Genomic DNA, 144,179 nt, shown 5'->3' on the forward strand with positions numbered 1-144,179 from the left:
TTACGATCGGGGGGTGAAGGATAGTTAAAAACTCTTATCGGGGGCAACTGAACGCAATACTGGGTGCGTCCTGGGAAGATGGGGAGGTTTCGATTACCTTTACGGTTTGGGTATTGCGACAATTCGGAACGGGGAAGGTCGCGTCATCTGAGGCATTTTATCTCATAATAGGAGCCGCTGACATGTAGTTCCCTCATTACGGGTCAGATTAGGGAACCTCAGTCGTCTTACCTGTCCTTTCCCTTATGGCCAATTCTCGGTTTCGTTAATTTAGCAGAAAGGAGAGGTAGTGACACGGTCTCATGGTGATTTTATTAAAGACAAGTTTTGTGCAAATACTGGCGGTATTTGGAGCCAATTGGGTGGTGCGCTAGGGGTGGCAGTCTGCCAATTTCGGAGCTAATCGCTCGGAAGAGTGGGAGTGTGAAGGAGAGAGAGAGAGAGAGAGAGAGTGCAACAGCAGGCTAAATAGTACACGTGCGACATGGAGAGTGGCAGTGTATTTAAGAAAGGCTATTTAGTGCATTACACAGCAAAGGACATTTACGGGTCTGCGTTAGAATCTTGAAAGCATGCAGTTTGAGGTGGACGAGCATTAGACAGGGTAGAGGGGACATGCTTTGAGAAAAAGGAAAACGGGTACCACTGTGTCGCACTTTCTTGCATTCTTGGTCCTTCGACCAGTTGAGTCAACGCTTCAGTCACACACACACATTCTCTCATAGTTTCGAATCATACGTGACATGGGTTCATTCGTGCAGCATGGGTTAAGGGTGATCATTTTTCATCAGATCATACTAAATTTATGGGCTCGTTTGCTACGTGAGTAGTTTGTGGGCGTGCTTAGGCGCCACCTTGCAGCGTTGGTCCGCTTCGCGTATCAGACGGGGCAAGGCTTCAGATCTTCGCCATACCTCGGTTGCGGCCCCTGATGTAACCTGTAGAGGGAGGGAAAAGAGGGGAAGGGAGGGGGACAACATTCGCGCATATCAAATACATGGATTCGAGAGTCCTTTACTTACCTCATACTCGTCTTTCCTCCTCGGGGTAGAATCCCTGGGCTATGGTTTCTGGAGTCGGGGGGGGGCAGTGTGTCCTTATAGGTCGTGTGCAGGGAAACGTAAAAAGGAAACCAGAGGTACCTAGTGCGAGGTATCTAGTTAGTAGATGTATCTCACTATCGGGATCCTTAAATCTCCTTCAATGCTGTGACGTTCTAAGGTTCTTCAGTTCTTTGGTCAGCTCTGTTCCCTAATACCTTTGAGCGTCGTACTTTATAACATTTACATCGTTTTATTTTACCCTTCTTTTACATTCCATTATTTATACCGTTTCGTTTTACCCATCCTCAGAAGTCGAGGTCTTTTCTCCACGCGAGAGTTCATGAGTCAGTCGCGTACCTTGAAGGCAGAGTATCGTGTCGTAGATCCGATCCTTCCTCCGGGGCTGGGCAACCATCTTCTAATAACCTTAAAGAGAGAGCAGGGTAGGGTGCACAGAAAAGAACTCTCCCGCCGATCCCATATTTCAAATAAAGCATGCAATACCCGTTCATAATTTCGAAAACCTTTATTTTTGCAAAATCATAGTACGTGGATTTATGAGGGTGCAGTCGTATTTGGCCGGACACGGCAATGGCTAAAGTGCGTACAGTGGGGGGTGTTGTTTTGCAGCAATAAAAAACATTAGAAAGTTTTATCAATTCATTTGTAGCAAACTAAAACGTCTATCAACTGGCTGGGGGGGTTCGGGGGCATTTATTTCATAATTTAGAAGCATAGTCAGACTAGTTGCAATCAGATTTCCTATATGCATACCGTGTGCGTGCGTCATAAGCGAGGTTATACATCAGCTATATATATATAAAAAATATAATACATTGTACATTTGTAATCATCATTTTTAACGGGATCCTTTTTACATGTTCGTCGAGTGAGCTCTCCTTTCTTCTTGTCAAGTGTACAAAGGATCATATACATGTCTCAGAACATCAAGTTTTTTTTTATTTAGCAAAAAGAAACACCACGAGGTGTTCGTAAGTTCCTATTGATACCGGCGCCATTTTGGGCGGGGCCGGGTCAGTCCGGAAGTAGCATCAGGAAAAAGTTTCCTACAACCGGCAGTTGGACCAGAGTCCTTTTCGGCAGTTCAAGAATTCATGCTAACAGAAGGAGTGGCAATGTCATGTTTATTTTGTTGGCGATCAAGGCAGTTGTCCCTTACCGGAAGCCTGCAGGGGCCGAGGGCTCCGCCGGGTACCTTTGCAGACTCTTCAAGGCTGTGGAGATGTTGTCGGAGGTGGGGGCTCGTGTCCCGGTGGGCAAGCGACCGAGTTACATTGCTGTTCAAAGTTACTCTAGCGGCCGAGACCCGCCTTCCAGCGGACCCAGATGCCATTTTGAGGCCCTGCAGCAGTCCCCTCTCATCGAGTCTGCAAGAGTGGAAGAGACCTTTCTGAGGACAAAATAGGGAGTGGAACTCTGTGTTGTGGAAGCGGGACATTCGGCTGGGGTGCGGCTGTGATGCCCCCGCCTGGGGGGGGCAAGGGAGACTCGTTCGCGCCGTCTCCTTCTCCCGGTGCACTCTAGGCCGTTCTCTTTCATGGGCATGCACGATGGTCTCTCCACACCCTGTGCTCCACAAGGCCCATGCCCAGTGCTACGGAGGTATGGCCACCTGCGGCGCACGTTCGGTGCTGCGCAAGTATCGGTGCAGTCATTGCATATTCGGTGCTCCGAAAATATGGGCACCGTTGCACGTTCGGTGCTGCGCAAGTACTGGGGCACCACCATGGTATGTTCGGTGCTACGAAAATGTGGCACCACCGCCTGGCTGGGGGAGTTCGGCGTTGGGCCGGGGGCTGGGAGACCTCCTATCCGTGGAGGTGGGAGAGGCTCGTCCGCGTCGCCTCTCCCTCCCAGCCCAACTTGGACAAATTTCTGCAGAGGTATGGACAGGACATCCCGCCGCCCAGAGCTGCTGCGGCTGTCACGGAGGGGAAAAGGAAGAGGTGTCTCGTTCTTCTCTGGACCGGGCTTCCTTAGGTTATCGGCTGCAGCCGGCCTCAGTTGGCCCCCCGTCGGTCCCTGGCCATGGGTGGTCGGACCGGGTGGACATGTGGCGGGACTACCTGCAACTACCCAGGGCCGCTGCGGCTGGACTCCGCTGGCCCCTGCCTCTCCTCCGGCTCCCCCATATGTTAAGATTTCCTGACCAAGTGTTGGGAGCAGGGCCCGCCTTATATGGGTTGCCGCCAGTTGGGCGTAGCCGTAACCCTGCCCTACTTTGGAAGGTTCCAGAATGTGGGGGGGGGGTGGGGGGGGGGGGGGAGGAATGTTCTGTTGACTTTCATTTTCTACAGTTTACCGTTCTTGTTTCTAGCGTTATTGTTCCTTGCTTGTTATGTTAATTAAAAGTTTGTGTTCATCAGTGGCTTACTGATTTCGTTTCCCATTCCTTTCTTTCCAGGTTGTTTCAAGCGAAATTTTCTTTCCATACGACGCGATTTTCAATTTGCGGCCATCTGGTCGTCCCATTGAAATGGATAGGATATTATACATAGCAGAATGTGCCCTATAATTCTTGAAGCATATAAGTTAAAGACTTAATTTCAATTGCAGATTCTAGCTAAGATTCGTATGCATTATTGTACCAATTCTTATGCATGTGGCCCACATAGAAAGTGCACGAAATGGAAGTTGAATCCATACGAGGCGATTTTCGATTTCCGGCCATCTGGTCACCCGAATCTCAAAGATTATTGTTAATAATTCAGTGTGTTTTTATGCTATTTAGCTAATAATGCATGAACCTGTTTATTAACATGTGCATAATGAGATACCAAAGAGAAAATAATGAAAATGTATTGGTAAACCGTATTTTGGTAGACTTTAAAAAACCCCATTGAAAAACACATGCATCACCAATGCTGCTTTTTGCTTGTGCCTAAAACGAAAATGTGTTATTAAAAAGTGAATATAACACATAGAGATGTTTTTTCTTTTGTTTATGAAGCCTAATGTGAAGGCAGGTCACACCTATGTTTTACTTTGAAAAAATCTCTTTTCTAAAATTTACGGCGTTACCTTGTTTTTTAATATAGCTAAAAAACAATTGTTAAAGTCGCTTATAAAAAAGTGATCGTAAATGCTATTTTGTTTTTTTTTTCAGCTTGAGGTTCAGTTTAATATGAGTCTTAATTTGATGTATCACTTGCCCTAGTAAACAATCCCCAAAGTTTATTTTTTTTTCAATTTTCCCAAGCTCAATGTTAAACACATGCATCACCAATGATGCAAAAAGTCAAGTCAGAAATTTCAAACAGCAATAAAAAAGTGAGAAAAACAGATATTTGAAAAATTCCTTTTGTTTATGCGGCCTTATGTCCAAAGCCATCCAACAAGAGCATTTTTTTTTAATTCGGTCGATTTAAAAAAAATCTGCGAACTATTTTATTTCTCTCAAAAAAGTGCCAAAAAGTGACTTTTTGTGCAAAAAAGTGCCTGTACAATATTTTTTCATCTAATAAACTTTTTATGACTCAGAATACACTTAGGCTTCAGGTCAATGTGTTTTCGTTTGGGGGAGGGGCCCAGGGAAAAAAACACCTTTTTTTTTCTCGGATTGGTCAAAGGTCAGGCTACCAGCTTGACTCTTGTTGCACCAGTGCTGCTTCGGCTGCACCAGTGCTGCTTCGGCTGCACTGGTGCAGCTTCTCAGACTTGAGGCGTTGCACCAGTGCAGCATAGAAAAGAAACTTTTTAATAAAAGGATTTAAAACTAATTCAAGATATACATTATCTAAGGAATGTTATAAAAACTCAGATATGGAGAATATTTTTCATTTTCGTCCATTTTTGACCGTTTTGGAGCACTTTGAAGCACTGATGCAGCTTTGGGATTTTTATGGTTATTTTGATCAGAGATGCTCCTAATGTGTTTAAAATTCATGTGGGATGTATCCAAGACACTGCAATCACACCTATATAGTTTTTAAATGATTTTGATGTATTAAAATTTTGACCTCCTTAAGGGGGGAAAGGTTGAACTTTTACCCCGCTCGGAGTTCCATGACTTTCGTGACCTTGTCCCCCTGAAATTTAAAATTGCATTTTCAAAGTAATGTGTACAACTATTCATTCTGTGTCATTCATTGTGTGTTTAGCATGCTATTGGGCCACTGTAGCACTTGTTTTTTTTCGTTTTTATGCATTTTTGACCGTTTTTGAACACTTTGATGCTCCAAATGGTCTTTGGACTTAGTCACTTTTTGCTTCATGGAGACTTCAAAAGTGTTAGAAAGTCACTTTGGAGGCACACAGGACAGTGCAAATGCACCTATATAGCAATCAGGACACTCCAATCACACCTATATAGTTTTTAAATGATTTTGATGGATTAAAAATGTTGACCTCCATGAGGGGTGGAAAGTTTGAACTTTTACCCCGCTCGGAGTTCCATGACTTCTGTGACCTCGTCCCCCTGAAATTTAAAATAGCATTTTCCAAGTAATTTGTAAATATATTCATTCTGGGTCATTCATTGTGTGTTTAGCTTGCTATTGGGCCAGTGTAGCACTTTGTTTTTTTCATTTTTATGCATTTGTGACCGTTTTTAAACACTTTCATGCACCAATGATGTCTTTGTACTTCGTCATTTTTCACTTCATGGAGACTTCAAAAGTGTTAGAAATTCATTTTGGAGGCACACAGAACAGTGCAAATGCAGTTACATAGCATTCAGGACACTGCAATTACACCTATATAGTTTTTAAAAGATTTTGATGTAATAACATTTTTGACCTCCATGGGGAGGGCCCTTAAGCTGAACTTTTACCCAGCTCGGAGTTCCATGACTTCCATGACCTTGTCCCCCTGAAATTGAAAATCGAATTTTCAAAGTGTTTAGTAAAACTGTTCATTCTGTGTCATTCGTTATGTCTTTAGCCTGCTATTGGACCACTGCAGCACTATGTTTTGTTAATTTTAACCCAATGTTGACCTTTTTTGACCACTTTGATGCACCAGTGAAGTTTTAGGACTTGGTCATTTTTCACTTCATGGAGACTTCAAAAGTGTTAGAAATTCATTTTGTAAATACCTAGAACGGTGCAAATGCAGCCATATAGAATTCAGGGCACTACAATTACACCTATATAGTTTTTAAATGATTTTGATGCAATAACATTTTTGACCTCCATGGGGAGGGCACTCAAGCTAAACTTTTACCCAGCTCCGAGTTCCACGACCTCGGGTGGAAAAAGTGACTTTGCCCCCTTAAACCCAAAAACTTCAAAAAGTCACCCCTGGAGGCCAGAAATGGGTCTTAGACACTCTTGGTATGTCATCTGAGGTATACTATGGTGTTCTTGGGTCCAGAACTAGAAATGTGATGTGACTCTGATATCTAAGGCCTATAATGGAAAAAATGAATTTGACACCAAACACCTCAAAATGTCTGAAATAGGACTCAGACATGTACCTGGAGGCTGGAAATGAGCCCTAGACACTCTTGCTATATCACCTGAGATATAATATAGGGTCCTGGTGGCCACAGGGACCCAAAAACAGTCAGGTGGGTTGATACTGAAAATTAGCAAAAATCGTCCAAAACATTTTTTTGACAAGATTTGCTAATTTTCCAAATAGCTCAGAATGGATATCAGAGACACTGTTTGAGTGCGCAAGATACGAATACACTTGTTAGAAAGGTCAGCTCTGATGCTTTCATGTGATATATATAACTTTGATATTATATAAAGTTTTTTTTCCGCTACCAGCCAAGGGAAACACCTGATATCGTACCCGATTTTGAGAACATTGGGCTGGGTGGAAAAAGTCACTTTGCCCCCTTAAACCCAAAAACTTCAAAAAGTCACCCCTGGAGGCCAGAAATGGGTCTTAGACACTCTTGGTATGTCATCTGAGGTATACTATGGTCTTCTTGGGTCCAGAACTAGAAATCTGATGTGACTCTGATATCTAGAAGCTATAATGGAAAAAAAAGAATTTGACACCAAACACCTCAAAATGTCACAAATAGGAGTCAGACATGTACCTGGAGGCTGGAAATGAGCCCTAGCCACTCTTCTTATATAATCTGAGATATATTATGGGGTCCATTATTGAGCATGGAGGCTGTCAAGGTTAAATATGATGTTGGTGCTCATGCCTGGCTCTAGACCAGTCTTGCCCAGACAGCACGCAGGAAGGCCCAGCTCATCAGAAATGTCATAACTTCAATCGACGATACTGTAGTGTTTAAACATTCAACGTTGCAGAATATTGCACTGCTAGGCAATTACCTCTCAGCACGGGAGAATTATAGCTGATGTCCACCTTTCTGCCCAGATTTTGTTGGGTTTTTCCCAAGCACAGAGCTGTTTTCCATGGACAAGTTTCATAAGGTTTTACCTGACCAAATGTGTCCATGAGAAACCCACAAAGTGCAGTACTGTTACTCTTTTTGCAACACCCCTTAGATCAGAAACTCCAGTTTCTGCGCAAAATCGAATTTACAAACTTGTAATGAAGGTGTTTTTGGTGTCACAATGAAGGCATGATGTAATGTCAAGGCTTTCTGCTCAAATAACATTTGAGTTCTAAGATTGACAGTTCTATTTTGTAAAGGATGTTCTAAGTTTGGAATGAGAGTTCTAATTTAGAATTGAAAGAATTCCTTTAGAATGTAGATTGGAACACCGCTTCTAATTTGGAACGTTCGAACTATGTATGGAATGCAAATTCTACATTTGGAATGCCTCTTGCACAAAACATACATGTTTTTTTAAGGTTGAAGCAGCCAGCAGCTATGTGTGATATCTTAATTTTGGGAGTAGGAAACAGTACATCCCAAGACTACATATTCCTTGGGCACCATGACCCCCCAGGGTACCCAGAACTACCTTCTATTGAATGGATGTGTGTGTGCAATGCTCTTGAAGCCGTGTGTAGTTACACAAGAAGGAGTCTATGGGAGGCCAGGCCAGCAGAAAGGCTAACACAGACGAAGACTCAGAGCCCAGCCATAAGACCGTTGCCAGGCTCTGCTAGTCTGTGCAGAAGACTGATGTAAGGTGTCTTCTAACCCTTAGATCCCACCCTGCCATTTGAATACCTGAATCACACCTGTGAAATGGGCAGAGCAGATAGGAAGAAACAGAATGACAAGCTGTGCATTCCTATGCAGTACACTAGGCCCATCTCACCATCGCCTTTACAGATTCTGTTAACATGTATGCAATAAAGAGAAAACAGGAAACCTTAATAATACGATTATTGTAACTGACTTCCTTCGCTCAATCTTCTGCTTCCGTGATGTTATGCGAAAGATGGACCTATATCTACCAACATAATGTATCACTGGTCCCCAAAGGCAGCCTTGAGTGTTATCAGCATTTCCCATCAATCGGTTGTGATGTCATCTCCTACACCACACCCCTGACCCTGGCAGGTTTGTGACATCATGTACTACATCACACCCCTGGGTCTGGCAGGCTTTATGACATCATTCACCTCTTTGGTATATATAGAGTTAATGAAGGTGTTTTTGGTGTCACAATGAAGGCATGATGTAATGTCAAGGCTTTTTGCTCAAATAACATTTGAGTTCTAAGATTGACAGTTCTATTTTGTAAAGGATGTTCTAAGTTTGGAATGAGAGTTCTAATTTGGAATTGAAAGAATTCCTTTAGAATGTAGATTGGAACAGCGCTTCTAATTTGGAACGTTCGAACTATGTATGGAATGCAAATTCTACATTTGGAATGCCTCTTGCACAAAACATTCATTTTTTTAAGGTTGAAGCAGCCAGCAGCTTTGTGTGGTATCTTGATTTTGGGAGTAGAAAACAGTACATCCCAAGACTACATATTCCTTGGGCACCATGACCCCCAGGGTACCCAGAACTACCTTCTTTTGAATGCATGTGTGTGTGCAATGCTCTTGAAGCCGTGCATAGTTACACAAGAAGGAGTCTATGGGAGGCCAGGCCAGCAGACAGGCTAACACAGACGAAGACTCAGAGCCCAGCCATAAGACCGCTGCCAGGCTCTGCTAGTCAGTGCAGAAGACTGATGTAAGGTGTCTTCTAACCCTTAGATGCCACCCTGCCATTTGAATACCTGAATCACACCTGTGAAATGGGCAGAGCAGATAGGAAGAAACAGAATGACAAGCTGTGCATTCCTGTGCAGTACACTAGGCCCATCTCACCATCGATTTTACAGATTCTGTTAACATGTATGCAATAAAGAGAAAACAGGAAACCTTAATAATAAGATTATTGTAACTGACTTCCTTCGCTCAATCTTCTGCTTCCGTGATGTTATGCGAAAGATGGACCTATATCTACCAACATAATGTATCACTGGTCCCCAAAGGCAGCCTTGAGTGTTATCAGCATTTCCCATCAATCGGTTGTGATGTCATCTCCTACACCACACCCCTGACCCTGGCAGGTTTGTGACATCATGTACTACATCACACCCCTGGGTCTCGCAGGCTTTATGACATCATTCACCTCTTTGCTATATATAGAGGCATGGTCGGGGATGCCTGCAGTGTGTGTGCAGTCTGTGGACTGGGCTATGAATGGTGTGAAAGAGGTGTGAATGGGGGACTTGGTGGCACTGAGCTAACATCAGACTCACAGGATGGCCGCGGCAGTTCTGCTTCTCGTGGCCTCTGCCATGTGTTGTTTGGTCGTTCAGTGGGAGAAAACAGGCAGCACCTCGCAGACCACCAGAGAGATGCACTTTGAGGTGGGGGGGGGACGGAGCTTTCCATAAGGTGTGGGAAGGCCTTATGAGGTTCCGTGTAGTTGCAGTAAACAACTTTTAATAGCAATTCCTGGGGTTCTCTTTGCAGGCAAATTGAATTTTGCCTTTCGCTCCAAGAACTCTGGCACCGCCCCTATCTGGAGCGGGGTGCGGAATGTCTGTGAGTCTAATGGGAAGCACGGTAGTATGAATGAAGGTGTGAATGGGGGACTTGACCAGATCAGATGCAATTTGTTTCCCTGACATAATTTTAGATTGAGTACAAAGAAATCAAATATTTCCCAAAAAACAATCATCCATGTTGTGTTTCATTATTTCATGATCACCAGGACCTCCCAGGGGCAAGGCGACGGCGACAGAGACTCCGGTGGCAGAAGGTGAACAGGAGCAGTCCCTTGCAGGCTCTTCTGCTGGCCCCAGTAAGTTGTTCTATTGTTATATTAATACTTATACTTCCCTAACTTTTACAGCTCCTATTCATTACAAACTGGTTCCTAATAATTCTATGTTCTACAAAATAGTCTTTGATCTTCTTCTAATGTGGACTACTTTCTACATTCTTATCCTGCCTCTACCATCACTCTCTGTGCTACTACTATTTACAATTATGAGTCGGTCTGTGTAGGTAGCTAAGCTTGTCCATTCGGCAAACGGTGTGAAACAAAACTCTGATACAGCAATAGCTCTAGGCACTGAGTGCAGTCCTCTGGGTTGCCCTTGCTGTCTATTCCAGTCTTCTTAATGTAAGTGCTTTGACATTTTCCAACAACAAAATGTCATTGTTTACACCAAGTAAAAGGTAGCAGTTGCCTTTTTGATTTGAGAGGAGCACATCCCATACCGCTAGTGTTTCAGGGACTATTCTTCACACAAAGAAGTATGAACAAGATAAATAGGACATTGTTGATGATAGGTTCAAAGTTCGGCGTAGGGTTTTTGTTCAGAAATAGCACGGCGCTCAACAGCTGGTAGGTTCGAGGTAGTTGTTATGATTGTAAATTGTTGGTGCAGCTTGATCAGAGATGACCCTATTCTCTGAGACAGAAGGGAGAGAGGAGCTCTGCCTTCTATAAGTCTATATACAGTGTCAAGCGCACACAACCTAAGTTTATTCGATAGTTTGTGATGTGTTCTTTGATGGAAGGACAAGACCAGACTTTTCTTTTTTTATTTGTTCCTTTCCTTATTGATTGTATCACAAAATGGTATTTGTATAAATGCAAACCAGCCGACACGTAATTCGTCAAAAATGGGGTTGACCCGTGACTCTTCAGGGCTGTTGAAGTTAGGCTGAGATCAGTATCGTCGGATCGGTGATAATTCCAACCCGGTCCTAATCAGGCATCGGTGAGTAATGTTCCCGTGTGCGCAGAGGAGGTGCTCCTTCGAACAGGGAATGTGAGTTGTGCCGCCGTTCAGTATACGGTCGGTCACTGACGGGCAAGCAAATCCGCTTGACCCATCGTTGAGGCTTGTCAGTAAGCCGGTTACGGTGAGGGACTTCTGTCAGTTCTCGAAAGTATTGGAATTATCACCGGTCCGACGATACTGATCTCAGCCTAACTTCAACAGCCCTGAAGAGTCACGGGTCAACCCCGTTTTTGACGAAACACGTGTCGGCTGGTTTGCATTTATACAAATACCATTTTGTGATACAATAAATAAGGAAAGGAACAAATAAAAAAAGAAAAGTCTGGTCTTGTCCTTCCATCAAAGAACACATCACAAACTATCGAATAAACTTAGGTTGTGTGCGCTTGACACTGTATATTGTTGATGATAGGTGCAGTTCGACTTTCGACATACCTCAGTCCGAACAGAAGTTGAACCCCCATTCCCCTGACCGACTATCTAGAATGTCTGACCAATGATTTTACGACCCAGAAGAACAGAAGAAGAGAGACTACCTCCGAGTCCCGGCCTATCTGAGTCACTGAAACATGACTGCCGTGCCAAGTGCAGTAGTTCAAACCTTTCCGCTCACTCACTCGTGAACAAAAACCACACAGTGTTTGTTAGTTTAAAATTTTTATTTTCAATTGAGAAATGAAAACATTATTTCTTTATTTTTAATAGCGTAGTATTCTTATGGATGAAGATGACGTTAAAGTTTACTTTAAACAACATTCCCATGAATGAAATTAGTATGACTCAAACGTAAAAATATTTAACACTAACAGACACAGGAAATTAGTAGAATAACTGTGCGTGAGCCCCCACCTTCTTTAAAGTACTTAAGTACTGCTGGTGGTGACTCAGTAGTAGTTGGTGAATCGTCTGGCAGAAGGGCAATGGAATCTTCTTTCTGTAATGAGAAAAATGGTGCACGTTAAGTGTAGGAAGGTGGCTACCTGACTATGGTTACCCCAGATTTTTTGCCTGTGTTTAGCTGGTTTTTTGACTTAGTTGACCTGGTTCCCTGCTAATCAGGGCCCCAGGCCATCTGCTCTCTCTGTAAAATGGATTCCATGTACCCTAGGTACATACCACAATTGGAAATGGACTCCTTGTCAGCCCCTGTATAATGCACTATAGGTGCCCAGGGCATAGGAGCCACCAAGGCCTACCAGGGGCTGCAGCATATCTTTTGCCACCCCTGGCTGGTTCTTAAATTGACACAACTGGCTGATCACTCAGCTGGGGTAAGGTGGTGTAAGCACCCCTTGCTTAGATATAGTATACCTATATCTAAACCTATATCTGGACACATATTAACCTGTGAGCCACTCCTATGGAAGGCCTCATCAATCCTGGAGGCAGAGTGCGTGGTTTAATGTGAGATGGAGCTCTAGCATGAGCTGAGCCTGTCTGCAGCTGTCGGGAACAACTCCCTAAGCTGTTTCAGGATAAGGCCATACCATATACTCTTAAGTGCCTTATAATCCTCGCGGTTATATAGCAACTTTGGTTTGGCTTTATCAAAACATGTCGTGTAAGGTGTCATACGATTTGGAATACTATCCCCTCGCCAGTTCTGGCGACGGGGATAGCATTCCACCCCTCTAGAGGGGTAAGACATGTTACTTTGCTTAAATGCGGTTAATTTCAAAAAGGACCTTAGATCCACAAAATGGATGCCTCTGCCACAGACAAATGTCTGGACCCCTGCAGTTGACCGAAACTCAGCAGATGGGGCCTGGACAAAGGGTTTCCTGTCACAGGAGGGTGTCACCGCCCTCCAGACAGGAGATAGTGTATTGTAGCAGGGAGGTTTGAAAGAAACCAGACAGTGCCTGGGGAGCACAAGGCTTCCCCTTGCATAATCCGGTCAAACCGGTTCTGGGGCAGCCCAGCCCCAGCTCCAGTGAGACCTGGACAAAGGAAAGGGGGTGTAACCACCCCCCTTCCTGGTCCCACCCAGAGGGAGGGACCTAGCAGGAGATCCACCCCTCAGATTGGAATAAGAGTGGGAGCAGTGCCCTAGCACAGCAGATCATCCTGAAATCACCTTTAAACTAAGAAGACGACTGGACTTCGACATTCTGATGATAGAAGACTGAAGAGAATCTCCCTTGTGGCCTAGGAGGGGCCACCCTGTGAACACAGGCACCACCCAGCACCTCGACATCTGCTTTGCCGCCGCCTCCCGCCGGAGCCCGAGTGCAGAGCCTGACAAGACCCAGCTTCCCAGACTTCTCCCAGCCCTATCCACAGTCCCTGCAAAGAAGGGACCCGTGGAGGCACCGAGAGACGTGGGAGCGGACATCTTGAAAGACCCCCGAGACGCTGACCGTGCAGCACCCGAGGCACCCTCGACTATGTGCTTTGGGGTTTGAGAAGCCCCACAATCGAGCAGCATTTGCTCCAAAGATCAGCCCTCCAGCATCTCCACGATCTGCGTGGGGCCCTTTTGCTTTGTGCCACTCGACTCGCCATCCCGGCCGCTTGTCACGTGGTCAGCGGCCATCTTGGCGACGAAACCTACAATTTACACTGTGGGTCTGGTTGCTCCAGACCTGCCCTCGCTCCTGTAGAAAGGAGTACCCGCTCTGACCTTGCTGGTCCGAGTAATAAGCCTTTTTCACTTTCCCCGTGGCTTGCATTAGCCAAGGCTTGTTTGCTTCAATCGAGTTGCCGACACCGCCATCAGCTAGAGCCTTCAAGGGACAGCTCGTGATCGACTCCTGGACGTCCTTGACCTCTTCGTGTCCACGTGTCTGCAGAGAGAAGTAACCCCTCATCACCTGTTTGCACCCGACTTTGCCTGGTTCCAATCTGGTTCCACGGTGGTCACTGGCCAGTGACTTTGAACACTGTCCCCTCTGCTTTCAGGTCTTCACCACTTCAGATCCACCCTTGGATTCACCGGACACTTCTCCTTCACATCGCCTGCAGCGTCTTCAGCTTCAAGCGCCAAGAACCTGCGTGTCAAAACCCGACGCCACTTCGACCCTGTGCACCCGCTTCCTGTGGGTGAGGTAACTTTGCTCCGCCGGTGTTCCCACACTGGTGCACACCTCTAGGGTCTGTGTGTTAAGTTTTGTTCCTCTAGGTTCAGCGGAAGTGTCCTTAAACTTTAACTTTATGACTTTTACGCACCATTGGTTAACATTGGTGCATGCGTGCGCTTTCCGCACATCTCCCGAATCCCGAGGGCCATTCCCGACTTCAGCATTGCTTGTCCTGACTGCTCCCAGCGATTCCCTAGGCCCTAGGCCTAACCACTGTTCGAGTGGCCTCTCTTATACCACTTGTTTAGTATATGGTTTGAGTGGCCACCCGCCCTCATCCATAATTGTGCAACTTGTATGTTTAAACAGTGCTTTTGATTTAACGCTTGTGCCCCTTTATTCATAAAGAATACTGGGGATTGTTTTTAGTAATAAACACATATATTTTTATAATATATACTTGTGTGGTGTCCTTTCATTTGGTATTACAGGATTGTATGTGGTAAAACAGCTCGCTTAACACGACCTCTTAAGTTGAGCCTTTAGGCTGCTTAGTCCATGCTACCCCTAGGATAGCTTGTCTAATAAGGTTGACTTACAACCAGACACCATAAGGGATTGTTTGGTCAGGTAGTAGGTGGTTCCAGAATTGGAAACATCCCCTACCAGGCCAACTTCTCACATTGGTGAGCAGCGGTGCGGATTTGAGCTTGCTGTTGTTTTACCATTGCAATCTTTATATCAAATTGAAAGATCACATCAAGTACCTCTAGGTACATATAAATCAAAAGCTTAGCATATTAAGTTCTACTGAACTTAGTAGTTGTAGGTTGAAGGGATTAGCACACCCTGACTACAACTAACTAGCAAGGTACAGTAGGAAAACACTTAGTGTAGGTAAGTGCACCACTTACACCTCACTAGTAACCATGTCTGACACAGGAAAAGCCTCAGGGTCTACTCCTGTGACAGTTGACCCTACCCAGGCAACTTTTGGATATGACAAACTAACCCGCAGAGACTTGATTGCCTTGTGCAAAGCAAGAGGGTTAAAAAGGGGCAGAAGCCCCACCTGCCTAATCCTGGTAGAAATCCTAGAACAGGATGACTTAGAAAAGGCAAAGGCAGCTTCCCTAGACACAGGAAGTGGAGGGAACCCCCCTGAAACTGATCCCCCTCAGGAGGAGGAGGATGATGATGACTTAGATGAGGACTCAGATGTTGAGGACTTAGGAGTTCAGGATCAGGGTAGCCAGGTTCCAGTTGCCAGGCTTAGCCAGGCCAACTTGGACCTACTGGGGAATGGAGAGGGCCAGCACCTCCCCAGAACCCAACATGTTATTCTCCCAGGCAACAGAAGAGTGAGATCTCCCTCAGGGGACTCTCATGTTTCTAGTGCCTCCAGAGAATCACAGAGAGACATGAGTGCTTCTCAAAAGCTAGAGCATAGGGCCAGAATGAGGGCTGTCAAACTCCAGATAGAGAGGGAGGAGGTAGCCTTGGCTCAAGCTAAACTTGCCTTGGCAAGAGAGCAAAAATTGTGTGGCTTAGATGCCACTGGTGGCAGCAATATTCCTAAAGAGAAACCCAGGTCCTATGATAGTAGAAACCTGACAAAGATTGTGCCCCCCTACAAGGAAGGGGATGACATCCACAAGTGGATAACTGCTCTTGAGAGAGCCTGTATGGTACAGCAGGTTCCTGAGGAACAGTGGGCAGCAATCTTATGGTACTCCTTTTCAGAGAAAGGGAGAGATAAGCTCCTCACTGTTAGACATGAGGATGCAAACAATTACAAAGTCCTGAAGAGTGTTCTGATAGATGGGTTTGGCTTAACCACTGAACAGTACAGGTTGAAGTTCAGAGACACCCAGAAGACACAGACTCAGGACTGGACTGATTTTGTTGATTGTGCTACTAAGGCTCTGGAGGGTTGGCTACATGGCAGCAAAGTACATGACTTTACAGGATTGTATAATTTGATTATGAGGGAGCAGATCCTAAGTAATTGTCAGAACCAGCTCTTACACCAGCACCTGGTGGACTCTGATCTGACCTCTCCCCAAGAATTGGGAAAGAAGGCAGACAAGTGGGTCAGAACCAGGATTAGGCCTAAGAATCAGGACAGTAACCAGAAGAAGGAGTCTACCAAGCCTCAAGATAAGGGTGGGGATAAAAATAAAGAAAAGACTTCCCCAGGGCCCCAAAACTCCAAGAATGGGGGTGGGTCCCAAGACACTTCTTCAACTGAGAAAAAGCCTTATTGTTATGCCTGTAAACAGGTGGGGCATTACAAAACAGACAACTGTTGTCCCAAGAATAACAATAAAGAAAATATACCTCCAAAGCCAGCTTCCACACCTCCTATTACTGTCAGCAGTACTCCCCCAGGAAGTGGAAGCACACCCAGGAATCTGGGTGGGTTTACTGTTGGAGCTCAGGTGGACCCTGGCCTATCCAGGTCCCCATCACCCAATGATCTTGTTTATGAGACTGGCATGGGGTTTGCCAACTTCTCTGCTTGCCCAAATACTTTGAGAAAGTATAGACAAGAACCCATCATCAATGGTTTGAAAGTTGAAGCTTTTAGAGACACAGGGGCTAGCATCACCATGGTGGCTGATGGCATAGTCCCCTCTAAGCAACTTTTACCTGGTGCCACATACCAGGTTACAAACATTGATGGAATCCAAACAAATCATCCCATGGCAGTAGTAAGTCTCAGCTGGGGAGGTGTCATTGGCCCAAAGAGAGTGGCAGTGTCACCAAACTTGCCTGTAGACTGCCTACTTGGTAATGATTTGGAGATCTCAGCCTGGGCTGAGGTTGAACAGGAAACCCATTCTAGAATGGTGAATTCCAATGGAAAGGTTAGTGGGGCTGTAATGGCTACAGCCCCAATTCAAGATGTCCTTCCTGAAAAGGTTGGTAGGGCTGAGAAACTCTCTGCCCCATCTTTAGCAAAAGCTCTTCCTGAACAGAATAGCAAAGCTGTTATGATAACAGCAGAAACCCAAACTGAGTCTCCTCCTGAAAAGGTTGGTGGGGCTGTGATGGCCACAGCCCAAACTCAAACTGATATGTGTGTTGTGAAGCCTGAAATGATGGAGAACTCCACACAAACTGAGAGCATGGAGGAGGAAGAGAAATCTCCCCCTCACCAGACTTTAGGACAGGATCAGCCTCCTCAGGGAACTGATCTTACCCCTGATGAAGGAGCTGCCCCAGAGGTGGTTGGGCCTAGCCTGACAGAACCTCTGATGTCAGTGGACCCTTCTCAGGTGGGACCCAGTCTGGAGCAGGTAACCTGCCCCTCTCTACCTTGCCTTAGCCAGCCCAGGGCTGCAGAGGACAAGAAGGACAGTGAGACCCAGAGGGCCCCCTGTCAAATAAAGCACCCCCATCAAAAGATTAGGTGCACCAAAACTAGTAGCCCTAGTAAGGTGAAAACTTTAAAAACTCCTGAGGGAGCCCCCTTAAAAACAGTTAGGGACCTCCCACAGATGGATTCTGTTGGGCACAGCCAAACCTGGGACCCAAGGGGCCCAAACCTGAACTGTCCCTCCAGCAAGCCAAACAGAGGGACCCAGCCTCCAGCTTTAGGTAGCCAGAGGTTGACCCTGAGAGCACAGTGCAACTCAGTTAAAGAGAGAAAGGCACACATGGTGGAAGATAATTGGAGGAAGCTAAGCCCTAAATTAGTAGAGCCTCACTTCAATACTCCATATCCAAACCAGCCTTTAACTTTGCATAAACACACCCAAGGTAGTGATTCCCTATGGTGGAGACCCTCTAATACCCAAAGGGTGAGGGACTGCTTAGTGGACCATGAGACAGGGGGTACCCATGCTAGTGCAGGTACTTCCTTATATGGCCACTCAAGCAATATAGGCTTACCTGGCCAAGGATAGCCTTATCTCCTTTCGTTTGGGGGGGGGGTTATGTAGGAAGGTGGCTACCTGACTATGGTTACCCCAGATTTTTTGCCTGTGTTTAGCTGGTTTTTTGACTTAGTTGACCTGGTTCCCTGCTAATCAGGGCCCCAGGCCATCTGCTCTCTCTGTAAAATGGATTCCATGTACCCTAGGTACATACCACAATTGGAAATTGACTCCTTGTCAGCCCCTGTATAATGCACTATAGGTGCCCAGGGCATAGGAGCCACCAAGGCCTACCAGGGGCTGCAGCATATCTTTTGCCACCCCTGGCTGGTTCTTAAATTGACACAACTGGCTGATCACTCAGCTGGGGTAAGGTGGTGTAAGCACCCCTTGCTTAGATATAGTATACCTATATCTAAACCTATATCTGGACACATATTAACCTGTGAGCCACTCCTATGGAAGGCCTCATCAATCCTGGAGGCAGAGTGCGTGGTTTAATGTGAGATGGAGCTCTAGCATGAGCTGAGCCTGTCTGCAGCTGTCGGGAACAACTCCCTAAGCTGTTTCAGGATAAGGCCATACCATATACTCTTAAGTGCCTTATAATCCTCGCGGTTATATAGCAACTTTGGTTTGGCTTTATCAAAACATGTCGTGTAAGGTGTCATACGATTTGGAATACTATCCCCTCGCCAGTTCTGGCGACGGGGATAGCATTCCACCCCTCTAGAGGGGTAAGACATGTTACTTTGCTTAAATGCGGTTAATTTCAAAAAGGACCTTAGATCCACAAAATGGATGCCTCTGCCACAGACAAATGTCTGGACCCCTGCAGTTGACCGAAACTCAGCAGATGGGGCCTGGACAAAGGGTTTCCTGTCACAGGAGGGTGTCACCGCCCTCCAGACAGGAGATAGTGTATTGTAGCAGGGAGGTTTGAAAGAAACCAGACAGTGCCTGGGGAGCACAAGGCTTCCCCTTGCATAATCCGGTCAAACCGGTTCTGGGGCAGCCCAGCCCCAGCTCCAGTGAGACCTGGACAAAGGAAAGGGGGTGTAACCACCCCCCTTCCTGGTCCCACCCATAGGGAGGGACCTAGCAGGAGATCCACCCCTCAGATTGGAATAAGAGTGGGAGCAGTGCCAATGCACATCAGATCATCCTGAAATCACCTTTAAACTAAGAAGACGACTGGACTTCGACATTCTGATGATAGAAGACTGAAGAGAATCTCCCTTGTGGCCTAGGAGGGGCCACCCTGTGAACACAGGCACCACCCAGCACCTCGACGTCTGCTTTGCCGCCGCCTCCCGCCGGAGCCCGAGTGCAGAGCCTGACAAGACCCAGCTTCCTAGACTTCTCCCAGCCCGATCCACAGTCCCTGCAAAGAAGGGACCCGTGGAGGCACCGAGAGACGTGGGAGCGGACATCTTGAAAGACCCCCGAGACGCTGACCGCGCAGCACCCGAGGCACCCTCGACTCTGTGCTTTGGGGTTTAAGAAGCCCCACAATCGAGCAGCATTTGCACCAAAGATCAGCCCTCCAGCATCTCCACGATCTGCGTGGGGCCCTTTTGCTTTGTGCCACTCGACTCGCCATCCCGGCCGCTTGTCACGTGGTCAGCGGCCATCTTGGCGACGAAACCTACAATTTACACTGTGGGTCTGGTTGCTTCAGACCTGCCCTCGCTCCTGTAGAAAGGAGTACCCGCTCTGATCTTGCTGGTCTGAGTAATAATCCTTTTTCACTTTCCCCGTGGCTTGCATTAGCCAAGGCTTGTTTGCTTCAATCGAGTTGCCGACACCGCCATCAGCTAGAGCCTTCGAGGAACAGCTCGTGATCGACTCCTGGACGTCCTTGACCTCTTCGTGTCCACGTGTCTGCAGAGAGAAGTAACCCCTCATCACCTGTTTGCACCCGACTTTGCCTGGTTCCAATCTGGTTCCACGGTGGTCACTGGCCAGTGACTTTGAACACTGTCCCCTCTGCTTTCAGGTCTTCACCACTTCAGATCCACCCTTGGATTCACCGGACACTTCTCCTTCACATCGCCTGCAGCGTCTTCAGCTTCAAGCGCCAAGAACCTGCGTGTCAAAACCCGACGCCACTTCGACCCTGTGCACCCGCTTCCTGTGGGTGAGGTAACTTTGCTCCGCCGGTGTTCCCACACTGGTGCACACCTCTAGGGTCTGTGTGTTAAGTTTTGTTCCTCTAGGTTCAGCGGAAGTGTCCTTAAACTTTAACTTTATGACTTTTACGCACCATTGGTTAACATTGGTGCATGCGTGCGCTTTCCGCACATCTCCCGAATCCCGAGGGCCATTCCCGACTTCAGCATTGCTTGTCCTGACTGCTCCCAGCGATTCCCTAGGCCCTAGGCCTAACCACTGTTCGAGTGGCCTCTCTTATACCACTTGTTTAGTATATGGTTTGAGTGGCCACCCGCCCTCATCCATAATTGTGCAACTTGTATGTTTAAACAGTGCTTTTGATTTAACGCTTGTGCCCCTTTATTCATAAAGAATACTGGGGATTGTTTTTAGTAATAAACACATATATTTTTATAATATATACTTGTGTGGTGTCCTTTCATTTGGTATTACAGGATTGTATGTGGTAAAACAGCTCGCTTAACACGACCTCTTAAGTTAAGCCTTTAGGCTGCTTAGTCCATGCTACCCCTAGGATAGCTTGTCTAATAAGGTTGACTTACAACCAGACACCATAAGGGATTGTTTGGTCAGGTAGTAGGTGGTTCCAGAATTGGAAACATCCCCTACCAGGCCAACTTCTCACATTAAGCAAGCATTAATCAGTTGTCAAAAGAAGAAGTGTAGCATTTAATGGAATAAGCATCTAAAAGGTTAACACCCTCCCCAAAACCGTAACATTTTTTCAATCCCAGTAATACAAAATGTGTTATGTAACATTTCCTTCCATTACGAGACAAAATAGGGGGTTGTGTATGGCATCTGAAAATATGACATGTTTTTCCTAGACGTCACAACATCTGATGCGGCACAGATGACCATCAGTGCTGGGGCCAGCAGTGCGGAGGGGTCCACTCTGGATGCGGCGGTGCCAACAGGAGGAGCTGGGGGGGAAGGCTCAGCGGCGGCGGATGGTGGTAAGTTATTATACTCCTTACTTATTGAAATTTTTTTGAGTAGGCTCGTAAAGGAGTGTATGATGTACTGTACAGTAGTACACAGTACACTAGTATAAGTACACTGTACTGTCAAGAACATTTACTAATTTATAACTACTTTTTGGGCTATCACGGAGAAGACAGTCAACCTTGAATTGTAATAGCATTAGTGGCTGTACTTCTCTGGTAACCAATGGTCCCCTCTATTTCACTTGAACTCAGCTGGCCAATTTTTATTTTAAAGCCAAGTCATATCAGATCAGATGTAGTTTAGGGATGTGAAGAACGAAAAGCTAAAGAAGAGTGAAACGAAGGACGAGCGAGTCTTAATATTTATTTATGACTGTAAAAAATGGTTTTGTTGAATGCAATTCAACATAAGAAAGAAGACAGCGGTTTCCAAAATATAATGAAAAGGGTCTTAGTTGGTTGTTAACAAAAAGAAATTTTGGTACATTTGAGACATTAAGAAGAATCATAGACGTACTTTGTAAGCCTGGATGTTATCTTCTTTATCCTCCTCGTCGATAGCAGAAGTGTATGATGTAGTAGAGCAGACGCTGAGTGGATGAAGTATGGCCAGTGGCAGTGCCACCCCTATAGAAAAGTAAGACATTCCTATTCTGTGAGAAGTTGGCCTGATAGGTGATGTTTCCAATTCTGGAACCACCTATTATCAGACCAAACAATCTCTTATGGTGTCAGGTTGTAAGTCAACCTTGTTAGACAAGCTATCCTAGGGGTAGCATGGACTAAGCAGCCTAAAGGCTTAACTTAAGAGGTCGTGTTAAGCGAGCTGTTTTACCACATACAATCCTGTAATATCAAATGAAAGGACACCACACAAGTATATATTATAAAAATATATGTGTTTATTACTAAAAACAATCCCCAGTATTCTTTATGAATAAAGGGGCACAAGCGTTAAATCAAAAGCACAGTTAAAACATACAAAGTTGCACAATTATGGATGAGGGCGGGTGGCCACTCAAACCATATACTAAACAAGTGGTATAAGAGATACCAATCGAACAGTGGTTAGGCCTAGGGCCTAGGGAATCGCTGGGAGCAGTCAGGACAAGCAGTGCTGAAGTCGGGAGAGGCCCACGGGATTCGGGAGCAGTGCGGAAAGCGCACGCATGCACCAATGTTAACCAATGGTGCGTAAAAGTTACAAAGTTAAAGTTTAAGGACACTTCCGCTGAACCTAGAGGAACAAAACTTAAGACACAGACTGTGAGAAGTTGGCCTGATAGGTGATGTTTCCAATTCTGGAACCACCTATTATCAGACCAAACAATCCCTTATGGTGTCTGGTTGTAAGTCAACCTTATTAGACAAGCTATCCTAGGGGTAGCATGGACTAAGCAGCCTAAAGGCTTAACTTAAGAGGTCGTGTTAAGCGAGCTGTTTTACCACATACAATCCTGTAATATCAAATGAAAGGACTCCACACAAGTATATATTGTAAAAATATATGTGTTTATTACTAAAAACAATCCCCAGTATTCTTTATGAATAAAGGGGCACAAGCGTTAAATCAAAAGCACTGTTTAAACATACAAGTTGCACAATAATGGATGAGGGCGGGTGGCCACTCAAACCATATACTAAACAAGTGGTATAAGAGATGCCACTCGAGCAGTGGTTAGGCCTAGGGCCTAGGGAATCGCTGGGAGCAGTCAGGACAAGCAATGCTGAAGTCGGGAATGGCCCTCGGGATTCGGGAGATGTGCGGAAAGCGCACGCATGCACCAATGTTAACCAATGGTGCGTAAAAGTCATAAAGTTAAAGTTTAAGGACACTTCCGCTGGACCTAGAGGAACAAAACTTAACACACAGACCCTAGAGATGTGCACCAGTGTGGGAACACCGGCGGAGCAAAGTTACCTCACCCACAGGAAGTGGGTGCACAGGGTCGAAGTGGCGTCGGGTTTTGACACGCAGGCTCTTGGTGCTTGAAGCTGAAAGGGCTGCAGACGGGTTGAAGATGAAGTGTCCGGTGGAGTCCAAGGGTGGACTCAAGTCGAAGGGTACCTGAAAGCAGAGGGGATAGAGTCTGGGTCACTCAGCAGTGACCAGGGTGGAACCAGGACGGAACCAGGCAATGTCGGGCGCAATCAGGTGGTTGTCGAGGAGCTTCTCTCCGCTGTCACGTGGGCTCTGGGGCATCTGCGACGTCCAGGAGCAGGTCACGATCTGTCCCACGCAGGCTCTCACCGTCGGTGCAGTCGGCTTCAAGTTTGGAGCAAACAACACTTGGCAAGAGCAATCCACGCGGGATCGGAAGATTGCTTCTCACTCGGACCAGGAAGGTCAGAGTCGGGGCTCCTTTTCAGGGGAGCTGGTGTGGATCTGGAGCAACCAGATTCACGAGTCTTCTTTGTAGTTTCGTCGGCACAGGGACCACTAGCCAGTGGGCAAGTGACCGGGCCAACGCGTTGAGCCAAATGGAGCAGAAGGGCCCCACGCAGCACTCGTCGAGTGTGGAGGGCTGAACTTCGGCTCAGGAGTAGCTCAGGGTGGGGGCTTCTTAAACCCCGGTGCACAGCTTCGAGGGTCACTCGTGGGCTGCACGGTCAGCGTCTCGTGGTCAATTCAAGATGGCGTGCCCCACGCTTCCGGTCGCCTCCACGGGTCTCAGCTCTGCAGGGACTGTGGATCGGGCTGTTGGAAGGCAGGCAAGCTTGATCTCGTCGATCTCAGTCGCTCGAGTTCTGGCGGGAACTGCAACTAAGTAGACGTCGAGGGCTGGATGGTGCCTGCTGCTGCAGGGTGGTCACTCCTTGACCACAAGGGAGATTCTTCGGGCTTCCACGTTGAGATGGAGGTCCAAGGGTCCAGAGTTTCGTTTCTAATGTTTCTTCCAGGAAATCTGATGTGCATTGGCACTGCTCCCACTCTTATTCCAATCTGGGGGGCGTGATTACCTGCTAGGTCCCTCCCTATGGGTGGGACCCAGGAAGGGGGTGGATACACCCCTTTCCTTTGATCCAGGCCGCCCTGGCACGAGGGCTGGAGTGCCCCAGAACCGGTTTGGCCGGATTATGCAAGGGGCAGCCTTGTGCGCCCCAGGCAGTGTCTGGTTTCTTTCAGACCTCCCTGCTACAATCCACTATCTCCTGTCTGGAGGGCGGTGACACCCTCCTGTGACAGGAAACCCTTTGTCCAGGCCCCATTTGGCTGAGTTTCGGTCAGCTTCAGGGGGTCAGACTCTTGTCTGTGGCAGAGGCATCCATTTTGTGGATCTAAGGTCCTTTTAGAAATTAACCGCATTTAAGTAAAGTAACATGTCTTACCCCTCTAGAGGGGTGGAATGCTATCCCCGTCGCCAGAACTGGCTAGGGGATAGTATTCCAAATCGTATGACACCTTACACGACATGTTTTGATAAAGCCAAACCAAAGTTGCTATATAACCGCGAGGATTATAAGGCACTTAAGAGTATATGGTATGGCATTATCCTGAAACAGCTTAGGGAGTTGTTCCCGACAGCTGCAGACAGGCTCAGCTCATGCTAGAGCTCCATCTCACATTAAACCACGCACTCTGCCTCCAGGATTGATGAGGCCTTCCATAGGAGTGGCTCACAGGTTTATATGTGTCCAGATATAGGTTTAGATATAGGTATACTATATCTAAGTAAGGGGTGATTGCACCACCTTACCCCAGCTGAGTGATCAGCCAGTTTTGTCAATTTAAGAACCAGCCAGGGGTGGCAAAAGATATGCTGCAGCCCCCGGTAGGCCTTGGTGGCCCCTATGCCCTGGGCACCTATAGTGCATTATACAGGGGCTGACAAGGGGTCCATTTCCAATTGTGGTATGTACCTAGGGTACATGGAATCCATTTTACAGAGAGAGCAGATGGCCTGGGGCCCTGATTAGCAGGGAACCAGGTCAACTAAGTCAAAAAACCAGCTAAACACAGGCAAAAAATCTAGGGTAACCATAGTCAGGTAGCCACCTTCCTACACAACCACCCCCCCAAACGAAAGGAGATAAGGCTATCCTTGGCCAGGTAAGCCTATATTGCCTGAGTGGCCATATAAGGAAGTACCTGCACTAGCATGGGTACCCCCTGTCTCATGGTCCACTAAGCAGTCCCTCACCCTTGGGGTATTAGAGGGTCTCCACCATAGGGAATCACTACCTTGGGTGTGTTTATGCAAAGTTAAAGGCTGGTTTGGATATGGAGTACTGAAGTGAGGCTCTACTAATTTAGGGCTTAGCTTCCTCCAATTATCTTCCACCATGTGTGCCTTTCTTTCTTTAACTGAGTTGCACTGTGCTCTCAGGGTCAATCTCTGGCTACCTAAAGCTGGAGGCTGGGTCCCTCTGTTTGGCTTGCTGGAGGGACAGTTCAGGTTTGGGCCCTTTGGGTCCCAGGTTTGGCTGTGCCCAACAGAATCCATCTGTGGGAGGTCCCTAACTGTATTTAAGGGGGCTCCCTCAGGAGTTTTTAAAGTTTTCACCTCACTAGGGCTACTAGTTTTGGTGCCCCTAATCTGTTGATGGGGGTGCTTTATGTGACAGGGGGCCCTCCGGGTCTCACTGTCCTTCTTGTCCTCTGCAGCCCTGCGCTGGCTAAGGCAAGGGAGAGAGGGGCAGGTTACCTGCTCCAGACTGGGTCCCACCTGAGAAGGGTCCACTGACATCAGAGGTTCTGTCAGGCTAGGCCCAACCACCTCTGGGGCAGTTCCTTCATCAGGGGTAAGATCAGTTCCCTGAGGAGGCTGATCCTGTCCTAAAGTCTGGTGAGGGGGAGATTTCTCTTCCTCCTCCATGCTCTCAGTTTGTGTGGAGTTATCCATCATTTCAGGTTTCACAACACACATATCAGTTTGAGTTTGGGCTGTGGCCATCACAGCCCCACCAACCTTTTCAGGAGAAGACTCAGTTTGGGTTTCTACTGTTATCATAACAGCTTTGCTATTCTGTTCAGGAAGAGCTTTTGCTAAAGATGGGGCAGAGAGTTTCTCAGCCCTACCAACCTTTTCAGGAAGGACATCTTGGATTGGGGCTGTAGCCATTACAGCCCCACTAACCTTTCCATTGGAATTTACCATTCTAGAATGGGTTTACTGTTCAACCTCAGCCCAGGCTGAGATTTCCAAATCATTACCAAGTAGGCAGTTTACAGGCAAGTTTGATGACACTGCCACTCTCTTTGGGCCAATGACACCTCCCCAGCTGAGACTTACTACTGCCATGGGATGATTGTTTTTGACGCCATCAATGTTTGTTACCTGGTATGTGGCACCTGGTAAAAGTTGCTTAGAGGGGACTATACAGTCAGCCACCATGGTGATGCTAGCCCCTGTGTCTCTAAAAGCTTCAACTTTCAAACCATTGATGATGGGCTCTTGTCTATACTTGCTCAAGGTATTTGGGCAATCAGAGAAATTGGCAAACCCCATGCCAGTCTCATAAACAAGATCATTTGGTGATGGGGACCTGGATAGGCCAGGGTCCACCTGAGCTCCAAAAGTAAACCCACCCAGATTCCGGGGTGTGCTCCCACTTCCTGGGGGATTACTGCTGACAGTAACAGGAGGTGTTGGAGCTGGCTTTGGAGGTATATTCTCTTTATTGTTATTCTTGGGACAACAGTTGTCTGTTTTGTAATGCCCAACCTGTTTACAGGCATAACAATAAGGCTTTTTCTCAGTTGAAGAAGTGTCTTGGGACCCACCCCCATTCTTGGGGTTTTGGGGCCCTGGGGAAGTCTTTTCTTTATTTTTATCCCCACCCTTATCTTGAGGCTTGGTAGACTCCTTCTTCTGGTTACTGTCCTGATTCTTAGGCCTAATCCTGGTTCTGACCCACTTGTCTGCCTTCTTTCCCAATTCTTGGGGAGAGGTCAGATCAGAGTCCACCAGGTGCTGGTGTAAGAGCTGGTTCTGACAATTACTTAGGATCTGCTCCCTCATAATCAAATTATACAATCCTGTAAAGTCATGTACTTTGCTGCCATGTAGCCAACCCTCCAGAGCCTTAGTTGTACAATCAACAAAATCAGTCCAGTCCTGTGTCTGTGTCTTCTGGGTGTCACTGAACTTCAACCTGTACTGTTCAGTGGTTAAGCCAAACCCATCTATTAGGACACTCTTCAGGACTTTGTAATTGTTTGCATCCTCATGTCTGACAGTGAGGAGCTTATCTCTCCCTTTCTCTGAAAAGGAGTACCATAAGATTGCTGCCCACTGTTCCTCAGGAACCTGCTGTACCATGCAGGCTCTCTCAAGAGCAGTTATCCACTTGTGGATGTCATCCCCTTCCTTGTAGGGGGGCACAATCTTTGTCAGGTTTCTACTATCATAGGACTTGGGTTTCTCTTTAGGAATATTGCTGCCACCAGTGGCATCTAAGCCACACAATTTCTGCTCTCTTGCCAAGGCAAGTCTAGCTTGAGCCAAGGCTACCTCCTCCCTCTCTATTTGGAGTTTGACAGCCCTCATTCTGGCCCTATGCTCTAGCTTTTGAGAAGCAGTCATGCCTCTCTGAGATTCTCTTGAGGCACTAGAAAGATGAGAGTCCCCTGAGGGAGATCTCACTCTTCTGTTGCCTGGGAGAATGTCATGGTAGGATCTGGGGAGGTGCTGGCCCTCTCCATTTCCCAGTAGGTCTAAGTTGGCCTGGCTAAGCCTGGCAACTTTACCTTGGTAAACCCCTAGCTCCTGATCTTCAGGTCCATCTATGTCTGAACCATCCTCCTCCTCTTCCTCCTCTTCTTCTTCCTCCTCTGGAGTGGTATCAGTTACAGGGGGGTTCACTCCATCTCCTGACTCTAAGGGAACTTCATTCGCCTTCTCTGAGTCATCCTGTTCTAGAATGGCTATCAGGATAGGACAGGTGGGACTTCTGCCCCTTTTTAACACTCTTGAGATGCACAAGGCAATCAAGTCCTTTCGGGTTAATTTGTCATAGCTGGAAGTTGCCTTGGTAAGGTCAACTGTCACAGGAGCAGACCCTGAGGCTTTTCCTGTGTCAGACATGACTCTAGTGTGGTGTAAGTGATGCACCTACCTACACTAAGTGTTTCCCTACTGTACCTTGCTAGTGAGTTGTAGTCAGGGTGTGCTAATCCCTTCAACCTACAACTACTAAGTTCAGTAGAACTTAAATATGCTAAGCTTTTGATTTATATGTACCTAGAGGTACTTGATGTGATCTTTCAATTTGATACAAAGATTGCAATGGTAAAACAACAGCAAGCTCAAATCCGCACCGCTGCTCACCAATGTGAGAAGTTGGCCTGATAGGGGATGTTTCCAATTCTGGAACCACCTGATATCAGACCAAACAATCCCTTATGGTGTCTGGTTGTAAGTCAACCTTGTTAGACAAGCTATCCTAGGGGTGGCATGGACTAAGCAGCCTAAAGGCTTAACTTAAGAGGTCGTGTTAAGCAAGCTGTTTTACCACATACAATCCTGTAATATCAAATGAAAGGACACCACACAAGTATATATTATAAAAATATATGTGTTTATTACTAAAACAATCCCCAGTATTCTTTATGAATAAAGGGGCACAAGCGTTAAATCAAAAGTACAGTTTAAACATACAAAGTTGCACAATTATGGATGAGGGCGGGTGGCCACTCAAACCATATACTAAACAAGTGGTATAAGAGATACAATCGAACAGTGGTTAGGCCTAGGGCCTAGGGAATCGCTGGGAGCAGTCGGGACAAGCAATGCTGAAGTCGGGAGAGGCCCACGGGATTCGGGTGCAGTGCGGAAAGCGCACGCATGCACCAATGTTAACCAATGGTGCGTAAAAGTTGTAAAGTTAAAGTTTAAGGACACTTCCGCTGAACCTAGAGGAACAAAACTTAAGACACAGACCCTAGAGGTGTGTACCAGTGTGGGAACACCGGCGTTGCAAAGTTACCTCACCCACAGGAAGCGGGTGCACAGGGTCGAAGTTGAGTCGGGTTTCGTCACGCAGGCTCTTGGTGCTTGAAGCTGAAAGGGCTGCAGGCGGGGTGAAAGAGAAGTGTCCGGTGGAGTCCAAGGGTGGACTCAAGTCGAAAAGTACCTGAAAGCAGAGGGGACAGAGTCTGGGTCACTCAGCAGTGACCAGGGTGGAACCAGGACGGAACCAGGCAATGTCGGGCGCAATCAGGTGGTCGTTGAGGAGCTTCTATCCGCTGTCACGTGGGCTCTGGGGCATCTGCGATGTCCAGGAGTGGGTCACGATCTGTCCCACGAGGGCTCTCACCGTCGGCGCAGTCGGCTTCAAGTTTGGAGCAAACAACACTTGGCAAGAGCAATCCACCCGGAACCGGAAGATTGCTTCTCACTCGAACCAGGAGGGTCAGAGTGGGGGCTCCTTTTCAGGGGAGCTGGTGCAGATCTGGAGCAACCAGATTCGCAGGTCGAATTTCAAAGTTCGTCGGCACAGGGGCCACTAGCCGGCTGGCAAGTGACTGGGCCAACGCGTTGAGCCAAATGGAGCAGTAGGGCCCCACGCAGCACTCGTCGAGTGTGGAGGGCTGAACTTCGGTGCAAGAGTGGCTCAGGGTTGGGGCTTCTCAAACCCCGGTGTACAGCTTCCAGGGTCACTCGTGGGCTGCACGGTCAGCGTCTCGTGGTCTTTTCAAGATGGCGTGCCCCACTGTGAGAAGTTGGCCTGATAGGTGATGTTTCCAATTCTGGAACCACCTATTATCAGACCAAACAATCCCTTATGGTGTCTGGTTGTAAGTCAACCTTATTAGACAAGCTATCCTAGGGGTAGCATGGACTAAGCAGCCTAAAGGCTTAACTTAAGAGGTCGTGTTAAGCGAGCTGTTTTACCACATACAATCCTGTAGTACCAAATGAAAGGACACCACACAAGTATATATTATAAAAATATATGTATTTATTACTAAAAACAATCCCCAGTATTCTTTATGAATAAAGGGGCACAAGCGTTAAATCAAAAGCACTGTTTAAACATACAAAGTTGCACAATTATGGATGAGGGCAGGGGGCCACTCAAACCATATACTAAACAAGTGGTATAAGAGATGCCACTCGAGCAGTGGTTAGGCCTAGGGCCTAGAGAATCGCTGGGAGCAGTCTGGACAAGCAATGCTGAAGTCGGGAATGGCCCTCGGGATTCGGGAGATGTGCGGAAAGCGCACGCATGCACCAATGTTAACCAATGGTGCGTAAAAGTTGTAAAGTTAAAGTTAAAGGACACTTCCGCTGAACCTAGAGGAACAAAACTTAACACACAGACCCTAGAGGTGTGCACCAGTGTGGGAACACCGGCGGAGCAAAGTTACCTCACCCACAGGAAGTGGGTGCACAGGGTCGAAGTGGCGTCGGGTTCTGACACGCAGGCTCTTGGTGCTTGAAGCTGAAAGGGCTGCAGGCGGGTTAAAGATGAAGTGTCCGGTGGAGTCCAAGGGTGGACTCAAGTCGAAGGGTACCTGAAAGCAGAGGGGACAGAGTCTGGGTCACTCAGCAGTGACCAGGGTGGAACCAGGACGGAACCAGGCAATGTCGGGCGCAATCAGGTGGTCGTCGAGGAGCTTCTCTCCGCTGTCACGTGGGCTCTGGGGCATCTGCGATGTCCAGGAGCAGGTCACAATCTGTCCCACGCAGTCTCTCACCGTCGGTGCAGTCGGCTTCAAGTTTGGAGCAAACAAGCCTTGGCAAGAGCAATCCACGCGGGATCGGAAGATTGCTTCTCACTCGGACCAGGAAGGTCAGAGTCGGGGCTCCTTTTCAGGGGAGCTGGTGTGGATCTGGAGCAACCAGATTCACGAGTCTTCTTAGTAGTTTCGTCGGCACAGGGACCACTAGCCAGCTGGCAAGTGACCGGGCCAATGCGTTGAGCCAAATAGAGCAGAAGGGCCCCACGCAGCACTCGTCGAGTGTGGAGGGCTGAACTTCGTTGCAAGAGTGGCTCAGGGTGGGGGATTCTCAAACCCCTGTGCACAGCTTCGAGGGTCACTCGTGGGCTGCATGGTCAGCGTCTCGTGGTCAATTCAAGATGGCGTGCCCCACGCTTCCGGTCGCCTCCACGGGTCTCAGCTTTGCAGGGACTGTGGATCGGGCTGTTAGAAGCTGGGCAGGCTTATCTCGTCGATCTCAGTCGCTCGAGTTCCGGCGGGAACTGCAACTAAGTAGACGTCGAGGGCTGGATGGTGCCTGCTGCTGCAGGGTGGTCACTCCTTGACCACAAGGGAGATTCTTCGGGCTTCCACGTTGAGATGGAGGGCGAAGGGTCCAGAATTTCGTTTCAAATGTTTCTTCCAGGAAATCTGATGTGCATTGGCACTGCTCCCACTCTTATTCGAATCTGGGGGGCGTGATTACCTGCTAGGTCCCCCCCTATGGGTGGGACCCAGGAAGTGGGTGGATACACCCCCTTCCTTTGATCCAGGCCGCCCTCGCACGAGGGCTGGAGTGCCCCAGAACCGGTTTGGCCGGATTATGCAAGGGGCAGCCTTGTGCGCCCCCAGCAGTGTCTGGTTTCTTTCAAACCTCCTTGCTACAATCCACTATCTCCTGTCTGGAGGGCGGTGACACCCTCCTGTGACAGGAAACCCTTTGTCCAGGACCCATTTGGTTGAGTTTCGGTCAACTGCAGGGGTCCAGACATTTGTCTGTGGCAGAGGCATCCATTTTGTGGATCTAAGGTCTTTGGAGAAATTAACCGCATTTAGTTAAAGCAACATGTCTTACCCCTCTAGAGGGGTGGAATGCCATCCCCGTCGCCAGAACTGGCGAGGGGATGGTATTCCAAATCGTATGACACCTTACACGACATGTTTTGATAAAGCCAAACCAAAGTTGCTATTTAACCGCGAGGATTATAAGGCACTTAAGAGTATATGGTATGGCATTATCCTGAAACAGCTTAGGGAGTTGTTCCCGACAGCTGCAGACAGGCTCAGCTCATGCTAGAGCTCCATCTCACATAAAACCACGCACTCTGCCTCCAGGATTGATGAGGCCTTCCATAGGAGTGACTCACAGGTTTACATGTGTCCAGATATAGGTTTAGATATAGGTATACTATATCTAAGCAAGGGGTGTTTACACCACCTTACCCCAGCTGAGTGATCAGCCAGTTGTGTCAATTTAAGAACCAGCCAGGGGTGGCAAAAGATATGCTGCAGCTCCTGGTAGGCCTTGGTGGCCCCTATGCCCTGGGCACCTATGGTGCATTATACAGGGGCTGACAAGGAGTCCATTTCCAATTGTGGTATGTACCTAGGGTACATGGAATCCATTTTACAGAGAGAGCAGATGGCCTGGGGCCCTGATTAGCAGGGAACCAGGTCAACTAAGTCAAAAAACCAGCTAAACACAGGCAAAAAATCCGGGGTAACCATAGTCAGGTAGCCACCTTCCTACATAACCCCCCCCCCAAACGAAAGGAGATAAGGCTATCCTTGGCCAGGTAAGCCTATATTGCCTGAGTGGCCATATAAGGAAGTACCTGCACTAGCATGGGTACCCCCTGTCTCATGGTCCACTAAGCAGTCCCTCACCCTTGGGGTATCAGAGGGTCTCCACCATAGGGAATCACTACCTTGGGTGTGTTTATGCAAAGTTAAAGGCTGGTTTGGATATGGAGTATTGAAGCGAGGCTCTACTAATTTAGGGCTTAGCTTCCTCCAATTATCTTCCACCATGTGTGCCTTTCTCTCTTTAACTGAGTTGCACTGTGCTCTCAGGGTCAACCTCTGGCTACCTAAAGCTGGAGGCTGGGTCCCTCTGTTTGGCTTGCTGGAGGGACAGTTCAGGTTTGGGCCCCTTGGGTCCCAGGTTTGGCTGTGCCCAACAGAATCCATCTGTGGGAGGTCCCTGACTGTTTTTAAGGGGGCTCCCTCAGGAGTTTTTAAAGTTTTCACCTTACTAGGGCTACTAGTTTTGGTGCACCTAATCTTTTGATGGGGGTGCTATATTTGACAGGGGGCCCTCTGGGTCTCACTGTCCTTCTTGTCCTCTGCAGCCCTGGGCTGGCTAAGGCAAGGTAGAGAGGGGCAGGTTACCTGCTCCAGACTGGGTCCCACCTGAGAAGGGTCCACCGCCATCAGAGGCTCTGTCAGGCCAGGCCTAACAACCTCTGGGGCAGTTCCTTCATCAGGGGTAAGATCAGTTCCCTGAGGAGGCTGATCCTGTCCTAAAGTCTGGTGAGGGGGAGATTTCTCTTCCTCCTCCATGCTCTCAGTTTGTGTGGAGTTATCCATCATTTCAGGCTTCACAACACACATATCAGTTTGAGTTTGGGCTGTGGCCATCACAGCCCCACCAACCTTTTCAGGAGGAGACTCAGTTTGGGTTTCTGCTGTTATCATAACAGCTTTGCTATTCTGTTCAGGAAGAGCTTTTGCTAAAGATGGGGCAGGGAGTTTCTCAGCCCTACCAACCTTTTCAGGAAGGACATCTTGAATTGGGGCTGTAGCCATTACAGCCCCACTAACCTTTCCATTGGAATTCACCATTCTAGAATGGGTTTCCTGTTCAACCTCAGCCCAGGCTGAGATCTCCAAATCATTACCAAGTAGGCAGTCTACAGGCAAGTTTGGTGACACTGCCACTCTCTTTGGGCCAATGACACCTCCCCAGCTGAGACTTACTACTGCCATGGGATGATTTGTTTGGATTCCATCAATGTTTGTAACCTGGTATGTGGCACCAGGTAAAAGTTGCTTAGAGGGGACTATGCCATCAGCCACCATGGTGATGCTAGCCCCTGTGTCTCTAAAAGCTTCAACTTTCAAACCATTGATGATGGGTTCTTGTCTATACTTGCTCAAAGTATTTGGGCAAGCAGAGAAGTTGGCAAACCCCATGCCAGTCTCATAAACAAGATCATTGGGTGATGGGGACCTGGATAGGCCAGGGTCCACCTGAGCTCCAACAGTAAAGCCACCCAGATTCCTGGGTGTGCTTCCACTTCCTGGGGGATTACTGCTGACAGTAACAGGAGGTGTTGAAGCTGGCTTTGGAGGTACATTTTCTTTATTGTTATTCTTGGGACAACAGTTGTCTGTTTTGTAATGCCCCACCTGTTTACAGGGATAACAATAAGGCTTTTTCTCAGTTGAAGAAGTGTCTTGGGACCCACCCCCATCCTTGGAGTTTTGGGGCCCTGGGGAAGTCTTTTCTTTACTTTTATCCCCACCCTTATCTTGAGGCTTGGTAGACTCCTTCTTCTGGTTACTGTCCTGATTCTTAGGCCTAATCCTGGTTCTGACCCACTTGTCTGCCTTCTTTCCCAATTCTTGGGGAGAGGTCAGATCAGAGTCCACCAGGTGCTGGTGTAAGAGCTGGTTCTGACAATTACTTAGGATCTGCTCCCTCATAATCAAATTATACAATCCTGTAAAGTCATGTACTTTGCTGCCATGTAGCCAACCCTCCAGAGCCTTAGTAGCACAATCTACAAAATCAGTCCAGTCCTGTGTCTGTGTCTTCTGGGTGTCTCTGAACTTCAACCTGTACTGTTCAGTGGTTAAGCCAAACCCATCTATTAGGACACTCTTCAGGACTTTGTAATTGTTTGCATCCTCATGTCTGACAGTGAGGAGCGTATCTCTCCCTTTCTCTGAAAAGGAGTACCATAAGATTGCTGCCCACTGTTCCTCAGGAACCTGCTGTACCATGCAGGCTCTCTCAAGAGCAGTTATCCACTTGTGGATGTCATCCCCTTCCTTGTAGGGGGGCACAATCTTTGTCAGGTTTCTACTATCATAGGACCTGGGTTTCTCTTTAGGAATATTGCTGCCACCAGTGGCATCTAAGCCACACAATTTCTGCTCTCTTGCCAAGGCAAGTTTAGCTTGAGCTAAGGTAAGTCTAGCTTGACTCAGGGCTACCTCCTCTCTCTCTATCTGGAGTCTGACAGCCCTCATTCTGGCCCTATGCTCAGCTTTCTGAGAAGCAGTCATGCCTCTCTCTGATTCTCTGGAGGCACTAGAAATATGAGAGTCCCCTGAGGGAGATCTCACTCTTCTGTTGCCTGGGAGAATCCCATGGTGGGTTCTGGGGAGGTGCTGGCCCTCTCCATTCCCCAGTAGGTCCAAGTTGGCCTGGCTAAGCCTGGCAACTGGAACCTGGCTACCCCTCTGATCCTGATCTTCTAAGTCCTCAACTTCTGAGTCCTCCTCCTCCTCTTCTTCTTCCTCATCTTCCTCCTGAGGGGGGTCAGTTACAGGGGGGTTCCCTCCATTTCCTGTTTCTAGGGAAGCTTGCTTTGCCCTTTCTAAGTCATCCTGCTCTAGGATTTCTACCAGGATTTGGCAGGTGGGGCTTCTGCCCCTTTTTAACCCTCTTGCTTTGCACAAGGCAATCAAGTCTCTGCGGGTTAGTTTGTCATATCCAAAAGTTGCCTGGGTAAGGTCAACTGTCACAGGAGTAGACCCTGAGGCTTTTCCTGTGTCAGACATGGCTGCTAGTGAGGTGTAAGTGGTGCACTTACCTACACTAAGTGTTTTCCTACTGTACCTTGCTAGTGAGTTGTAGTCAGGGTGTGCTAATCCCTTTAATCTACAACTACTAAGTTCAGTAGAACTTAATATGCTAAGCTTTTGATTTATGTGTACCTAAAGGTACTTGATGTGATCTTTCAATTTGATACAAAGATTGCAATGGTAAAACAACAGCAAGCTCAAATCCGCACCGCTGCTCACCAATGTGAGAAGTTGGCCTGATAGGTGATGTTTCCAATTCTGGAACCACCTATTATCAGACCAAACAATCCCTTATGGTGTCTGGTTGTAAGTCAACCTTATTAGACAAGCTATCCTAGGGGTAGCATGGACTAAGCAGCCTAAAGGCTTAACTTAAGAGTCAACCTTATTAGACAAGCTATCCTAGGGGTAGCATGGACTAAGCAGCCTAAAGGCTTAACTTAAGAGGTCGTGTTAAGCGAGCTGTTTTACCACATACAATCCTGTAGTACCAAATGAAAGGACACCACACAAGTATATATTATAAAAATATATGTATTTATTACTAAAAACAATCCCCAGTATTCTTTATGAATAAAGGGGCACAAGCGTTAAATCAAAAGCACTGTTTCAACATACAAAGTTGCACAATTATGGATGAGGGCAGGGGGCCACTCAAACCATATACTCGTGGGTGCACAGGGTCGAAGTGGCGTCGGGTTTTGACACGCAGGCTCTTGGTGCTTGAAGCTGAAAGGGCTGCAGGCGGGTTGAAGATGAAGTGTCCGGTGGAGTCCAAGGGTGGACTCAAGTCGAAGGGTACCTGAAAGCAGAGGGGATAGAGTCTGGGTCACTCAGCAGTGACCAGGGTGGAACCAGGACGGAACCAGGCAATGTCGGGCGCAATCAGGTGGTAGTCGAGGAGCTTCTCTCCGCTGTCACGTGGGCTCTGGGGCATCTGCGACGTCCAGGAGCAGGTCATGATCTGTCCCACGCAGGCTCTCACCGTCGGTGCAGTCGGCTTCAAGTTTGGAGCAAACAAGCCTTGGCAAGAGCAATCCACGCGGTATCGGAAGATTGCTTCTCACTCGGACCAGGAAGGTCAGAGTCGGGGCTCCTTTTCAGGGGAGCTGGTGTGGATCTGGAGCAACCAGATTCACGAGTCTTCTTAGTAGTTTCGTCGGCACAGGGACCACTAGCCAGCTGGCAAGTGACCGGGCCAACGCGTTGAGCCAAATAGAGCCAAAGGGCCCCACGCAGCACTCGTCGAGTGTGGAGGGCTGAACTTCGGCTCAGGAGTAGCTCAGGGTGGGGGCTTCTCAAACCCCGGTGTACAGCTTCGAGGATCACTCGTGGGCTGCACGGTCAGCGTCTCGTGGTCAATTCAAGATGGCGTGCCCCACGCTTCCGGTCGCCTCCACGGGTCTCAGCTTTGCAGGGACTGTGGATCGGGCTTTTAGAAGGCAGGCAGGCTTGATCTCGTCGATCTCAGTCGCTCGAGTTTCGGCGGGAACTGCAACTAAGTAGACGTCGAGGGCTGGATGGTGCCTGCTGCTGCAGGGTGGTCACTCCTTGACCACAAGGGAGATTCTTCGGGCTTCCACGTTGAGATGGAGGGCAAAGGGTCCAGAATTTCGTTTCAAATGTTTCTTCCAGGAAATCTGATGTGCATTGGCACTGCTCCCACTCTTATTCGAATCTGGGGGGCGTGATTACCTGCTAGGTCCCCCCCTATGGGTGGGACCCAGGAAGTGGGTGGATACACCCCCTTCCTTTGATCCAGGCCGCCCTGGCACGAGGGCTAGAGTGCCCCAGAACGGGTTTGGCCGGATTATGTAAGGGGCAGCCTTGTGCGCCCCCAGCAGTGTCTGGTTTCTTTCAAACCTCCCTGCTACAATCCACTATCTCCTGTCTGGAGGGCGGTGACACCCTCCTGTGACAGGAAACCCTTTGTCCAGGACCCATTTGGTTGAGTTTCGGTCAACTGCAGGGGTCCAGACATTTGTCTGTGGCAGAGGCATCCATTTTGTGGATCTAAGGTCTTTGGAGAAATTAACCGCATTTAGTTAAAGCAACATGTCTTACCCCTCTAGAGGGGTGGAATGCCATCCCCGTCACCAGAACTGGCGAGGGGATGGTATTCCAAATCGTATGACACCTTACACGACATGTTTTGATAAAGCCAAACCAAAGTTGCTATTTAACCGCGAGGATTATAAGGCACTTAAGAGTATATGGTATGGCATTATCCTGAAACAGCTTAGGGAGTTGTTCCCGACAGCTGCAGACAGGCTCAGCTCATGCTAGAGCTCCATCTCACATAAAACCACGCACTCTGCCTCCAGGATTGATGAGGCCTTCCATAGGAGTGACTCACAGGTTTACATGTGTCCAGATATAGGTTTAGATATAGGTATACTATATCTAAGCAAGGGGTGTTTACACCACCTTACCCCAGCTGAGTGATCAGCCAGTTGTGTCAATTTAAGAACCAGCCAGGGGTGGCAAAAGATATGCTGCAGCCCCTGGTAGGCCTTGGTGGCCCCTATGCCCTGGGCACCTATGGTGCATTATACAGGGGCTGACAAGGAGTCCATTTCCAATTGTGGTATGTACCTAGGGTACATGGAATCCATTTTACAGAGAGAGCAGATGGCCTGGGGCCCTGATTAGCAGGGAACCAGGTCAACTAAGTCAAAAAAACAGCTAAACACAGGCAAAAAATCCGGGGTAACCATAGTCAGGTAGCCACCTTCCTACACCCACGCTTCCGGTCACCTCCACGGGTCTCAGCTCTGCAGGGACTGTGGATCGGGCTGTTGGAAGGCAGGCAAGCTTGATCTCGTCGATCTCTGTCGCTTGAGTTCCGGCGGGAACTGCGACAAATCAGACGTCGATGGCTGGATGGTGCCTGTTTGCACAGGGTGGTCACTCCTTGACCACAAGGGAGATTCTTCGGGCTTCTACGTCGAGTAGGATGTCGAAGGGTCCAGAGTTTCGTTTCTTATGTTTCATCAGGATAATCTGAAGTGTCTTGGCACTGCTCCCACTCTTATTCGAATCTGGGGGGCTGGATTACCTGCTAGGTCCCCTCCTATGGGTGGGACCCAGGAAGTGGGTGGATACACCCCCTTCCTTTGATCCAGGCCGCCCTGGCATGAGGGCTGGAGTGCCCCAGAACCGGTTTGGCCGGATTATGCAAGGGGCAGCCTTGTGCGCCCCAAGCAGTGTCTGGTTTCTTTCAAACCTCCCTGCTACAATCCACTATCTACTGTCTGGAGTGTGGTAACACCCCCCTGCGACAGGAAACCCTTTGTCCAGGCCCCATTTGGCTGAGTTTCGGTCAGCTTCAGGGGGTCAGACTCTTGTCTGTGGCAGAGGCATCCATTTTGTGGATCTAAGGTCCTTTTAGAAATTAACCGCATTTAGTTAAAGCAACATGTCTTACCCCTCTAGAGGGGTGGAATGCCATCCCCGTCACCAGAACTGGCGAGGGGATGGTATTCCAAATCGTATGACACCTTACACGACATGTTTTGATAAAGCCAAACCAAAGTTGCTATTTAACCGCGAGGATTATAAGGCACTTAAGAGTATATGGTATGGCATTATCCTGAAACAGCTTAGGGAGTTGTTCCCGACAGCTGCAGACAGGCTCAGCTCATGCTAGAGCTCCATCTCACATAAAACCACGCACTCTGCCTCCAGGATTGATGAGGCCTTCCATAGGAGTGACTCACAGGTTTACATGTGTCCAGATATAGGTTTAGATATAGGTATACTATATCTAAGCAAGGGGTGTTTACACCACCTTACCCCAGCTGAGTGATCAGCCAGTTGTGTCAATTTAAGAACCAGCCAGGGGTGGCAAAAGATATGCTGCAGCCCCTGGTAGGCCTTGGTGGCCCCTATGCCCTGGGCACCTATGGTGCATTATACAGGGGCTGACAAGGAGTCCATTTCCAATTGTGGTATGTACCTAGGGTACATGGAATCCATTTTACAGAGAGAGCAGATGGCCTGGGGCCCTGATTAGCAGGGAACCAGGTCAACTAAGTCAAAAAAACAGCTAAACACAGGCAAAAAATCCGGGGTAACCATAGTCAGGTAGCCACCTTCCTACACCCACGCTTCCGGTCACCTCCACGGGTCTCAGCTCTGCAGGGACTGTGGATCGGGCTGTTGGAAGGCAGGCAAGCTTGATCTCGTCGATCTCTGTCGCTTGAGTTCCGGCGGGAACTGCGACAAATCAGACGTCGATGGCTGGATGGTGCCTGTTTGCACAGGGTGGTCACTCCTGGACCACAAGGGAGATTCTTCGGGCTTCTACGTCGAGTAGGATGTCGAAGGGTCCAGTTTCGTTTCTTATGTTTCATCAGGATAATCTGAAGTGTCTTGGCACTGCTCCCACTCTTATTCGAATCTGGGGGGCTGGATTACCTGCTAGGTCCCCTCCTATGGGTGGGACCCAGGAAGTGGGTGGATACACCCCCTTCCTTTGATCCAGGCCGCCCTGGCACGAGGGCTGGAGTGCCCCAGAACCGGTTTGGCCGGATTATGCAAGGGGCAGCCTTGTGCGCCCCAAGCAGTGTCTGGTTTCTTTTAAACCTCCCTGCTACAATCCACTATCTACTGTCTGGAGTGTGGTAACACCCCCCTGCGACAGGAAACCCTTTGTCCAGGCCCCATTTGGCTGAGTTTCGGTCAGCTTCAGGGGGTCAGACTCTTGTCTGTGGCAGAGGCATCCATTTTGTGGATCTAAGGTCCTTTTAGAAATTAACCGCATTTAAGTAAAGTAACATGTCTTACCCCTCTAGAGGGGTGGAATGCTATCCCCGTCGCCAGAACTGGCGAGGGGATAGTATTCCAAATCGTATGACACCTTACACGACATGTTTTGATAAGCCAAACCAAAGTTGCTATATAACCGCGAGGATTATAAGGCACTTAAGAGTATATGGTATGGCATTATCCTGAAACAGCTTAGGGGGTTGTTCCCGACAGCTGCAGACAGGCTCAGCTCATGCTAGAGCTCCATCTCACTTGAACCACGCACTCTGCCTCCAGGATTGATGAGGCCTTCCATAGGAGTGGCTCACAGGTTGATATGTGTCCAGATATAGGTTTAGATATAGGTATACTATATCTAAGTAAGGGGTGATTACACCACCTTACCCCAGCTGATTGATCAGCCAGTTGTGTCAATTTAAGAACCAGCCAGGGGTGGTGTGAGAAGTTGGCCTGGTAGGGGATGTTTCCAATTCTGGAACCACCTACTACCTGACCAAACAATCCCCTTATGGTGTCTGGTTGTAAGTCAACCTTATTAGACAAGCTATCCTAGTGGTAGCATGGACTAAGCAGCCTAAAGGCTTAACTTAAGAGGTCGTGTTAAGCGAGCTGTTTTACCACATACAATCCTGTAATACCAAATGAAAGGACACCACACAAGTATATATTATAAAAATATATGTGTTTATTACTAAAAACAATCCCCAGTATTCTTTATGAATAAAGGGGCACAAGCGTTAAATCAAAAGCACTGTTTAAACATACAAAGTTGCACAATTATGGATGAGGGCAGGGGGCCACTCAAACCATATACTAAACAAGTGGTATAAGAGAGGCCACTCGAACAGTGGTTAGGCCTAGGGCCTAGGGAATCGCTGGGAGCAGTCAGGACAAGCAATGCTGAAGTCGGGAATGGCCCTCGGGATTCGGGAGATGTGCGGAAAGCGCACGCATGCACCAATGTTAACCAATGGTGCGTAAAAGTCAAATAGTTAAAGTTTAAGGACACTTCCGCTGAACCTAGAGGAACAAAACTTAACACACAGACCCTAGAGGTGTGCACCAGTGTGGGAACACCGGCGGAGCAAAGTTACCTCACCCACAGGAAGTGGGTGCACAGGGTCGAAGTGGCGTCGGGTTTTGACACGCAGGCTCTTGGTGCTTGAAGCTGAAAGGGCTGCAGGCAGGGTGAAGACGAAGTGTCCGGTGGAGTCCAAGGGTGGACTCAAGTTGTAGAGTACCTGAAAGCAGAGGGGACAGAGTCTGGGTCACTCAGCAGTGACCAGGGTGGAACCAGGACGGAACCAGGCAATGTCGGGCGCAATCAGGTGGTCGTCGAGGCGCTTCTCTTCGCTGTCACGTGGGCTCTGGGGCATCTGCGACGTCCAGGAGCAGGTCACGATCTGTCCCACGCAGGCTCTCACCGTCGGTGCAGTCGGCTTCCGGTTTGGAGCAAACAAGCCTTGGTAAGAGCAATCCACGCGGGATTGGAAGATGGCGTCTCACTCGGACCAGGAAGGTCAGAGTCGGGGCTCCCTTTCAGGGGAGCTGGTGTGGATCTGGAGCAACCAGAATCACGAGTCTTCTTTTGTAGTTCGTCGGCACAGGGACCACAAGCCAGCTGGCAAGTGACCGGGCCAACGCGTTGAGCCAAATCGTGCCAAAGGGCCCCACGCAGCACTCGTCGAGTGTGGAGGGCTGAACTTCGGCTCAGGAGTAGCTCAGGGTGGGGGCTTCTCAAACCCCGGTGTACAGCTTCGAGGGTCACTCGTGGGCTGCACGGTCAGCGTCTCGTGGTCACTTCAAGATGGCGTGCCCCACGCTTCCGGTCGCCTCCACGGGTCTCAGCTTTGCAGGGACTGTGGATCGGGCTGTTAGAAGCTGGGCAGGCTTGATCTCGTCGATCTCAGTCGCTCGAGTTCCGGCGGGAACTGCAACCAAGTAGACGTCGAGGGCTGGATGGTGCCTGCTGCTGCAGGGTGGTCACTCCTTGACCACAAGGGAGATTCTTCGGGCTTCCACGTTGAGATGGAGGGCGAAGGGTCCAGAATATCGTTTCATATGTTTCTTCCAGGAAATCTGATGTGCATTGGCACTGCTCCCACTCTTATTCGAATCTGGTGGGCGTGATTACCTGCTAGGTCCCCTCCTATGGGTGGGACCCAGGAAGTGGGTGGATACACCCCCTTCCTTTGATCCAGGCCGCCCTGGCACGAGGGCTGGAGTGCCCCCGAACCGGTTTGGCCGGATTATGCAAGGGGCAGCCTTGTGCGCCCCAGGCAGTGTCTGGTTTCTTTCAAACCTCCCTGCTACAATACACTATCTCCTGTCTGGAGGGCGGTGACACCCTCCTGTGACAGGAAACCCTTTGTCCAGGACCCCCTTGACTGGGTTTCGGTCAGCTCCAGGGGTCCAGACATTTGTCTGTGGCAGAGGCATCCATTTTGTGGATCTTAAGGCCTTTGGAGAAATCAACCGCATTGAAGTGAAGTAACATGTCTTACCCCTCTAGAGGGGTGGAATGCCATCCCCGTCGCCAGAACTGGCGAGGGGATGGTATTCCAAAGCGTATGACACCTTACACGACATGTTTTGATAAAGCCGAACCAGAGTTGCTAAATAACCGCGAGGATTATAAGGCACTTAATAGTATATGGTATGGCATTATCCTGAAACAGCTTAGGGATTTGTTCCCGACGGCTGCAGACAGGCTCAGCTCATGCTAGAGCTCCATCTCACATAAAAACCATGCACCCAGCCTCCAGGATTGGTGAGGCCTGTCTATAGGAGTGGCTCACAGGTTTACATGTGTCCAGATATAGGTTTAGACATAGGTATACTATATCTAAGCAAGGGGTGTGTACACCACCTTACCCCAGCTGAGTGATCAGCCAGTTGTGTCAATTTAAGAACCAGCCAGGGGTGGCAAAAGATATGCTGCAGCCCCTGGTAGGCCTTAGTGGCTCCTGTGCCCTGTGCACCTATAGTGCATTCTACAGGGGCTGACAAGGAGTCCATTTCCAATTGGTATGTACCTAGGGTACATGGAATCCATTTTACAGAGAGAGCAGATGGCCTGGGGCCCTGATTAGCAGGGAACCAGGTCAACTAAGTCAAAAAACCAGCTAAACACAGGCAAAAAATCTGGGGTAACCATAGTCAGGTAGCCACCTTCCTACATAACCCCCCCCCAAACGAAAGGAGATAAGGCTATCCTTGGCCAGGTAAGCCTATATTGCCTGAGTGGCCATATAAGGAAGTACCTGCACTAGCATGGGTACCCCCTGTCTCATGGTCCACTAAGCAGTCCCTCACCCTTTGGGTATTAGAGGGTCTCCACCATAGGGAATCACTACCTGGGGTGTGTTTATGCAAAGTTAAAGGCTGGTTTGGATATGGAGTATTGAAGCGAGGCTCTACTAATTTAGGGCTTAGCTTCCTCCAATTATCTTCCACCATGTGTGCCTTTCTCTCTTTAACTGAGTTGCACTGTGCTCTCAGGGTCAACCTCTGGCTACCTAAAGCTGGAGGCTGGGTCCCTCTGTTTGGCTTGCTGGAGGGACAGTTCAGGTTTGGGCCCCTTGGGTCCCAGGTTTGGCTGTGCCCAACAGAATCCATCTGTGGGAGGTCCCTAACTGTTTTTAAGGGGGCTCCCTCAGGAGTTTTTAAAGTTTTCACCTTACTAGGGCTACTAGTTTTGGTGCACCTAATCTCTTGATGGGGGTGCTTTATTTGACAGGGGGCCCTCTGGGTCTCACTGTCCTTCTTGTCCTCTGCAGCCCTGGGCTGGCTAAGGCAAGGTAGAGAGGGGCAGGTTACCTGCTCCAGACTGGGTCCCACCTGAGAAGGGTCCACTGACATCAGAGGTTCTGTCAGGCTAGGCCCAACCACCTCTGGGGCAGCTCCTTCATCAGGGGTAAGATCAGTTCCCTGAGGAGGCTGATCCTGTCCTAAAGTCTGGTGAGGGGGAGATTTCTCTTCCTCCTCCATGCTCTCAGTTTGTGTGGAGTTATCCATCATTTCAGGTTTCACAACACACATGTCAGTTTGAGTTTGGGCTGTGGCCATCACAGCCCCACCAACCTTTTCAGGAGGAGACTCAGTTTGGGTTTCTGCTGTTATCATAACAGCTTTGCTATTCTGTTCAGGAAGAGCTTTTACTAAAGATGGGGCAGAGAGTTTCTCAGCCCTACCAACCTTTTCAGGAAGGACATCTTGGATTGGGGCTGTAGCCAGTACAGCCTCACTAACCTTTCCATGGGAATTCACCATTCTAGAATGGGTTTCCTGTTCAACCTCAGCCCAGGCTGAGATTTCTAAATCATTACCCAGTAGACAGTCCACAGGCAAGTTTGGTGACACTGCCACTCTCTTTGGGCCAGTGACACCTCCCCAGCTGAGACTTACTACTGCCATGGGATGATTTGTTTGGATGCCATCAATGTTTATTACCTGGTATGTGGCACCAGGTAAAAGTTGCTTAGAGGGGACTATGCCATCAGCCACCATGGTGATGCTAGCCCCTGTGTCTCTAAAAGCTTCAACTCTTAAACCATTGATGATGGGTTCTTGTCTATACTTGCTCAAAGTATTTGGGCAAGCAGAGAAGTTGGCAAACCCCATGCCAGCCTCATAAACAAGATCATTGGGTGATGGGGACCTGGATAGGCCAGGGTCCACCTGATTTCCAAAAGTAAACCCACCCAGATTCCTGGGTGTGCTTCCACTTCCTGGGGGATTACTGCTGACAGTAACAGGAGGTGTTGAAGCTGGCTTTGGAGGTATATTTTCTTTATTGTTATTCTTGGGACAACAGCTGTCTGTTTTGTAATGCCCCACCTGTTTACAGGGATAACAATAGGGTTTTTTCTCAGTTGAAGAAGTGTCTTGGGACCCACCCCCATCCTTGGAGTTTTGGGGCCCTGGGGAAGTCTTTTCTTTACTTTTATCCCCACCCTTATCTTGAGGCTTGGTAGACTCCTTCTTCTGGTTACTGTCCTGATTCTTAGGCCTAATCCTGGTTCTGACCCATTTGTCTGCCTTCTTTCCCAATTCTTGGGGAGAGGTCAGATCAGAGTCTACCAGGTGCTGGTGTAAGAGCTGGTTCTGACAATTACTTAGGATCTGCTCCCTCATAATCAAATTATACAATCCTGTAAAGTCATGTACTTTGCTGCCATGTAGCCAACCCTCCAGAGCCTTAGTAGCACAATCTACAAAATCAGTCCAGTCCTGAGTCTGTGTCTTCTGGGTGTCTCTGAACTTGAACCTGTACTGTTCAGTGGTTAAGCCAAACCCATCTATCAGAACACTCTTCAGGACTTTGTAATTGTTTGCATCCTCATGTCTGACAGTGAGGAGCTTGTCCCTCCCTTTCTCTGAAAAGGAGTACCATAAGATTGCTGCCCACTGTTCCTCAGGAACCTGCTGTACCATGCAGGCTCTCTCAAGAGCAGTCATCCATTTGTGGATGTCATCCCCTTCTTTGAAGGGGGGCACAATCTTTGTCAGGTTTCTACTATCATAGGACCTGGGTTTCTCTTTAGGAATATTGCTGCCACCAGTGGCATCTAAGCCACACAATTTCTGCTCTCTTGCCAAGGCAAGTTTAGCTTGAGCCAAGGCTACCTCCTCCCTCTCTATCTGGAGTTTGACAGCCCTCATTCTGGCCCTATGCTCTAACTTTTGAGAAGCATTCATGCCTCTCTGTGATTCCCTGGAGGCACTAGAAAGATGAGAGTCTCCTGAGGGAGATCTCACTCTTCTGTTGCCTGGGGGAATCATATGTTGGGTTCTGGGGAGGTGCTGGCCCTCTCCATTCCCCAGTAGGTCCAAGTTGGCCTGGCTAAGCCTACCAACTGGAACCTGGCTACCCTGATCCTGTACTTCTAAGTCCTCAACCTCTGAGTCCTCATCCAAGTCATCATCATCCTCCTCTTCAGGGGGATCAACTGCAGGGGGGTTCCCTCCAGTTCCTGTATCTAGGGAAGCTGCTTTTGCCTTCTCTAAGTCATCCTGTTCTAGGAGTTCTATCAGGATTAGGCAGGTGGGGCTTCTGCCCCTTTTTAACCCTCTTGCTTTGCACAAGACAATCAAGTCTCTGCGGGTTAGTTTGTCATATCCAGAAGTTGCCTGGGTAGGGTCAACTGTCACAGGACTAGACCCTGAGGCCTTTCCTGTGTCGGACATGGTTACTAGTGAGGTGTAAGTGGTGCACTTACCTACACTAAGTGTTTTCCTACTGGACCTTGCTAGTGAGTTGTAGTCAGGGGTGTGCTACTCCCTTCAACCTACAACTACTAAGTTCAGTAGAACTTAATATGCTAAGCTTTTGATTTTATATGTACCTAGAGGTACTTGATGTGATCTTTCAATTTGATATAAAGATTGCAATGGTAAAACAACAGCAAGCTCAAATCCGCACCGCTGCTCACCAATGTGAGAAGTTGGCCTGGTAGGGGATGTTTCCAATTCTGGAACCACCTACTACCTGACCAAACAATCCCCTTATGGTGTCTGGTTGTAAGTCAACCTTATTAGACAAGCTATCCTAGTGGTAGCATGGACTAAGCAGCCTAAAGGCTTAACTTAAGAGGTCGTGTTAAGCGAGCTGTTTTACCACATACAATCCTGTAATACCAAATGAAAGGACACCACACAAGTATATATTATAAAAATATATGTGTTTATTACTAAAAACAATCCCCAGTATTCTTTATGAATAAAGGGGCACAAGCGTTAAATCAAAAGCACTGTTTAAACATACAAAGTTGCACAATTATGGATGAGGGCAGGGGGCCACTCAAACCATATACTAAACAAGTGGTATAAGAGAGGCCACTCGAACAGTGGTTAGGCCTAGGGCCTAGGGAATCGCTGGGAGCAGTCAGGACAAGCAATGCTGAAGTCGGGAATGGCCCTCGGGATTCGGGAGATGTGCGGAAAGCGCACGCATGCACCAATGTTAACCAATGGTGCGTAAAAGTCAAATAGTTAAAGTTTAAGGACACTTCCGCTGAACCTAGAGGAACAAAACTTAACACACAGACCCTAGAGGTGTGCACCAGTGTGGGAACACCGGCGGAGCAAAGTTACCTCACCCACAGGAAGTGGGTGCACAGGGTCGAAGTGGCGTCGGGTTTTGACACGCAGGCTCTTGGTGCTTGAAGCTGAAAGGGCTGCAGGCAGGGTGAAGACGAAGTGTCCGGTGGAGTCCAAGGGTGGACTCAAGTTGTAGAGTACCTGAAAGCAGAGGGGACAGAGTCTGGGTCACTCAGCAGTGACCAGGGTGGAACCAGGACGGAACCAGGCAATGTCGGGCGCAATCAGGTGGTCGTCGAGGCGCTTCTCTTCGCTGTCACGTGGGCTCTGGGGCATCTGCGACGTCCAGGAGCAGGTCACGATCTGTCCCACGCAGGCTCTCACCGTCGGTGCAGTCGGCTTCCGGTTTGGAGCAAACAAGCCTTGGTAAGAGCAATCCACGCGGGATTGGAAGATGGCGTCTCACTCGGACCAGGAAGGTCAGAGTCGGGGCTCCCTTTCAGGGGAGCTGGTGTGGATCTGGAGCAACCAGAATCACGAGTCTTCTTTTGTAGTTCGTCGGCACAGGGACCACAAGCCAGCTGGCAAGTGACCGGGCCAACGCGTTGAGCCAAATCGTGCCAAAGGGCCCCACGCAGCACTCGTCGAGTGTGGAGGGCTGAACTTCGGCTCAGGAGTAGCTCAGGGTGGGGGCTTCTCAAACCCCGGTGTACAGCTTCGAGGGTCACTCGTGGGCTGCACGGTCAGCGTCTCGTGGTCACTTCAAGATGGCGTGCCCCACGCTTCCGGTCGCCTCCACGGGTCTCAGCTTTGCAGGGACTGTGGATCGGGCTGTTAGAAGCTGGGCAGGCTTGATCTCGTCGATCTCAGTCGCTCGAGTTCCGGCGGGAACTGCAACCAAGTAGACGTCGAGGGCTGGATGGTGCCTGCTGCTGCAGGGTGGTCACTCCTTGACCACAAGGGAGATTCTTCGGGCTTCCACGTTGAGATGGAGGGCGAAGGGTCCAGAATATCGTTTCATATGTTTCTTCCAGGAAATCTGATGTGCATTGGCACTGCTCCCACTCTTATTCGAATCTGGTGGGCGTGATTACCTGCTAGGTCCCCTCCTATGGGTGGGACCCAGGAAGTGGGTGGATACACCCCCTTCCTTTGATCCAGGCCGCCCTGGCACGAGGGCTGGAGTGCCCCCGAACCGGTTTGGCCGGATTATGCAAGGGGCAGCCTTGTGCGCCCCAGGCAGTGTCTGGTTTCTTTCAAACCTCCCTGCTACAATACACTATCTCCTGTCTGGAGGGCGGTGACACCCTCCTGTGACAGGAAACCCTTTGTCCAGGACCCCCTTGACTGGGTTTCGGTCAGCTCCAGGGGTCCAGACATTTGTCTGTGGCAGAGGCATCCATTTTGTGGATCTTAAGGCCTTTGGAGAAATCAACCGCATTGAAGTGAAGTAACATGTCTTACCCCTCTAGAGGGGTGGAATGCCATCCCCGTCGCCAGAACTGGCGAGGGGATGGTATTCCAAAGCGTATGACACCTTACACGACATGTTTTGATAAAGCCGAACCAGAGTTGCTAAATAACCGCGAGGATTATAAGGCACTTAATAGTATATGGTATGGCATTATCCTGAAACAGCTTAGGGATTTGTTCCCGACGGCTGCAGACAGGCTCAGCTCATGCTAGAGCTCCATCTCACATAAAAACCATGCACCCAGCCTCCAGGATTGGTGAGGCCTGTCTATAGGAGTGGCTCACAGGTTTACATGTGTCCAGATATAGGTTTAGACATAGGTATACTATATCTAAGCAAGGGGTGTGTACACCACCTTACCCCAGCTGAGTGATCAGCCAGTTGTGTCAATTTAAGAACCAGCCAGGGGTGGCAAAAGATATGCTGCAGCCCCTGGTAGGCCTTAGTGGCTCCTGTGCCCTGTGCACCTATAGTGCATTCTACAGGGGCTGACAAGGAGTCCATTTCCAATTGGTATGTACCTAGGGTACATGGAATCCATTTTACAGAGAGAGCAGATGGCCTGGGGCCCTGATTAGCAGGGAACCAGGTCAACTAAGTCAAAAAACCAGCTAAACACAGGCAAAAAATCTGGGGTAACCATAGTCAGGTAGCCACCTTCCTACAGGTGGCAAAAGATATGCTGCAGCCCCTGGTAGGCCTTGGTGGCTCCTATGCCCTGGGCACCTATAGTGCATTATACAGGGGCTGACAAGGAGTCCATTTCCAATTGTGGTATGTACCTAGGGTACATGGAATGCATTTTACAGAGAGAGCAGATGGCCTGGGGCCCTGATTAGCAGGGAACCAGGTCAACTAAGTCAAAAAAACAGCTAAACACAGGCAAAAAATCCGGGGTAACCATAGTCAGGTAGCCACCTTCCTACACCCACGCTTCCGGTCACCTCCACGGGTCTCAGCTCTGCAGGGACTGTGGATCGGGCTGTTGGAAGGCAGGCAAGCTTGATCTCGTCGATCTCTGTCGCTTGAGTTCCGGCGGGAACTGCGACAAATCAGACGTCGATGGCTGGATGGTGCCTGTTTGCACAGGGTGGTCACTCCTTGACCACAAGGGAGATTCTTCGGGCTTCTACGTCGAGTAGGATGTCGAAGGGTCCAGAGTTTCGTTTCTTATGTTTCATCAGGATAATCTGAAGTGTCTTGGCACTGCTCCCACGCTTATTCGAATCTGGGGGGCTGGATTACCTGCTAGGTCCCCTCCTATGGGTGGGACCCAGGAAGTGGGTGGATACACCCCCTTCCTTTGATCCAGGCCGCCCTGGCACGAGGGCTGGAGTGCCCCAGAACCGGTTTGGCCGGATTATGCAAGGGGCAGCCTTGTGCGCCCCAAGCAGTGTCTGGTTTCTTTCAAACCTCCCTGCTACAATCCACTATCTACTGTCTGGAGTGTGGTAACACCCCCCTGCGACAGGAAACCCTTTGTCCAGGCCCCATTTGGCTGAGTTTCGGTCAGCTTCAGGGGGTCAGACTCTTGTCTGTGGCAGAGGCATCCATTTTGTGGATCTAAGGTCCTTTTAGAAATTAACCGCATTTAAGTAAAGTAACATGTCTTACCCCTCTAGAGGGGTGGAATGCTATCCCCGTCGCCAGAACTGGCGAGGGGATAGTATTCCAAATCGTATGACACCTTACACGACATGTTTTGATAAGCCAAACCAAAGTTGCTATATAACCGCGAGGATTATAAGGCACTTAAGAGTATATGGTATGGCATTATCCTGAAACAGCTTAGGGGGTTGTTCCCGACAGCTGCAGACAGGCTCAGCTCATGCTAGAGCTCCATCTCACATTGAACCACGCACTCTGCCTCCAGGATTGATGAGGCCTTCCATAGGAGTGGCTCACAGGTTGATATGTGTCCAGATATAGGTTTAGATATAGGTATACTATATCTAAGTAAGGGGTGATTACACCACCATACCCCAGCTGATTGATCAGCCAGTTGTGTCAATTTAAGAACCAGCCAGGGGTGGCAAAAGATATGCTGCAGTCCCTGGTAGGCCTTGGTGGCTCCTATGCCCTGGGCACCTATAGTGCATTATACAGGGGCTGACAAGGAGTCCATTTCCAATTGTGGTATGTACCTAGGGTACATGGAATGCATTTTACAGAGAGAGCAGATGGCCTGGGGCCCTGATTAGCAGGGAACCAGGTCAACTAAGTCAAAAAACCAGCTAAACACAGGCAAAAAATCTGGGGTAACCATAGTCAGGTAGCCACCTTCCTACACTTTTGTAAAAGGTTACAAAGAAATTAGGTTCAACTTTTGCACCTGCTGCTGTAACCCTTGCTTGGCTGAAAATTCGTCCCCGCTGATTCGCGGATTTTACCGCATTTCGCGAGATTCGTGGATCGCTAAATCGCGGAAAATCCGCAAATTCGCCCGCGAAACGGATTTTACGCCCACCCTTAACCAAGAGCAACCAGGGGGACCAAGCACAGCCAGGGGGACCAAGAACAGCCTGGGGGACCAAGAGCAACCAGGGGGACCAAGCACAGACTGGGGGACCAAGCAGCCTGGGGGACCAAGCGCAGCCTGGGGGACCAAGAGCAACCGGGGGACCAAGCACAGCCTGCGGGACCAAGCACAGCCAGGGGGACCAAGAGCAACCAGGGGGACCAAGCGCAGCCTGGGGGACCAAGAGCAATCAGGGGGACCAAGCACAGCCTGGGGGACCAAGCACAGCCTGGGGGACCAAGAGCAACCAGGGGGACCAAGCACAGCCTGGGGGACCAAGCACAGCCTGGGGGACCAAGAGCAAGCAGGGGGACTAAGCACAGCCTGGAGTACCAAGCACAGCCTGGGGGACCAAGCACAGCCTGGGGGACTAAGCACAGCCTGGGGGACCAAGCACAGCCTGGGGGACCAAGAGCAACCAGGGGGACCAAGCACAGCCTGGGGGACCAAGAACAGCCTGGGGGACCAAGAGCAACCAGGGGGACCAAGCACAGCCTGGGGTAAAAAGCAAAGCCTGAGGGACCAAGAACAGCCTGGGGGACCAAGAGCAACCAGGGGGACCAAGCACAGCCTGGGGGACCAAGCACAGCCTGGGGGATCAAGCACAGCCTGGGGGACCAAGAGCAACCAGGGGGACCAAGCACAGCCTGGGGGACCAAGCACAGCACAGCCAAGGGGGACCAAGAGCAACCAGGGGGACCAAGCACAGCCTGGGGGACCAAGCACAGCCTGGGGGACCAAGAGCAACAAGGGGGACCAAGCACAGCCTGGGGGACCAAGCACTGCCTGGGGGACCAAGAGCAACCAGGGGGACCAAGCACAGCCTGGGGGACCAAGCACAGCCTGGGGGACCAAGCACAGCCTGGAGGACCAAGAGCAACCAGGGGGACCAAGCACAGCCTGGGGGACCAAGCACAGCCTGGGGGACCAAGCACAGCCTGGGGGACCAAGAGCAACCAGGGGGACCAAGCACAGCCTGGGAGACCAAGCACAGCCTGGGGGACCAAGAGCAACCAGGGGGACCAAGCACAGCCTGGGGGACCAAGAGCAACCAGGGGGACCAAGCACAGCCTGGGGGACCAAGAGCAATCAGGGGGACCAAGCACAGCCTAGGGGACCAAGCACAGCCTGGGGGACCAACAGCAACCAGGGGGACCAAGCACAGCCAGGGGTACTGTGAGAAGTTGGCCTGGTAGGGGATGTTTCCAATTCTGGAACCACCTACTACCTGACCAAACAATCCCTTATGGTGTCTGGTTGTAAGTCAACCTTATTAGACAAGCTATCCTAGGGGTAGCATGGACTAAGCAGCCTAAAGGCTTAACTTAAGAGGTCGTGTTAAGCGAGCTGTTTTACCACCTACAATCCTGTAATACCAAATGAAAGGACACCACACAAGTATATATTATAAAAATATATGTGTTTATTACTAAAAACAATCCCCAGTATTCTTTATGAATAAAGGGGCACAAGCGTTAAATCAAAAGCACTGTTTAAACATACAAGTTGCACAATTATGGATGAGGGCGGGTGGCCACTCAAACCATATACTAAACAAGTGGTATAAGAGAGGCCACTCGAACAGTGGTTAGGCCTAGGGCCTAGGGAATCGCTGGGAGCAGTCAGGACAAGCAATGCTGAAGTCGGGAATGGCCCTCGGGATTCGGGAGATGTGCGGAAAGCGCACGCATGCACCAATGTTAACCAATGGTGCGTAAAAGTCATAGAGTTAAAGTTTAAGGACACTTCCGCTGAACCTAGAGGAACAAAACTTAACACACAGACCCTAGAGATGTGCACCAGTGTGGGAACACCGGCGGAGCAAAGTTACCTCACCCACAGGAAGTGGGTGCACAGGGTCGAAGTGGCGTCGGGTTTTGACACGCAGGCTCTTGGTGCTTGAAGCTGAAAGGGCTGCAGGCGGGTTGAAGATGAAGTGTCCGGTGGAGTCCAAGGGTGGACTCAAGCTGTAGAGTACCTGAAAGCAGAGGGGACAGAGTCTGGGTCACTCAGCAGTGACCAGGGTGGAACCAGGACGGAACCAGGCAATGTCGGGCGCAATCATGTGGTCGTCGTGGAGCTTCTCTCCGCTGTCACGTGGGCTCTGGGGCATCTGCGACGTCCAGGAGCAGGTCACGATCTGTCCCACGCAGGCTCTCACCGTCGGTGCAGTCGGCTTCAAGTTTGGAGCAAACAAGCCTTGGCAAGAGCAATCCACGCGGGATCGGAAGATTGCTTCTCACTCGGACCAGGAAGGTCAGAGTCGGGGCTCCTTTTCAGGGGAGCTGGTGTGGATCTGGAGCAACCAGATTCACGAGTCTTCTTAGGTAGTTCGTCGGCACAGGGACCACTAGCCAGCTGGCAAGTGACCGAGCCAACGCGTTGAGCCAAATAGAGCCAAAGGGCCCCACGCAGCACTCGTCGAGTGTGGAGGGCTGAACTTCGGCTCAGGAGCAGCTCAGGGAGGGGGCTTCTCAAACCCCGGTGCACAGCTTCGAGGGTCACTCGTGGGCTGCACGGTCAGCGTCTCGTGGTCAATTCAAGATGGCGTGCCCCACGCTTCCGGTCGCCTCCACTGGTCTCAGCTCTGCAGGGACTGTGGATCGGGCTGTTGGAAGGCAGGCAAGCTTGATCTCGTCGATCTCAGTCGCTCGAGTTCCGGCGGGAACTGCAACTAAGTAGACGTCGAGGGCTGGATGGTGCCTGCTGCTGCAGGGTGGTCACTCCTTGACCACAAGGGAGATTCTTCGGGCTTCCACGTTGAGAAGGAGGTCCAAGGGTCCAGAGTTTCGTTTCAAATGTTTCTTCCAGGAAATCTGATGTGCATTGGCACTGCTCCCACTCTTATTCCAATCTGGGGGGCGTGATTACCTGCTAGGTCCCCTCCTATGGGTGGGACCCAGGAAGTGGGTGGATACACCCCCTTCCTTTGATCCAGGCTGCCCTGGCACGAGGGCTGGAGTGCCCCAGAACCGGTTTGGCCGGATTATGCAAGGGGCAGCCTTGTGCGCCCCAGGCAGTGTCTGGTTTCTTTCAAACCTCCCTGCTACAATCCACTATCTCCTGTCTGGAGGGTGGTGACACCCTCCTGTGACAGGAAACCCTTTGTCCAGGCCCCATCTGCTGAGTTTCGGTCAACTGCAGGGGTCCAGACATTTGTCTGTGGCAGAGGCATCCATTTTGTGGATCTTAAGGTCTTTGGAGAAATTAACCGCATTTAGTAAAGGAACATGTCTTACCCCTCTAGAGGGGTGGAATGCCATCCCCGTCGCCAGAACTGGCGAGGGGATGGTATTCCAAATCGTATGACACCTTACACGACATGTTTTGATAAAGCCAAACCAAAGTTGCTATATAACCGCGAGGATTATAAGGCACTTAAGAGTATATGGTATGGCATTATCCTGAAACAGCTTAGGGAGTTGTTCCCGACAGCTGCAGACAGGCTCAGCTCATGCTAGAGCTCCATCTCACATAAAACCACGCACCCTGCCTCCAGGATTGATGAGGCCTTCCATAGGAGTGGCTCACAGGTTTACATGTGTCCAGATATAGGTTTAGATATAGGTATACCATATCTAAGCAAGGGGTGATTACACCACCTTACCCCAGCTGAGTGATCAGCCAGTTGTGTCAATTTAAGAACCAGCCAGGGGTGGCAAAAGATATGCTGCAGCCCCTGGTAGGCCTTGGTGGCCCCTATGCCCTGGGCACCTATAGTGCATTATACAGGGGCTGACAAGGAGTCCATTTCCAATTGGTATGTGCCTATAGCACATGTGTCATTAATTTAGTGAGAGAACAGCAGGCTGGGGGTCTGATCAGCAGGCCCACAGCCTCAGTAGTCGAAAACCAGTGAAGCAAAAAGCAAAAATTTGGGGTGACCATAGGATAGCAGACCCTACTCTCCTACACAACCCCCCCCAAACGCAGGGACATTAAACTAACCTTGACCAGATAAGTCTTCATGTTGTAAGTGGAAGTACCTGGAGAGACCATCTGCATTACCATGATCAGTCCCTGGGCGGTGCTCCACTGTAAAGTCCATCCCCTGTAGGGAAATGGACCACCTGAGCAGTTTGGGATTTTCACCCTTCATCTGATTAAGCCATAAGAGGGGCTTATGGTCTGTCTGCACCAGGAAGTGAGTTCCAAACAAGTAGGACCTCAACTTCTTTAATGCCCAAACCACAGCAAAGGCCTCCCTCTCAATGGCTGACCAACGTTTCTCTCTGGGAGTCAGCCTCCTGCTAATGAAAGCAATAGGCTGGTCTTGACCATCTTGATTAAGTTGTGAGAGCACAGCTCCCACCCCCAACTCAGAAGCATCTGTCTGAACAATGAACTGTTTGGAGTAGTCAGGCCTCTTCAGGATAGGTGCAGAGCACATGGCCTTCTTCAGGTCATCAAATGCCTTCTGACAGCTAACTGTCCACTGAACCTTTTTTGGCATCTTCTTGGATGTCAAGTCATTTAATGGTGTCACTATAGACCCATAGTTTTTCACAAACTTTCTGTAATACCCAGTCAGGCCCAAGAAGGCTCTGACTTGTGTCTGGTTAACTGGAGGAGCCCAGTCCTGTATGGCCTGGATTTTGCTTTCCAGTGGCTGAACCTGGCCTCCACCTACTAGGTGGCCCAGGTATACAACCTTACTCTGCCCTATCTGGCACTTTGTGGCCTTGATAGTTAGGCCTGCCTTTTGCAGGGCCTCCAAAACTTTCTTCAGGTGGATCAGGTGATCCTCCCAGGTGGAGCTAAAGACAGCAATATCATCTAGATAAGCTGCACAAAAGTCATCCAACCCAGTAAGGACTTGGTTCACCAACCTTTGGAAAGTGGCAGGAGCATTCTTCAAACCAAAGGGCATTACCACAAACTGATAATGTCCACTATGGGTAGAGAATGCTGTTTTGGCTTTTGACTCCTCAGCTAGTCTGATTTGCCAGTAGCCAGCTGTCAGATCAAATGTGCTCAGAAACGTGGCAGAAGCCAATCTGTCAATGAGCTCGTCTGCTCTTGGAATGGGGTGAGCATCTGTCCTAGTGACAGCATTGAGACCCCTGTAGTCCACGCAAAACCTCATTTCTCTCTTTCCATCTTGGGTATGAGGTTTTGGCACCAGGACTACTGGGCTGGCCCATGGGCTCTCTGATGGCTCAATCACTCCAAGCTCCAACATCTTTTGCACCTCAGCCTTGATGCAATCCCTGACATGATCAGGTTGCCTGTAGATCTTATTCTTGACAGGCAGACTGTCACCAGTGTCCACAACATGGGTACACCAGTCAGTTTGGCTGGGTGTGAGTGAAAACAAATGCCTGTGGGCCTGCAAAACTTGTCTGCAGTCCATCTGTTGCTGGTCAGTGAGGCTGCCTGCCAAGGCTACTCCATCAACTGAACCATCATCAGGGTTCTGAGAAAGCAGGTCTGGGAGAGGGTCACTCTCTTCCTCCTGTTCCCCATCTGTGGCCATGAGCAAGCTCATGTCCTCCCTGTCCACAAATGCTTTCAAGCGATTCACATGGATTACCCTGTGAGGGCTCTTGGGTGTTCCAAAGTCTACCAAGTAGGTGACTTCCCCCTTCTTCTCAATAATAGGATAGGGTCCACTCCATTTGTCTTGGAGTGCTACTGGAGCCACTGGCTCCAGTACCCATACCTTCTGTCCTGGTTGGAACTCTACCAGCACAGCCTTTTGGTTATGCCAAGCTTTCTGTAATTCTTGGCTGGCCTCCAGGTTTTTGGATGCTCTTTCCATGTACTCAGCCATCCTGGAGCGGAGACCAAGTACATAGTCCACTTTGTCTAGTTTGGGCTTTTTGAGAGGTAACTCCCATCCTTCCTTCACCAAACACAATGGACCTCTCACAGTGTGGCCAAACAAAAGTTCAAAAGGGCTGTAGCCAACCCCCTTCTGTGGGACCTCTCTGTAAGCAAAGAGCAGGCAGGGTAAAAGAATGTCCCATTTCCGCCTGAGCTTCTCTGGTAATCCTTTTATCATGCCTTTAAGGGTCTTGTTAAATCTCTCCACAAGCCCATTGCATTGTGGATGATATGGGGTGGTAAACTTATAGTTTACTCCACATTCCTTCCACATTGCTTTCAGATAGCTGGACATAAAATTGGTGCCCCTATCTGATAACACCTCCTTTGGGAAGCCCACTCTTGAGAAAACTGCAATGAGGGCTTTTGCCACCACAGGTGCTGTGGTGGTCCTCAGGGGAATAGCCTCTGGATACCTGGTGGCATGATCCACTACCACCAGTATAAACCTGTTCCCAGATGCTGTTTGGGGGTCCATTGGACCCACAATATCAATTCCAACTCTTTCAAAGGGGACCCCCACCACAGGTAGTGGTATTAGGGGGGCCTTTGTTGTGCCACCTGACTTACCACTGGCTTGGCAAGTGACACAGGAGCGACAAAACTCCTTGACATCCTCTGACATGTGAGGCCAGTGAAAGTGTGAAACAAGCCTGTCCCACGTCTTGTTCTGGCCTAAGTGTCCTGCAAGGGGAATATCATGGGCCAAGGTAAGAAGGAACCCCCTAAACTGCAGAGGTATGACCAACCTCCTGGTCATGCCAGGCTTGGGGTCTCTAGCCTCTGAGTAAAGGAGTCCATCATCCCAATACACAGTATGGGTACCTTGGGCATCCCCAGCAGCCTCAGCAGCAGCCTGCTGTCTGAGGGGTTCAAGGGAAGGGCAATCTAATTGAGCCTGCCTCAGGTCTGCCCTTGAGGGTCCCCCTGTCCCCAGAAACTCAACCTGGTCAGGTTCAAGCTCCTCAGAGACAGTCTCCTCTTGGACTGCAGAATCAGTTTCCTCTGAAACTTGATCCTCAACCTGGGGCAAGGTGGAAGGCTGGGCCTTTCCTCTCTTGCTCCTTCTCTTGGGTTGTGGCTGGTCTATTGTTTCAAGATCCACCACTGGTTCAGGAAGGCACTTCTTAGCCTGAGCCCTTGTCATGGCAAGGACATGCTCTGAAATCCCTAGCATTTCTGCATGAGTCCTGTACTCCACTTCTGACCATGCTGAGCTTTCAAGGTCATTGCCTAACAGACAGTCTACTGGTAGGTCTGCACTCACCACAACCTTCTTTAGGCCATCAACCCCTCCCCAGGAGAAGTTCACAACTGCCACACTATGGGAGGTAGTGGAGTTGCTGGCGTTGGTCACTAGGTAGCTCTCACCTAGTACAATCTGTCCAGGGTCCACAAAGTCAGGTGTCACCATTGTGACACTGGCACATGTGTCCCTGTATGCTTGAGCCAGTTTCTCATTAATTAAGGGAGTCTGCCTGTATTTGCCCAGGTTAGTGGGGCTTACTGCAGTGGGCAACTCAATGTCCACATCATACAGGAGAACTGCCTGTGTAGGGATTCTGACTAGGCCAGATCCTACTTCAATACCCAGGGTCAACCCAGCTACACCCTTGGACTGTGTTCCACCACTGCTTACTGTACTTGGGGTTGCAGTTGCTTTAGGAGCTGTAGTGGTGGGAACTGGATTTGCCTTGGTGCACTCACTGCCCCAGTGGGAAACTGATTTGCAGGTATTACACCAAGGTGTCTTTGGACCTTTGTTCTTCTTCTTCTTGTTACCATTTTGGGAACCACCCTCCTTACTATTAGTTTGGGGGCCTGAAGACTTCTGGTCTTTTTCTTTATCTTTCTGATTCTGGTTACCACCCTTCTGGTCTGTTTTCTTCTGGTCACCACCTTGGTTCTGGGGTTTCTGCTTAATCCTTGTTCTGACCCATTTGTCTGCCTTCTTTCCCAATTCTTGGGGAGAGGTCAGATCAGAGTCAATAAGGTATTGATGCAACAGCTGGTTTGTGCAGTTATTAAGGATCTGTTCTCTCATCATAAGATTGTACAATCCTGTATAGTCTGAAACTTTACTTCCCTGCAACCAACCCTCCAAAGCCTTAGTGGCACACTCAACAAAATCAGTCCAGTCTTGAGTCTGTGCTTTTTGGGTGTCTCTGAACAACAACCTGTATTGCTCAGTGGTTAGGCCATACCCTTCAATAAGAGCACTCTTCAAAACAGAGTAGTTTTTGGCATCCTCAGGTCTAACTGTGAGGAGCCTGTCCCTCCCTTTCTCAGAAAAGGAGTACCACAAAATTGCAGCCCACTGATTCTCAGGAACCTGCTGTACCATGCAGGCTCTCTCAAGAGCAGTCATCCATTTGTGGATGTCATCCCCTTCTTTAAAGGGGGGGCACAATTTTGGTCAGGTTTCTATTGTCATAGGCCCTGTCTTTTTCTCTTGGAAAATTGCTGCCACCAGTGACATCTAAGCCACTTAATTTCTGCTCTCTTGCCAAGGCAAGTCTAGCTTGAGCCAAGGCTACCTCCTCCCTCTCTATCTGGAGTTTGACAGCCCTCATTCTGGCCCTATGCTCTAGCTTTTGAGAAGCACTCATGCCTCTCTGTGATTCTCTGGAGGCACTAGAAACATGAGAGTCCCCTGAGGGAGATCTCACTCTTCTGTTGCCTGGGAGAATAACATGTTGGGTTCTGGGGAGGTGCTGGCCCTCTCCATTCCCCAGTAGGTCCAAGTTGGCCTGGCTAAGCCTGGCAACTGGAACCTGGCTACCCTGATCCTGGACTTCTAAGTCCTCAACATCTGAGTCCTCATCTAAGTCATCATCATCCTCCTCCTCCTGAGGGGGATCAGTTTCAGGGGGGTTCCCTCCATTTCCTGTGTCTAGGGAAGCTGCCTTTGCCTTCTCTAAGTCATCCTGCTCTAGGATTTCTACCAGGATTTGGCAGGTGGGGCTTCTGCCCCTTTTTAACCCTCTTGCTTTGCACAAGGCAATCAAGTCTCTACGGGTTAACTTGTCATATCCAAAAGTTGCCTGGGTAGGGTCAACTGTCACAGGATTAGACCCTGAGGCTTTTCCTGTGTCAGACATGGTTACTAGTGAGGTGTAAGTGGTGCACTTACCTACACTAAGTGTTTTCCTACTGTACCTTGCTAGTGAGTTGTAGTCAGGGTGTGCTAATCCCTTTTATCTACAACTACTAAGTTCAGTAGAACTTAATATGCTAAGCTTTTGATTTATATGTACCTAGAGGTACTTGATGTGATCTTTCAATTTGATATAAAGATTGCAATGGTAAAACAACAGCAAGCTCAAATCCGCACCGCTGCTCACCAATGTGAGAAGTTGGCCTGGTAGGGGATGTTTCCAATTCTGGAACCACCTACTACCTGACCAAACAATCCCTTATGGTGTCTGGTTGTAAGTCAACCTTATTAGACAAGCTATCCTAGGGGTAGCATGGACTAAGCAGCCTAAAGGCTTAACTTAAGAGGTCGTGTTAAGCGAGCTGTTTTACCACCTACAATCCTGTAATACCAAATGAAAGGACACCACACAAGTATATATTATAAAAATATATGTGTTTATTACTAAAAACAATCCCCAGTATTCTTTATGAATAAAGGGGCACAAGCGTTAAATCAAAAGCACTGTTTAAACATACAAGTTGCACAATTATGGATGAGGGCGGGTGGCCACTCAAACCATATACTAAACAAGTGGTATAAGAGAGGCCACTCGAACAGTGGTTAGGCCTAGGGCCTAGGGAATCGCTGGGAGCAGTCAGGACAAGCAATGCTGAAGTCGGGAATGGCCCTCGGGATTCGGGAGATGTGCGGAAAGCGCACGCATGCACCAATGTTAACCAATGGTGCGTAAAAGTCATAGAGTTAAAGTTTAAGGACACTTCCGCTGAACCTAGAGGAACAAAACTTAACACACAGACCCTAGAGATGTGCACCAGTGTGGGAACACCGGCGGAGCAAAGTTACCTCACCCACAGGAAGTGGGTGCACAGGGTCGAAGTGGCGTCGGGTTTTGACACGCAGGCTCTTGGTGCTTGAAGCTGAAAGGGCTGCAGGCGGGTTGAAGATGAAGTGTCCGGTGGAGTCCAAGGGTGGACTCAAGCTGTAGAGTACCTGAAAGCAGAGGGGACAGAGTCTGGGTCACTCAGCAGTGACCAGGGTGGAACCAGGACGGAACCAGGCAATGTCGGGTGCAATCAGGTGGTCGTTGAGGAGCTTCTCTCCGCTGTCACGTGGGCTCTGGGGCATCTGCGACGTCCAGGAGCAGGTCACGATCTGTCCCACGCAGGCTCTCACCGTCGGTGCAGTCGGCTTCAAGTTTGGAGCAAACAAGCCTTGGCAAGAGCAATCCACGCGGGATCGGAAGATTGCTTCTCACTCGGACCAGGAAGGTCAGAGTTGGGGCTCCTTTTCAGGGGAGCTGGTGTGGATCTGGAGCAACCAGATTCATGAGTCTTCTTAGGTAGTTCGTCGGCACAGGGACGACTAGCCAGCTGGCAAGTGACCGGGCCAACGCATTGAGCCAAATAGAGCCAAAGGGCCCCACGCAGCACTCGTCGAGTGTGGAGGGCTGAACTTCGGCTCAGGAGCAGCTCAGGGTGGGGGCTTCTCAAACCCCGGTGCACAGCTTCGAGGGTCACTCGTGGGCTGCACGGTCAGCGTCTCGTGGTCAATTCAAGATGGCGTGCCCCACGATTCCGGTCGCCTCCACGGATCTCAGCTCTGCAGGGACTGTGGATCGGGCTGTTGGAAGGCAGGCAAGCTTGATCTCGTCGATCTCAGTCGCTCGAGTTCTGGCGGGAACTGCAACTAAGTAGACGTCGAGGGCTGGATGGTGCCTGCTGCTGCAGGGTGGTCACTCCTTGACCACAAGGGAGATTCTTCGGGCTTCCACGTTGAGATGGAGGTCCAAGGGTCCAGAGTTTCGTTTCAAATGTTTCTTCCAGGAAATCTGATGTGCATTGGCACTGCTCCCACTCTTATTCCAATCTGGGGGGCGTGATTACCTGCTAGGTCCCCTCCTATGGGTGGGACCCAGGAAGTCGGTGGATACACCCCCTTCCTTTGATCCAGGCCGCCCTGGCACGAGGGCTGGAGTGCCCCAGAACCGGTTTGGCCGGATTATGCAAGGGGCAGCCTTGTGCGCCCCAGGCAGTGTCTGGTTTCTTTCAAACCTCCCTGCTACAATCCACTATCTCCTGTCTGGAGGGTGGTGACACCCTCCTGTGACAGGAAACCCTTTGTCCAGGCCCCATCTGCTGAGTTTCGGTCAACTGCAGGGGTCCAGACATTTGTCTGTGGCAGAGGCATCCATTTTGTGGATCTTAAGGTCTTTGGAGAAATTAACCGCATTTAGTAAAGGAACATGTCTTACCCCTCTAGAGGGGTGGAATGCCATCCCCGTCGCCAGAACTGGCGAGGGGATGGTATTCCAAATCGTATGACACCTTACACGACATGTTTTGATAAAGCCAAACCAAAGTTGCAATATAACCGCGAGGATTATAAGGCACTTAAGAGTATATGGTATGGCATTATCCTGAAACAGCTTAGGGAGTTGTTCCCGACAGCTGCAGACAGGCTCAGCTCATGCTAGAGCTCCATCTCACATAAAACCATGCACCCTGCCTCCAGGATTGATGAGGCCTTCCATAGGAGTGGCTCACAGGTTTACATGTGTCCAGATATAGGTTTAGATATAGGTATACCATATCTAAGCAAGGGGTGATTACACCACCTTACCCCAGCTGAGTGATCAGCCAGTTGTGTCAATTTAAGAACCAGCCAGGGGTGGCAAAAGATATGCTGCAGCCCCTGGTAGGCCTTGGTGGCCCCTATGCCCTGGGCACCTATAGTGCATTATACAGGGGCTGACAAGGAGTCCATTTCCAATTGGTATGTGCCTATAGCACATGTGTCATTAATTTAGTGAGAGAACAGCAGGCTGGGGGTCTGATCGGCAGGCCCACAGCCTCAGTAGTCGAAAACCAGTGAAGCAAAAAGCAAAAATTTGGGGTGACCATAGGATAGCAGACCCTACTCTCCTACAGGTACCAAGCACAGCCAGGGGGACCAAGAACAACCAGGGGGACCAAGCACAGCCTGGGGGACCAAGCACAGCCTGGGGGACCAAGAGCAACCAGGGGGTCCAAGCTCAGCCTGGGGGACCAAGCACAGCCTGGGGGACGAAGCACAGCCTGGGGGACAAAGAGCAACAAGGGGGACCAAGCACAGCCAGGGGTACCAAGCACAGCCAGGGGTACCAAGCACAGCCTGGGTGTAGGAGAGTAGGGTCTGCTATCCTATGGTCACCCCAAATTTTTGCTTTTTGCTTCACTGGTTTTCGACTACTGAGGCTGTGGGCCTGCTGATCAGACCCCCAGCCTGCTGTTCTCTCACTAAATTACTGACACATGTGCTATAGGCACATACCAATTGGAAATGGACTCCTTGTCAGCCCCTGTATAATGCACTATAGGTGCCCAGGGGATAGGGGCCACCAAGGCCTACCAGGGGCTGCAGCATATCTTTTGCCACCCCTGGCTGGTTCTTAAAATTACACAACTGGCTGATCACTCAGCTGGGGTAAGGTGGTGTAATCACCCCTTGCTTAGATATAGTATACCTATATCTAAACCTATATCTGGACACATGTAAACCTGTGAGCCACTCCTATGGAAGGCCTCATCAATCCTGGAGGCAGGGTGCGTGGTTTTATGTGAGATGGAGCTCTAGCATGAGCTGAGCCTGTCTGCAGCTGTCGGGAACAACTCCCTAAGCTGTTTCAGGATAATGCCATACCATATACTCTTAAGTGCCTTATAATCCTCGCGGTTAAATAGCAACTTTGGTTTGGCTTTATCAAAACATGTCGTGTAAGGTGTCATACGATTTGGAATACTATCCCCTCGCCAGTTCTGGCGACGGGGATAGCATTCCACCCCTCTAGAGGGGTAAGACATGTTCCTTTACTGTAATGCGGTTAATTTCTCCAAAGACCTTAGATCCACAAAATGGATGCCTCTGCCACAGACAAATGTCTGGACCCCTGCAGCTGACCGAAACTCAGCCAAAGGGGTCCTGGACAAAGGGTTTCCTGTCACAGGAGGGTGTCACCACCCTCCAGACAGGAGATAGTGGATTGTAGCAGGGAGGTCTGAAAGAAACCAGACACTGCCTGGGGCGCACAAGGCTGCCCCTTGCATAATCCGGCCAAACCGGTTCTGGGGCACTCCAGCCCTCGTGCCAGGGCGGCCTGGATCAAAGGAAAGGGGTGTATCCACCCCCTTCCTGGGTCCCACCCATAGGGGGGGACCTAGCAGGTAATCACGCCCCCCAGATTCGAATAAGAGTGGGAGCAGTGCCAATGCACATCAGATTTCCTGGAAGAAACATTAGAAACGAAACTCTGGACCCTTGGACCTCCATCTCAACGTGGAAGCCCGAAGAATCTCCCTTGTGGTCAAGGAGTGACCACCCTGCAGCAGCAGGCACCATCCAGCCCTCGACGTCTACTTAGTTGCAGTTCCCGCCGGAACTCGAGCGACTGAGATCGACGAGATCAAGCTTGCCTGCCTTCCAACAGCCCGATCCACAGTCCCTGCAGAGCTGAGACCCGTGGAGGCGACCGGAAGCGTGGGGCACGCCATCTTGAATTGACCACGAGACGCTGACCGTGCAGCCCACGAGTCACCCTCGAAGCTGTGCACCGGGGTTTATGAAGCCCCCACCCTGAGCTACTCCTGAGCCGAAGTTCAGCCCTCCACACTAGACGAGTGCTGCGTGGGGCCCTTCTGCTCCATTTGGCTCAACGCATTGGCCCGGTCACTTGCCCGCTGGCTAGTGGTCCCTGTGCCGACGAACCTACAAAGAAGACTCGTGAATCTAGTTGCTCCAGATCCACACCAGCTCCCCTGAAAAGGAGCCCCGACTCTGACCTTCCTGGTCTGAGTGAGAAGCAATCTTCCGATCCCGCGTGGATTGCTCTTGCCAAGTGTTTTTTGCTCCAAACTTGAAGCCGACTGCACCGACGGTGAGAGCCTGCGTGGGACAGATTGTGACCTGCTCCTGGACGTCGCAGATGCCCCAGAGCCCACGTGACAGCGGAGAGAAGCTCCTCGACGACCACCTGATTGCGCCCGACATTGCCTGGTTCGGTCCTGGTTCCACCCTGGTCACTGCTGAGTGACCCAGACTCTGTCCCCTCTGCTTTCAGGTACCCTTCGACTTGAGTCCACCCTTGGACTCCACCGGACACTTCATCTTCAACCCGCCTGCAGCCCCTTCAGCTTCAAGCACCAAGAGCCTGCGTGTCAAAACCCGACGCCACTTCGACCCTGTGCACCCACTTCCTGTGGGTGAGGTAACTTTGCTCCGCCGGTGTTCCCACACTGGTGCACATCTCTAGGGTCTGTGTGTTAAGTTTTGTTCCTCTAGGTCCAGCGGAAGTGTCCTTAAACTTTAACTTTATGACTTTTACGCACCATTTGTTAACATTGGTGCATGCGTGCGCTTTCCGCACATCTCCCGAATCCCGAGGGCCATTCCCGACTTCAGCATTGCTTGTCCTGACTGCTCCCAGCGATTCCCTAGGCCCTAGGCCTAACCACTGCTCGAGTGGCATCTCTTATACCACTTGTTTAGTATATGGTTTGAGTGGCCACCCGCCCTCATCCATAATTGTGCAACTTGTATGTTTAAACAGTGCTTTTGATTTAACGCTTGTGCCCCTTTATTCATAAATAATACTGGGGATTGTTTTTAGTAATAAACACATATATTTTTATAATATATACTTGTGTGGTGTCCTTTCATTTGATATTACAGGATTGTATGTGGTAAAACAGCTCGCTTAACACGACCTCTTAAGTTAAGCCTTTAGGCTGCTTAGTCCATGCTACACCATAAGGGATTGTTTGGTCTCATAATAGGTGGTTCCAGAATTGGAAACATCACCTATCAGGCCAACTTCTCACATTGGTGAGCAGCGGTGCGGATTTGAGCTTGCTGTTGTTTTACCATTGCAATCTTTGTATCAAATTGAAAGATCACATCAAGTACCTCTAGGTACATATAAATCAAAAGCTTAGCATATTAAGTTCTACTGAACTTAGTAGTTGTAGATTAAAGGGATTAGCACACCCTGACTACAACTCACTAGTAAGGTACAGTAGGAAAACACTTAGTGTAGGTAAGTGCACCACTTACACCTCACTAGCAGCCATGTCTGACACAGGAAAAGCCTCAGGGTCTACTCCTGTGACAGTTGACCTTAACCAGGCAACTTTTGGATATGACAAACTAACCCGAAGAGACTTGATTGCCTTGTGCAAAGCAAGAGGGTTAAAAAGGGGCAGAAGCCCCACCTGCCAAATCCTGGTAGAAATCCTAGAGCAGGATGACTTAGAAAGGGCAAAGGTAGCTTCCCTAGAAACAGGAAATGGAGGGAACCCCCCTGTAACTGACCCCCCTCAGGAGGAAGATGATGAAGAAGAAGAGGAGGAGGAGGAGGACTCAGAAGTTGAGGACTTAGAAGATCAGGATCAGAGGGGTAGCCAGGACCCAGTTGCCAGGCTTAGCCAGGCCAACTTAGACCTACTGGGGAATGGAGAGGGCCAGCACCTCCCCAGATCCCACAATGTTATTCTCCCAGGCAACAGAAGAGTGAGATCTCCCTCAGGGGATTCTCATATTTCTAGTGCCTCCAGAGAATCACAGAGAGGCATGACTGCTTCTCAAAAGCTAGAGCATAGGGCCAGAATGAGGGCTGTCAAACTCCAGATAGAGAGGGAGGAGGTAGCCTTGGCTCAAGCTAGACTTGCCTTGGCAAGAGAGCAGAAATTAAGTGGCTTAGATGCCACTGGTGGCAGCAAATTTCCAAGAGAAAAAGACAGGGGCTATGACAATAGAAACCTGACAAAAATTGTGCCCCCCTTTAAAGAAGGGGATGACATCCACAAATGGATGACTGCTCTTGAGAGAGCCTGCATGGTACAGCAGGTTCCTGAGGATCAGTGGGCTGCAATTTTATGGTACTCCTTTTCTGAGAAAGGGAGGGACAGGCTCCTCACAGTTAGACCTGAGGATGCCAAAAATTACACTGTCTTGAAGAGTGCTCTTATTGAAGGGTTTGGCCTAACCACTGAGCAATACAGGTTGTTGTTCAGAGACACCCAAAAAGCACAGACTCAAGACTGGACTGATTTCGTTGAGTGTGCCACTAAGGCTTTGGAGGGTTGGTTGCAGGGAAGTAAAGTTTCAGACTATACAGGATTGTACAATCTTATGATGAGAGAACAGATCCTTAATAACTGTACAAACCAGCTGTTGCATCAATACCTTATTGACTCTGATCTGACCTCTCCCCAAGAATTGGGAAAGAAGGCAGACAAATGGGTCAGAACAAGGATTAAGCAGAAACCCCAGAACCAAGGTGGTGACCAGAAGAAAACAGACCGGAAGGGTGGTAATCAGAATCAGAAAGATAAAGAAAAAGACCAGAAGTCTTCAGGCCCCCAAACTAATAGTAAGGAGGGTGGTTCCCAAAATGGAAACAAGAAGAAGAAGAACAAAGGTCCAAAGACACCTTGGTGTAATACCTGCAAATCAGTTTCACACTGGGGCAGTGAGTGCACCAAGGCAAATCCAGTTCCCACCACTACAGCTCCTAAAGCAACTGCAACCCCAAGTACAGTAAGCAGTGGTGGAACACAGTCCAAGGGTGTAGCTGGGTTGACCCTGGGTATTGAAGTAGGATCTGGCCTAGTCAGAATCCCTACACAGGCAGTTCTCCTGTATGATGTGGACATTGAGTTGCCCACTGCAGTAAGCCCCAGTAACCTGGGCAAATACAGGCAGACTCCCTTAATTAATGAGAAACTGGCTCAAGCCTACAGGGACACATGTGCCAGTGTCACAATGGTGACACCTGACTTTGTGGACCCTGGACAGATTGTACTAGGTGAGAGCTACCTAGTGACCAATGCAAGCAACTCCACTACTTCCCATAGTGTGGCAGTTGTGAACTTCTCCTGGGGAGGGGTTGATGGCCTAAAGAAGGTTGTGGTGAGTGCAGACCTACCAGTAGACTGTCTGTTAGGCAATGACCTTGAAAGCTCAGCATGGTCAGAAGTGGAGTACAGGACTCAGGCAGAAATGCTAGGGATTTCAGAGCATGTCCTTGCCATGACAAGGGCTCAGGCTAAGAAGTGCCTTCCTGAACCAGTGGTGGATCTTGGAACAATAGACCAACCACAACCCAAGAGAAGGAGCAAGAGAGGAAAGGCTGAGCCTTCCACCTTGCCCCAGGTTGAGGATTGTGAGAAGTTGGCCTGGTAGGGGATGTTTCCAATTCTGGAACCACCTACTACCTGACCAAACAATCCCCTTATGGTGTCTGGTTGTAAGTCAACCTTATTAGACAAGCTATCCTAGGGGTAGCATGGACTAAGCAGCCTAAAGGCTTAACTTAAGAGGTCGTGTTAAGCGAGCTGTTTTACCACATACAATCCTGTAAGACCAAATGAAAGGACACCACACAAGTATATATTATAAAAATATATGTGTTTATTACTAAAAACAATCCCCAGTATTCTTTATGAATAAAGGGGCACAAGCGTTAAATCAAAAGCACTGTTTAAACATACAAGTTGCACAATTATGGATGAGGGCGGGTGGCCACTCAAACCATATACTAAACAAGTGGTATAAGAAAGGCCACTCGAGCAGTGGTTAGGCCTAGGGCCTAGGGAATCGCTGGGAGCAGTCAGGACAAGCAATGCTGAAGTCGGGAATGGCCCTCGGGATTCGGGAGATGTGCGGAAAGCGCACGCATGCACCAATGTTAACCAATGGTGCGTAAAAGTCAAAGAGTTAAAGTTTAAGGACACTTCCGCTGAACCTAGAGGAACAAAACTTAACACACAGACCCTAGAGGTGTGCACCAGTGTGGGAACACCGGCGGAGCAAAGTTACCTCACCCACAGGAAGTGGGTGCACAGGGTCGAAGTGGCGTCGGGTTTTGACACGCAGGCTCTTGGTGCTTGAAGCTGAAAGGGCTGCAGGCAGGGTGAAGACGAAGTGTCCGGTGGAGTCCAAGGGTGGACTCAAGTTGTAGAGTACCTGAAAGCAGAGGGGACAGAGTCTGGGTCACTCAGCAGTGACCAGGGTGGAACCAGGACGGAACCAGGCAATGTCGGGCGCAATCAGGTGGTCGTCGAGGAGCTTCTCTCCGCTGTCACGTGGGCTCTGGGGCATCTGCGACGTCCAGGAGCAGGTCACGATCTGTCCCACGCAGGCTCTCACCGTCGGTGCAGTCGGCTTCAAGTTTGGAGCAAACAAGCCTTGGTAAGAGCAATCCACGCAGGATCGGAAGATTGCTTCTCACTCGGACCAGGAAGGTCAGAGTCGGGGTTCCTTTTCAGGGGAGCTGGTGTGGATCTGGAGCAACGAGAATCACAAGTCTTTTTAGGTAGTTCGTCGGCACAGGGACCACAAGCCAGCTGGCAAGTGACCGGGCCAACGCGTTGAGCCAAATCGTGCCAAAGGGCCCCACGCAGCACTCGTCGAGTGTGGAGGGCTGAACTTCGGCTCAGGAGTAGCTCAGGGTGGGGGCTTCTCAAACCCCGGTGTACAGCTTCGAGGGTCACTCGTGGGCTGCACGGTCAGCGTCTCGTGGTCACTTCAAGATGGCATGCCCCACGCTTCCGGTCGAGTCCACAGGTCTCAGCTTTGCAGGGACTGTGGATCGGGCTGTTAGAAGCTGGGCAGGCTTGATCTCGTCGATCTCAGTCGCTCGAGTTCCAGCGGGAACTGCAACTAAGTAGACGTCGAGGGCTGGATGGTGCCTGCTGCTGCAGGGTGGTCACTCCTTGACCACAAGGGAGATTCTTCGGGCTTCCACGTTGAGATGGAGGGCGAAGGGTCCAGAATATCGTTTCAAATGTTTCTTCCAGGAAATCTGATGTGCATTGGCACTGCTCCCACTCTTATTCGAATCTGGTGGGCGTGATTACCTGCTAGGTCCCCTCCTATGGGTGGGACCCAGGAAGTGGGTGGATACACCCCCTTCCTTTGATCCAGGCCGCCCTGGCACGAGGGCTGGAGTGCCCCAGAACTGGTTTGGCCGGATTATGCAAGGGGCAGCCTTGTGCGCCCCAAGCAGTGTCTGGTTTCTTTCAAACCTCCCTGCTACAATACACTATCTCCTGTCTGGAGGGCGGTGACACCCTCCTGTGACAGGAAACCCTTTGTCCAGGACCCCCTTGACTGAGTTTCGGTCAGCTCCAGGGGTCCAGACATTTGTCTGTGGCAGAGGCATCCATTTTGTGGATCTTAAGGCCTTTGGAGAAATCAACCGCATTAAAGTGAAGTAACATGTCTTACCCCTCTAGAGGGGTGGAATGCCATCCCCGTTGCCAGAACTGGCGAGGGGATGGTATTCCAAAGCGTATGACACCTTACACGACATGTTTTGATAAAGCCAAACCAAAGTTGCTAAATAACCGCGAGGATTATAAGGCACTTAATAGTATATGGTATGGCATTATCCTGAAACAGCTTAGGGATTTGTTCCCGACGGCTGCAGACAGGCTCAGCTCATGCTAGAGCTCCATCTCACATAAAACCACGCACTCAGCCTCCAGGATTGATGAGGCCTTCTATAGGAGTGGCTCACAGGTTTACATGTGTCCAGATATAGGTTTAGATATAGGTATACTATACCTAAGCAAGGGGTGTGTACACCACCTTACCCCAGCTGAGTGATCAGCCAGTTGTGTCAATTTAAGAACCAGCCAGGGGTGGCAAAAGATATGCTGCAGCCCCTGGTAGGCCTTAGTGGCCCCTATGCCCTGTGCACCTATAGTGCATTCTACAGGGGCTGCCAAGGAGTCCATTTCCAATTGGTATGTACCTAGGGTACATGGAATCCATTTTACAGAGAGAGCAGATGGCCTGGGGCCCTGATTAGCAGGGAACCAGGTCAACTAAGTCAAAAAACCGGCTAAACACAGGCAAAAAATCTGGGGTAACCATAGTCAGGTAGCCACCTTCCTACATAACCCCCCCCAAACGAAAGGAGATAAGGCTATCCTTGGCCAGGTAAGCCTATATTGCCTGAGTGGCCATATAAGGAAGTACCTGCACTAGCATGGGTACCCCCTGTCTCATGGTCCACTAAGCAGCCCCTCACCCTTTGGGTATTAGAGGGTCTCCACCATAGGGAATCACTACCTTGGGTGTGTTTATGCAAAGTTAAAGGCTGGTTTGGATATGGAGTTTTGAAGTGAGGCTCTACTAAGTTAGGGCTTGGCTTCCTCCAATTATCTTCCACCATGTGTGCCTTTCTTTCTTTAACTGAGTTGCACTGTGCTCTCAGGGTCAACCTCTGGCTACCTAAAGCTGGAGGCTGGGTCCCTCTGTTTGGCTTGCTGGAGGGACAGTTCAGGTTTGGGCCCTTTGGGTCCCAGGTTTGGCTGTGCCCAACAGAATCCATCTGTGGGAGGTCCCTAACTGTTTTTAAGGGGGCTCCCTCAGGAGTTTTTAAAGTTTTCACCTCACTAGGGCTACTAGTTTTGGTGCCCCTAATCTGTTGATGGGGGTGCTTTATTTGACAGGGGGCCCTCTGGGTCTCACTGTCCTTCTTGTCCTCTGTAGCCCTGGGCTGGCTAAGGCAAGGTAGAGAGGGGCAGGTTACCTGCTCCAGACTGGGTCCCACCTGAGAAGGGTCCACTGACATCAGGGGTTCTGTCAGGCTAGGCCCAACCACCTCTGGGGCAGTTCCTTCATCAGGGGTAAGATGAGTTCCCTGAGGAGGCTGATCCTGTCCTAAAGTCTGGTGAGGGGGAGATTTCTCTTCCTCCTCCATGCTCTCAGTTTGTGTGGAGTTATCCATCATTTCAGGTTTCACAACACACATCTCAGTTTGAGTTTGGGCTGTGGCCATCACAGCCCCACCAACCTTTTCAGGAGGAGACTCAGTTTGGGTTTCTGCTGTTATCATAACAGCTTTGCTATTCTGTTCAGGAAGAGCTTTTGCTAAAGATGGGGCAGAGAGTTTCTCAGCCCTACCAACCTTTTCAGGAAGGACATCTTGGATTGGGGCTGTAGCCATTACAGCCCCACTAACCTTTCCATTGGAATTCACCATTCTAGAATGGGTTTCCTGTTCAACCTCAGCCCAGGCTGAGATCTCCAAATCATTACCAAGTAGGCAGTCTACAGGCAAGTTTGGTGACACTGCCACTCTCTTTGGGCCAATGACACCTCCCCAGCTGAGACTTACTACTGCCATGGGATGATTTGTTTGGATTCCATCAATGTTTGTAACCTGGTATGTGGCACCAGGTAAAAGTTGCTTAGAGGGGACTATGCCATCAGCCACCATGGTGATGCTAGCCCCTGTGTCTCTAAAAGCTTCAACTTTCAAACCATTGATGATGGGTTCTTGTCTATACTTGCTCAGAGTATTTGGGCAAGCAGAGAAGTTGGCAAACCCCATGCCAGTCTCATAAACAAGATCATTGGGTGATGGGGACCTGGATAGGCCAGGGTCCACCTGAGCTCCAACAGTAAACCCACCCAGATTCCTGGGTGTGCTTCCACTTCCTGGGGGATTACTGCTGACAGTAACAGGAGGTGTTGAAGCTGGCTTTGGAGGTATATTTTCTTTATTGTTATTCTTGGGACAACAGTTGTCTGTTTTGTAATGCCCAACCTGTTTACAGGGATAACAATAAGGCTTTTTTTCAGTTGAAGAAGTGTCTTGGGACCCACCCCCATTCTTGGAGTTTTGGGGCCCTGGGGAAGTCTTTTCTTTATTTTTATCCCCACCCTTATCTTGAGGCTTGGTAGACTCCTTCTTCTGGTTACTGTCCTGATTCTTAGGCCTAATCCTGGTTCTGACCCATTTGTCTGCCTTCTTTCCCAATTCTTGGGGAGAGGTCAGATCAGAGTCTACCAGGTGCTGGTGTAAGAGCTGGTTCTGACAATTACTTAGGATCTGCTCCCTCATAATCAAATTATACAATCCTGTAAAGTCATGTACCTTGCTGCCATGTAGCCAACCCTCCAGAGCCTTAGTAGCACAATCTACAAAATCAGTCCAGTCCTGAGTCTGTGTCTTCTGGGTGTCTCTGAACTTCAACCTGTACTGTTCAGTGGTTAAGCCAAACCCATCTATTAGGACACTCTTCAGGACTTTGTAATTGTTTGCATCCTCATGTCTGACAGTGAGGAGCTTATCTCTCCCTTTCTCTGAAAAGGAGTACCATAAGATTGCTGCCCACTGTTCCTCAGGAACCTGCTGTACCATGCAGGCTCTCTCAAGAGCAGTTATCCACTTGTGGATGTCATCCCCTTCCTTGTAGGGGGGCACAATCTTTGTCAGGTTTCTACTATCATAGGACCTGGGTTTCTCTTTTGGAATATTGCTGCCACCAGTGGCATCTAAGCCACACAATTTCTGCTCTCTTGCCAAGGCAAGTTTAGCTTGAGCTAAGGTAAGCTTAGCTTGACTCAGGGCTACCTCCTCTCTCTCTATCTGGAGTCTGACAGCCCTCATTCTAGCCCTATGCTCAGCTTTCTGAGAAGCACTCATGCCTCTCTCTGATTCTCTGGAGGCACTAGAAATATGAGAGTCCCCTGAGGGAGATCTCACTCTTCTGTTGCCTGGGAGAATCACATGTTGGGTTCTGGGGAGGTGCTGGCCCTCTCCATTCCCCAGTAGGTCCAAGTTGGCCTGGCTAAGCCTACCAACTGGAACCTGGCTACCCTGGTCCTGTACTTCTAAGTCCTCAACATCTGAGTCCTCATCCAAGTCATCATCATCCTCCTCTTCAGGGGGATCAACTACAGGGGGGTTCTCTCCATTTCCTGTGTCTAGGGAAGCTGCTTTTGCTTTCTCTAAGTCATCCTGTTCTAGGATTTCCACCAGGATTAGGCAGGTGGGGCTTCTGCCCCTTTTTAACCCTCTTGCTTTGCACAAGGCAATCAAGTCTCTGCGGGTTAGTTTGTCATATCCAAAAGTTGCCTGGGTAGGGTCAACTGTCACAGGAGCAGACCCTGAGGCTTTTCCTGTGTCAGACATGGTTACTAGTGAGGTGTAAGTGGTGCACTTACCTACACTAAGTGTTTTCCTACTGTACCTTGCTAGTTAGTTGTAGTCAGGGTGTGCTAATCCCTTCAACCTACAACTACTAAGTTCAGTAGAACTTAATATGCTAAGCTTTTGATTTTATATGTACCTAGAGGTACTTGATGTGATCTTTCAATTTGATATAAAGATTGCAATGGTAAAACAACAGCAAGCTCAAATCCGCACCGCTGCTCACCAATGTGAGAAGTTGGCCTGGTAGGGGATGTTTCCAATTCTGGAACCACCTACTACCTGACCAAACAATCCCCTTATGGTGTCTGGTTGTAAGTCAACCTTATTAGACAAGCTATCCTAGGGGTAGCATGGACTAAGCAGCCTAAAGGCTTAACTTAAGAGGTCGTGTTAAGCGAGCTGTTTTACCACATACAATCCTGTAATACCAAATGAAAGGACACCACACAAGTATATATTATAAAAACATATGTGTTTATTACTAAAAACAATCCCCAGTATTCTTTATGAATAAAGGGGCACAAGCGTTAAATCAAAAGCACTGTTTAAACATACAAGTTGCACAATTATGGATGAGGGCGGGTGGCCACTCAAACCATATACTAAACAAGTGGTATAAGAAAGGCCACTCGAGCAGTGGTTAGGCCTAGGGCCTAGGGAATCGCTGGGAGCAGTCAGGACAAGCAATGCTGAAGTCGGGAATGGCCCTCGGGATTCGGGAGATGTGCGGAAAGCGCACGCATGCACCAATGTTAACCAATGGTGCGTAAAAGTCAAAGAGTTAAAGTTTAAGGACACTTCCGCTGAACCTAGAGGAACAAAACTTAACACACAGACCCTAGAGGTGTGCACCAGTGTGGGAACACCGGCGGAGCAAAGTTACCTCACCCACAGGAAGTGGGTGCACAGGGTCGAAGTGGCGTCGGGTTTTGACACGCAGGCTCTTGGTGCTTGAAGCTTAAAGGGCTGCAGGCAGGGTGAAGACGAAGTGTCCGGTGGAGTCCAAGGGTGGACTCAAGTTGTAGAGTACCTGAAAGCAGAGGGGACAGAGTCTGGGTCACTCAGCAGTGACCAGGGTGGAACCAGGACGGAACCAGGCAATGTCGGGCGCAATCAGGTGGTCGTCGAGGAGCTTCTCTCCGCTGTCACGTGGGCTCTGGGGCATCTGCGACGTCCAGGAGCAGGTCACGATCTGTCCCACGCAGGTTCTCACCGTCGGTGCAGTCGGCTTCAAGTTTGGAGCAAACAAGCCTTGGTAAGAGCAATCCACGCAGGATCGGAAGATTGCTTCTCACTCGGACCAGGAAGGTCAGAGTCGGGGCTCCTTTTCAGGGGAGCTGGTTTGGATCTGGAGCAACCTGAATCACAAGTCTTTTTAGGTAGTTCGTCGGCACAGGGACCACAAGCCAGCTGGCAAGTGACCGGGCCAACGCGTTGAGCCAAATCGTGCCAAAGGGCCCCACGCAGCACTCGTCGAGTGTGGAGGGCTGAACTTCGGCTCAGGAGTAGCTCAGGGTGGGGGCTTCTCAAACCCCGGTGTACAGCTTCGAGGGTCACTCGTGGGCTGCACGGTCAGCGTCTCGTGGTCACTTCAAGATGGCGTGCCCCACGCTTCCGGTCGCCTCCACGGGTCTCAGCTTTGCAGGGACTGTGGATCGGGCTGTTAGAAGCTGGGCAGGCTTAATCTCGTCGATCTCAGTCGCTCGAGTTCCGGCGGGAACTGCAACTAAGTAGACGTCGAGGGCTGGATGGTGCCTGCTGCTGCAGGGTGGTCACTCCTTGACCACAAGGGAGATTTTTTCGGGCTTCCACGTTGAGATGGAGGGCGAAGGGTCCAGAATATCGTTTCAAATGTTTCTTCCAGGAAATCTGATGTGCATTGGCACTGCTCCCACTCTTATTCGAATCTGGTGGGCGTGATTACCTGCTAGGTCCCCTCCTATGGGTGGGACCCAGGAAGTGGGTGGATACACCCCCTTCCTTTGATCCAGGCCGCCCTGGCACGAGGGCTGGAGTGCCCCAGAACCGGTTTGGCCGGATTATGCAAGGGGCAGCCTTGTGCGCCCCAAGCAGTGTCTGGTTTCTTTCAAACCTCCCTGCTACAATACACTATCTCCTGTCTGGAGGGCGGTGACACCCTCCTGTGACAGGAAACCCTTTGTCCAGGACCCCCTTGACTGAGTTTCGGTCAGCTCCAGGGGTCCAGACATTTGTCTGTGGCAGAGGCATCCATTTTGTGGATCTTAAGGCCTTTGGAGAAATCAACCGCATTAAAGTGAAGTAACATGTCTTACCCCTCTAGAGGGGTGGAATGCCATCCCCGTCGCCAGAACTGGCGAGGGGATGGTATTCCAAAGCGTATGACACCTTACACGACATGTTTTGATAAAGCCAAACCAAAGTTGCTAAATAACCGCGAGGATTATAAGGCACTTAATAGTATATGGTATGGCATTATCCTGAAACAGCTTAGGGATTTGTTCCCGACGGCTGCAGACAGGCTCAGCTCATGCTAGAGCTCCATCTCACATAAAACCACGCACTCAGCCTCCAGGATTGATGAGGCCTTCTATAGGAGTGGCTCACAGGTTTACATGTGTCCAGATATAGGTTTAGATATAGGTATACTATACCTAAGCAAGGGGTGTGTACACCACCTTACCCCAGCTGAGTGATCAGCCAGTTGTGTCAATTTAAGAACCAGCCAGGGGTGGCAAAAGATATGCTGCAGCCCCTGGTAGGCCTTAGTGGCCCCTATGCCCTGTGCACCTATAGTGCATTCTACAGGGGCTGACAAGGAGTCCATTTCCAATTGGTATGTACCTAGGGTACATGGAATCCATTTTACAGAGAGAGCAGATGGCCTGGGGCCCTGATTAGCAGGGAACCAGGTCAACTAAGTCAAAAAACCGGCTAAACACAGGCAAAAAATCTGGGGTAACCATAGTCAGGTAGCCACCTTCCTACAAGGATCAAGTTTCAGAGGAAACTGATTCTGCAGTTCAGGAGGAGACTGTCTCTGAGGAACTTGAACCTGACCAGGTTGAGTTTCTGGGGACAGGGGGACCCTCCAGGGCAGACCTGAGGCAGGCTCAATTAGATTGCCCTTCCCTTGAACCCCTCAGACAGCAGGCTGCTGCTGAGGCTGCTGGGGATGCCCAAGGTACCCATACTGTGTATTGGGATGATGGACTCCTTTACTCAGAGGCTAGAAACCCCAAGCCTGGCATGACCAGGAGGTTGGTTATACCTCTGCAGTTTAGGGGGTTTCTTCTTACCTTGGCCCATGATATTCCCCTTGCAGGACACTTAGGCCAGAACAAGACGTGGGACAGGCTTGTTTCACACTTTCACTGGCCTCACATGTCAGAGGATGTCAAGGAGTTTTGTCGCTCCTGTGTCACTTGCCAAGCCAGTGGTAAGTCAGGTGGCACAACAAAGGCCCCCCTAATACCACTACCTGTGGTGGGGGTTCCCTTTGAAAGAGTTGGAATTGATATTGTGGGTCCAATGGACCCCCAAACAGCATCTGGGAACAGGTTTATACCGGTGGTAGTGGATCATGCCACCAGGTATCCAGAGGCTATTCCCCTGAGGACCACCACAGCACCTGTGGTGGCAAAAGCCCTCATTGCAGTTTTCTCAAGAGTGGGCTTCCCAAAGGAGGTGTTATCAGATAGGGGCACCAATTTTATGTCTAGCTATCTGAAAGCAATGTGGAAGGAATGTGGAGTAAACTATAAGTTTACCACCCCATATCATCCACAATGCAATGGGCTTGTGGAGAGATTTAACAAGACCCTTAAAGGCATGATAAAAGGATTACCAGAGAAGCTCAGGCGGAAATGGGACATTCTTTTACCCTGCCTGCTCTTTGCTTACAGAGAGGTCCCACAGAAGGGGGTTGGCTACAGCCCTTTTGAACTTTTGTTTGGCCACCCTGTGAGGGGTCCATTGTGTTTGGTGAAGGAAGGATGGGAGTTACCTCTCAAAAAGCCCAAACTAGACATAGTGGACTATGTACTTGGTCTCCGCTCCAGGATGGCTGAATACATGGAAAGAGCATCCAAAAACCTGGAGGCCAGCCAAGAATTGCAGAAAGCTTGGCATGACCAAAAGGCTGTACTGGTAGAGTTCCAACCAGGACAGAAGGTGTGGGTACTGGAGCCAGTGGCTCCAGCAGCACTCCAGGACAAATGGAGTGGACCCTATCCTATCATTGAGAAGAAGGGGGAAGTCACTTACTTGGTTGACTTTGGAACACCCAGGAGCCCTCACAGGGTAATCCATGTGAACCGTTTGAAAGCATTTGTGGACAGGGAGGACATGAGCTTGCTCATGGCCACAGATGGGGATCAGGAGGAAGAGAGTGACCCTCTCCCAGACCTGCTTTCCCAGAACCCTGATGATGGTTCAGTTGATGGAGTAGCCTTGGCAGGCAGCCTCACTGACCAGCAACAGATGGACTGCAGACAAGTTTTGCAGGCCCACAGGCATTTGTTTTCACTCACACCCAGCCAGACTGACTGGTGTACCCATGTAGTGGACACTGGTGACAGTCTGCCTGTGAAGAATAAGATCTACAGGCAACCTGACCATGTCAGGGATTGCATCAAGGCTGAGGTGCAAAAGATGTTGGAGCTTGGAGTGATTGAGCCATCAGAGAGCCCATGGGCCAGCCCAGTAGTCCTGGTACCAAAACCTCATACCCAAGATGGAAAGAGAGAAATGAGGTTTTGCGTGGACTACAGGGGTCTCAATGCTGTCACTAGGACAGATGCTCACCCCATTCCAAGAGCAGATGAGCTCATTGACAGATTGGCTTCTGCCAAGTTTCTGAGCACATTTGACCTGACAGCTGGCTACTGGCAAATCTGATTAGCTGAGGAGTCAAAAGCCAAAACAGCATTCTCTACCCCTAGTGGACATTATCAGTTTGTGGTAATGCCCTTTGGTTTGAAGAATGCACCTGCCACTTTCCAAAGGTTGGTGAACCAAGTCCTTACTGGGTTGGATGACTTTTGTGCAGCATATCTAGATGATATTGCTGTCTTCAGCTCCACCTGGGAGGATCACCTGATCCACCTGAAGAGAGTTTTGGAGGCCCTGCAAAAGGCAGGCCTAACTATCAAGGCCACTAAGTGCCAGATAGGGCAGAGTAAGGTTGTATACCTGGGCCACCTAGTAGGTGGAGGCCAGGTTCAGCCACTGGAGAGCAAAATCCAGGCCATACAGGACTGGGCTCCTCCAGTTACCCAGACACAAGTCAGAGCCTTCTTGGGCCTGACTGGGTATTACAGGAAGTTTGTGAAGAACTATGGGTCTATAGTGACACCATTAAATGACTTGACATCCAAGAAGATGCCAAAAAAGGTTCAGTGGACAGTTAGCTGTCAGAAGGCATTTGATGACCTGAAGAAGGCCATGTGCTCTGCACCTATCCTGAAGAGTCCTGACTACTCCAAACAGTTCATTGTTCGGACAGATGCTTCTGAGTTGGGGGTGGGAGCTGTGCTCTCACAACTTAATCAAGATGGTCAAGACCAGCCTATTGCTTTCATTAGCAAGAGGCTGACTCCCAGAGAGAAACGTTGGTCAGCCATTGAGAGGGAGGCCTTTGCTGTGGTTTGGGCATTAAAGAAGTTGAGGTCCTACTTGTTTGGAACTCACTTCCTGCTGCAGACAGACCATAAGCCCCTCTTATGGCTTAATCAGATGAAGGGTGAAAATCCCAAACTGCTCAGGTGGTCCATTTCCCTACAGGGGATGGACTTTACAGTGGAGCACCACCCAGGGACTGACCATGGTAATGCAGATGGTCTCTCCAGGTACTTCCACTTAGAACATGAAGACTTATCTGGTCAATGTAGGAAGGTGGCTACCTGACTATGGTTACCCCAGATTTTTTGCCTGTGTTTAGCTGGTTTTTTGACTTAGTTGACCTGGTTCCCTGCTAATCAGGGCCCCAGGCCATCTGCTCTCTCTGTAAAATGGATTCCATGTACCCTAGGTACATACCAATTGGAAATGGACTCCTTGTCAGCCCCTGTAGAATGCACTATAGGTGCACAGGGCACAGGAGCCACTAAGGCCTACCAGGGGCTGCAGCATACCTTTTGCCACCCCTGGCTGGTTCTTAAATTGACACAACTGGCTGATCACTCAGCTGGGGTAAGGTGGTGTACACACCCCTTGCTTAGATATAGTATACCTATGTCTAAACCTATATCTGGACACATGTAAACCTGTGAGCCACTCCTATAGACAGGCCTCACCAATCCTGGAGGCTGGGTGCATGGTTTTTATGTGAGATGGAGCTCTAGCATGAGCTGAGCCTGTCTGCAGCCGTCGGGAACAAATCCCTAAGCTGTTTCAGGATAATGCCATACCATATACTATTAAGTGCCTTATAATCCTCGCGGTTATTTAGCAACTCTGGTTTGGCTTTATCAAAACATGTCGTGTAAGGTGTCATACGCTTTGGAATACCATCCCCTCGCCAGTTCTGGCGACGGGGATGGCATTCCACCCCTCTAGAGGGGTAAGACATGTTACTTCACTTTAATGCGGTTGATTTCTCCAAAGGCCTTAAGATCCACAAAATGGATGCCTCTGCCACAGACAAATGTCTGGACCCCTGGAGCTGACCGAAACCCAGTCAAGGGGGTCCTGGACAAAGGGTTTCCTGTCACAGGAGGGTGTCACCGCCCTCCAGACAGGAGATAGTGTATTGTAGCAGGGAGGTTTGAAAGAAACCAGACACTGCCTGGGGCGCACAAGGCTGCCCCTTGCATAATCCGGCCAAACCGGTTCTGGGGCACTCCAGCCCTCGTGCCAGGGCGGCCTGGATCAAAGGAAGGGGGTGTATCCACCCACTTCCTGGGTCCCACCCATAGGAGGGGACCTAGCAGGTAATCACGCCCACCAGATTCGAATAAGAGTGGGAGCAGTGCCAATGCACATCAGATTTCCTGGAAGAAACATTTGAAACGATATTCTGGACCCTTCGCCCTCCATCTCAACGTGGAAGCCCGAAGAATCTCCCTTGTGGTCAAGGAGTGACCACCCTGCAGCAGCAGGCACCATCCAGCCCTCGACGTCTACTTAGTTGCAGTTCCCGCCGGAACTCGAGCGACTGAGATCGACGAGATCAAGCCTGCCCAGCTTCTAACAGCCCGATCCACAGTCCATGCAAAGCTGAGACCCGTGGAGGCGACCGGAAGCGTGGGGCACGCCATCTTGAAGTGACCACGAGACGCTGACCGTGCAGCCCACGAGTGACCCTCGAAGCTGTACACCGGGGTTTGAGAAGCCCCCACCCTGAGCTACTCCTGAGCCAAAGTTCAGCCCTCCACACTCGACGAGTGCTGCGTGGGGCCCTTTGGCACGATTTGGCTCAACGCGTTGGCCCGGTCACTTGCCAGCTGGCTTGTGGTCCCTGTGCCGACGAACTACAAAAGAAGACTCGTGATTCTGGTTGCTCCAGATCCACACCAGCTCCCCTGAAAGGGAGCCCCGACTCTGACCTTCCTGGTCCGAGTGAGACGCCATCTTCCAATCCCGCGTGGATTGCTCTTACCAAGGCTTGTTTGCTCCAAACCGGAAGCCGACTGCACCGACGGTGAGAGCCTGCGTGGGACCGATCGTGACCTGCTCCTGGACGTCGCAGATGCCCCAGAGCCCACGTGACAGCGAAGAGAAGCGCCTCGACGACCACCTGATTGCGCCCGACATTGCCTGGTTCCGTCCTGGTTCCACCCTGGTCACTGCTGAGTGACCCAGACTCTGTCCCCTCTGCTTTCAGGTACTCTACAACTTGAGTCCACCCTTGGACTCCACCGGACACTTCGTCTTCACCCTGCCTGCAGCCCTTTCAGCTTCAAGCACCAAGAGCCTGCGTGTCAAAACCCGACGCCACTTCGACCCTGTGCACCCACTTCCTGTGGGTGAGGTAACTTTGCTCCGCCGGTGTTCCCACACTGGTGCACACCTCTAGGGTCTGTGTGTTAAGTTTTGTTCCTCTAGGTTCAGCGGAAGTGTCCTTAAACTTTAACTATTTGACTTTTACGCACCATTGGTTAACATTGGTGCATGCGTGCGCTTTCCGCACATCTCCCGAATCCCGAGGGCCATTCCCGACTTCAGCATTGCTTGTCCTGACTGCTCCCAGCGATTCCCTAGGCCCTAGGCCTAACCACTGTTCGAGTGGCCTCTCTTATACCACTTGTTTAGTATATGGTTTGAGTGGCCCCCTGCCCTCATCCATAATTGTGCAACTTTGTATGTTTAAACAGTGCTTTTGATTTAACGCTTGTGCCCCTTTATTCATAAAGAATACTGGGGATTGTTTTTAGTAATAAACACATATATTTTTATAATATATACTTGTGTGGTGTCCTTTCATTTGGTATTACAGGATTGTATGTGGTAAAACAGCTCGCTTAACACGACCTCTTAAGTTAAGCCTTTAGGCTGCTTAGTCCATGCTACCCCTAGGATAGCTTGTCTAATAAGGTTGACTTACAACCAGACACCATAAGGGGATTGTTTGGTCAGGTAGTAGGTGGTTCCAGAATTGGAAACATCCCCTACCAGGCCAACTTCTCACATTGGTGAGCAGCGGTGCGGATTTGAGCTTGCTGTTGTTTTACCATTGCAATCTTTATATCAAATTGAAAGATCACATCAAGTACCTCTAGGTACATATAAAATCAAAAGCTTAACATATTAAGTTCTACTGAACTTAGTAGTTGTAGGTTGAAGGGAGTAGCACACCCCTGACTACAACTCACTAGCAAGGTCCAGTAGGAAAACACTTAGTGTAGGTAAGTGCACCACTTACACCTCACTAGTAACCATGTCTGACACAGGAAAGGCCTCAGGGTCTAGTCCTGTGACAGTTGACCCTACCCAGGCAACTTTTGGATATGACAAACTAACCCGCAGAGACTTGATTGCCTTGTGCAAAGCAAGAGGGTTAAAAAGGGGCAGAAGCCCCACCTGCCTAATCCTGGTAGAAATCCTAGAACAGGATGACTTAGAGAAGGCAAAAGCAGCTTCCCTAGATACAGGAACTGGAGGGAACCCCCCTGTAGTTGATCCCCCTGAAGAGGAGGATGATGATGACTTGGATGAGGACTCAGATGGTGGGGACTCACAAGTACAGGATCGGGGTAGCCAGGTTCCAGTTGGTAGGCTTAGCCAGGCCAACTTGGACCTACTGGGGAATGGAGAGGGCCAGCACCTCCCCAGAACCCAACATGTGATTCTCCCAGGCAACAGAAGAGTGAGATCTCCCTCAGGGGACTCTCATCTTTCTAGTGCCTCCAGAGAATCAGAGAGAGGCATGAGTGCTTCTCAGAAAGCTGAGCATAGGGCTAGAATGAGGGCTGTCAGACTCCAGATAGAGAGAGAGGAGGTAGCCCTGAGTCAAGCTAAGCTTACCTTAGCTCAAGCTAAACTTGCCTTGGCAAGAGAGCAGAAATTGTGTGGCTTAGATGCCACTGGTGGCAGCAATATTCCTAAAGAGAAACCCAGGTCCTATGATAGTAGAAACCTGACAAAGATTGTGCCCCCCTTCAAAGAAGGGGATGACATCCACAAATGGATGACTGCTCTTGAGAGAGCCTGCATGGTACAGCAGGTTCCTGAGGAACAGTGGGCAGCAATCTTATGGTACTCCTTTTCAGAGAAAGGGAGGGACAAGCTCCTCACTGTCAGACATGAGGATGCAAACAATTACAAAGTCCTGAAGAGTGTTCTGATAGATGGGTTTGGCTTAACCACTGAACAGTACAGGTTCAAGTTCAGAGACACCCAGAAGACACAGACTCAGGACTGGACTGATTTTGTAGATTGTGCTACTAAGGCTCTGGAGGGTTGGCTACATGGCAGCAAAGTACATGACTTTACAGGATTGTATAATTTGATTATGAGGGAGCAGATCCTAAGTAATTGTCAGAACCAGCTCTTACACCAGCACCTGGTAGACTCTGATCTGACCTCTCCCCAAGAATTGGGAAAGAAGGCAGACAAATGGGTCAGAACCAGGATTAGGCCTAAGAATCAGGACAGTAACCAGAAGAAGGAGTCTACCAAGCCTCAAGATAAGGGTGGGGATAAAAGTAAAGAAAAGACTTCCCCAGGGCCCCAAAACTCCAAGGATGGGGGTGGGTCCCAAGACACTTCTTCAACTGAGAAAAAACCCTATTGTTATCCCTGTAAACAGGTGGGGCATTACAAAACAGACAGCTGTTGTCCCAAGAATAACAATAAAGAAAATATACCTCCAAAGCCAGCTTCAACACCTCCTGTTACTGTCAGCAGTAATCCCCCAGGAAGTGGAAGCACACCCAGGAATCTGGGTGGGTTTACTTTTGGAAATCAGGTGGACCCTGGCCTATCCAGGTCCCCATCACCCAATGATCTTGGTTATGAGGCTGGCATGGGGTTTGCCAACTTCTCTGCTTGCCCAAATACTTTGAGCAAGTATAGACAAGAACCCATCATCAATGGTTTAAGAGTTGAAGCTTTTAGAGACACAGGGGCTAGCATCACCATGGTGGCTGATGGCATAGTCCCCTCTAAGCAACTCTTACCTGGTGCCACATACCAGGTAATAAACATTGATGGCATCCAAACAAATCATCCCATGGCAGTAGTAAGTCTCAGCTGGGGAGGTGTCACTGGCCCAAAGAGAGTGGCAGTGTCCCCAAACTTGCCTGTAGACTGTCTACTGGGTAATGATTTAGAAATCTCAGCCTGGGCTGGGGTTGAACAGGAAATCCATTCTAGAATGGTAAATTCCAATGGAAAGGTTAGTGGGGCTGTGATGGCTACAGCCCCAATTCAAGATGTCCTTCCTGAAAAGGTTGGTAGGGCGGAGATACTCCCTGCCCCATCTTTAGCAAAAGCTCTTCCTGAACAGAATAGCAAAGCTGTTATGATAACAGCAGAAACCCAAACTGAGTCTCCTCCTGAAAAGGTTGGTGGGGCTGTGATGGCCACAGCCCAAACTCAAACTGACACGTGTGTTGTGAAACCTGAAATGATGGATAACTCCACACAAACTGAGAGCATGGAGGAGGAAGAGAAATCTCCCCCTCACCAGACTTTAGGACAGGATCAGCCTCCTCAGGGAACTGATCTTACCCCTGATGAAGGAACTGCCCCAGAGGTGGTTGGGCCTAGCCTGACAGAACCTCTGATGTCAGTGGACCCTTCTCAGGTGGGACCCAGTCTGGAGCAGGTAACCTGCCCCTCTCTACCTTGCCTTAGCCAGCCCAGGGCTGCAGAGGACAAGAAGGACAGTGAGACCCAGAGGGCCCCCTGTCAAATAAAGCACCCCCATCAAAAGATTAGGTGCACCAAAACTAGTAGCCCTAGTAAGGTGAAAACTTTAAAAACTCCTGAGGGAGCCCCCTTAAAAACAGTTAGGGACCTCCCACCGATGGATTCTGTTGGGCACAGCCAAACCTGGGACCCAAGGGGCCCAAACCTGAACTGTCCCTCCAGCAAGCCAAACAGAGGGACCCAGCCTCCCGCTTTAGGTAGCCAGAGGTTGACCCTGAGAGCACAGTGCAACTCAGTTAAAGAGAGAAAGGCACACATGGTGGAAGGTAATTGGAGGAAGCTAAGCCCTAAATTAGTAGAGCCTCGCTTCAATACTCCATATCCAAACCAGCCTTTAACTTTGCATAAACACACCCAAGGTAGTGATTCCCTATGGTGGAGACCCTCTAATACCCAAAGGGTGAGGGACTGCTTAGTGGACCATGAGACAGGGGGTACCCATGCTAGTGCAGGTACTTCCTTATATGGCCACTCAGGCAATATAGGCTTACCTGGCCAAGGATAGCCTTATCTCCTTTCGTTTGGGGGGGGGTTATGTAGGAAGGTGGCTACCTGACTATGGTTACCCCAGATTTTTTGCCTGTGTTTAGCTGGTTTTTTGACTTAGTTGACCTGGTTCCCTGCTAATCAGGGCCCCAGGCCATCTGCTCTCTCTGTAAAATGGATTCCATGTACCCTAGGTACATACCAATTGGAAATGGACTCCTTGTCAGCCCCTGTAGAATGCACTATAGGTGCACAGGGCACAGGAGCCACTAAGGCCTACCAGGGGCTGCAGCATACCTTTTGCCACCCCTGGCTGGTTCTTAAATTGACACAACTGGCTGATCACTCAGCTGGGGTAAGGTGGTGTACACACCCCTTGCTTAGATATAGTATACCTATGTCTAAACCTATATCTGGACACATGTAAACCTGTGAGCCACTCCTATAGACAGGCCTCACCAATCCTGGAGGCTGGGTGCATGGTTTTTATGTGAGATGGAGCTCTAGCATGAGCTGAGCCTGTCTGCAGCCGTCGGGAACAAATCCCTAAGCTGTTTCAGGATAATGCCATACCATATACTATTAAGTGCCTTATAATCCTCGCGGTTATTTAGCAACTCTGGTTTGGCTTTATCAAAACATGTCGTGTAAGGTGTCATACGCTTTGGAATACCATCCCCTCGCCAGTTCTGGCGACGGGGATGGCATTCCACCCCTCTAGAGGGGTAAGACATGTTACTTCACTTTAATGCGGTTGATTTCTCCAAAGGCCTTAAGATCCACAAAATGGATGCCTCTGCCACAGACAAATGTCTGGACCCCTGGAGCTGACCGAAACCCAGTCAAGGGGGTCCTGGACAAAGGGTTTCCTGTCACAGGAGGGTGTCACCGCCCTCCAGACAGGAGATAGTGTATTGTAGCAGGGAGGTTTGAAAGAAACCAGACACTGCCTGGGGCGCACAAGGCTGCCCCTTGCATAATCCGGCCAAACCGGTTCTGGGGCACTCCAGCCCTCGTGCCAGGGCGGCCTGGATCAAAGGAAGGGGGTGTATCCACCCACTTCCTGGGTCCCACCCATAGGAGGGGACCTAGCAGGTAATCACGCCCACCAGATTCGAATAAGAGTGGGAGCAGTGCCAATGCACATCAGATTTCCTGGAAGAAACATTTTGTGAGAAGTTGGCCTGGTAGGGGATGTTTCCAATTCTGGAACCACCTACTACCTGACCAAACAATCCCCTTATGGTGTCTGGTTGTAAGTCAACCTTATTAGACAAGCTATCCTAGTGGTAGCATGGACTAAGCAGCCTAAAGGCTTAACTTAAGAGGTCGTGTTAAGCGAGCTGTTTTACCACATACAATCCTGTAATACCAAATGAAAGGACACCACACAAGTATATATTATAAAAATATATGTGTTTATTACTAAAAACAATCCCCAGTATTCTTTATGAATAAAGGGGCACAAGCGTTAAATCAAAAGCACTGTTTAAACATACAAAGTTGCACAATTATGGATGAGGGCGGGGGGCCACTCAAACCATATACTAAACAAGTGGTATAAGAGAGGCCACTCGAACAGTGGTTAGGCCTAGGGCCTAGGGAATCGCTGGGAGCAGTCAGGACAAGCAATGCTGAAGTCGGGAATGGCCCTCGGGATTCGGGAGATGTGCGGAAAGCGCACGCATGCACCAATGTTAACCAATGGTGCGTAAAAGTCAAATAGTTAAAGTTTAAGGACACTTCCGCTGAACCTAGAGGAACAAAACTTAACACACAGACCCTAGAGGTGTGCACCAGTGTGGGAACACCGGCGGAGCAAAGTTACCTCACCCACAGGAAGTGGGTGCACAGGGTCGAAGTGGCGTCGGGTTTTGACACGCAGGCTCTTGGTGCTTGAAGCTGAAAGGGCTGCAGGCAGGGTGAAGACGAAGTGTCCGGTGGAGTCCAAGGGTGGACTCAAGTTGTAGAGTACCTGAAAGCAGAGGGGACAGAGTCTGGGTCACTCAGCAGTGACCAGGGTGGAACCAGGACGGAACCAGGCAATGTCGGGCGCAATCAGGTGGTCGTCGAGGCGCTTCTCTTCGCTGTCACGTGGGCTCTGGGGCATCTGCGACGTCCAGGAGCAGGTCACGATCTGTCCCACGCAGGCTCTCACCGTCGGTGCAGTCGGCTTCCGGTTTGGAGCAAACAAGCCTTGGTAAGAGCAATCCACGCGGGATTGGAAGATGGCGTCTCACTCGGACCAGGAAGGTCAGAGTCGGGGCTCCCTTTCAGGGGAGCTGGTGTGGATCTGGAGCAACCAGAATCACGAGTCTTCTTTTGTAGTTCGTCGGCACAGGGACCACAAGCCAGCTGGCAAGTGACCGGGCCAACGCGTTGAGCCAAATCGTGCCAAAGGGCCCCACGCAGCACTCGTCGAGTGTGGAGGGCTGAACTTCGGCTCAGGAGTAGCTCAGGGTGGGGGCTTCTCAAACCCCGGTGTACAGCTTCGAGGGTCACTCGTGGGCTGCACGGTCAGCGTCTCGTGGTCACTTCAAGATGGCGTGCCCCACGCTTCCGGTCGCCTCCACGGGTCTCAGCTTTGCAGGGACTGTGGATCGGGCTGTTAGAAGCTGGGCAGGCTTGATCTCGTCGATCTCAGTCGCTCGAGTTCCGGCGGGAACTGCAACCAAGTAGACGTCGAGGGCTGGATGGTGCCTGCTGCTGCAGGGTGGTCACTCCTTGACCACAAGGGAGATTCTTCGGGCTTCCACGTTGAGATGGAGGGCGAAGGGTCCAGAATATCGTTTCAAATGTTTCTTCCAGGAAATCTGATGTGCATTGGCACTGCTCCCACTCTTATTCGAATCTGGTGGGCGTGATTACCTGCTAGGTCCCCTCCTATGGGTGGGACCCAGGAAGTGGGTGGATACACCCCCTTCCTTTGATCCAGGCCGCCCTGGCACGAGGGCTGGAGTGCCCCAGAACCGGTTTGGCCGGATTATGCAAGGGGCAGCCTTGTGCGCCCCAGGCAGTGTCTGGTTTCTTTCAAACCTCCCTGCTACAATACACTATCTCCTGTCTGGAGGGCGGTGACACCCTCCTGTGACAGGAAACCCTTTGTCCAGGACCCCCTTGACTGGGTTTCGGTCAGCTCCAGGGGTCCAGACATTTGTCTGTGGCAGAGGCATCCATTTTGTGGATCTTAAGGCCTTTGGAGAAATCAACCGCATTAAAGTGAAGTAACATGTCTTACCCCTCTAGAGGGGTGGAATGCCATCCCCGTCGCCAGAACTGGCGAGGGGATGGTATTCCAAAGCGTATGACACCTTACACGACATGTTTTGATAAAGCCAAACCAGAGTTGCTAAATAACCGCGAGGATTATAAGGCACTTAATAGTATATGGTATGGCATTATCCTGAAACAGCTTAGGGATTTGTTCCCGACGGCTGCAGACAGGCTCAGCTCATGCTAGAGCTCCATCTCACATAAAAACCATGCACCCAGCCTCCAGGATTGGTGAGGCCTGTCTATAGGAGTGGCTCACAGGTTTACATGTGTCCAGATATAGGTTTAGACATAGGTATACTATATCTAAGCAAGGGGTGTGTACACCACCTTACCCCAGCTGAGTGATCAGCCAGTTGTGTCAATTTAAGAACCAGCCAGGGGTGGCAAAAGATATGCTGCAGCCCCTGGTAGGCCTTAGTGGCCCCTATGCCCTGTGCACCTATAGTGCATTCTACAGGGGCTGACAAGGAGTCCATTTCCAATTGGTATGTACCTAGGGTACATGGAATCCATTTTACAGAGAGAGCAGATGGCCTGGGGCCCTGATTAGCAGGGAACCAGGTCAACTAAGTCAAAAAACCAGCTAAACACAGGCAAAAAATCTGGGGTAACCATAGTCAGGTAGCCACCTTCCTACATAACCCCCCCCCAAACGAAAGGAGATAAGGCTATCCTTGGCCAGGTAAGCCTATATTGCCTGAGTGGCCATATAAGGAAGTACCTGCACTAGCATGGGTACCCCCTGTCTCATGGTCCACTAAGCAGTCCCTCACCCTTTGGGTATTAGAGGGTCTCCACCATAGGGAATCACTACCTTGGGTGTGTTTATGCAAAGTTAAAGGCTGGTTTGGATATGGAGTATTGAAGCGAGGCTCTACTAATTTAGGGCTTAGCTTCCTCCAATTATCTTCCACCATGTGTGCCTTTCTCTCTTTAACTGAGTTGCACTGTGCTCTCAGGGTCAACCTCTGGCTACCTAAAGCTGGAGGCTGGGTCCCTCTGTTTGGCTTGCTGGAGGGACAGTTCAGGTTTGGGCCCTTTGGGTCCCAGGTTTGGCTGTGCCCAACAGAATCCATCTGGGGGAGGTCCCTAACTGTTTTTAAGGGGGCTCCCTCAGGAGTTTTTAAAGTTTTCACCTTACTAGGGCTACTAGTTTTGGTGCACCTAATCTTTTGATGGGGGTGCTTTATTTGACAGGGGGCCCTCTGGGTCTCACTGTCCTTCTTGTCCTCTGCAGCCCTGGGCTGGCTAAGGCAAGGGAGAGAGGGGCAGGTTACCTGCTCCAGACTGGGTCCCACCTGAGAAGGGTCCACTGACATCAGAGGTTCTGTCAGGCTAGGCCCAACCACCTCTGGGGCAGTTCCTTCATCAGGGGTAAGATCAGTTCCCTGAGGAGGCTGATCCTGTCCTAAAGTCTGGTGAGGGGGAGATTTCTCTTCCTCCTCCATGCTCTCAGTTTGTGTGGAGTTATCCATCATTTCAGGTTTCACAACACACGTGTCAGTTTGAGTTTGGGCTGTGGCCATCACAGCCCCACCAACCTTTTCAGGAGGAGACTCAGTTTGGGTTTCTGCTGTTATCATAACAGCTTTGCTATTCTGTTCAGGAAGAGCTTTTGCTAAAGATGGGGCAGGGAGTATCTCCGCCCTACCAACCTTTTCAGGAAGGACATCTTGAATTGGGGCTGTAGCCATTACAGCCCCACTAACCTTTCCATTGGAATTTACCATTCTAGAATGGATTTCCTGTTCAACCCCAGCCCAGGCTGAGATTTCTAAATCATTCCCCAGTAGACAGTCTACAGGCAAGTTTGGGGACACTGCCACTCTCTTTGGGCCAGTGACACCTCCCCAGCTGAGACTTACTACTGCCATGGGATGATTTGTTTGGAGGCCATCAATGTTTATTACCTGGTATGTGGCACCAGGTAAAAGTTGCTTAGAGGGGACTATGCCATCAGCCACCATGGTGATGCTAGCCCCTGTGTCTCTAAAAGCTTCAACTCTTAAACCATTGATGATGGGTTCTTGTCTATACTTGCTCAAAGTATTTGGGCAAGCAGAGAAGTTGGCAAACCCCATGCCAGCCTCATAAACAAGATCATTGGGTGATGGGGACCTGGATAGGCCAGGGTCCACCTGATTTCCAAAAGTAAACCCACCCAGATTCCTGGGTGTGCTTCCACTTCCTGGGGGATTACTGCTGACAGTAATAGGAGGTGTTGAAGCTGGCTTTGGAGGTATATTTTCTTTATTGTTATTCTTGGGACAACAGCTGTCTGTTTTGTAATGCCCCACCTGTTTACAGGGATAACAATAGGGCTTTTTCTCAGTTGAAGAAGTGTCTTGGGACCCACCCCCATCCTTGGAGTTTTGGGGCCCTGGGGAAGTCTTTTCTTTACTTTTATCCCCACCCTTATCTTGAGGCTTGGTAGACTCCTTCTTCTGGTTACTGTCCTGATTCTTAGGCCTAATCCTGGTTCTGACCCATTTGTCTGCCTTCTTTCCCAATTCTTGGGGAGAGGTCAGATCAGAGTCTACCAGGTGCTGGTGTAAGAGCTGGTTCTGACAATTACTTAGGATCTGCTCCCTCATAATCAAATTATACAATCCTGTAAAGTCATGTACTTTGCTGCCATGTAGCCAACCCTCCAGAGCCTTAGTAGCACAATCTACAAAATCAGTCCAGTCCTGAGTCTGTGTCTTCTGGGTGTCTCTGAACTTGAACCTGTACTGTTCAGTGGTTAAGCCAAACCCATCTATCAGAACACTCTTCAGGACTTTGTAATTGTTTGCATCCTCATGTCTGACAGTGAGGAGCTTGTCCCTCCCTTTCTCTGAAAAGGAGTACCATAAGATTGCTGCCCACTGTTCCTCAGGAACCTGCTGTACCATGCAGGCTCTCTCAAGAGCAGTCATCCATTTGTGGATGTCATCCCCTTCTTTGAAGGGGGGCACAATCTTTGTCAGGTTTCTACTATCATAGGACCTGGGTTTCTCTTTAGGAATATTGCTGCCACCAGTGGCATCTAAGCCACACAATTTCTGCTCTCTTGCCAAGGCAAGTTTAGCTTGGGCTAAGGTAAGCTTAGCTTGACTCAGGGCTACCTCCTCTCTCTCTATCTGGAGTCTGACAGCCCTCATTCTAGCCCTATGCTCAGCTTTCTGAGAAGCACTCATGCCTCTCTCTGATTCTCTGGAGGCACTAGAAAGATGAGAGTCCCCTGAGGGAGATCTCACTCTTCTGTTGCCTGGGAGAATCACATGTTGGGTTCTGGGGAGGTGCTGGCCCTCTCCATTCCCCAGTAGGTCCAAGTTGGCCTGGCTAAGCCTACCAACTGGAACCTGGCTACCCTGATCCTGTACTTCTAAGTCCTCAACCTCTGAGTCCTCATCCAAGTCATCATCATCCTCCTCTTCAGGGGGATCAACTGCAGGGGGGTTCCCTCCAGTTCCTGTATCTAGGGAAGCTGCTTTTGCCTTCTCTAAGTCATCCTGTTCTAGGAGTTCTACCAGGATTAGGCAGGTGGGGCTTCTGCCCCTTTTTAACCCTCTTGCTTTGCACAAGACAATCAAGTCTCTGCGGGTTAGTTTGTCATATCCAGAAGTTGCCTGGGTAGGGTCAACTATCACAGGACTAGACCCTGAGGCCTTTCCTGTGTCAGACATGGTTACTAGTGAGGTGTAAGTGGTGCACTTACCTACACTAAGTGTTTTCCTACTGGACCTTGCTAGTGAGTTGTAGTCAGGGGTGTGCTACTCCCTTCAACCTACAACTACTAAGTTCAGTAGAACTTAATATGCTAAGCTTTTGATTTTATATGTACCTAGAGGTACTTGATGTGATCTTTCAATTTGATATAAAGATTGCAATGGTAAAACAACAGCAAGCTCAAATCCGCACCGCTGCTCACCAATGTGAGAAGTTGGCCTGGTAGGGGATGTTTCCAATTCTGGAACCACCTACTACCTGACCAAACAATCCCCTTATGGTGTCTGGTTGTAAGTCAACCTTATTAGACAAGCTATCCTAGTGGTAGCATGGACTAAGCAGCCTAAAGGCTTAACTTAAGAGGTCGTGTTAAGCGAGCTGTTTTACCACATACAATCCTGTAATACCAAATGAAAGGACACCACACAAGTATATATTATAAAAATATATGTGTTTATTACTAAAAACAATCCCCAGTATTCTTTATGAATAAAGGGGCACAAGCGTTAAATCAAAAGCACTGTTTAAACATACAAAGTTGCACAATTATGGATGAGGGCGGGGGGCCACTCAAACCATATACTAAACAAGTGGTATAAGAGAGGCCACTCGAACAGTGGTTAGGCCTAGGGCCTAGGGAATCGCTGGGAGCAGTCAGGACAAGCAATGCTGAAGTCGGGAATGGCCCTCGGGATTCGGGAGATGTGCGGAAAGCGCACGCATGCACCAATGTTAACCAATGGTGCGTAAAAGTCAAATAGTTAAAGTTTAAGGACACTTCCGCTGAACCTAGAGGAACAAAACTTAACACACAGACCCTAGAGGTGTGCACCAGTGTGGGAACACCGGCGGAGCAAAGTTACCTCCCTTGTGGTCAAGGAGTGACCACCCTGCAGCAGCAGGCACCATCCAGCCCTCGACGTCTACTTAGTTGCAGTTCCCGCCGAAACTCGAGCGACTGAGATCAACGAGATCAAGCCTGCCCAGCTTCTAACAGCCCGATCCACAGTCCATGCAAAGCTGAGACCCGTGGAGGCGACCGGAAGCGTGGGGCACGCCATCTTGAAGTGACCACGAGACGCTGACCGTGCAGCCCACGAGTGACCCTCGAAGCTGTACACCGGGGTTTGAGAAGCCCCCACCCTGAGCTACTCCTGAGCCGAAGTTCAGCCCTCCACACTCGACGAGTGCTGCGTGGGGCCCTTTGGCACGATTTGGCTCAACGCGTTGGCCCGGTCACTTGCCAGCTGGCTTGTGGTCCCTGTGCCGACGAACTACAAAAGAAGACTCGTGATTCTGGTTGCTCCAGATCCACACCAGCTCCCCTGAAAGGGAGCCCCGACTCTGACCTTCCTGGTCCGAGTGAGACGCCATCTTCCAATCCCGCGTGGATTGCTCTTACCAAGGCTTGTTTGCTCCAAACCGGAAGCCGACTGCACCGACGGTGAGAGCCTGCGTGGGACCGATCGTGACCTGCTCCTGGACGTCGCAGATGCCCCAGAGCCCACGTGACAGCGAAGAGAAGCGCCTCGACGACCACCTGATTGCGCCCGACATTGCCTGGTTCCGTCCTGGTTCCACCCTGGTCACTGCTGAGTGACCCAGACTCTGTCCCCTCTGCTTTCAGGTACTCTACAACTTGAGTCCACCCTTGGACTCCACCGGACACTTCGTCTTCACCCTGCCTGCAGCCCTTTCAGCTTCAAGCACCAAGAGCCTGCGTGTCAAAACCCGACGCCACTTCGACCCTGTGCACCCACTTCCTGTGGGTGAGGTAACTTTGCTCCGCCGGTGTTCCCACACTGGTGCACACCTCTAGGGTCTGTGTGTTAAGTTTTGTTCCTCTAGGTTCAGCGGAAGTGTCCTTAAACTTTAACTATTTGACTTTTACGCACCATTGGTTAACATTGGTGCATGCGTGCGCTTTCCGCACATCTCCCGAATCCCGAGGGCCATTCCCGACTTCAGCATTGCTTGTCCTGACTGCTCCCAGCGATTCCCTAGGCCCTAGGCCTAACCACTGTTCGAGTGGCCTCTCTTATACCACTTGTTTAGTATATGGTTTGAGTGGCCCCCTGCCCTCATCCATAATTGTGCAACTTTGTATGTTTAAACAGTGCTTTTGATTTAACGCTTGTGCCCCTTTATTCATAAAGAATACTGGGGATTGTTTTTAGTAATAAACACATATATTTTTATAATATATACTTGTGTGGTGTCCTTTCATTTGGTATTACAGGATTGTATGTGGTAAAACAGCTCGCTTAACACGACCTCTTAAGTTAAGCCTTTAGGCTGCTTAGTCCATGCTACCCCTAGGATAGCTTGTCTAATAAGGTTGACTTACAACCAGACACCATAAGGGGATTGTTTGGTCAGGTAGTAGGTGGTTCCAGAATTGGAAACATCCCCTACCAGGCCAACTTCTCACAGTCAAGGTTAGTTTAATGTCCCTGCGTTTGGGGGGGTTGTGTAGGAGAGTAGGGTCTGCTATCCTATGGTCACCCCAAATTTTTGCTTTTTGCTTCACTGGTTTTCGACTACTGAGGCTGTGGGCCTGCTGATCAGACCCCCAGCCTGCTGTTCTCTCACTAAATTACTGACACATGTGCTATAGGCACATACCAATTGGAAATGGACTCCTTGTCAGCCCCTGTATAATGCACTATAGGTGCCCAGGGCATAGGGGCCACCAAGGCCTACCAGGGGCTGCAGCATATCTTTTGCCACCCCTGGCTGGTTCTTAAATTGACACAACTGGCTGATCACTCAGCTGGGGTAAGGTGGTGTAATCACCCCTTGCTTAGATATAGTATACCTATATCTAAACCTATATCTGGACACATGTAAACCTGTGAGCCACTCCTATGGAAGGCCTCATCAATCCTGGAGGCAGGGTGCGTGGTTTTATATGAGATGGAGCTCTAGCATGAGCTGAGCCTGTCTGCAGCTGTCGGGAACAACTCCCTAAGCTGTTTCAGGATAATGCCATACCATATACTCTTAAGTGCCTTATAATCCTCGCGGTTAAAAAGCAACTTTGGTTTGGCTTTATCAAAACATGTCGTGTAAGGTGTCATACGATTTGGAATACTATCCCCTCGCCAGTTCTGGCGACGGGGATAGCATTCCACCCCTCTAGAGGGGTAAGACATGTTCCTTTACTGTAATGCGGTTAATTTCTCCAAAGACCTTAGATCCACAAAATGGATGCCTCTGCCACAGACAAATGTCTGGACCACTGCAGCTGACCGAAACTCAGCCAAAGGGGTCCTGGACAAAGGGTTTCCTGTCACAGGAGGGTGTCACCACCCTCCAGACAGGAGATAGTGGATTGTAGCAGGGAGGTCTGAAAGAAACCAGACACTGCCTGGGGCGCACAAGGCTGCCCCTTGCATAATCCGGCCAAACCGTTTCTGGGGCACTCCAGCCCTCGTGCCAGGGCGGCCTGGATCAAAGGAAAGGGGTGTATCCACCCCCTTCCTGGGTCCCACCCATAGGGGGGGACCTAGCAGGTAATCACGCCCCCCAGATTCGAATAAGAGTGGGAGCAGTGCCAATGCACATCAGATTTCCTGGAAGAAACATTAGAAACGAAACTCTGGACCCTTGGACCTCCATCTCAACGTGGAAGCCCGAAGAATCTCCCTTGTGGTCAAGGAGTGACCACCCTGCAGCAGCAGGCACCATCCAGCCCTCGACATCTAATTAGTTGCAGTTCCCGCCGGAACTCGAGCGACTGAGATCGACGAGATCAAGCTTGCCTGCCTTCCAACAGCCCGATCCACAGTCCCTGCAGAGCTGAGACCCGTGGAGGCGACCGGAAGCGTGGGGCACGCCATCTTGAATTGACCACGAGACGCTGACCGTGCAGCCCACGAGTGACCCTCGAAGCTGTGCACCGGGGTTTGAGAAGCCCCCACCCTGAGCTACTCCTGAGCCGAAGTTCAGCCCTCCACACTCGACGAGTGCTGCGTGGGGCCCTTCTGCTCCATTTGGCTCAACGCGTTGGCCCGGTCACTTGCCCGCTGGCTAGTGGTCCCTGTGCCGACGAACCTACAAAGAAGACTCGTGAATCTGGTTGCTCCAGATCCACACCAGCTCCCCTGAAAAGGAGCCCCGACTCTGACCTTCCTGGTCCGAGTGAGAAGCAATCTTCCGATCCCGCGTGGATTGCTCTTGCCAAGTGTTGTTTGCTCCAAACTTGAAGACGACTGCACCGACGGTGAGAGCCTGCGTGGGACAGATTGTGACCTGCTCCTGGACGTCGCAGATGCCCCAGAGCCCACGTGACAGCGGAGAGAAGCTCCTCGACGACCACCTGATTGCGCCCGACATTGCCTGGTTCCGTCCTGGTTCCACCCTGGTCACTGCTGAGTGACCCAGACTCTGTCCCCTCTGCTTTCAGGTACCCTTCGACTTGAGTCCACCCTTGGACTCCACCGGACACTTCATCTTCAACCCGCCTGCAGCCCCTTCAGCTTCAAGCACCAAGAGCCTGCGTGTCAAAACCCGACGCCACTTCGACCCTGTGCACCCACTTCCTGTGGGTGAGGTAACTTTGCTCCGCCGGTGTTCCCACACTGGTGCACATCTCTAGGGTCTGTGTGTTAAGTTTTGTTCCTCTAGGTCCAGCGGAAGTGTCCTTAAACTTTAACTTTATGACTTTTACGCACCATTGGTTAACATTGGTGCTTGCGTGCGCTTTCCGCACATCTCCCGAATCCCGAGGGCCATTCCCGACTTCAGCATTGCTTGTCCTGACTGCTCCCAGCGATTCCCTAGGCCCTATTCCTAACCACTGCTCGAGTGGCATCTCTTATACCACTTGTTTAGTATATGGTTTGAGTGGCCACCCGCCCTCATCCATAATTGTGCAACTTGTATGTTTAAACAGTGCTTTTGATTTAACGCTTGTGCCCCTTTATTCATAAAGAATACTGGGGATTGTTTTTAGTAATAAACACATATATTTTTATAATATATACTTGTGTGGTGTCCTTTCATTTGATATTACAGGATTGTATGTGGTAAAACAGCTCGCTTAACATGACCTCTTAAGTTAAGCCTTTAGGCTGCTTAGTCCATGCTACACCATAAGGGATTGTTTGGTCTGATAATAGGTGGTTCCAGAATTGGAAACATCACCTATCAGGCCAACTTCTCACACTGGGGGACCAAGCACAGCCTGAGGGACCAAGAGCAACCAGGGGGACCAAGCACAGCCTGGGGGACCAAGCACAGCCTGGGGGACCAAGCACAGCCTGGGGGACCAAGAGCAACCAGGGGGACCAAGCACAGCCTGGGGGACCAAGCACAGCCTGGGGGACCAAGAGCAACCAGGGGGACCAAGCACAGCCTGGGGGACCAAGCACAGCCTGGGGGACCAAGAGCAACCAGGGGGACCAAGCACAGCCTGGGGGACCAAGCACAGCCTGGGGGATCAAGAGCAACCAGGGGGACCAAGCACAGCCTGAGGGACCAAGAGCAACCAGGGGGACCAAGCACAGCCTGGGGGACCAAGCACAGCCTGGGGGACCAAGCACAGCCTGGGGGACCAAGAGCAACCAGGGGGACCAAGCACAACCTGGGGGGACCAAGCACAGCCTGTGGGACCAAGCACAGCCTGGGGGACCAAGAGCAACCAGGGGGACCAAGCACAGCTTGGGGGACCAAGCACAGCCTGGGGGACCAAGCACAGCCTGGGGGACCAAGCACAGCCTGGGGGACCAAGAGCAACCAGGGGGACCAAGCACAGCCTGGGGGACCAAGCACAGCCTGGGGGACCAAGAGCAACCAGGGGGACCAAGCACAGCCTGGGGGACCAAGCACAGCCTGGGGGACCAGGAGCAACCAGGGGGACCAAGCACAGCCTGGGGGACCAAGCACAGCCTGGGGGACCAAGAGCAACCAGGGGGACCAAGCACAGCCTGGGGGACCAAGCACAGCCTGGGGGACCAAGCACAGCCTAGGGGACCAAGAGCAACCAGGGGGACCAAGCACAGCCTGGGGGACCAAGAGCAACCAGGGGGACCAAGCACAGCCTGGGGGACCAAGAGCAACCAGGGGGACCAAGCACAGCCTGGGGGACTGTGAGAAGTTGGCCTGGTAGGGGATGTTTCCAATTCTGGAACCACCTACTACCTGACCAAACAATCCCCTTATGGTGTCTGGTTGTAAGTCAACCTTATTAGACAAGCTATCCTAGTGGTAGCATGGACTAAGCAGCCTAAAGGCTTAACTTAAGAGGTCGTGTTAAGCGAGCTGTTTTACCACATACAATCCTGTAATACCAAATGAAAGGACACCACACAAGTATATATTATAAAAATATATGTGTTTATTACTAAAAACAATCCCCAGTATTCTTTATGAATAAAGGGGCACAAGCGTTAAATCAAAAGCACTGTTTAAACATACAAAGTTGCACAATTATGGATGAGGGCAGGGGGCCACTCAAACCATATACTAAACAAGTGGTATAAGAGAGGCCACTCGAACAGTGGTTAGGCCTAGGGCCTAGGGAATCGCTGGGAGCAGTCAGGACAAGCAATGCTGAAGTCGGGAATGGCCCTCGGGATTCGGGAGATGTGCGGAAAGCGCACGCATGCACCAATGTTAACCAATGGTGCGTAAAAGTCAAATAGTTAAAGTTTAAGGACACTTCCGCTGAACCTAGAGGAACAAAACTTAACACACAGACCCTAGAGGTGTGCACCAGTGTGGGAACACCGGCGGAGCAAAGTTACCTCACCCACAGGAAGTGGGTGCACAGGGTCGAAGTGGCGTCGGGTTTTGACACGCAGGCTCTTGGTGCTTGAAGCTGAAAGGGCTGCAGGCAGGGTGAAGACGAAGTGTCCGGTGGAGTCCAAGGGTGGACTCAAGTTGTAGAGTACCTGAAAGCAGAGGGGACAGAGTCTGGGTCACTCAGCAGTGACCAGGGTGGAACCAGGACGGAACCAGGCAATGTCGGGCGCAATCAGGTGGTCGTCGAGGCGCTTCTCTTCGCTGTCACGTGGGCTCTGGGGCATCTGCGACGTCCAGGAGCAGGTCACGATCTGTCCCACGCAGGCTCTCACCGTCGGTGCAGTCGGCTTCCGGTTTGGAGCAAACAAGCCTTGGTAAGAGCAATCCACGCGGGATTGGAAGATGGCGTCTTACTCGGACCAGGAAGGTCAGAGTCGGGGCTCCCTTTCAGGGGAGCTGGTGTGGATCTGGAGCAACCAGAATCACGAGTCTTCTTTTGTAGTTCGTCGGCACAGGGACCACAAGCCAGCTGGCAAGTGACCGGGCCAACGCGTTGAGCCAAATCGTGCCAAAGGGCCCCACGCAGCACTCGTCGAGTGTGGAGGGCTGAACTTCGGCTCAGGAGTAGCTCAGGGTGGGGGCTTCTCAAACCCCGGTGTACAGCTTCGAGGGTCACTCGTGGGCTGCACGGTCAGCGTCTCGTGGTCACTTCAAGATGGCGTGCCCCACGCTTCCGGTCGCCTCCACGGGTCTCAGCTTTGCAGGGACTGTGGATCGGGCTGTTAGAAGCTGGGCAGGCTTGATCTCGTCGATCTCAGTCGCTCGAGTTCCGGCGGGAACTGCAACCAAGTAGACGTCGAGGGCTGGATGGTGCCTGCTGCTGCAGGGTGGTCACTCCTTGACCACAAGGGAGATTCTTCGGGCTTCCACGTTGAGATGGAGGGCGAAGGGTCCAGAATATCGTTTCAAATGTTTCTTCCAGGAAATCTGATGTGCATTGGCACTGCTCCCACTCTTATTCGAATCTGGTGGGCGTGATTACCTGCTAGGTCCCCTCCTATGGGTGGGACCCAGGAAGTGGGTGGATACACCCCCTTCCTTTGATCCAGGCCGCCCTGGCACGAGGGCTGGAGTGCCCCAGAACCGGTTTGGCCGGATTATGCAAGGGGCAGCCTTGTGCGCCCCAGGCAGTGTCTGGTTTCTTTCAAACCTCCCTGCTACAATACACTATCTCCTGTCTGGAGGGCGGTGACACCCTCCTGTGACAGGAAACCCTTTGTCCAGGACCCCCTTGACTGGGTTTCGGTCAGCTCCAGGGGTCCAGACATTTGTCTGTGGCAGAGGCATCCATTTTGTGGATCTTAAGGCCTTTGGAGAAATCAACCGCATTAAAGTGAAGTAACATGTCTTACCCCTCTAGAGGGGTGGAATGCCATCCCCGTCGCCAGAACTGGCGAGGGGATGGTATTCCAAAGCGTATGACACCTTACACGACATGTTTTGATAAAGCCAAACCAGAGTTGCTAAATAACCGCGAGGATTATAAGGCACTTAATAGTATATGGTATGGCATTATCCTGAAACAGCTTAGGGATTTGTTCCCGACGGCTGCAGACAGGCTCAGCTCATGCTAGAGCTCCATCTCACATAAAAACCAAGCACCCAGCCTCCAGGATTGGTGAGGCCTGTCTATAGGAGTGGCTCACAGGTTTACATGTGTCCAGATATAGGTTTAGACATAGGTATACTATATCTAAGTAAGGGGTGTGTACACCACCTTACCCCAGCTGAGTGATCAGCCAGTTGTGTCAATTTAAGAACCAGCCAGGGGTGGCAAAAGATATGCTGCAGCCCCTGGTAGGCCTTAGTGGCTCCTGTGCCCTGTGCACCTATAGTGCATTCTACAGGGGCTGACAAGGAGTCCATTTCCAATTGGTATGTGCCTATAGCACATGTGTCATTAATTTAGTGAGAGAACAGCAGGCTGGGGGTCTGATCAGCAGGCCCACAGCCTCAGTAGTCGAAAACCAGTGAAGCAAAAAGCAAAAATTTGGGGTGACCATAGGATAGCAGACCCTACTCTCCTACACAACCCCCCCCCAAACGCAGGGACATTAAACTAACCTTGACCAGATAAGTCTTCATGTTCTAAGTGGAAGTACCTGGAGAGACCATCTGCATTACCATGGTCAGTCCCTGGGCGGTGCTCCACTGTAAAGTCCATCCCCTGTAGGGAAATGGACCACCTGAGCAGTTTGGGATTTTCACCCTTCATCTGATTAAGCCATAAGAGGGGCTTATGGTCTGTTTGCACCAGGAAGTGAGTTCCAAACAAGTAGGACCTCAACTTCTTTAATGCCCAAACCACAGCAAAGGCCTCCCTCTCAATGGCTGACCAACGTTTTTCTCTTGGGGTTAGCCTCCTGCTAATGAAAGCAATTGGCTGGTCTTGACCATCTTGATTAAGTTGTGAGAGTACAGCTCCCACCCCCAACTCAGAAGCATCTGTCTGAACAATGAACTGTTTGGAGTAGTCAGGACTCTTTAGGATAGGTGCAGAGCACATGGCCTTCTTCAGGTCTTCAAATGCCTTCTGACAGCTAACTGTCCACTGAACCTTTTTTGGCATCTTCTTGGATGTCAAGTCATTTAATGGTGTCACTATAGACCCATAGTTTTTCACAAACTTTCTGTAATACCCAGTCAGGCCCAAGAAGGCTCTGACTTGTGTCTGGGTAACTGGAGGAGCCCAGTCCTGTATGGCCTGGATTTTGCTTTCCAGTGGCTGAACCTGGCCTCCACCTACTAGGTGGCCCAGGTATACAACCTTACTCTGCCCTATCTGGCACTTTGTGGCCTTGATAGTTAGGCCTGCCTTTTGCAGGGCCTCCAAAACTTTCTTCAGGTGGATCAGGTGATCCTCCCAGGTGGAGCTAAAGACAGCAATATCATCCAGATAAGCTGCACAAAAGTCATCCAACCCAGTAAGGACTTGGTTCACCAACCTTTGAAAAGTGGCAGGTGCATTCTTCAAACCAAAGGGCATTACCACAAACTGATAATGCCCACTAGGGGTAGAGAATGCTGTTTTGGCTTTTGACTCCTCAGCTAGTCTGATTTGCCAGTAGCCAGCTGTCAGATCAAATGTGCTCAGAAACTTGGCAGAAGCCAATCTGTCAATGAGCTCATCTGCTCTTGGAATGGGGTGAGCATCTGTCCTAGTGACAGCATTGAGACCCCTGTAATCCACGCAAAACCTCATTTCTCTCTTACCATCTTGGGTATGAGGTTTTGGCACCAGGACTACTGGGCTGGCCCATGGGCTCTCTGATGGCTCAATCACTCCAAGCTCCAACATCTTTTGCACCTCAGCCTTGATGCAATCCCTGACATGATCAGGTTGCCTGTAGATCTTATTCTTGACAGGCAGACTGTCACCAGTGTCCACAACATGGGTACACCAGTCAGTTTGGCTGGGTGTGAGTGAAAACATTTGCCTGTGAGCCTGCAAAACTTGTCTGCAGTCCCTCTGTTGCTGGTCAGTGAGGCTGCCTGCCAAGGCTACTCCATCAACTGAACCATCATCAGGGTTCTGGGAAAGCAGGTCTGGGAGAGGGTCACTCTCTTCCTCCTGTTCCCCATCTGTGGCCATGAGCAAGCTCATGTCCTCCCTGTCTACAAATGCTTTCAAGCGATTCACATGGATTACCCTGTGAGGGCTCCTGGGTGTTCCAAAGTCTACCAAGTAGGTGACTTCCCCTTTCTTCTCAATAATAGGATAGGGTCCACTCCATTTGTCTTGGAGTGCTGCTGGAGCCACTGGCTCCAGTACCCATACCTTCTGTCCTGGTTGGAACTCTACCAGTACAGCCTTTTGGTCATGCCAAGCTTTCTGCAATTCTTGGCTGGCCTCCAGGTTTTTGGATGCTCTTTCCATGTACTCAGCCATCCTGGAGCGGAGACCAAGTACATAGTCCACTATGTCTAGTTTGGGCTTTTTGAGAGGTAACTCCCATCCTTCCTTCACCAAACACAATGGACCTCTCACAGGGTGGCCAAACAAAAGTTCAAAAGGGCTGTAGCCAACCCCCTTCTGTGGGACCTCTCTGTAAGCAAAGAGCAGGCAGGGTAAAAGAATGTCCCATTTCCGCCTGAGCTTCTCTGGTAATCCTTTTATCATGCCTTTAAGGGTCTTGTTAAATCTCTCCACAAGCCCATTGCATTGTGGATGATATGGGGTGGTAAACTTGTAGTTTACTCCACATTCCTTCCACATTGCTTTTAGATAGCTGGACATAAAATTTGTCCCTCTATCTGATAGTACCTCCTTAGGAAAGCCCACTCTTGAGAAAACTGCAATGAGGGCTTTTGCCACCACAGGTGCTGTGGTGGTCCTTAGGGGAATAGCCTCTGGGTACCTGGTGGCATGATCCACTACCACCAGTATGAATCTGTTCCCAGATGCTGTTTGGGGGTCCATTGGACCCACAATATCAATTCCAACTCTCTCAAAGGGGACCCCCACCACAGGTAGTGGTATTAGGGGGGCCTTTGTTGTGCCACCTGACTTACCACTGGCTTGGCAAGTGACACAGGAGCGACAAAACTCCTTGACATCCTCTGACATGTGAGGCCAGTGAAAGTGTGGAACAAGCCTGTCCCACGTCTTGTTCTGGCCTAAGTGTCCTGCAAGGGGAATATCATGGGCCAAGGTAAGGAGGAATCCCCTAAACTGCAGAGGTATCACCAACCTCCTGGTCATGCCAGGCTTGGGGGCTCTAGCCTCTGAGTAAAGGAGTCCCTCATCCCAATACACAGTATGGGTACCTTGGGCATCCCCAGCAGCCTCAGCAGCAGCCTGCTGTCTGAGGGGTTCAAGGGAAGGGCAATCTAATTGAGCCTGCCTCAGGTCTGCCCTTGAGGGTCCCCCTGTCCCCAGAAACTCAACCTGGTCAGGTTCAAGCTCCTCAGAGACAGTCTCCTCTTGGACTGCAGAATCAGTTTCCTCTGAAACCTGATCCTCAACCTGGGGCAAGGTGGAAGGCGAGGCCTTTCCTCTCTTGCTCCTTCTCTTGGGTTGTGGCTGGTCTATTGTCTCAAGATCCACCACTGGTTCAGGAAGGCACTTCTTAGCCTGAGCCCTTGTCATGGCAAGGACATGCTCTGAAATCCCTAGCATTTCTGCATGAGTCCTGTACTCCACTTCTGACCATGCTGAGCTTTCAAGGTCATTGCCTAACAGACAGTCTACTGGTAGGTCTGCACTCACCACAACTTTCTTTAGGCCATCAACCCCTCCCCAGGAGAAGTTCACAACTGCCACACTATGGGAGGTAGTGGAGTTGCTTGCATTGGTTACTAGGTAGCTCTCTCCTAGTACAATCTGTCCAGGGTCCACAAAGCCAGGGGTCACCATGGTGACACTAGCACATGTGTCCCTGTAAGCTTGAGCCAGTTTCTCATTTATTAAGGGAGTCTGCCTGTATTTGCCCAGGTTAGTGGGGCTTACTGCAGTGGGCAACTCAATGTCCACATCATACAGGAGAACTGCCTGTGTAGGGACTCTGACTAGGCCAGATCCTACTTCAATACCCAGGGTCAACCCAGCTACACCCTTGGACTGTGTTCCACCACTGCTTACTGTACTTGGGGTTGCAGTTGCTTTAGGAGCTGTAGTGGTGGGAACTGGATTTGCCTTGGTGCACTCACTGCCCCAGTGTGAAACTGATTTGCAGGTATTACACCAAGGTGTCTTTGGACCTTTGTTCTTCTTCTTCTTGTTACCATTTTGGGAACCACCCTCCTTACTATTAGTTTGGGGGCCTGAAGACTTCTGGTCTTTTTCTTTATCTTTCTGATTCTGATTACCACCCTTCTGGTCTGTTTTCTTCTGGTCACCACCTTGGTTCTGGGGTTTCTGCTTAATCCTTGTTCTGACCCATTTGTCTGCCTTCTTTCCCAATTCTTGGGGAGAGGTCAGATCAGAGTCAATAAGGTATTGATGCAACAGCTGGTTTGTACAGTTATTAAGGATCTGTTCTCTCATCATAAGATTGTACAATCCTGTATAGTCTGAAACTTTACTTCCCTGTAACCAACCCTCCAAAGCCTTAGTGGCACACTCCACAAAATCAGTCCAGTCTTGAGTCTGTGCTTTCTGGGTGTCTCTGAACAACAACCTGTATTGCTCAGTGGTTAGGCCATACCCTTCAATGAGAGCACTCTTCAAAACAGAGTAGTTTTTGGCATCCTCAGGTCTAACTGTGAGGAGCCTGTCTCTCCCTTTCTCAGAAAAGGAGTACCACAAAATTGCAGCCCACTGGTTCTCAGGAACCTGCTGTACCATGCAGGCTCTCTCAAGAGCAGTCATCCATTTGTGGATGTCATCCCCTTCTTTAAAGGGGGGCACAATTTTGGTCAGGTTTCTATTATCATAGGCCCTGTCTTTTTCTCTTGGAAAATTGCTGCCACCAGTGACATCTAAGCCACTTAATTTCTGCTCTCTTGCCAAGGCAAGTCTAGCTTGAGCCAAGGCTACCTCCTCCCTCTCTATCTGGAGTTTGAGAGCCCTCATTCTGGCCCTATGCTCTAACTTTTGAGAAGCATTCATGCCTCTCTGTGATTCCCTGGAGGCACTAGAAAGATGAGAGTCTCCTGAGGGAGATCTCACTCTTCTGTTGCCTGGGGGAATCATATGTTGGGTTCTGGGGAGGTGCTGGCCCTCTCCATTCCCCAGTAGGTCCAAGTTGGCCTGGCTAAGCCTACCAACTGGAACCTGGCTACCCTGATCCTGTACTTCTAAGTCCTCAACTTCTGAGTCCTCATCCAAGTCATCATCATCCTCCTCTTCAGGGGGATCAACTGCAGGGGGGTTCCCTTCAGTTCCTGTATCTAGGGAAGCTGCTTTTGCCCTCTCTAAGTCATCCTGTTCTAGGAGTCCTATCAGGATTAGGCAGGTGGGGCTTCTGCCCCTTTTTAACCCTCTTGCTTTGCACAAGACAATCAAGTCTCTGCGGGTTAGTTTGTCATATCCAGAAGTTGCCTGGGTAGGGTCAACTGTCACAGGACTAGACCCTGAGGCCTTTCCTGTGTCGGACATGGTTACTAGTGAGGTGTAAGTGGTGCACTTACCTACACTAAGTGTTTTCCTACTGGACCTTGCTAGTGAGTTGTAGTCAGGGGTGTGCTACTCCCTTCAACCTACAACTACTAAGTTCAGTAGAACTTAATATGCTAAGCTTTTGATTTTATATGTACCTAGAGGTACTTGATGTGATCTTTCAATTTGATATAAAGATTGCAATGGTAAAACAACAGCAAGCTCAAATCCGCACCGCTGCTCACCAATGTGAGAAGTTGGCCTGGTAGGGGATGTTTCCAATTCTGGAACCACCTACTACCTGACCAAACAATCCCCTTATGGTGTCTGGTTGTAAGTCAACCTTATTAGACAAGCTATCCTAGTGGTAGCATGGACTAAGCAGCCTAAAGGCTTAACTTAAGAGGTCGTGTTAAGCGAGCTGTTTTACCACATACAATCCTGTAATACCAAATGAAAGGACACCACACAAGTATATATTATAAAAATATATGTGTTTATTACTAAAAACAATCCCCAGTATTCTTTATGAATAAAGGGGCACAAGCGTTAAATCAAAAGCACTGTTTAAACATACAAAGTTGCACAATTATGGATGAGGGCAGGGGGCCACTCAAACCATATACTAAACAAGTGGTATAAGAGAGGCCACTCGAACAGTGGTTAGGCCTAGGGCCTAGGGAATCGCTGGGAGCAGTCAGGACAAGCAATGCTGAAGTCGGGAATGGCCCTCGGGATTCGGGAGATGTGCGGAAAGCGCACGCATGCACCAATGTTAACCAATGGTGCGTAAAAGTCAAATAGTTAAAGTTTAAGGACACTTCCGCTGAACCTAGAGGAACAAAACTTAACACACAGACCCTAGAGGTATGCACCAGTGTGGGAACACCGGCGGAGCAAAGTTACCTCACCCACAGGAAGTGGGTGCACAGGGTCGAAGTGGCGTCGGGTTTTGACACGCAGGCTCTTGGTGCTTGAAGCTGAAAGGGCTGCAGGCAGGGTGAAGACGAAGTGTCCGGTGGAGTCCAAGGGTGGACTCAAGTTGTAGAGTACCTGAAAGCAGAGGGGACAGAGTCTGGGTCACTCAGCAGTGACCAGGGTGGAACCAGGACGGAACCAGGCAATGTCGGGCGCAATCAGGTGGTCGTCGAGGCGCTTCTCTTCGCTGTCACGTGGGCTCTGGGGCATCTGCGACGTCCAGGAGCAGGTCACGATCTGTCCCACGCAGGCTCTCACCGTCGGTGCAGTCGGCTTCCGGTTTGGAGCAAACAAGCCTTGGTAAGAGCAATCCACGCGGGATTGGAAGATGGCGTCTTACTCGGACCAGGAAGGTCAGAGTCGGGGCTCCCTTTCAGGGGAGCTGGTGTGGATCTGGAGCAACCAGAATCACGAGTCTTCTTTTGTAGTTCGTCGGCACAGGGACCACAAGCCAGCTGGCAAGTGACCGGGCCAACGTGTTGAGCCAAATCGTGCCAAAGGGCCCCACGCAGCACTCGTCGAGTGTGGAGGGCTGAACTTCGGCTCAGGAGTAGCTCAGGGTGGGGGCTTCTCAAACCCCGGTGTACAGCTTCGAGGGTCACTCGTGGGCTGCACGGTCAGCGTCTCGTGGTCACTTCAAGATGGCGTGCCCCACGCTTCCGGTCGCCTCCACGGGTCTCAGCTTTGCAGGGACTGTGGATCGGGCTGTTAGAAGCTGGGCAGGCTTGATCTCGTCGATCTCAGTCGCTCGAGTTCCGGCGGGAACTGCAACCAAGTAGACGTCGAGGGCTGGATGGTGCCTGCTGCTGCAGGGTGGTCACTCCTTGACCACAAGGGAGATTCTTCGGGCTTCCACGTTGAGATGGAGGGCGAAGGGTCCAGAATATCGTTTCAAATGTTTCTTCCAGGAAATCTGATGTGCATTGGCACTGCTCCCACTCTTATTCGAATCTGGTGGCCGTGATTACCTGCTAGGTCCCCTCCTATGGGTGGGACCCAGGAAGTGGGTGGATACACCCCCTTCCTTTGATCCAGGCCGCCCTGGCACGAGGGCTGGAGTGCCCCAGAACCGGTTTGGCCGGATTATGCAAGGGGCAGCCTTGTGCGCCCCAGGCAGTGTCTGGTTTCTTTCAAACCTCCCTGCTACAATACACTATCTCCTGTCTGGAGGGCGGTGACACCCTCCTGTGACAGGAAACCCTTTGTCCAGGACCCCCTTGACTGGGTTTCGGTCAGCTCCAGGGGTCCAGACATTTGTCTGTGGCAGAGGCATCCATTTTGTGGATCTTAAGGCCTTTGGAGAAATCAACCGCATTAAAGTGAAGTAACATGTCTTACCCCTCTAGAGGGGTGGAATGCCATCCCCGTCGCCAGAACTGGCGAGGGGATGGTATTCCAAAGCGTATGACACCTTACACGACATGTTTTGATAAAGCCAAACCAGAGTTGCTAAATAACCGCGAGGATTATAAGGCACTTAATAGTATATGGTATGGCATTATCCTGAAACAGCTTAGGGATTTGTTCCCGACGGCTGCAGACAGGCTCAGCTCATGCTAGAGCTCCATCTCACATAAAAACCAAGCACCCAGCCTCCAGGATTGGTGAGGCCTGTCTATAGGAGTGGCTCACAGGTTTACATGTGTCCAGATATAGGTTTAGACATAGGTATACTATATCTAAGCAAGGGGTGTGTACACCACCTTACCCCAGCTGAGTGATCAGCCAGTTGTGTCAATTTAAGAACCAGCCAGGGGTGGCAAAAGATATGCTGCAGCCCCTGGTAGGCCTTAGTGGCTCCTGTGCCCTGTGCACCTATAGTGCATTCTACAGGGGCTGACAAGGAGTCCATTTCCAATTGGTATGTGCCTATAGCACATGTGTCATTAATTTAGTGAGAGAACAGCAGGCTGGGGGTCTGATCAGCAGGCCCACAGCCTCAGTAGTCGAAAACCAGTGAAGCAAAAAGCAAAAATTTGGGGTGACCATAGGATAGCAGACCCTACTCTCCTACAGGGACCAAGCACAGCCTGGGGGACCAAGAGCAACCAGGGGGACCAAGCACAGCCTGGGGGACCAAGCACAGCCTGGGGGACCAAGAGCAACCAGGGGGACCAAGCACAGCCAGGGGTACCACGCACAGCCAGGGGGACCAAGAGCAACCAGGGGGACCAAGCACAGCCTAGGGGACCAAGCACAGCCTGGGGGACCAAGCACAGCCTGGGGGACCAAGCACAGCCTGGGGGACCAAGAGCAACCAGGGGGACCAAGCAGAGCCTGGGGGACCAAGCACAGCCTGGGGGACCAAGCACAGCCTGGGGTACCAAGCACAGCCTGGGGGACCAAGAGCAACCAGGGGGACCAAGCACAGCCTGGGGGACCAAGCACAGCCTGGGGGACCAAGAGCAACCAGGGTGTAGGAAGGTGGCTACCTGACTATGGTTACCCCAGATTTTTTGCCTGTGTTTAGCTGGTTTTTTGACTTAGTTGACCTGGTTCCCTGCTAATCAGGGCCCCAGGCCATCTGCTCTCTCTGTAAAATGGATTCCATGTACCCTAGGTACATACCACAATTGGAAATGGACTCCTTGTCAGCCCCTGTATAATGCACTATAGGTGTCCAGGGCATAGGGGCCACCAAGGCCTACCAGGGGCTGCAGCATATCTTTTGCCACCCCAGGCTGGTTCTTAAATTGACACAACTGGCTGATCACTCAGCTGGGGTAAGGTGGTGTAATCACCCCTTACTTAGATATAGTATACCTATATCTAAACCTATATCTGGACACATATAAACCTGTGAGCCACTCCTATGGAAGGCCTCATCAATCCTGGAGGCAGAGTGCGTGGTTTAATGTGAGATGGAGCTCTAGCATGAGCTGAGCCTGTCTGCAGCTGTCGGGAACAACTCCCTAAGCTGTTTCAGGATAATGCCATACCATATACTCTTAAGTGCCTTATAATCCTCGCGGTTAAATAGCAACTCTGGTTTGGCTTTATCAAAACATGTCGTGTAAGGTGTCATACGATTTGGAATACTATCCCCTCGCCAGTTCTGGCAACGGGGATAGCATTCCACCCCTCTAGAGGGGTAGGACATGTTGCTTTACTTAAATGCGGTTAATTTCTCCAAAGACCTTAGATCCACAAAATGGATGCCTCTGCCACAGACAAATGTCTGGACCCCTGCAGCTGACCGAAACTCGGCCAAATGGGGCCTGGACAAAGGGTTTCCTGTCACAGGAGGGTGTCACCGCCCTCCAGACAGGAGATAGTGGATTGTAGCAGGGAGGTTTGAAAGAAACCAGACACTGCTTGGGGCGCACAAGGCTGCCCCTTGCATAATCCGGCCAAACCGGTTCTGGGGCACTCCAGCCCTCGTGCCAGGGCGGCCTGGATCAAAGGAAGGGGGTGTATCCACCCACTTCCTGGGTCCCACCCATAGGGGGGGACCTAGCAGGTAATCACGCCCCCCAGATTCGAATAAGAGTGGGAGCAGTGCCAATGCACATCAGATTTCCTGGAAGAAACATTAGAAACGAAACTCTGGACCCTTGGACCTCCATCTCAACGTGGAAGCCCGAAGAATCTCCCTTGTGGTCAAGGAGTGACCACCCTGCAGCAGCAGGCACCATCCAGCCCTCGACGTTTACTTAGTTGTAGTTCCCGCCGGAACTCGAGCAACTGAGATCAACAAGATCAAGCTTGCCTGCCTTCCAACAGCCCGATCCACAGTCCCTGCAGAGCTGAGACCCGTGGAGGCGACCGGAAGCGTGGGGCCCGCCATCTTGAATTGACCACGAGACGCTGACCGTGCAGCCCACGAGTGACCCTCGAAGCTGTGCACCGGGGTTTGAGAAGCCCCCACCCTGAGCTACTCTTGAGCCGAAGTTCAGCCCTCCACACTTGACGAGTGCTGCGTGGGGCCCTTCTGCTCCATTTGGCTCAACGCGTTGGCCCGGTCACTTGCCAGCCGGCTAGTGGTCCCTGTGCTGACGAAACTACAAAGAAGACTCGTGAATCTGGTTGCTCCAGATCCACACCAGCTCCCCTGAAAAGGAGCCCCCACTCTGACCTTCCTGGTTCGAGTGAGAAGCAATCTCCCGGTTCTGCGTGGATTGCTCTTGCCAAGTGTTGTTTGCTCCAAACTTGAAGCCGATAGCGCCGACGGTGAGAGCCTGCAAGGGGCAGATAGTGACCTGCTCCTGGACATCGCTGATGCCCCAGAGCCCACGTGACAGCGGAGAGAAGCTCCTCGACGACCACCTGATTGCGCCCAACATTGCCTGGTTCCGTCCTGGTTCCACCCTGGTCACTGCTGAGTGACCCAGACTCTGTCCCCTCTGCTTTCAGGTACCCTTCGACTTGAGTCCACCCTTGGACTCCACCGGACACTTCATCTTCAACCCGCCTGCAGCCCTTTCAGCTTCAAGCACCAAACCCGACGCCACTTCGACCCTGTGCACCCACTTCCTGTGGGTGAGGTAACTTTGCTCCGCCGGTGTTCCCACACTGGTGCACATCTCTAGGGTCTGTGTCTTAAGTTTTGTTCCTCTAGGTTCAGCGGAAGTGTCCTTAAACTCTAACTTTACACTTTTTACGCACCATTGGTTAACATTGGTGCATGCGTGCGCTTTCCGCACAGCTCCCGAATCCCGAGGGCCATTCCCGACTTCAGCATTGCTTGTCCTGACTGCTCCCAGCGATTCCCTAGGCCCTAGGCCTAACCACTGCTCGAGTGGCATCTCTTATACCACTTGTTTAGTATATGGTTTGAGTGGCCCCCTGCCCTCATCCATAATTGTGCAACTTGTATGTTTAAACAGTGCTTTTGATTTAACGCTTGTGCCCCTTTATTCATAAAGAATACTGGGGATTGTTTTTAGTAATAAATACATATATTTTTATAATATATACTTGTGTGGTGTCCTTTCATTTGATATTACAGGATTGTATGTGGTAAAACAGCTCGCTTAACACGACCTCTTAAGTTAAGCCTTTAGGCTGCTTAGTCCATGCTACCCCTAGGATAGCTTGTCTAATAAGGTTGACTTACAACCAGACACCATAAGGGATTGTTTGGTCTGATAATAGGTGGTTCCAGAATTGGAAACATCACCTATCAGGCCAACTTCTCACATTGGTGGCAGCGGTGCGGATTTGAGCTTGCTGTTGTTTTACCATTGCAATCTTTTATCAAATTGAAAGATCACATCAAGTACCTCTAGGTACATATAAATAAAAAGCTTAGCATATTAAGTTCTACTGAACTTAGTAGTTGTAGATTAAAGGGATTAGCACACCCTGGCTACAACTCACTAGTAAGGTACAGTAGGAAAACACTTAGTGTAGGTAGGTGCATCACTTACACCACACTAGAGTCATGTCTGACACAGGAAAAGCCTCAGGGTCTACTCCTGTGACAGTTGACCTTACCCAGGCAACTTCCAGCTATGACAAACTAACCCGAAAGGACTTGATTGCCTTGTGCAAATCAAGAGGGTTAAAAAGGGGCAGAAGCCCCACCTGTCCAATCCTGATAGCCATTCTAGAACAGGATGACTTAGAAAGGGCGAAGGGAATTCCCCTAGGGTCAGGAAATGGAGAGAACCCACCTGTAACTGGTACCCCTCAGGAGGAAGAAGGAGAAGAAGGAGAAGAGGGGGATGAGGACTCAGAGGTTGAGGACACAGAAGACCAGGATCAGGAGGGTAGCCAGGTTGGAGTTGCCAGGCTTAGCCAGGCCAACTTAAACCTACTGGGGAATGGAGAGGGCCAGCACCTCCCCAGACCCTATAGCATTCTCCGAGGCAACAGAAGAGTGAGATCTCCCTCAGGGGACTCTCATATTTCTAGTGCCTCAAGAGTATCTGAGAGAGGTATGACTGCCTCTCAGAAGACTGACCATAGGGCCAGAATGAGGGCTGTCAAACTCCAAATAGAGAGGGAGGAGGTAGCCCTGGCTCAAGCTAAACTTACCTTGGCTCAAGCTAGACTTACCTTGGCAAGAGAGCAAAAATTGTGTGGCTTAGATGCCACTGGTGGCAGCAATATTCCTAAAGAGAAACCCAGGTCCTATGATAGTAGAAACCTGACAAAGATTGTGCCCCCCTACAAGGAAGGGGATGACATCCACAAGTGGATAACTGCTCTTGAGAGAGCCTGCATGGTACAGCAGGTTCCTGAGGAACAGTGGGCAGCAATCTTATGGTACTCCTTTTCAGAGAAAGGGAGAGATAAGCTCCTCACTGTCAGACATGAGGATGCAAACAATTACAAAGTCCTGAAGAGTGTTCTGATAGATGGGTGTGGCTTAACCACTGAACAGTACAGGTTGAAGTTCAGAGACACCCAGAAGACACAGACTCAGGACTGGACTGATTTTGTTGATTGTGCAACTAAGGCTCTGGAGGGTTGGCTACATGGCTGCAAATACATGACTTTACAGGATTGTATAATTTGATTATGAGGGAGCAGATCCTAAGTAATTGTCAGAACCAGCTCTTACACCAGCACCTGGTGGACTCTGATCTGACCTCTCCCCAAGAATTGGGAAAGAAGGCAGACAAGTGGGTCAGAACCAGGATTAGGCCTAAGAATCAGGACAGTAACCAGAAGAAGGAGTCTACCAAGCCTCAAGATAAGGGTGGGGATAAAAATAAAGAAAAGACTTCCCCAGGGCCCCAAAACTCCAAGAATGGGGGTGGGTCCCAAGACACTTCTTCAACAGAGAAAAAGCCTTATTGTTATGCCTGTAAACAGGTTGGGCATTACAAAACAGACAACTGTTGTCCCAAGAATAACAATAAAGAGAATATACCTCCAAAGCCAGCTCCAACACCTCCTGTTACTGTCAGCAGTAATCCCCCAGGAAGTGGGAGCACACCCAGGAATCTGGGTGGGTTTACATTTGGAGCCCAGGAGGACCCTGGCCTATCCAGGGCCCCATCCCCAAATAATCTTGTTTATGAGACTGGCAGGGGGTTTGCCAACTTCTCTGATTGCCCAAATACTTTGAGCAAATATAGACAAGAACCCATTGTAGGAGAGTAGGGTCTGCTATCCTATGGTCACCCCAAATTTTTGCTTTTTGCTTCACTGGTTTTCGACTACTGAGGCTGTGGGCCTGCTGATCAGACCCCCAGCCTGCTGTTCTCTCACTAAATTAATGATACATGTGCTATAGGCACATACCAATTGGAAATGGACTCCTTGTCAGCCCCTGTAGAATGCACTATAGGTGCCCAGGGCATAGGGGCCACCAAGGCCTACCAGGGGCTGCAGCATATCTTTTGCCACCCCTGGCTGGATCTTAAATTGACACAACTGGCTGATCACTCAGCTGGGGTAAGGTGGTGTAAACACCCCTTGCTTAGATATAGTATACCTGTATCTAAACCTATATCTGGACACATGTAAACCTGTGAGCCACTCCTATAGAAGGCCTCATCAATCCTGGAGGCTGAGTGCGTGGTTTTATGTGAGATGGAGCTCTAGCATGAGCTGAGCCTGTCTGCAGCTGTCGGGAACAACTCCCTAAGCTGTTTCAGGATAATGCCATACCATATACTCTTAAGTGCCTTATAATCCTCGCGGTTAAATAGCAACTTTGGTTTGGCTTTATCAAAACATGTCGTGTAAGGTGTCATACGATTTGGAATACCATCCCCTCGCCAGTTCTGGCGACGGGGATGGCATTCCACCCCTCTAGAGGGGTAAGACATGTTCCTTTACTAAATGCGGTTAATTTCTCCAAAGACCTTAAGATCCACAAAATGGATGCCTCTGCCACAGACAAATGTCTGGACCCCTGCAGTTGACCGAAACTCAGCAGATGGGGCCTGGACAAAGGGTTTCCTGTCACAGGAGGGTTTCACCACCCTCCAGACAGGAGATAGTGGATTGTAGCAGGGAGGTTTGAAAGAAACCAGACACTGCCTGGGGCGCACAAGGCTGCCCCTTGCATAATCCGGCCAAACCGGTTCTGGGGCACTCCAGCCCTCGTGCCAGGGCGGCCTGGATCAAAGGAAGGGGGTGTATCCACCCACTTCCTGGGTCCCACCCATAGGAGGGGACCTAGCAGGTAATCACGCCCACCAGATTCGAATAAGAGTGGGAGCAGTGCCAATGCACATCAGATTTCCTGGAAGAAACATTAGAAACGAAACTCTGGACCCTTGGACCTCCATCTCAACGTGGAAGCCCGAAGAATCTCCCTTGTGGTCAAGGAGTGACCACCCTGCAGCAGCAGGCACCATCCAGCCCTCGACGTCTACTTAGTTGCAGTTCCCGCCGGAACTCGAGCGACTGAGATCGACGAGATCAAGCTTGCCTGCCTTCCAACAGCCCGATCCACAGTCCCTGCAGAGCTGAGACCCGTGGAGGCGACCGGAAGCGTGGGGCACGCCATCTTGAATTGACCACGAGACGCTGACCGTGCAGCCCACGAGTGACCCTCGAAGCTGTGCACCGGGGTTTGAGAAGCCCCCACCCTGAGCTGCTCCTGAGCCGAAGTTCAGCCCTCCACACTCGACGAGTGCTGCGTGGGGCCCTTTGGCTCTATTTGGCTCAACGCGTTGGCCCGGTCACTTGCCAGCTGGCTAGTGGTCCCTGTGCCGGCGAACTACCTAAGAAGACTCGTGAATCTGGTTGCTCAAGATCCACACCAGCTCCCCTGAAAAGGAGCCCCGACTCTGACCTTCCTGGTCCGAGTGAGAAGCAATCTTCCGATCCCTCGTGGATTGCTCTTGCCAAGGCTTGTTTGCTCCAAACTTGAAGCCGACTGCACCGACGGTGAGAGCCTGCGTGGGACAGATTGTGACCTGCTCCTGGACGTCGCAGATGCCCCAGAGCCTACGTGACAGCGGAGAGAAGCTCCTCGACGACCACCTGATTGCGCCCGACATTGCCTGGTTCCGTCCTGGTTCCACCCTGGTCACTGCTGAGTGACCCAGACTCTGTCCCCTCTGCTTTCAGGTACTCTACAACTTGAGTCCACCCTTGGACTCCACCGGACACTTCATCTTTAACCAGCCTGCAGCCCTTTCAGCTTCAAGCACCAAGAGCCTGCGTGTCAAAACCCGACGCCACTTCGACCCTGTGCACCCACTTCCTGTGGGTGAGGTAACTTTGCTCCGCCGGTGTTCCCACACTGGTGCACACCTCTAGGGTCTGTGTGTTAAGTTTTGTTCCTCTAGGTTCAGCGGAAGTGTCCTTAAACTTTAACTCTATGACTTTTACGCACCATTGGTTAACATTGGTGCATGCGTGCGCTTTCCGCACATCTCCCGAATCCCGAGGGCCATTCCCGACTTCAGCATTGCTTGTCCTGACTGCTCCCAGCGATTCCCTAGGCCCTAGGCCTAACCACTGTTCGAGTGGCCTTTCTTATACCACTTGTTTAGTATATGGTTTGAGTGGCCACCCGCCCTCATCCATAATTGTGCAACTTGTATGTTTAAACAGTGCTTTTGATTTAACGCTTGTGCCCCTTTATTCATAAAGAATACTGGGGATTGTTTTTAGTAATAAACACATATATTTTTATAATATATACTTGTGTGGTGTCCTTTCATTTGGTATTACAGGATTGTATGTGGTAAAACAGCTCGCTTAACACGACCTCTTAAGTTAAGCCTTTAGGCTGCTTAGTCCATGCTACCCCTAGGATAGCTTGTCTAATAAGGTTGACTTACAACCAGACACCATAAGGGATTGTTTGGTCAGGTAGTAGGTGGTTCCAGAATTGGAAAGATCCCCTACCAGGCCAACTTCTCACATTGGTGAGCAGCGGTGCGGATTTGAGCTTGCTGTTGTTTTACCATTGCAATCTTTATATCAAATTGAAAGATCACATCAAGTACCTCTAGGTACATATAAATCAAAAGCTTAGCATATTAAGTTCTACTGAACTTAGTAGTTGTAGGTTGAAGGGATTAGCACACCCTGACTACAACTCACTAGCAAGGTACAGTAGGAAAACACTTAGTGTAGGTAAGTGCACCACTTACACCTCACTAGTAACCATGTCTGACACAGGAAAAGCCTCAGGGTCTAATCCTGTGACAGTTGACCCTACCCAGGCAACTTTTGGATATGACAAACTAACCCGAAGAGACTTGATTGCCTTGTGCAAAGCAAGAGGGTTAAAAAGGGGCAGAAGCCCCACCTGCCAAATCCTGGTAGAAATCCTAGAACAGGATGACTTAGAGAAGGCAAAGGAAGCTTCCCTAGAAACAGGAAATGGAGGGAACCCCCCTGTAACTGATCCCCCTGAAGAGGAGGATGATGATGACTTAGATGAGGACTCAGATGTTGAGGACTTAGAAGTTCAGGAACAGGGTAGCCAGGTTCCAGTTGCCAGGCTTAGCCAGGCCAACTTGGACCTACTGGGGAATGGAGAGGGCCAGCACCTCCCCAGAACCCAACATGTTATTCTCCCAGGCAACAGAAGAGTGAGATCTCCCTCAGGGGACTCTCATGTTTCTAGTGCCTCCAGAGAATCACAGAGAGGCATGAGTGCTTCTCAAAAGCTAGAGCATAGGGCCAGAATGAGGGCTGTCAAACTCCAGATAGAGAGGGAGGAGGTAGCCTTGGCTCAAGCTAGACTTGCCTTGGCAAGAGAGCAGAAATGAAGTGGCTTAGATGTCACTGGTGGCAGCAATTTTCCAAGAGAAAAAGACAGGGCCTATGACAATAGAAACCTGACCAAAATTGTGCCCCCCCTTTAAAGAAGGGGATGACATCCACAAATGGATGACTGCTCTTGAGAGAGCCTGCATGGTACAGCAGGTTCCTGAGAATCAGTGGGCTGCAATTTTGTGGTACTCCTTTTCTGAGAAAGGGAGAGACAGGCTCCTCACAGTTAGACCTGAGGATGCCAAAAACTACTCTGTTTTGAAGAGTGCTCTTATTGAAGGGTTTGGCCTAACCACTGAGCAATACAGGTTGTTGTTCAGAGACACCCTGTAGGAGAGTAGGGTCTGCTATCCTATGGTCACCCCAAATTTTTGCTTTTTGCTTCACTGGTTTTCGACTACTGAGGCTGTGGGCCTGCTGATCAGACCCCCAGCCTGCTGTTCTCTCACTAAATTAATGACACATGTGCTAGAGGCACATACCAATTGGAAATGGACTCCTTGTCAGCCCCTGTAGAATGCACTATAGGTGCACAGGGCACAGGAGCCACTAAGGCCTACCAGGGGCTGCAGCATATCTTTTGCCACCCCTGGCTGGTTCTTAAATTGACACAACTGGCTGATCACTCAGCTGGGGTAAGGTGGTGTACACACCCCTTGCTTAGATATAGTATACCTATGTCTAAACCTATATCTGGACACATGTAAACCTGTGAGCCACTCCTATAGTCAGGCCTCACCAATCCTGGAGGCTGGGTGCATGGTTTTATGTGAGATGGAGCTCTAGCATGAGCTGAGCCTGTCTGCAGCCGTCGGGAACAAATCCCTAAGCTGTTTCAGGATAATGCCATACCATATACTATTAAGTGCCTTATAATCCTCGCGGTTATTTAGCAACTTTGGTTTGGCTTTATCAAAACATGTCGTGTAAGGTGTCATACGCTTTGGAATACCATCCCCTCGCCAGTTCTGGCGACGGGGATGGCATTCCACCCCTCTAGAGGGGTAAGACATGTTACTTCCCTTTAATGCGGTTGATTTCTCCAAAGGCCTTAAGATCCACAAAATGGATGCCTCTGCCACAGACAAATGTCTGGACCCCTGGAGCTGACCGAAACTCAGTCAAGGGGGACCTGGACAAAGGGTTTCCTGTCACAGGAGGGTGTCACCGCCCTCCAGACAGGAGATAGTGTATTGTAGCAGGGAGGTTTGAAAGAAACCAGACACTGCCTGGGGCGCACAAGGCTGCCCCTTGCATAATCCGGCCAAACCGGTTCTGGGGCACTCCAGCCCTCGTGCCAGGGCGGCCTGGATCAAAGGAAGGGGGTGTATCCACCCACTTCCTGGGTCCCACCCATAGGAGGGGACCTAGCAGGTAATCACGCCCACCAGATTCGAATAAGAGTGGGAGCAGTGCCAATGCACATCAGATTTCCTGGAAGAAACATTTGAAACAATATTCTGGACCCTTCGCCCTCCATCTCAACTTGGAAGCCCGAAGAATCTCCCTTGTGGTCAAGGAGTGACCACCCTGCAGCAGCAGGCACCATCCAGCCCTCGACGTCTACTTAGTTGCAGTTCCCGCCGGAACTCGAGCGACTGAGATCGACGAGATCAAGCCTGCCCAGCTTCTAACAGCCCGATCCACAGTCCCTGCAAAGCTGAGACCCGTGGAGGCGACCGGAAGCGTGGGGCACGCCATCTTGAAGTGACCACGAGACGCTGACCGTGCAGCCCACGAGTGACCCTCGAAGCTGTACACCGGGGTTTGAGAAGCCCCCACCCTGAGCTACTACTGAGCCGAAGTTCAGCCCTCCACACTCGACGAGTGCTGCGTGGGGCCCTTTGGCACGATTTGGCTCAACGCGTTGGCCCGGTCACTTGCCAGCTGGCTTGTGGTCCCTGTGCCGATGAACTACCTAAGAAGACTTGTGATTCTGGTTGCTCCAGATCCACACCAGCTCCCCTGAAAAGGAGCCCCGACTCTGACCTTCCTGTTCCGAGTGAGAAGCAATCTTCCGATCCTGCGTGGATTGCTCTTACCAAGGCTTGTTTGCTCCAAACTTGAAGCCGACTGCACCGACGGTGAGAACCTGCGTGGGACAGATCGTGACCTGCTCCTGGACGTCGCAGATGCCCCAGAGCCCACGTGACAGCGGAGAGAAGCTCCTCGACGACCACCTGATTGCGCCCGACATTGCCTGGTTCCGTCCTGGTTCCACCCTGGTCACTGCTGAGTGACCCAGACTCTGTCCCCTCTGCTTTCAGGTACTCTACAACTTGAGTCCACCCTTGGACTCCACCGGACACTTCATCTTTAACCCGCCTGCAGCCCTTTCAGCTCCAAGCACCAAGAGCCTGCGTGTCAAAACCCGACGCCACTTCGACCCTGTGCACCCACTTCCTGTGGGTGAGGTAACTTTGCTCCGCCGGTGTTCCCACACTGGTGCACACCTCTAGGGTCTGTGTGTTAAGTTTTGTTCCTCTAGGTTCAGCGGAAGTGTCCTTAAACTTTAACTCTTTGACTTTTACGCACCATTGGTTAACATTGGTGCATGCGTGCGCTTTCCGCACATCTCCCGAATCCCGAGGGCCATTCCCGACTTCAGCATTGCTTGTCCTGACTGCTCCCAGCGATTCCCTAGGCCCTAGGCCTAACCACTGCTCGAGTGGCATCTCTTATACCACTTGTTTAGTATATGGTTTGAGTGGCCACCCGCCCTCATCCATAATTGTGCAACTTGTATGTTTAAACAGTGCTTTTGATTTAACGCTTGTGCCCCTTTATTCATAAAGAATACTGGGGATTGTTTTTAGTAATAAACACATATATTTTTATAATATATACTTGTGTGGTGTCCTTTCATTTGGTATTACAGGATTGTATGTGGTAAAACAGCTCGCTTAACACGACCTCTTAAGTTAAGCCTTTAGGCTGCTTAGTCCATGCTACCCCTAGGATAGCTTGTCTAATAAGGTTGACTTACAACCAGACACCATAAGGGATTGTTTGGTCAGGTAGTAGGTGGTTCCAGAATTGGAAACATCCCCTACCAGGCCAACTTCTCACATTGGTGAGCAGCGGTGCGGATTTGAGCTTGCTGTTGTTTTACCATTGCAATCTTTATATCAAATTGAAAGATCACATCAAGTACCTCTAGGTACATATAAAATCAAAAGCTTAGCATATTAAGTTCTACTGAACTTAGTAGTTGTAGGTTGAAGGGAGTAGCACACCCCTGACTACAACTCACTAGCAAGGTCCAGTAGGAAAACACTTAGTGTAGGTAAGTGCACCACTTACACCTCACTAGTAACCATGTCTGACACAGGAAAGGCCTCAGGGTCTAGTCCTGTGACAGTTGACCCTACCCAGGCAACTTTTGGATATGACAAACTAACCCGCAGAGACTTGATTGCCTTGTGCAAAGCAAGAGGGTTAAAAAGGGGCAGAAGCCCCACCTGCCTAATCCTGGTAGAAATCCTAGAACAGGATGACTTAGAGAAGGCAAAAGCAGCTTCCCTAGATACAGGAACTGGAGGGAACCCCCCTGCAGTTGATCCCCCTGAAGAGGAGGATGATGATGACTTGGATGAGGACTCAGAGGTTGAGGACTTAGAAGTACAGGATCAGGGTAGCCAGGTTCCAGTTGGTAGGCTTAGCCAGGCCAACTTGGACCTACTGGGGAATGGAGAGGGCCAGCATGTAGGAGAGTAGGGTCTGCTATCCTATGGTCACCCCAAATTTTTGCTTTTTGCTTCACTGGTTTTCGACTACTGAGGCTGTGGGCCTGCTGATCAGACCCCCAGCCTGCTGTTCTCTCACTAAATTAATGACACATGTGCTATAGGCACATACCAATTGGAAATGGACTCCTTGTCAGCCCCTGTAGAATGCACTATAGGTGCACAGGGCACAGGAGCCACTAAGGCCTACCAGGGGCTGCAGCATATCTTTTGCCACCCCTGGCTGGTTCTTAAATTGACACAACTGGCTGATCACTCAGCTGGGGTAAGGTGGTGTACACACCCCTTGCTTAGATATAGTATACCTATGTCTAAACCTATATCTGGACACATGTAAACCTGTGAGCCACTCCTATAGACAGGCCTCACCAATCCTGGAGGCTGGGTGCATGGTTTTTATGTGAGATGGAGCTCTAGCATGAGCTGAGCCTGTCTGCAGCCGTCGGGAACAAATCCCTAAGCTGTTTCAGGATAATGCCATACCATATACTATTAAGTGCCTTATAATCCTCGCGGTTATTTAGCAACTCTGGTTTGGCTTTATCAAAACATGTCGTGTAAGGTGTCATACGCTTTGGAATACCATCCCCTCGCCAGTTCTGGCGACGGGGATGGCATTCCACCCCTCTAGAGGGGTAAGACATGTTACTTCACTTTAATGCGGTTGATTTCTCCAAAGGCCTTAAGATCCACAAAATGGATGCCTCTGCCACAGACAAATGTCTGGACCCCTGGAGCTGACCGAAACCCAGTCAAGGGGGTCCTGGACAAAGGGTTTCCTGTCACAGGAGGGTGTCACCGCCCTCCAGACAGGAGATAGTGTATTGTAGCAGGGAGGTTTGAAAGAAACCAGACACTGCCTGGGGCGCACAAGGCTGCCCCTTGCATAATCCGGCCAAACCGGTTCTGGGGCACTCCAGCCCTCGTGCCAGGGCGGCCTGGATCAAAGGAAGGGGGTGTATCCACCCACTTCCTGGGTCCCACCCATAGGAGGGGACCTAGCAGGTAATCACGCCCACCAGATTCGAATAAGAGTGGGAGCAGTGCCAATGCACATCAGATTTCCTGGAAGAAACATTTGAAACGATATTCTGGACCCTTCGCCCTCCATCTCAACGTGGAAGCCCGAAGAATCTCCCTTGTGGTCAAGGAGTGACCACCCTGCAGCAGCAGGCACCATCCAGCCCTCGAGGTCTACTTGGTTGCAGTTCCCGCCGGAACTCGAGCGACTGAGATCGACGAGATCAAGCTTGCCCAGCTTCTAACAGCCCGATCCACAGTCCCTGCAAAGCTGAGACCCGTGGAGGCGACCGGAAGCGTGGGGCACGCCATCTTGAAGTGACCACGAGACGCTGACCGTGCAGCCCACGAGTGACCCTCGAAGCTGTACACCGGGGTTTGAGAAGCCCCCACCCTGAGCTACTCCTGAGCCGAAGTTCAGCCCTCCACACTCGACGAGTGCTGCGTGGGGCCCTTTGGCACGATTTGGCTCAACGCGTTGGCCCGGTCACTTGCCAGCTGGCTTGTGGTCCCTGTGCCGACGAACTACAAAAGAAGACTCGTGATTCTGGTTGCTCCAGATCCACACCAGCTCCCCTGAAAGGGAGCCCCGACTCTGACCTTCCTGGTCCGAGTAAGACGCCATCTTCCAATCCCGCGTGGATTGCTCTTACCAAGGCTTGTTTGCTCCAAACCGGAAGCCGACTGCACCGACGGTGAGAGCCTGCGTGGGACAGATCGTGACCTGCTCCTGGACGTCGCAGATGCCCCAGAGCCCACGTGACAGCGAAGAGAAGCGCCTCGACGACCACCTGATTGCGCCCGACATTGCCTGGTTCCGTCCTGGTTCCACCCTGGTCACTGCTGAGTGACCCAGACTCTGTCCCCTCTGCTTTCAGGTACTCTACAACTTGAGTCCACCCTTGGACTCCACCGGACACTTCGTCTTCACCCTGCCCGCAGCCCTTTCAGCTTCAAGCACCAAGAGCCTGCGTGTCAAAACCCGACGCCACTTCGACCCTGTGCACCCACTTCCTGTGGGTGAGGTAACTTTGCTCCGCCGGTGTTCCCACACTGGTGCACACCTCTAGGGTCTGTGTGTTAAGTTTTGTTCCTCTAGGTTCAGCGGAAGTGTCCTTAAACTTTAACTATTTGACTTTTACGCACCATTGGTTAACATTGGTGCATGCGTGCGCTTTCCGCACATCTCCCGAATCCCGAGGGCCATTCCCGACTTCAGCATTGCTTGTCCTGACTGCTCCCAGCGATTCCCTAGGCCCTAGGCCTAACCACTGTTCGAGTGGCCTCTCTTATACCACTTGTTTAGTATATGGTTTGAGTGGCCCCCTGCCCTCATCCATAATTGTGCAACTTTGTATGTTTAAACAGTGCTTTTGATTTAACGCTTGTGCCCCTTTATTCATAAAGAATACTGGGGATTGTTTTTAGTAATAAACACATATATTTTTATAATATATACTTGTGTGGTGTCCTTTCATTTGGTATTACAGGATTGTATGTGGTAAAACAGCTCGCTTAACACGACCTCTTAAGTTAAGCCTTTAGGCTGCTTAGTCCATGCTACCACTAGGATAGCTTGTCTAAATAAGGTTGACTTACAACCAGACACCATAAGGGGATTGTTTGGTCAGGTAGTAGGTGGTTCCAGAATTGGAAACATCCCCTACCAGGCCAACTTCTCACATTGGTGAGCAGCGGTGCGGATTTGAGCTTGCTGTTGTTTTACCATTGCAATCTTTATATCAAATTGAAAGATCACATCAAGTACCTCTAGGTACATATAAAATCAAAAGCTTAGCATATTAAGTTCTACTGAACTTAGTAGTTGTAGGTTGAAGGGAGTAGCACACCCCTGACTACAACTCACTAGCAAGGTCCAGTAGGAAAACACTTAGTGTAGGTAAGTGCACCACTTACACCTCACTAGTAACCATGTCCGACACAGGAAAGGCCTCAGGGTCTAGTCCTGTGACAGTTGACCCTACCCAGGCAACTTCTGGATATGACAAACTAACCCGCAGAGACTTGATTGTCTTGTGCAAAGCAAGAGGGTTAAAAAGGGGCAGAAGCCCCACCTGCCTAATCCTGATAGGACTCCTAGAACAGGATGACTTAGAGAGGGCAAAAGCAGCTTCCCTAGATACAGGAACTGAAGGGAACCCCCCTGCAGTTGATCCCCCTGAAGAGGAGGATGATGATGACTTGGATGAGGACTCAGAAGTTGAGGACTTAGAAGTACAGGATCAGGGTAGCCAGGTTCCAGTTGGTAGGCTTAGCCAGGCCAACTTGGACCTACTGGGGAATGGAGAGGGCCAGCACCTCCCCAGAACCCAACATGTGATTCTCCCAGGCAACAGAAGAGTGAGATCTCCCTCAGGGGACTCTCATCTTTCTAGTGCCTCCAGAGAATCAGAGAGAGGCATGAGTGCTTCTCAGAAAGCTGAGCATAGGGCTAGAATGAGGGCTGTCAGACTCCAGATAGAGAGAGAGGAGGTAGCCCTGAGTCAAGCTAAGCTTACCTTAGCTCAAGCTAAACTTGCCTTGGCAAGAGAGCAGAAATTAAGTGGCTTAGATGTCACTGGTGGCAGCAATTTTCCAAGAGAAAAAGACAGGGCCTATGACAATAGAAACCTGACCAAAATTGTGCCCCCCTTTAAAGAAGGGGATGACATCCACAAATGGATGACTGCTCTTGAGAGAGCCTGCATGGTACAGCAGGTTCCTGAGAATCAGTGGGCTGCAATTTTGTGGTACTCCTTTTCTGAGAAAGGGAGGGACAGGCTCCTCACAGTTAGACCTGAGGATGCCAAAAACTACTCTGTTTTGAAGAGTGCTCTCATTGAAGGGTATGGCCTAACCACTGAGCAATACAGGTTGTTGTTCAGAGACACCCAGAAAGCACAGACTCAAGACTGGACTGATTTTGTGGAGTGTGCCACTAAGGCTTTGGAGGGTTGGTTACAGGGAAGTAAAGTTTCAGACTATACAGGATTGTACAATCTTATGATGAGAGAACAGATCCTTAATAACTGTACAAACCAGCTGTTGCATCAATACCTTATTGACTCTGATCTGACCTCTCCCCAAGAATTGGGAAAGAAGGCAGACAAATGGGTCAGAACAAGGATTAAGCAGAAACCCCAGAACCAAGGTGGTGACCAGAAGAAAACAGACCAGAAGGGTGGTAATCAGAATCAGAAAGATAAAGAAAAAGACCAGAAGTCTTCAGGCCCCCAAACAAATAGTAAGGAGGGTGGTTCCCAAAATGGTAACAAGAAGAAGAAGAACAAAGGTCCAAAGACACCTTGGTGTAATACCTGCAAATCAGTTTCACACTGGGGCAGTGAGTGCACCAAGGCAAATCCAGTTCCCACCACTACAGCTCCTAAAGCAACTGCAACCCCAAGTACAGTAAGCAGTGGTGGAACACAGTCCAAGGGTGTAGCTGGGTTGACCCTGGGTATTGAAGTAGGATCTGGCCTAGTCAGAGTCCCTACACAGGCAGTTCTCCTGTATGATGTGGACATTGAGTTGCCCACTGCAGTAAGCCCCACTAACCTGGGCAAATACAGGCAGACTCCCTTAATAAATGAGAAACTGGCTCAAGCTTACAGGGACACATGTGCTAGTGTCACCATGGTGACCCCTGGCTTTGTGGACCCTGGACAGATTGTACTAGGAGAGAGCTACCTAGTAACCAATGCAAGCAACTCCACTACCTCCCATAGTGTGGCAGTTGTGAACTTCTCCTGGGGAGGGGTTGATGGCCTAAAGAAAGTTGTGGTGAGTGCAGACCTACCAGTAGACTGTCTGTTAGGCAATGACCTTGAAAGCTCAGCATGGTCAGAAGTGGAGTACAGGACTCATGCAGAAATGCTAGGGATTTCAGAGCATGTCCTTGCCATGACAAGGGCTCAGGCTAAGAAGTGCCTTCCTGAACCAGTGGTGGATCTTGAGACAATAGACCAGCCACAACCCAAGAGAAGGAGCAAGAGAGGAAAGGCCTCGCCTTCCACCTTGCCCCAGGTTGAGGATCAGGTTTCAGAGGAAACTGATTCTGCAGTCCAAGAGGAGACTGTCTCTGAGGAGCTTGAACCTGACCAGGTTGAGTTTCTGGGGACAGGGGGACCCTCAAGGGCAGACCTGAGGCAGGCTCAATTAGATTGCCCTTCCCTTGAACCCCTCAGACAGCAGGCTGCTGCTGAGGCTGCTGGGGATGCCCAAGGTACCCATACAGTGTATTGGGATGAGGGACTCCTTTACTCAGAGGCTAGAACCCCCAAGCCTGGCATGACCAGGAGGTTGGTGATACCTCTGCAGTTTAGGGGATTCCTCCTTACCTTGGCCCATGATATTCCCCTTGCAGGACACTTAGGCCAGAACAAGACGTGGGACAGGCTTGTTCCACACTTTCACTGGCCTCACATGTCAGAGGATGTCAAGGAGTTTTGTCGCTCCTGTGTCACTTGCCAAGCCAGTGGTAAGTCAGGTGGCACAACAAAGGCCCCCCTAATTCCACTACCTGTGGTGGGGGTCCCCTTTGAGAGAGTTGGAATTGATATTGTGGGTCCAATGGACCCCCAAACAGCATCTGGGAACAGATTCATACTGGTGGTAGTGGATCATGCCACCAGGTACCCAGAGGCTATTCCCCTAAGGACCACCACAGCACCTGTGGTGGCAAAAGCCCTCATTGCAGTTTTCTCAAGAGTGGGCTTTCCTAAAGAGGTACTATCAGATAGAGGGACAAATTTTATGTCCAGCTATCTAAAAGCAATGTGGAAGGAATGTGGAGTAAACTATAAGTTTACCACCCCATATCATCCACAATGCAATGGGCTTGTGGAGAGATTTAACAAGACCCTTAAAGGCATGATAAAAGGACTACCAGAGAAGCTCAGGCGGAAATGGGACATTCTTTTACCCTGCCTGCTCTTTGCTTACAGAGAGGTCCCACAGAAGGGGGTTGGCTACAGCCCTTTTGAACTTTTGTTTGGCCACCCTGTGAGAGGTCCATTGTGTTTGGTGAAGGAAGGATGGGAGTTACCTCTCAAAAAGCCCAAACTAGACATAGTGGACTATGTACTTGGTCTCCGCTCCAGGATGGCTGAGTACATGGAAAGAGCATCCAAAAACCTGGAGGCCAGCCAAGAATTGCAGAAAGCTTGGCATGACCAAAAGGCTGTACTGGTAGAGTTCCAACCAGGACAGAAGGTATGGGTACTGGAGCCAGTGGCTCCAGCAGCACTCCAAGACAAATGGAGTGGACCCTATCCTATTATTGAGAAGAAAGGGGAAGTCACCTACTTGGTAGACTTTGGAACACCCAGGAGCCCTCACAGGGTAATCCATGTGAATCGCTTGAAAGCATTTGTAGACAGGGAGGACATGAGCTTGCTCATGGCCACAGATGGGGAACAGGAGGAAGAGAGTGACCCTCTCCCAGACCTGCTTTCCCAGAACCCTGATGATGGTTCAGTTGATGGAGTAGCCTTGGCAGGCAGCCTCACTGACCAGCAACAGAGGGACTGCAGACAAGTTTTGCAGGCTCACAGGCAAATGTTTTCACTCACACCCAGCCAAACTGACTGGTGTACCCATGTTGTGGACACTGGTGACAGTCTGCCTGTCAAGAATAAGATCTACAGGCAACCTGATCATGTCAGGGATTGCATCAAGGCTGAGGTGCAAAAGATGTTGGAGCTTGGAGTGATTGAGCCATCAGAGAGCCCATGGGCCAGCCCAGTAGTCCTGGTGCCAAAACCTCATACCCAAGATGGTAAGAGAGAAATGAGGTTTTGCGTGGATTACAGGGGTCTCAATGCTGTCACTAGGACAGATGCTCACCCCATTCCAAGAGCAGATGAGCTCATTGACAGATTGGCTTCTGCCAAGTTTCTGAGCACATTTGATCTGACAGCTGGCTACTGGCAAATCAGACTAGCTGAGGAGTCAAAAGCCAAAACAGCATTCTCTACCCCTAGTGGACATTATCAGTTTGTGGTAATGCCCTTTGGTTTGAAGAATGCACCTGCCACTTTTCAAAGGTTGGTGAACCAAGTCCTTACTGGGTTGGATGACTTTTGTGCAGCTTATCTGGATGATATTGCTGTCTTTAGCTCCACCTGGGAGGATCACCTGATCCACCTGAAGAAAGTTTTGGAGGCCCTGCAAAAGGCAGGCCTAACTATCAAGGCCACAAAGTGCCAGATAGGGCAGAGTAAGGTTGTATACCTGGGCCACCTAGTAGGTGGAGGCCAGGTTCAGCCACTGGAAAGCAAAATCCAGGCCATACAGGACTGGGCTCCTCCAGTTACCCAGACACAAGTCAGAGCCTTCTTGGGCCTGACTGGGTATTACAGAAAGTTTGTGAAAAACTATGGGTCTATAGTGACACCATTAAATGACTTGACATCCAAGAAGATGCCAAAAAAGGTTCAGTGGACAGTTAGCTGTCAGAAGGCATTTGAAGACCTGAAGAAGGCCATGTGCTCTGCACCTATCCTAAAGAGTCCTGACTACTCCAAACAGTTCATTGTTCAGACAGATGCTTCTGAGTTGGGGGTGGGAGCTGTACTCTCACAACTTAATCAAGATGGTCAAGACCAGCCAATTGCTTTCATTAGCAGGAGGCTAACCCCAAGAGAAAAACGTTGGTCAGCCATTGAGAGGGAGGCCTTTGCTGTGGTTTGGGCATTAAAGAAGTTGAGGTCCTACTTGTTTGGAACTCACTTCCTGGTGCAAACAGACCATAAGCCCCTCTTATGGCTTAATCAGATGAAGGGTGAAAATCCCAAACTGCTCAGGTGGTCCATTTCCCTACAGGGGATGGACTTTACAGTGGAGCACCGCCCAGGGACTGACCATGGTAATGCAGATGGTCTCTCCAGGTACTTCCACTTAGAACATGAAGACTTATCTGGTCAAGGTTAGTTTAATGTCCCTGCGTTTGGGGGGGGGTTGTGTAGGAGAGTAGGGTCTGCTATCCTATGGTCACCCCAAATTTTTGCTTTTTGCTTCACTGGTTTTCGACTACTGAGGCTGTGGGCCTGCTGATCAGACCCCCAGCCTGCTGTTCTCTCACTAAATTAATGACACATGTGCTATAGGCACATACCAATTGGAAATTGACTCCTTGTCAGCCCCTGTAGAATGCACTATAGGTGCACAGGGCACAGGAGCCACTAAGGCCTACCAGGGGCTGCAGCATATCTTTTGCCACCCCTGGCTGGTTCTTAAATTGACACAACTGGCTGATCACTCAGCTGGGGTAAGGTGGTGTACACACCCCTTGCTTAGATATAGTATACCTATGTCTAAACCTATATCTGGACACATGTAAACCTGTGAGCCACTCCTATAGACAGGCCTCACCAATCCTGGAGGCTGGGTGCATGGTTTTTATGTGAGATGGAGCTCTAGCATGAGCTGAGCCTGTCTGCAGCCGTCGGGAACAAATCCCTAAGCTGTTTCAGGATAATGCCATACCATATACTATTAAGTGCCTTATAATCCTCGCGGTTATTTAGCAACTCTGGTTTGGCTTTATCAAAACATGTCGTGTAAGGTGTCATACGCTTTGGAATACCATCCCCTCGCCAGTTCTGGCGACGGGGATGGCATTCCACCCCTCTAGAGGGGTAAGACATGTTACTTCACTTTAATGCGGTTGATTTCTCCAAAGGCCTTAAGATCCACAAAATGGATGCCTCTGCCACAGACAAATGTCTGGACCCCTGGAGCTGACCGAAACCCAGTCAAGGGGGTCCTGGACAAAGGGTTTCCTGTCACAGGAGGGTGTCACCGCCCTCCAGACAGGAGATAGTGTATTGTAGCAGGGAGGTTTGAAAGAAACCAGACACTGCCTGGGGCGCACAAGGCTGCCCCTTGCATAATCCGGCCAAACCGGTTCTGGGGCACTCCAGCCCTCGTGCCAGGGCGGCCTGGATCAAAGGAAGGGGGTGTATCCACCCACTTCCTGGGTCCCACCCATAGGAGGGGACCTAGCAGGTAATCACGCCCACCAGATTCGAATAAGAGTGGGAGCAGTGCCAATGCACATCAGATTTCCTGGAAGAAACATTTGAAACGATATTCTGGACCCTTCGCCCTCCATCTCAACGTGGAAGCCCGAAGAATCTCCCTTGTGGTCAAGGAGTGACCACCCTGCAGCAGCAGGCACCATCCAGCCCTCGACGTCTACTTGGTTGCAGTTCCCGCCGGAACTCGAGCGACTGAGATCGACGAGATCAAGCTTGCCCAGCTTCTAACAGCCCGATCCACAGTCCCTGCAAAGCTGAGACCCGTGGAGGCGACCGGAAGCGTGGGGCACGCCATCTTGAAGTGACCACGAGACGCTGACCGTGCAGCCCACGAGTGACCCTCGAAGCTGTACACCGGGGTTTGAGAAGCCCCCACCCTGAGCTACTCCTGAGCCGAAGTTCAGCCCTCCACACTCGACGAGTGCTGCGTGGGGCCCTTTGGCACGATTTGGCTCAACGCGTTGGCCCGGTCACTTGCCAGCTGGCTTGTGGTCCCTGTGCCGACGAACTACAAAAGAAGACTCGTGATTCTGGTTGCTCCAGATCCACACCAGCTCCCCTGAAAGGGAGCCCCGACTCTGACCTTCCTGGTCCGAGTAAGACGCCATCTTCCAATCCCGCGTGGATTGCTCTTACCAAGGCTTGTTTGCTCCAAACCGGAAGCCGACTGCACCGACGGTGAGAACCTGCGTGGGACAGATCGTGACCTGCTCCTGGACGTCGCAGATGCCCCAGAGCCCACGTGACAGCGAAGAGAAGCGCCTCGACGACCACCTGATTGCGCCCGACATTGCCTGGTTCCGTCCTGGTTCCACCCTGGTCACTGCTGAGTGACCCAGACTCTGTCCCCTCTGCTTTCAGGTACTCTACAACTTGAGTCCACCCTTGGACTCCACCGGACACTTCGTCTTCACCCTGCCCGCAGCCCTTTCAGCTTCAAGCACCAAGAGCCTGCGTGTCAAAACCCGACGCCACTTCGACCCTGTGCACCCACTTCCTGTGGGTGAGGTAACTTTGCTCCGCCGGTGTTCCCACACTGGTGCACACCTCTAGGGTCTGTGTGTTAAGTTTTGTTCCTCTAGGTTCAGCGGAAGTGTCCTTAAACTTTAACTATTTGACTTTTACGCACCATTGGTTAACATTGGTGCATGCGTGCGCTTTCCGCACATCTCCCGAATCCCGAGGGCCATTCCCGACTTCAGCATTGCTTGTCCTGACTGCTCCCAGCGATTCCCTAGGCCCTAGGCCTAACCACTGTTCGAGTGGCCTCTCTTATACCACTTGTTTAGTATATGGTTTGAGTGGCCCCCTGCCCTCATCCATAATTGTGCAACTTTGTATGTTTAAACAGTGCTTTTGATTTAACGCTTGTGCCCCTTTATTCATAAAGAATACTGGGGATTGTTTTTAGGAATAAACACATATATTTTTATAATATATACTTGTGTGGTGTCCTTTCATTTGGTATTACAGGATTGTATGTGGTAAAACAGCTCGCTTAACACGACCTCTTAAGTTAAGCCTTTAGGCTGCTTAGTCCATGCTACCACTAGGATAGCTTGTCTAAATAAGGTTGACTTACAACCAGACACCATAAGGGGATTGTTTGGTCAGGTAGTAGGTGGTTCCAGAATTGGAAACATCCCCTACCAGGCCAACTTCTCACACAGCACCTCCCCAGAACCCAACATGTTATTCTCCCAGGCAACAGAAGAGTGAGATCCCCCTCAGGGGACTCTCATATTTCTAGTGCCTCCAGAGAATCACAGAGAGGCATGAATGCTTCTCAAAAGCTAGAGCATAGGGCCAGAATGAGGGCTGTCAAACTCCAGATAGAGAGGGAGGAGGTAGCCTTGGCTCAAGCTAGACTTGCCTTGGCAAGAGAGCAGAAATTAAGTGGCTTAGATGTCACTGGTGGCAGCAATTTTCCAAGAGAAAAAGACAGGGCCTATGATAATAGAAACCTGACCAAAATTGTGCCCCCCTTTAAAGAAGGGGATGACATCCACAAATGGATGACTGCTCTTGAGAGAGCCTGCATGGTACAGCAGGTTCCTGAGAATCAGTGGGCTGCAATTTTGTGGTACTCCTTTTCTGAGAAAGGGAGGGACAGGCTCCTCACAGTTAGACCTGAGGATGCCAAAAACTACTCTGTTTTGAAGAGTGCTCTCATTGAAGGGTATGGCCTAACCACTGAGCAATACAGGTTGTTGTTCAGAGACACCCAGAAAGCACAGACTCAAGACTGGACTGATTTTGTGGAGTGTGCCACTAAGGCTTTGGAGGGTTGGTTGCAGGGAAGTAAAGTTTCAGACTATACAGGATTGTACAATCTTATGATGAGAGAACAGATCCTTAATAACTGTACAAACCAGCTGTTGCATCAATACCTTATTGACTCTGATCTGACCTCTCCCCAAGAATTGGGAAAGAAGGCAGACAAATGGGTCAGAACAAGGATTAAGCAGAAACCCCAGAACCAAGGTGGTGACCAGAAGAAAAAAGACCAGAAGGGTGGTAATCAGAATCAGAAAGATAAAGAAAAAGACCAGAAGTCTTCAGGCCCCCAAACTAATAGTAAGGAGGGTGGTTCCCAAAATGGTAACAAGAAGAAGAAGAACAAAGGTCCAAAGACACCTTGGTGTAATACCTGCAAATCAGTTTCACACTGGGGCAGTGAGTGCACCAAGGCAAATCCAGTTCCCACCACTACAGCTCCTAAAGCAACTGCAACCCCAAGTACAGTAAGCAGTGGTGGAACACAGTCCAAGGGTGTAGCTGGGTTGACCCTGGGTATTGAAGTAGGATCTGGCCTAGTCAGAGTCCCTACACAGGCAGTTCTCCTGTATGATGTGGACATTGAGTTGCCCACTGCAGTAAGCCCCACTAACCTGGGCAAATACAGGCAGACTCCCTTAATAAATGAGAAACTGGCTCAAGCTTACAGGGACACATGTGCTAGTGTCACCATGGTGACCCCTGGCTTTGTGGACCCTGGACAGATTGTACTAGGAGAGAGCTACCTAGTAACCAATGCAAGCAACTCCACTACCTCCCATAGTGTGGCAGTTGTGAACTTCTCCTGGGGAGGGGTTGATGGCCTAAAGAAAGTTGTGGTGAGTGCAGACCTACCAGTAGACTGTCTGTTAGGCAATGACCTTGAAAGCTCAGCATGGTCAGAAGTGGAGTACAGGACTCATGCAGAAATGCTAGGGATTTCAGAGCATGTCCTTGCCATGACAAGGGCTCAGGCTAAGAAGTGCCTTCCTGAACCAGTGGTGGATCTTGAGACAATAGACCAGCCACAACCCAAGAGAAGGAGCAAGAGAGGAAAGGCCTCGCCTTCCACCTTGCCCCAGGTTGAGGATCAGGTTTCAGAGGAAACTGATCCTGCAGTCCAAGAGGAGACTGTCTCTGAGGAGCTTGAACCTGACCAGGTTGAGTTTCTGGGGGCAGGGGGACCCTCAAGGGCAGACCTGAGGCAGGCTCAATTAGATTGCCCTTCCCTTGAACCCCTCAGACAGCAGGCTGCTGCTGAGGCTGCTGGGGATGCCCAAGGTACCCATACTGTGTATTGGGATGAGGGACTCCTTTACTCAGAGGCTAGAGCCCCCAAGCCTGGCATGACCAGGAGGTTGGTGATACCTCTGCAGTTTAGGGGATTCCTCCTTACCTTGGCCCATGATATTCCCCTTGCAGGACACTTAGGCCAGAACAAGACGTGGGACAGGCTTGTTCCACACTTTCACTGGCCTCACATGTCAGAGGATGTCAAGGAGTTTTGTCGCTCCTGTGTCACTTGCCAAGCCAGTGGTAAGTCAGGTGGCACAACAAAGGCCCCCCTAATACCACTACCTGTGGTGGGGGTCCCCTTTGAGAGAGTTGGAATTGATATTGTGGGTCCAATGGACCCCCAAACAGCATCTGGGAACAGATTCATACTGGTGGTAGTGGATCATGCCACCAGGTACCCAGAGGCTATTCCCCTAAGGACCACCACAGCACATGTGGTGGCAAAGGCCCTCATTGCAGTTTTCTCAAGAGTGGGCTTTCCTAAGGAGGTACTATCAGATAGAGGGACGAATTTTATGTCCAGCTATCTAAAAGCAATGTGGAAGGAATGTGGAGTAAACTATAAGTTTACCACCCCATATCATCCACAATGCAATGGGCTTGTGGAGAGATTTAACAAGACCCTAAAAGGCATGATAAAAGGATTACCAGAGAAGCTCAGGCGGAAATGGGACATTCTTTTACCCTGCCTGCTCTTTGCTTACAGAGAGGTCCCACAGAAGGGGGTTGGCTACAGCCCTTTTGAACTTTTGTTTGGCCACCCTGTGAGAGGTCCATTGTGTTTGGTGAAGGAAGGATGGGAGTTACCTCTCAAAAAGCCCAAACTAGACATAGTGGACTATGTACTTGGTCTCCGCTCCAGGATGGCTGAGTACATGGAAAGAGCATCCAAAAACCTGGAGGCCAGCCAAGAATTGCAGAAAGCTTGGCATGACCAAAAGGCTGTGCTGGTAGAGTTCCAACCAGGACAGAAGGTGTGGGTACTGGAGCCAGTGGCTCCAGCAGCACTCCAAGACAAATGGAGTGGACCCTATCCTATTATTGAGAAGAAGGGGGAAGTCACCTACTTGGTAGACTTTGGAACACCCAGGAGCCCTCACAGGGTAATCCATGTGAATCGCTTGAAAGCATTTGTGGACAGGGAGGACATGAGCTTGCTCATGGCCACAGATGGGGAACAGGAGGAAGAGAGTGACCCTCTCCCAGACCTGCTTTCTCAGAACCCTGATGATGGTTCAGTTGATGGAGTAGCCTTGGCAGGCAGCCTCACTGGCCAGCAACAGAGGGACTGCAGACAAGTTTTGCAGGCTCACAGGCAAATGTTTTCACTCACACCCAGCCAAACTGACTGGTGTACCCATGTTGTGGACACTGGTGACAGTCTACCTGTCAAGAATAAGATCTACAGGCAACCTGATCATGTCAGGGATTGCATCAAGGCTGAGGTGCAAAAGATGTTGGAGCTTGGAGTGATTGAGCCATCAGAGAGCCCATGGGCCAGCCCAGTAGTCCTGGTGCCAAAACCTCATACCCAAGATGGTAAGAGAGAAATGAGGTTTTGCGTGGATTACAGGGGTCTCAATGCTGTCACTAGGACAGATGCTCACCCCATTCCAAGAGCAGATGAGCTCATTGACAGATTGCCTTCTGCCAAGTTTCTGAGCACATTTGATCTGACAGCTGGCTACTGGCAAATCAGACTAGCTGAGGAGTCAAAGGCCAAGACAGCATTCTCTACCCCTAGTGGACATTATCAGTTTGTGGTAATGCCCTTTGGTTTGAAGAATGCACCTGCCACTTTCCAAAGGTTGGTGAACCAAGTCCTTACTGGGTTGGATGACTTTTGTGCAGCTTATCTGGATGATATTGCTGTCTTTAGCTCCACCTGGGAGGATCACCTGATCCACCTGAAGAAAGTTTTGGAGGCCCTGCAAAAGGCAGGCCTAACTATCAAGGCCACAAAGTGCCAGATATGGCAGAGTAAGGTTGTATACCTGGGCCACCTAGTAGGTGGAGGCCAGGTTCAGCCACTGGAAAGCAAAATCCAGGCCATACAGGACTGGGCTCCTCCAGTTACCCAGACACAAGTCAGAGCCTTCTTGGGCCTGACTGGGTATTACAGAAAGTTTGTGAAAAACTATGGGTCTATAGTGACACCATTAAATGACTTGACATCCAAGAAGATGCCAAAAAAGGTTCAGTGGACAGTTAGCTGTCAGAAGGCATTTGAAGACCTGAAGAAGGCCATGTGCTCTGCACCTATCCTAAAGAGTCCTGACTACTCCAAACAGTTCATTGTTCAGACAGATGCTTCTGAGTTGGGGGTGGGAGCTGTACTCTCACAACTTAATCAAGATGGTCAAGACCAGCCAATTGCTTTCATTAGCAGGAGGCTAACCCCAAGAGAAAAACGTTGGTCAGCCATTGAGAGGGAGGCCTTTGCTGTGGTTTGGGCATTAAAGAAGTTGAGGTCCTACTTGTTTGGAACTCACTTCCTGGTGCAAACAGACCATAAGCCCCTCTTATGGCTTAATCAGATGAAGGGTGAAAATCCCAAACTGCTCAGGTGGTCCATTTCCCTACAGGGGATGGACTTTACAGTGGAGCACCGCCCAGGGACTGACCATGGTAATGCAGATGGTCTCTCCAGGTACTTCCACTTAGAACATGAAGACTTATCTGGTCAAGGTTAGTTTAATGTCCCTGCGTTTGGGGGGGGGTTGTGTAGGAGAGTAGGGTCTGCTATCCTATGGTCACCCCAAATTTTTGCTTTTTGCTTCACTGGTTTTCGACTACTGAGGCTGTGGGCCTGCTGATCAGACCCCCAGCCTGCTGTTCTCTCACTAAATTAATGACACATGTGCTATAGGCACATACCAATTGGAAATGGACTCCTTGTCAGCCCCTGTAGAATGCACTATAGGTGCACAGGGCACAGGAGCCACTAAGGCCTACCAGGGGCTGCAGCATATCTTTTGCCACCCCTGGCTGGTTCTTAAATTGACACAACTGGCTGATCACTCAGCTGGGGTAAGGTGGTGTACACACCCCTTGCTTAGATATAGTATACCTATGTCTAAACCTATATCTGGACACATGTAAACCTGTGAGCCACTCCTATAGTCAGGCCTCACCAATCCTGGAGGCTGGGTGCATGGTTTTATGTGAGATGGAGCTCTAGCATGAGCTGAGCCTGTCTGCAGCTGTCGGGAACAAATCCCTAAGCTGTTTCAGGATAATGCCATACCATATACTATTAAGTGCCTTATAATCCTCGCGGTTATTTAGCAACTTTGGTTTGGCTTTATCAAAACATGTCGTGTAAGGTGTCATACGCTTTGGAATACCATCCCCTCGCCAGTTCTGGCGACGGGGATGGCATTCCACCCCTCTAGAGGGGTAAGACATGTTACTTCCCTTTAATGCGGTTGATTTCTCCAAAGGCCTTAAGATCCACAAAATGGATGCCTCTGCCACAGACAAATGTCTGGACCCCTGGAGCTGACCGAAACTCAGTCAAGGGGGTCCTGGACAAAGGGTTTCCTGTCACAGGAGGGTGTCACCGCCCTCCAGACAGGAGATAGTGTATTGTAGCAGGGAGGTTTGAAAGAAACCAGACACTGCCTGGGGCGCACAAGGCTGCCCCTTGCATAATCCGGCCAAACCGGTTCTGGGGCACTCCAGCCCTCGTGCCAGGGCGGCCTGGATCAAAGGAAGGGGGTGTATCCACCCACTTCCTGGGTCCCACCCATAGGAGGGGACCTAGCAGGTAATCACGCCCACCAGATTCGAATAAGAGTGGGAGCAGTGCCAATGCACATCAGATTTCCTGGAAGAAACATTTGAAACGATATTCTGGACCCTTCGCCCTCCATCTCAACGTGGAAGCCCGAAGAATCTCCCTTGTGGTCAAGGAGTGACCACCCTGCAGCAGCAGGCACCATCCAGCCCTCGACGTCTACTTAGTTGCAGTTCCCGCCAGAACTCGAGCGACTGAGATCAACGAGATCAAGCCTGCCCAGCTTCTAACAGCCCGATCCACAGTCCCTGCAAAGCTGAGACCCGTGGAGGCGACCGGAAGCGTGGGGCACGCCATCTTGAAGTGACCACGAGATGCTGACCGTGCAGCCCACGAGTGACCCTCGAAGCTGTACACCGGGGTTTGAAAAGCCCCCACCCTGAGCTACTCCTGAGCCGAAGTTCAGCCCTCCACACTCGACGAGTGCTGCGTGGGGCCCTTTGGCACGATTTGGCTCAACGCGTTGGCCCGGTCACTTGCCAGCTGGCTTGTGGTCCCTGTGCCGACGAACTACCTAAGAAGACTTGTGATTCTGGTTGCTCCAGATCCACACCAGCTCCCCTGAAAAGGAGCCCCGACTCTGACCTTCCTGGTCCGAGTGAGAAGAAATCTTCCGATCCTGCATGGATTGCTCTTACCAAGGCTTGTTTGCTCCAAACTTGAAGCCGACTGCACCGACGGTGCGAGCCTGCGTGGGACAGATCGTGACCTGCTCCTGGACGTCGCAGATGCCCCAGAGCCCACGTGACAGCGGAGAGAAGCTCCTCGACGACCACCTGATTGCGCCCGACATTGCCTGGTTCCGTCCTGGTTCCACCCTGGTCACTGCTGAGTGACCCAGACTCTGTCCCCTCTGCTTTCAGGTTCTCTACAACTTGAGTCCACCCTTGGACTCCACCGGACACTTTATCTTTAACCCGCCTGCAGCCCTTTCAGCTCCAAGCACCAAGAGCCTGCGTGTCAAAACCCGACGCCACTTCGACCCTGTGCACCCACTTCCTGTGGGTGAGGTAACTTTGCTCCGCCGGTGTTCCCACACTGGTGCACACCTCTAGGGTCTGTGTGTTAAGTTTTGTTCCTCTAGGTTCAGCGGAAGTGTCCTTAAACTTTAACTCTTTGACTTTTACGCACCATTGGTTAACATTGGTGCATGCGTGCGCTTTCCGCACATCTCCCGAATCCCGAGGGCCATTCCCGACTTCAGCATTGCTTGTCCTGACTGCTCCCAGCGATTCCCTAGGCCCTAGGCCTAACCACTGCTCGAGTGGCATCTCTTATACCACTTGTTTAGTATATGGTTTGAGTGGCCACCCGCCCTCATCCATAATTGTGCAACTTGTATGTTTAAACAGTGCTTTTGATTTAACGCTTGTGCCCCTTTATTCATAAAGAATACTGGGGATTGTTTTTAGTAATAAACACATATATTTTTATAATATATACTTGTGTGGTGTCCTTTCATTTGGTATTACAGGATTGTATGTGGTAAAACAGCTCGCTTAACACGACCTCTTAAGTTAAGCCTTTAGGCTGCTTAGTCCATGCTACCCCTAGGATAGCTTGTCTAATAAGGTTGACTTACAACCAGACACCATAAAGGATTGTTTGGTCAGGTAGTAGGTGGTTCCAGAATTGGAAACATCCCCTACCAGGCCAACTTCTCACACACCCAAAAAGCACAGACTCAAGACTGAACTGATTTCGTTGAGTGTGCCACTAAGGCTTTGGAGGGTTGGTTGCAGGGAAGTAAAGTTTCAGACTATACAGGATTGTACAATCTTATAATGAGAGAACAGATCCTTAATAACTGTACAAACCAGCTGTTGCATCAATACCTTATTGACTCTGATCTGACCTCTCCCCAAGAATTGGGAAAGAAGGCAGACAAATGGGTCAGAACAAGGATTAAGCAGAAACCCCAGAACCAAGGTGGTGACCAGAAGAAAACAGACCAGAAGGGTGGTAACCAGAATCAGAAAGATAAAGAAAAAGACCAGAAGTCTTCAGGCCCCCAAACTAATAGTAAGGAGGGTGGTTCCCAAAATGGTAACAAGAAGAAGAAGAACAAAGGTCCAAAGACACCTTGGTGTAATACCTGCAAATCAGTTTCACACTGGGGCAGTGAGTGCACCAAGGCAAATCCAGTTCCCACCACTACAGCTCCTAAAGCAACTGCAACCCCAAGTACAGTAAGCAGTGGTGGAACACAGTCCAAGGGTGTAGCTGGGTTGACCCTGGGTATTGAAGTAGGATCTGGCCTAGTCAGAATCCCTACACAGGCAGTTCTCCTGTATGATGTGGACATTGAGTTGCCCACTGCAGTAAGCCCCACTAACCTGGGCAAATACAGGCAGACTCCCTTAATTAATGAGAAACTGGCTCAAGCATACAGGGACACATGTGCCAGTGTCACAATGGTGACACCTGACTTTGTGGACCCTGGACAGATTGTACTAGGTGAGAGCTACCTAGTGACCAACGCCAGCAACTCCACTACCTCCCATAGTGTGGCAGTTGTGAACTTCTCCTGGGGAGGGGTTGATGGCCTAAAGAAAGTTGTGGTGAGTGCAGACCTACCAGTAGACTGTCTGTTAGGCAATGACCTTGAAAGCTCAGCATGGTCAGAAGTGGAGTACAGGACTCATGCAGAAATGCTAGGGATTTCAGAGCATGTCCTTGCCATGACAAGGGCTCAGGCTAAGAAGTGCCTTCCTGAACCAGTGGTGGATCTTGAAACAATAGACCAGCCACAACCCAAGAGAAGGAGCAAGAGAGGAAAGGCCCAGCCTTCCACCTTGCCCCAGGTTGAGGATCAAGTTTCAGAGGAAACTGATTCTGCAGTCCAAGAGGAGACTGTCTCTGAGGAGCTTGAACCTGACCAGGTTGAGTTTCTGGGGACAGGGGGACCCTCAAGGGCAGACCTGAGGCAGGCTCAATTAGATTGCCCTTCCCTTGAACCCCTCAGACAGCAGGCTGCTGCTGAGGCTGCTGGGGATGCCCAAGGTACCCATACTGTGTATTGGGATGATGGACTCCTTTACTCAGAGGCTAGAGACCCCAAGCCTGGCATGACCAGGAGGTTGGTCATACCTCTGCAGTTTAGGGGGTTCCTTCTTACCTTGGCCCATGATATTCCCCTTGCAGGACACTTAGGCCAGAACAAGACGTGGGACAGGCTTGTTTCACACTTTCACTGGCCTCACATGTCAGAGGATGTCAAGGAGTTTTGTCGCTCCTGTGTCACTTGCCAAGCCAGTGGTAAGTCAGGTGGCACAACAAAGGCCCCCCTAATACCACTACCTGTGGTGGGGGTCCCCTTTGAAAGAGTTGGAATTGATATTGTGGGTCCAATGGACCCCCAAACAGCATCTGGGAACAGATTCATACTGGTGGTAGTGGATCATGCCACCAGGTATCCAGAGGCTATTCCCCTGAGGACCACCACAGCACCTGTGGTGGCAAAAACCCTCATTGCAGTTTTCTCAAGAGTGGGCTTCCCAAAGGAGGTGTTATCAGATAGGGGCACCAATTTTATTTCCAGCTATCTGAAAGCAATGTGGAAGGAATGTGGAGTAAACTATAAGTTTACCACCCCATATCATCCACAATGCAATGGGCTTGTGGAGAGATTTAACAAGACCCTTAAAGGCATGATAAAAGGATTACCAGAGAAGCTCAGGCGGAAATGGGACATTCTTTTACCCTGCCTGCTCTTTGCTTACAAAGAGGTCCCACAGAAGGGGGTTGGCTACAGCCCTTTTGAACTTTTGTTTGGCCACCCTGTGAGAGGTCCATTGTGTTTGGTGAAGGAAGGATGGGAGTTACCTCTCAAAAAGCCCAAACTAGACATAGTGGACTATGTACTTGGTCTCCGCTCCAGGATGGCTGAGTACATGGAAAGAGCATCCAAAAACCTGGAGGCCAGCCAAGAATTACAGAAAGCTTGGCATGACCAAAAGGCTGTGCTGGTAGAGTTCCAACCAGGACAGAAGGTATGGGTACTGGAGCCAGTGGCTCCAGCAGCACTCCAAGACAAATGGAGTGGACCCTATCCTATTATTGAGAAGAAGGGGGAAGTCACCTACTTGGTAGACTTTGGAACACCCAGGAGCCCTCACAGGGTAATCCATGTGAATCGCTTGAAAGCATTTGTGGACAGGGAGGACATGAGCTTGCTCATGGCCACAGATGGGGAACAGGAGGAAGAGAGTGACCCTCTCCCAGACCTGCTTTCTCAGAACCCTGATGATGGTTCAGTTGATGGAGTAGCCTTGGCAGGCAGCCTCACTGACCAGCAACAGATGGACTGCAGACAAGTTTTGCAGGCCCACAGGCATTTGTTTTCACTCACACCCAGCCAGACTGACTGGTGTACCCATGTTGTGGACACTGGTGACAGTCTGCCTGTCAAGAATAAGATCTACAGGCAACCTGATCATGTCAGGGATTGCATCAAGGCTGAGGTGCAAAAGATGTTGGAGCTTGGAGTGATTGAGCCATCAGAGAGCCCATGGGCCAGCCCAGTAGTCCTGGTGCCAAAACCTCATACCCAAGATGGAAAGAGAGAAATGAGGTTTTGCGTGGACTACAGGGGTCTCAATGCTGTCACTAGGACAGATGCTCACCCCATTCCAAGAGCAGATGAGCTCATTGACAGATTGGCTTCTGCCAAGTTTCTGAGCACATTTGATCTGACAGCTGGCTACTGGCAAATCAGACTAGCTGAGGAGTCAAAAGCCAAAACAGCATTCTCTACCCCTAGTGGACATTATCAGTTTGTGGTAATGCCCTTTGGTTTGAAGAATGCACCTGCCACTTTCCAAAGGTTGGTGAACCAAGTCCTTACTGGGTTGGATGACTTTTGTGCAGCTTATCTAGATGATATTGCTGTCTTTAGCTCCACCTGGGAGGATCACCTGATCCACCTGAAGAAAGTTTTGGAGGCCCTGCAAAAGGCAGGCCTAACTATCAAGGCCACAAAGTGCCAGATAGGGCAGAGTAAGGTTGTATACCTGGGCCACCTAGTAGGTGGAGGCCAGGTTCAGCCACTGGAAAGCAAAATCCAGGCCATACAGGACTGGGCTCCTCCAGTTACCCAGACACAAGTCAGAGCCTTCTTGGGCCTGACTGGGTATTACAGAAAGTTTGTGAAAAACTATGGGTCTATAGTGACACCATTAAATGACTTGACATCCAAGAAGATGCCAAAAAAGGTTCAGTGGACAGTTAGCTGTCAGAAGGCATTTGATGACCTGAAGAAGGCCATGTGCTCTGCACCTATCCTAAAGAGTCCTGACTACTCCAAA

This window comes from Lissotriton helveticus (assembly GCF_964261635.1).
Source record: "Lissotriton helveticus chromosome 1_1 unlocalized genomic scaffold, aLisHel1.1 SUPER_1_unloc_4, whole genome shotgun sequence".
NCBI lineage: Eukaryota > Metazoa > Chordata > Amphibia > Caudata > Salamandridae > Lissotriton > Lissotriton helveticus.